This window comes from Cinclus cinclus, chromosome Z (genome assembly GCF_963662255.1).
Source record: "Cinclus cinclus chromosome Z, bCinCin1.1, whole genome shotgun sequence".
NCBI lineage: Eukaryota > Metazoa > Chordata > Aves > Passeriformes > Cinclidae > Cinclus > Cinclus cinclus.
Window position 1 is genome coordinate 37,396,151 of NC_085084.1, and position 118,402 is coordinate 37,514,552.

Here is a 118,402-nt window from a genome sequence, read left to right on the forward strand (position 1 = left end):
GGAGCATGGTTTACTGTCAGCATGTATGTAGGAAACTACTCTGTGTGTTACAGTTTTCTCTTTTTCTGGATGGTGAGATATGACTGGGATGCTCTGATAACCCTAAAAACCCCAGAACAGTACATGTTTTTGATAGTATGGATCTGTTTACAGTCCATGACTATAAGTGCAGCTGTGCCTTTTAGAAATAATATCTTTTTTTTTCTTTTTGTAATGTGAGATTGTTGCTTTTAGTCTGACTAGCTGTGTTCAGTTTCACCTTTAAATCTAAAGAGAGTAGAATAGTATCTTATAAAGTGATATCTAGAACAGTTTTCAGACTTTTTCTCAAGTGTAGCAAGAAGCTAAATTCATTTTTCCCCATTCTATGATCTTCATGAGATAATTTCTGCAAGTGCAAAATTACTGGATATATTACGATGTTTTCTCAATTCCATTAATTTCAGAAAAATTTATTTGTTATCGTTGTTCCAAGTTATACAGCTGTTTTTAAAGGGATCTGAAGTAGAGTCAAGTAGCTGTCAATCAAGAATGTGCTTTAAAATTAATTAAATCCTTTTCTAATCAATGTTGTTGTGATGCAACTAGTACTGTGTTTATGTCAGATACTCAGGAAGGTACAACAACTGAATATTTGAAAGCACGCATACAACATATGTTGAAGTCTCCTGTGAATGTTTTGGTTTTAAAAAAAAATACTTTAAGTTATTTACCAAAATCCTTTTCATGGAGATCCATGTGAGACTTTAATATACTTTGAATGTATCTGATGTAGTTGATTAACAAATAAGAAAAGACAAGGAAAGAAGGTGGACAGACACCTTTTTTCCTTCTATCCCCTTGGACTTGTGCATGTTTCTCATGCCATGATCATCAAAGGGTGTGTACTTCAGGACATCACAGAGATCGCCACAGACAGTATAGCCAGCAGGCATCTCTGCAATGAACTTTCAGTGTTACTGAACACCTGAGGTCTCAGGGTAAAAGCTGAGTTTGCTGGCATACTCAATACAGATGAAGTGATGAGTCTTGTTCTAAGATTTTCTTTGTTCAAAAGCTTTTTTAGAGTACCACAGTGTAAAACTTGTGTTTCCAGAGAAATTTGAGCTGTCCTGGGTCATGTATAGGAATGCAAACAGTAAGAGGCAGCTGTTGTGGTCAAGAATTCATTCTCTGCCCTAAAGGGCAAGATGTTGCATTTACAAAAAAACAGTTTCTTTTTTTTTATGTTTGGAAAGTTATGGCCTTACCCAAATAAATTTGCACCTCCTAGTATTTATGCTTACAATTTCTCTGCACTTCTGCTTCTCTGAGGGAGAGAGAAAAAATAAAAATCAGACCTTCTGTGGTGACTTGATCAGTCTGGGCGCAGTCTGGGTTAATTGAGGTGTATTCTAACAAGAGATTGAGTGTGGTGGCGCAATAATAAGTTACTGCATTGACATAACAAGGTGAGTGGAATACAATATTGATTAGGGAGTTCAGGTTCAAAGATGATCAGAATTAATGTGGGCCAAATTGTGGCTGTTCTCAGAATTTTAATAATAGGCAGCAAGGAAAGGCTAAAATAAAGTTGTTTGTCTGTTATGCTTCATACAAGTCATGCAACCCTTTAATAAGGTTTCCAGTACCCTGAGATTAGCTCTGTTGGTCAGAGCATGGTGCTAGTAATGCCAAGGTTGTGGATTAGAACACCATATAGGCCGTTCACTTGGACTTGGTAATCCTTGTGTGTCCCTTCCAACTCATGATATTCTGTGAGTCTGTGTCAGTAATGAGATGCTCCTTTTTACATCCTAGTCTGCATTTTCAGGCTTGAATAACCCTGATTTTTTATGTAATCTCCACACAAACCCTCTTAAGATTGTTGGGCAGAAGATCAAGTGCTTGTTTTGGTATGTCTGAGCAGGTATTGATGTGGTCACGTGCTGGCCATGGTCAGTGTGACCCTGTGTGCTGCACCAGTTCCAGGCAGACAGATATCTGCTCCTGCATGTTTGCATATTTACATTTCAGTGCCTGCAAAACAAACAAATATTCTGTGCTGCAATCACAAGTTAACCTCTATTAAGTTAATAAAAAGCTAACCTGCATCTATTGCAAGGATGACTTTAAAAGTTTTGGTATACTCAGTGTGAAGAGTATTGCCCTCAGACTTCTTCTTGGCAAATCACTAGTTTAGAGTTCTGTGCTGTGGCCACTCAGTTTATAATATACTGTGTGGGAATAGTAGCTGGTATGACTGAGGCTTCTCTGGTTCTGTGAAATTTGCTACAGCAATGCTGCTAGTTAGTATTTTTTATAGAGATTTTTGCTCTTTTCAGTTATTTCTGAATGGCTTCCAAGTTTGTAACAGTGTTGATCGTATCAGTGTGACCAGGCAGAAGAAAAGAACTCATGATTAGGCCTTGGTCAGCCCACAGTTTGTCTTATTTTTGTAAACCACTGATGAGAGGAGATTTGTACTGAAGTATCTCATACTGTGAACTAAAAAACTCTCTTCAGGTAAGAGGGTGATGTCTGGTAAAGTAATGTTAACACATAGATAATGTGTCATAACATCTTGAATTTCTCCTGTGATTTGCCAAGACATGGACTTGGATGGAAAACATTTGAGCTGCAGTTTGTACTTGGATGAGAGTATGTGAACTAAGTACAGTGGACTCGTGGTCGTATCAAATCAGTGATTTATCTGTCAGGGTATATATGAATATTTTTTATCTGCAGCTACTCTTAGACTTTCCCATGAGAAATTGATATGAATAAAATAAAGTTCTCATAGTGGAATCCAAAAAAGTAAATCTTAACAGGAGGGTTGCTGGCAAGAAGAGGAAGGAAGAAATTAATTTTGATTATGCTCAGTAATAGAAGCACAGAGTTTGCTTAGAGGAATAATAGCTAGTAGTTCATACTGTTTAAAGATCATGACACCAAAACCTTTAGGGGTTTGTATACAGGGTGAGTATCTGCAAAGCTGGGAAAAGGAGTTCTGGAAAATAACTTTTCAGCTGAAATGTGAGAGATGATACATTTGAGGTTGTGTGTGTGTTTGCAGTCTGTGCATTTGCCAACCTTCCAGCTTCCCTGGCCATTCAGCTTTTTACCTAGAAACATCCATTGTTTCCTTTAAAAGAATTCTGGAAATTTTTCTTTCTCTTACATTGTCTTGCTGCTTTACACACTGGACATTCTTTTGTTATTTCTGTTATTTCTCCTTGGTTGTCTTCTAAATATATTAGTTTTGAATTTTGAAAATACTGGAATACTTTAAAAATCCCCCATAAATGTGTTCCACATAGTAGAATTTCCTGAACGTTCCATTAAACTAGCAGATGAGATAAATAAATTGATTCTTTGGCTTAACTTTGTCTGTTTTTAACAAATATTGGACTTTGTGCATCCTTTTCCACCAGTCTCCAAGGCTTGCCGTGTGTACCTCCTGCCTTGTTGTGAGTTTTCTTTATTGAAAAACTGGGGCAAGAGAAGGTAATGTTACTTCAGTGAAGACAGGAACAGTACTCTGGGAAAATGTCAGCAGATCTGGAAATCAGGCCTGTGATTATCTCTCTTCTAAAAAAATTTTAATCGTGACTGGGAATGTTGCCAGGTACTGCAAGAGAATTCTTCTCGCTGTCAAATTGTTAGCTTGATCCTTGGCATGTTTTGCTTACTGATTTACTGTTTTTTACTGTGTTGGCCTAAGCCAATGCTTCCAGAAGAGACTTGGGCAGAGTTCAGGTCTTCAGTGTGTCCCTGGAAGTGTCCCATTAAGTAGTTTGCATACGGTTCATCTTTTCTGGACATTAAGAGATATTTCTGTAGTGGATTTGGGCCCCCTTCTGCTAGTTGGCCTTGGTATGGGGAATATCTCAGGGTCCTTTAACTTCAGTATATGAACCTAAAAGTCCTAGGTCACAGAGGAATGCTTTGTCCAGCAAACCATTAAGAAAAAAAAAATGTTTTTCTGGTTTTGTTTAATTGTTTTTAATTTTGAATGCAAATGTCTGTCTGTTTAGTTATAGATCAATGCCACTTTGTTGGTTTTGGCTGGGATACAGTTAATTTTGTCCCTAATACCTAGTGGGGGGCTGTGCTTCTGATCTGCTCTGGGAACAGGGTTGGTAACATGGGGGTATTTTAGCTCCTGCTGAGCAGGGCTTACACAGAGCCAAGGCCTTTGCTGCTCTTCACCCACCCCACCAGTGAGGAGGGTGGGGGTGTGCAGGGAGCTGGGAGGGGACACAGCTGGGACGGCTGACCCCAGCTGACCCAGGGCATATCCCACAGCATATGGCATAATGATCAGCATATAGAGCTGTGAGGAGAAGAAAGAGGGAGATGTTCAGGGTTATGGTGTTTGTCTTCCCAAGTCACTGTGAGGTGTGATGGGGCTGTGTTGTCCTGGACATGGCTGAACACCTGCCTGCCCATGAAAGAGGTAGATGAATTCTTTGGTTTGCTTTGCTGGCAGGTTTAGCTTTTGCTTTTTCTTTCAAACCGTGTCTATCTCAACCCATGAATTTTTTCACTTTTGCTGCTCTGATTTTCTTCTCACCAGAAGGGAGTGATGAAGTGGCTATGGGTGCTTAGTTGCTGCCTGGGATTAAACCACAACACACTGAAGAAATGGGACTATGTTGTCATGGTGGTTTGTGACTCACAGAGGCACAAATTACTCTCTAGAAACAGCATTAAGAATAAAATAATGAAGACATTGGATTTCCTTTGTGAAACTGTGTCCAGAGAAGGCTGACAAAGATGGTGAAGGGTCTGGAGCACAGGTTCTTTGAGGAGTGGCTGAGGGAACTGAGGTTGTTTATCCTGGAGAAAAGGATGCTCAGGGGAGACCTGAGGGGAGATAAGGTCTACAACTGCCTGAAAGGAGGGTGTAGCCAGGTGGGGTCAGTCTCTTCTTCCAGGCAGACAGAGACAGGATGAAACATGTTCTCAAGCTGCAGCAGGGGAGGTTTGTATTTGATATAGGAAAAATTTTTTCCAGTCTTTGGAAAAGGCTGCCCAGGGAAGTGATGAATTTATCATCAATAGGTGTGTGGAGGTTCACTTGAGGACATGGTTAAGTGGTGGGTATGATGGGGCTCAGTTAACAGTTGGACTCAATGATCTTAGAGGTTTAAGATTTAAGGTTTTTAAGATTCTGTGTTTCTAAACCATGTGGTGTATCCATATTTTTCACAATATTCCTATCCTTCCTTCAGACCTTTTATCTCTGAGAATGTGTTACAAGTAGGTTTGTGATGGACAGGGAATGACTGACAGTACCTTTCTCTATGGTACAGGCCTTTGTGTGTGGGATAGATATACTGTGGACTGTGGGGCATGTACTTTGTATGCAGGACAGATGTCATGAAAGTGTCTTTGATTTTTCTCTTGTTTTAGGGACACTAACAGTCTTCAACAACCATGAGCAACCCTTTTGTACAGATTGTGGAGCCACTGGACCCAAAACAGCCTCTGAAGAAATTCTTTAATCTGAGCAAATTGGAAGATGTGAGATATGGTATGTTGACAGCATAAGAGAAGCATTTTTTAATACCAATGAACAGAACCTGAACAGACTTTGCCACTTTGGATGAAACTAGGTCTCTGGTGAGAACTATGAATTTAAAAGGCGAATCTTGAAAAATGTAATTCTTGAAATTTAGAATGACAGAAATGTTGGCAAGACCACAGTAGTATTTTCTCAGCATACTGTGCACACAGCAGTCTTATTTTTCCTGAGTGGGTGAGGAGAGCTAGGCAAAACTAAGAGCACAAGTTTTCTTATACTACTAAAGGCTTGAAAGGATCTAAAACTAATGTGTGACTGAACCAATCAGAAAGATTTTTCAGCTTTAAAAACAGTAGTGACTAGAGAATCATTTCTTGAAGAGGCTTTTTCCTTAGATCCTCTGACATTTCCCAAATATTTCAGTGGTATTGGTAAAAATCTTAGTGTCTATGCCATTGACTTGGAAAGTGAGTATCTACAGCTTAGAGTTGTCTATGGTGGGTGTTTGGTGTTTCAAAAGGAAACAGGTGATTAAGGAGAATTCAGGGAACAAGAGGAGGAACACTTCCTCTGAGTGTCGGCAAGGCAGGCTCTGATAAGTGAGCAGTCAATTAATGTCAGTCTTGGTGGGTGGAAAGCAGAGAAGAATACACAAGACATTTGAAGACATAAGAAGTTAAGGAATAGACAAATATACATACAATGTTACCAGTTTATCTATTCCAGGATTCCAAGAGTGATAACCTGTGGATTCTTTAAAGAAAAAAGGATGCAATTCTCACTATCCAGCATAAAAAGGGAATATCTTAGCAGGGAAGCGCAGGAGAAGACTCTAAAAGGGCCCAAAACAACAGTAACAATAACTCCCAAAGCTCCCAACTGTACAAAACACCCAAAACAAAATACCAACAACAGCCAACCCAAATTGTTTGGATTTGCTATTTCCTGAATAATAGATATATTTTTTTACAGTAGCACTAATGAGGTCTCACTGTGATTAAGTGACTTTTATGTCTTAGGGGCCAGCCCTGTGTAGAAAGTTGGAACAAACTTCTCAAAAGATTTTAAAACGTAAATATTCTGGGAGGCAATCAAACAACTATTATTAAAGTGGGCCAGAGGAGGAAAGACTGACATGTGTTTGGCCTGTTCCTTGTAGCAGAGCTGTGAGGACTGCTTCGATAGTATTTTGTGTTATCTTCTTTAAATATTTCTAATTTGAAGTAAAATAAGATTAATAGATGCATTGTCTGACTTTCATTCAGTTTCATCTTCCATCTCTTGAGACAAAGAGACTGCATAAACCAGTAAAGCTGTGCTTTCCAACACAGCAGGTAGAAAACTACGTTTTTCCTGGTGCATTTGTATGTCTGTGTTCAGTGACAAAAGTGAGAGCAGACTGCAGAAAAACAAGGTGAGCACAGCATGTTTTCAGGTTAGCTGTGCTAGAGAGGGTGGGAAAGTTCATCAGCAAAGATGTTTACTGTGTCACAGGAACTGAGGATAATAGACCTGTTGAAACATCAAGTGGAACAGGTCAGTTAGTACTGACCTCCTAGCAAAGCTGGAGGCTGGAAAAGGGGTTTGGATAATCAGGAGATTATCCTTGTGAGAATATGTGAGAATATGGGAACCTGCCTGCCCCGGGCATGGAACTTTGCACTTGCTGACATACGCCCTAAGGTAAAATTTTAATTTGTTTCTTTCCTCTTACCCATGCAGCTCGCCTGCCATTTTCCATTCGAGTCCTCCTGGAAGCAGCTATCCGTAACTGTGATGAGTTCCTAGTGAAGAAAGGAGATGTTGAGAATATTCTCAACTGGAAAGTGATGCAACATAAGAATGTAGAAGTGCCATTTAAGCCTGCAAGAGTTATTCTGCAAGACTTCACGTGAGTCTGATGCTCTCCAAAGCAAGGAAAGGGGGCTTTTGAGAGTGCAGCAATGCTCTGCTTGGGGTGGAGGGGTGAGCTGAGGGGAAGAATAGCAGTGAGATATTTGGAAAAGCCTTTTTCAACTTTCCTGGATGTCATGCAACAGAGAACACTTGAAGAAGCAAACACTCAGAATAGGAGCATTGAAAGAAACTCTTCTGAGATGGAGAAATAAATATCTTCACAAAACTTCAAAACAGGGAAAAAAGGGATTGATAAATTGCATCCTATTGAGGAACTTTGGTTTTTAGATTTGGTCTTTTGTTCTTTGAAGCAGTAGTATTGTCTATTCTCTCCCTCACTTTTTTATGTTGTTTTTTTTGTTCCCCAGGGACTCTTGCTTTCAATTTTTCTACCTATTTCAATTCTCATTTATAACCCACATCATTACTACCTCTTCTAAATCAGTATTATTATGAATATGTTTTTAAAGACTTCTCTGCTGTTGAAAAAAATAGTGTATTATTTTTCCCAGAAATGCAAATTGAGATTCCTACCTAATGGACTCTGAAAACTGGGCCTGGTTACTGCAGTGAGTCCTCAGGTGTCAGTAATAATTATATAATAGTCCTTGTTCAATGTGGAAAGTCAATTTGCAGGTGAAACAATAGCATTTAACTGTTCTAATACAACATCTAACTTGCAGGTCTAGTCACTGTTCTTTGTATCTTTGTCCTCTGTCTTTATAAAATATTTTATAATTTAAATCCATGGTAAGCTCAGTGCAGCTATGCTGCCAGTTGATTTTCTTCCTCAACAGTGAAGTATCTTAGCTGTCATGTCCTCTGTTTTGCATTTTCACAGAGGTTATCAAAGTGCTAGAGATGCAGTACAGTTCAACTTTTAAAGACTTTAGAAAAAATTGGCAAAGCTTCAAATGAAAAAATGGTGATTTCCTAACTATTTTTCATCCACTAGCTGTTGTTAATGTTTTGAAAAAGTGGAACAGAGAGGAAGCTGAACTTTTGAGCAAATATTGTTCCTTCTTTTACTGTTCTTCTTTCTTGCCCCCTACTCCTGCTGAGCTTTAAAAATGTACCTATAAGTGTTGAGCAACTGCATTCCCAAAAAATGAGTTCTTGGACAGGCCTCTGAGGACCTTTTTGAAAAAGACAGCTTTGGCAAATTTCCAAAAGCTATACAACAATTACATTCAGGTTGTCCTGGTTTAGAATTATCGGATTTCCTAGTTAGGATTATTCAGTAATTATCCTGACATTTTCTAAGACAGTAGAAGGATATTGTGTCTATTCCATATCAGTTGTATGACATTCGTAAGTTGGCAAAACAACTCTTCTGCTGCTTTCCTCCTATCCCCCTTCGTCAAATTCCCATAGGTAGAATAACACAGGATTTTCAATTTTTCATATAAAAAGCTTATCCTGGGATGTCAAACTGCTGAACAACATAAATTAATTGTGTTCAGGTTAAAAAAAGTGGATCATTTTTCCTGTTTATTTTTTGGTAATTATTCAGGATTTTAAAGGATTAAAATTCAGTAGGAACTAGAAAGCCTTTTACTGCTCTTGTTCCATGGTTTTTGATATTTAAAAAAATTGTAATAGCTTCCTTATGGTCAGAGTTGAAAATATAAACCATTGCTGCTTTGGGCTGCTCTTAGAGAAATGTAGTTTTTTTCAATGGGTTACTCATTGATGCCAGATCCTTATGAGCACATCAGGGAGCTCTTTTTGTTTTAGCAGCCAGCAAAATCAGATAGGCAAGTATGTAAGAGGGTTTTCCAAGCTGGTTGAAGGTATCATGGTAGAACATACTTCAGTAGAAAACTGAGAATATGTGTCCAGAGAAGGATCAGAAGCTGTGTTAAAAGAAATATTGAAAAGTGTATGATTTAGTAGGTGGGTCAAGTGTTGAAATGACAGAAGTTCTGGTTACTACTCATTATTTGCCTGCGTTGAAAATGGAGAAGTGCAGTTTGCTGTGTACGTGACAGTAGCTGTCTGTTTTGTATCTCAGGATTGTGGTGGCTTGTTTTTCTTTTTCCCTCTTACCCAAATTGTTTCACCATGCCATTTTGTTTCTCTTGTAGTGGGGTGCCTGCTGTGGTTGACTTTGCTGCAATGCGTGATGCTGTGAAGAAACTTGGTGGGGACCCTGAAAAAATCAATCCTATCTGTCCTGCTGATCTCGTGATAGATCACTCCATCCAGGTTGATTTTAACAGGCAGTAAGAAAAAAATCACTCTTTACTTCTCAATGGTAGTACATAAACTGAATCCAGTTACTGTTTATCAAGGTAGTTCTACTGGTTCATCTACCCTTCAGTAAATACAATACATAAATATGGGCCTACTGAACTAGTCTTCCAAACAGATCCTGCAGTCACGTTTTATGATGGTTTCCTTCCATCTTCTTGAAGTTTTTTGATATGCAGTTACTAATCATTATTTTTTGTCACAGCCTTGTTTTTTTTCTATTAGGCTCATTAACATATTTAAGAAAATAGAAATTTTTCTCTCACAGAGAGAAAGTTGGCCAGATTTATGCTTTGGTTCTTTCAATCTTTGCAGATCTAAATTAGGCAGCTGATTGAAGTAAAGAATTTGTTAACACTATCTGCTTTGACACACAGAGGCTTCAGACAGCACCGTATCACAGTGGCAGCCTTTTCAAATAAAGTTGCAGGACAGTTGTGTTCCAGTTTCCTTCACTGCATTGCTGATTGCTTCTGATTTAGGTGTTGGAAAAGTCACATTTTACTAACATTCAGTGTTGCTTTTCTCAGGCTACAACATTTAGGTCTGCCAACTGCAGATTAGTACTCACATCTGTAGCAGAGTTCAGGCATTATCTCTTAAGATTTCTTAAATCCTTTTAATTGGTTGCCTGTAGTGATATTAAAGTGGTGCAATGGGTCAGCATTCACATTAGCTAATAAATCTTCTTTTCTTTCAACCTTTGGGTTTATTTGACTAGATATAAAATTCAGGTGCTACCTTTGGTTCTGACAGCTGATTACTTTTGCTTGCAGGTCAGACAGCTTGCAAAAAAATCAGGACCTGGAATTTGAAAGGAACAAAGAAAGATTTGAATTTTTAAAGGTACTGACAAAAATAATCTTACTTACAAATTATGGAGACAAGCTCAGTGAATGGAAGTTCTTTTTCATGTTGAAATTTTTTTACTCTAATTTTTTTTGTTTCAGTGGGGCTCTCAAGCTTTTAAAAACTTGAGGATTATTCCGCCAGGCTCTGGGATCATCCACCAAGTGAACCTGGAGTACTTGGCAAGAGTGGTGATGGATCAGGATGGCTACTACTATCCAGACAGTGTGGTGGGCACTGACTCACATACCACCATGATAGATGGCTTGGGAGTGCTTGGCTGGGGTATGTACAGTAGTGATCAGTCTCTCGGCTCAGGGAGCTGTGTTATGGGCTCTGGTGTTGACCCTGGCTGGCAAATCACCCCCAGCCCATCACTTCCTCACTCCTCCTGCTAGCACAAAAAGGAAAGAGAATTGTTAATCCAAATGCAAGATTAAACTAACAGGTGTTGATAAAGATAGTTTAAGTGATGAGGGGTGAGTGTAGGGAAAGAAAATTAAAGAAGTGATGCAAAGACAGTCACCACCTCCTATCAGCCCACCAAAACCCAGCCAGACCCTACTGGGCAGTGGCTACTTTGGAAAGCCCACCTCCCCAATTGGTGCTGAGCCTGATGTTTTGTGGCATGGAATATCTCATTGTTCATCTCTGCTCAGCTGTCCTGGCTGTGCACCTCCCAGTGTTTTCTCCACCCTGGTTTACTTGCTGAGGTGCAAGGTGAGAAACAAATTACATTGATACTGTGTAAGCACTACTTAGCAATAGCTAAAACTCTGATGTGCTATCAACACCGGTTTGGTAACAAATTTAAAACATGGCACTATATGGGCTGGTGTGAAGAAAAGTGATCTCAGTGCTAGCTACACACAGTTACATAGTCCAAACCCAAATGCAAGTAACCTGGTAAGGTCTCTTACAGTTATGTAAGACTTTGTAACTAAGCTCCCCTTTCTGATAACTGCCTCAGACGATTTCTGCTACACTTGTTGGCTTTGTCTGGGTTTTTAAAATCAATTCTTTGTTATTCTGCATTTAAATCGCAAGGAGGTAGATAAGGAAAATATTAAATAAAAGAATGTAATCAAAGTATCACTGATCATCCAATTTTTCTTGTGTCATTTGGCTACTTTAAAGTGTTGGATTATCCAAAAAAGTACTGCAAATAGGAATCTATTAGGTAGAAGGTGCTGAAAATTAAATCTGAGTGACTTAAATATGGTCAGCAAGGACATTGTGGAAAGCAGAACTGTGATGTTCTAATGCCAGTACTCTGCATAGTATTTTTTACAGGAATAGATATAAATAATTTATTTTTCTTCTTAGTGATGAACTGAAGTACTTGAATTAATTGAATAAATTGGTAAATATGGGGTGGAAGTATTTGTAGTCATCCCACAGAGTAGCAAAGACTTCAGCTGAGCCTTCATTTTCCTGTGATATGGTGATAGGAGTGCTATTGAAACAGCTGTTGTACAAATATGGAACAAGTATTTTTAAAGAGTATTTGCTACTTTTTCACATGTGCTTGTGAAGTTCTTAGCACCACATGTGATAGGAGTTTCTCTTTTTAATAACCTACCTATACTACTGCAGCAATATTGGTTGAGTGAGACTTTCTGAACCAAGGGTGAAAGAGTTCCTGGCTTAGAATGCAAAGTTAAACAAGTTCAGTGTGGGGTTAGACACATTTCTTATTCTTTATTTGATTGCAGTGTATGGATCCATCATTTAGATGATGTTGTAGCATTAAAAACTGCTTGGAAAAGTGTGACTCTTAGCCCCAGTTCTTCTCCAGAGTATGAAAAGTATGACTGGACGCATCTATAGCGTACGTGCTCAAAGTGCATACTCTTGGGTCCAACACTGTTTTCCAGAGGCTGGTGATACTGAACTTGGTTCATGACTACTAAAATGGTAGTCAGTCAGTTATGTTGACTTACTTGACTGTTTAAAAGTTATTCAACACCTAGTGGAAGGAGCCGCATGATTGGATCTGTCACAGCATTATCTTTTAAATTAACAGTGGTATATAATTTTGAGTAAAAGAAATTATAAATTATTTTTCAGGGCCATTCTTAGACTAAGTGGGTAAAAGGATTGGAGTAATTATTGGCATTCATAAGCAGCTATTGCAGGCAGTTTTTTCTAGATCAGTATTCATTAAGCTAAACAAAAGGTAGAAGATTTCAAAGGAGAGGATAAATATACAAGGGACTTTCTACAGGCAAAAAGTTATAAAACTGCTTAATGGTTTGGCTGCTTAATACCAAATTGCTAGATAATAAATGTCTTTCTTTGATTTCATATGACTATTGAATCTTGATATGTTACCTTAATAAATCAGTAATATTAAGTAAAGCTGGAATTCTAATAGTGAAAGTGTGCTTATGCAAAGATTCCCACCTACACATTCCCAAACCCTGTTGAAACATAATGGACATAAGGAAGATATTTCTGTCTTTGAAAGTACCTTTTCTGTTAGCATTCTTTAGTGATATTTCTTTCTTTCTTTCAAAATAACTTTTGAGTTTTTGTTTGGTGACCAGCAATCATGGTCTGCATGTGTTTCACTCACAGCACATCATGTTCAGCCCTATGTCAGTGGTTCTTGGTTTGTTGTGTTACTTGGTTAAGATATTAAATAAAACTTCTACATCTGTTATTGTAAAAGCCAAGCATCCTTAGAGTAAGTTACTTATATTCACCTAATATCACATCTAATGGTTTAGGAACAATGATGAAAATATGAAACATAACAAAATTAAAGAGCCCAACCTTGATAAAATACCAGCAAAATGAGGAGTGCCTCTTAGCAGAAGACTGAGGCTGTCTGCTTTCTCTCCCTGTTCACACCTTAAGTAGAGTACTCATCAGGCAATTGACTCCAGTGTTTATCTCTGACATATTAGTATCCTTCTGAATAGTGGCATTGTATCCTCCTGTTGTGTGCAGGCGTGGGTGGCATTGAAGCAGAAGCAGTGATGTTGGGACAGCCGATCAGCATGGTGCTTCCTGAGGTGGTTGGCTATAAGCTGGTAGGAAACCCTCAGCAACTGGTAACATCCACTGACATTGTGCTCACCATTACCAAGGTAAACCACCAAGATTTGATATTTTTCCATTACTGCTGAGAGCTAAACATATTCTGTAGGACAGAGCCGCCGTACAGAATGTTTAAGAATGCTGTGTGTGCTTCCAGGTAGTAATTTTGAACTTTTAAAAAGCTTTTTCACTGTCTGTGGATTTGAATCAGCTCATTAAGGACAATTTTCTAGGTAGATCTCTTTCCCAGAAACCACACAAAATATACGTTGGGATAATTTGGAATTCAGTAATGTTTTGGAGCAACAGTGCTTTTTCCTCTGGATCAGAAAAAATCCTGATGACTTGTTTTTGAAGCCATCACATAAAATAATGCAATATAAAAGCTGAAAACTGGACAGTAAGCATTACAGTCTGAATTCTTTCATGTGCAGGTTTGACTCATGTCATATATTCCTAATATGTTTACTCATTCTGTGGATTGTCACTGAATTAAGAATATTACTGGGTCAGCATTAGGGTTGTTGAAAGTCAGAAATCAGGTACAGAATCATGGAATGCTGTCTACAGAGAGACCTTCAAATGGGGAAAGCCAACATTTTTCCTTATTTTATTCAGATGTTGTGTGTGTTCAGTTTGACTCATGCACTTATGCAGTTGGTTCTCCCTGTTTTTCCATCTTCCTGGGTTTGCTGTCTGTAGACTCCCCACACAGTTCTTTCAGAACATCATGTTGATAAAAATGCAATTGTAAGATAGTCTAGTTTAAATAAAAGGAAGAGCAAGTCTTAGAAGAAATATGATCCTATGTTGTACCTTATTGAAACTTTACATCTCTGTGTCCTCATCTTCATGATTTAGCTAAGCAAAGGCTTCCTGGTTTCAAATGGCTGTAGAAATCTTCACAAATTTCTCTGAGTCCAAAGCTGGATTTCATAACAGACATGCTCATGTCATTTGACACATAACAATGACACAGGCACTGTATTTTTATAACAGCATCTTCGCCAAGTTGGAGTTGTGGGTAAATTTGTGGAGTTTTTTGGTCCTGGTGTTGCCCAGCTGTCCATTGCTGACCGAGCCACCATTGCCAATATGTGTCCAGAGTATGGAGCAACAGCTGCCTATTTCCCAGTGGATGATATTAGCATTGGATACCTGATACAAACTGGTGAGTATAAGAGACCACAAGTTAAGGGGTAATTGAAAGGACTCCAGGTCTCTATGACATTAGCAGTGGGGTTAAATCAAGTGAAACCTTCTGAGCTTCAGTTCATTTTTTTAATTGATACTTGCTTGTTGAGGCTGGTTTTTGCACTTGGTTTGCATGTTTAGGAAGAGCTGAGTGTTAGATTTTTGGCAGCCTGCCAAAAATCTGAACTTAGATTGTCTAGACCACACATACAGGAATTTAAGATTTTGTTCTGAAAAAGCCACCAAGTCTGCTCAATTGGTTTGGTTTTAGTGGAGCTCTAATATTTCTCTTGAAAGGGTCTTGTAGTGCTATTGACAGTGTGCCTGTTATCCACTTTTTCTTGTTCTGTCAGATGGTGGCTCCTCTGTTTCACTTGCATTTTGGTTTTGCTGTATCTGGCTTTCATTTTAGGCCGCGACAAAGAGAAGGTTATGTGCACAAAAAGGTATCTTGAGGCTGTAGGAATGCTAAGAGATTTCAAGAACTCTTCTCAGGATCCAGACTTCACACAGGTTAGAAACAACCCTGTTTTCTGGCTCCTTGCTTTATGCCTTTTCCTATTTTGTTGTGATGATTGTCTGTTTTTCACAGAAACTAAGAAGTAGTCAAAGGATTCCTTGTCCTTTGGTTTGGTCGGCACAGTTGTCTTATTTTTAGACTCACTGGAATGAGTCAGTTGGCTCTTCAGGTGTGAAAACTTGTGTGTAGGTATAGATTTGCTTTCAACTGAGCTCTAGCTGGTGCAGATTCTGCAGTTTGTTCCATGGAGCTTTGAGAAGTCTTTCCAGACTGAAGGACGCTCCGAAGTGTAGCTGTGGAGATGATGTGGCTGTTGTGCATAAGCCTTGTTTGCAGTTTTACTCTTTTTCTGTTTGGTCACTTATTTTACTGTGTGAATCAGGACCATTAGAATTCCTGTGTGGTAACCACAGAGAACACAAGTAATTTGCTGTGCAAGAAAATTAAGTCTTACTCTGTATGCAGGAAACTCAAGAATATTCCTGATTTTCTCTACTGTAAATATATTTCTTGTAACTTGTGTTTGGGTCTGCATGATTATTCTGAAATCTTAGCAGATTTGGATGGATGTAGCACATTACGAAAACAAAGTTTGGAAAATGGGTGAAGAATAGATGAATAGTCTGCTTTTGGTTTGTATCAGTACCAGTATTGCTTCACATCGTTTTTTAACCTGCTACTAGCATGTGAAAAGACAAATTAAGAAATAATTTATAAAGCTTAGGTGCTTTATTTACATTGGGTTTTTCAGTAACTTTAGTACTTTTGATAGCCATACCTGTGAGCTGGCAGCGTCTAAAATTAGAAGTTTTCCTTTCCTTCTGATCTTTCCATTCTCATGTGTCTTCCAAAATTTCTGCAAATAAAGATGTGCAGACTTAGCATTGATTCAACAGCAGAGGTAAGCATGCCTGTGGCTTACCTGGCTTCAACCTGTCAGGCAGTGCCCAACCACTCTCTTTTTACCTCACTTGAACAGGTTGTTGAGTTGGATCTCCATACTGTTGTGCCTTGCTGCAGTGGACCAAAAAGACCTCAGGACAAAGTTGCTGTGTCAGATATGAAGAAGGACTTTGAGACTTGTCTGGGAGCCAAGGTAAGAATTGGGAACATTTGAGCAAACAAACTAATGCATGCCTCTAAAAGCTGTCTGGTGTTCAGGAACTATGCTCTGGGGTTGTGTGTTGTTTGTTTGCCTGGTGAAAAATAAATGAGGATATTAGACTGCAGTTTCAAAGGTGACAGAAGCAACAGGTAGTTTAAAGTTGGGATGTTGATTCACTTGCATGAAAGTAAATACTACTCCTCCTACTACTACTTCTAAAACTACTACTCCTACTGGACCAGTATTTCTTTCTGACATTAGGCGAAACACAGTTTTGACATAGACTAGAGATTTCTGAGTTCTGCCACAGTAGGGGGTTGTTAATTGAGGGGACAAAATACCTAATGCACTGAGTTCTGTGATAACCACCCAGCTCTTGAGCTCTCTAAGCATTCCAAAGAGGTTATGTCCTGAACCTACACTGTAGTTTTGCACTAAGTGTTGAATTGTTCAGCAGAGCAGAACTGCTTGTGTCTCTGTGATTCTGTGATGTTGGCGGTAAAGACAGAAAACAATGACTACATTCTATATCATCCAGTCAAAAGTGGTCATTGAAAGAGGAACTAGATTTATATTTGAGTTAATATTCCTGGATACCTATGTTTTCTACATCAGTTTGAATCATTACCTGATACAGTAACCATCCTTGTTAAAGGCATTACAGAACTCTGGTGATGTAAATCAAGAAAAGCAGTAATTTTTGGTTTGTTACATATTCCAGAGTCCATTAGGTGATCTTATGCTTTCAGATCTCTAAATATAATTTTTCATGGCATGAACAGTGCCTTCTTGGTCTTTGTTTATATTTTTTTCCAACTCTCAGACCTTTGCCTCTCAAACCAGCTCCTGATATGCATTCAAGCTTTTTGATAATCCTGGCTTAAAAATCTTACATGTTATGCTAAAATCTCAGGACTAGATTGTGTACTAAGACTATGTGCGATCAGGAATTTGTAGCATATATGAGTAAAAAGCATCTGAGAAATCCAAAGAAGGATATATTCATACAGGAAGAAAATACAAATCTGTTTTGTGCAAAGACTGCCTGTTTTACCAGAAAACAGAGAGGAGGAGAAACTCCAGAAAAGAATAAATTTTGTCCCTCATTTTGGTTGACCAGAGACACAAGCCTTCACCATCACACCTAAAAGTCACATTCATGCTTGTGCTAACAGGTGCTTCTCACTGGTGAAAAAACAGCCCATACTAATATTCAGTCAAAGGGTTTACTAACCACTCCTTTTGATTCTTATTTTCTTCTCCTACAGCAAGGATTCAAGGGATTCCAGCTAGCCCCAGACCGACACAACAGCATAGTCAAATTTAATTTTGAGGGTCGTGACTTCGAGCTTGCTCATGGTTCAGTAGTGATTGCTGCCATTACAAGCTGTACAAACACCAGTAATCCCTCAGTTATGTTGGGTGCAGGTAAGCTCATTTGTCTAATGTGCAGTAGTTTCTTCTGTGGCTCTGGATTTGTGTCCTAAAGACAACAGCAACCCTGATGTAATTCAATGTGTACAGTGCTGGTTTTGTCATTTGGAGTGCTAAAACTGAGCTTAGTTTCTAAGGGTGGCAGAAGGACTTGTGGAAGTCGTAGCTAGAAATGTAGGTTGTATCGTATTCTTCCTGCTCTGTCTTTTCTACAAAGCAAGCTGGAACTTAATTAACCAACACTTTTGACACTTTTCCAAATGCATAGAAGCTGATATATAGAGCTAAGGAGAGGCTTTTGAAAGTCAAAGCCAGAAGAGGAACAGTGAAGAATGGTCTTTTGGGGCAAGTGTAAAGATCTGTCAGCAGAGTGACAAACACACATTTAGGTAGAGGTTGCCCTCTTAAGTTGTTACAAGAGTCTGGGGGCATGGTAGGTGTGAGTGGAGGAACCAAACTACATTCTCAGGGATTGCCAGCTTTCACAGCCTTTTCATTTACATCTTAACTGCATCCAAGAGGAGGCCAGAGGTGAGCTTGGTATGCACCACTACAGAACAGTTAGTCTGACTTGGTTGTGTAAAATTTCAGGTCAGGAGATTGTTCATTTTTAACATAACTAGTCTGGGCAGAAAAATTTATCACTCCTAATGTCTGCATCTGGCAACAAAATAGGAATGAAGAGTGTCAGCTCAAAGGGTTCTGTCTGTACTGGACAAGTTTGGCCCAGTTTCCTAGGTGCTTGACTACATGTTTACAAATTTATTTCTCTCCTCTGCAAACGTATACCTAGATGGTATCTGTCACTGTAGGATCATCACTGCATAAAGGCTTAGTAGTCTGTCAGACTGTTCATGCAATGCAGACTTTATTCCTACAGAGGTCAGAAGGGATGTCCAGTGGGCAATACAAAGGCCCAAATACAAATAGCAGAGAAAATTACTTCCTGGTTAATATAATTTGTCTTTGTTCCTGTGTTGTGCTGGGAAGCTTTTGGGTTGCCAACAGTCTCTGTCAACAGTCACTTTGTGTTTGGCTTTTTGATGTAATATTTATCACCTGTTTTTAGATTAGCATCTATCTTTGCATACTTTCTGTCTTATGGCAGTTCATCCCCCTCCCAGGGCCAAAGATCTTTTAAATTCTAGCAACAGGTTCAAAGTCCATCATAAACTAAGATGTGGCGCAAAAGAGAAGCAGGTGAGAGACTTGCTCATTTTCTTGCCACTTTGAGAGGAACAGCATTGAACAAGGTGTCCAATCTGCTTGCCCTTAACAGGACAGCCAAAGCAGCATGCCTCTTTCCTCAGGTCCATTCTGCATTATCACAGAAACAGAGCTGTGTTTCTTTCTTCCAAGGATCAAGAAGTAGATTTTCTCCAGGCAGACTCTGTTTGCCTTGTCTACTCCCTTAGTTCTAGCTGGGTGGATGTATCCCTCAGTTGTGCCTGCCGAGTATAATTTCCCCTAGTGTTTGGCTCCTAGGCTAACGACATGCATTTTTAACCTACTCCGAGGCAGTAGGGATACTGGTCTTTCAACCATCTTGGCTTAATAGCTCTGTGGGTTTAAAGTGTAGAATGCTCTGCTGATACAAATAAAGTTGGTACTTTGAGTGGCAGCTACATTCACTACTATGTAATGCACAGCACCATGAAGAATGTAGTCCAAAGGATATTGGTGCATGTATTCAGATTTAATGGCTACTCTCACCTTTGCTACCTTTCTGTATAGCAGCATTTATGTTTTGACCTTGAGAAGGAAGGAAAAAGTAATTCTGTCAGTCTCTGATAACTGCTGGTCAACAGCAGTGTTGAGAACCTCTGAGATACCCACAAGAAACACAGCAATTTGGCTTTCAGGATGAAGTCTCAAATTAAAATAACTAAACATACAGTGTTTCCAAATAAGTAACCAGGCTAAAAAAATCCAGGCTATGAACAGTTGTTTCAAACTACTGCTATGTATCCTGGGCACTAAGCAGTGGCTGTGTGTCTGTGGGGATAGTGGGTGTATGCTGTAGGAATTTTGACAGCCTAATCTGCCTTTACAAAGGTGTTGGATTAAGGTTGCTCAGAGGAGCTGAAGTTCTGGCATTTCCTTGCCAGCTTTGAGAGTTTGACTGTGCTGTCTTTTCAGAACTGGTATGAGTAGCAAGACAGAAGCCAACATTTTCAAACAGGCTGTCAAACTCTCAGTTCCTAGGATAGCTGTTTGTTCATGGGCTCATTTGCAGAAGTATACAAGAGCTACAGTTTCTGCAGATTCCTCTAGTAGCTAAGAAGAAACCTCAGCAATTTCAGGAATAGGACCGCTTCTTTAAGTTCATATGTGTAGGCCATCTCACACAACACTTGAAAGTATCATGATCCGGGACATGTCTAACAGAGCTGCCAGACAGCTGGCAAAGACAAAACAGTTTGATGAACATCTTCCAGTTGGAGATCATGGTGCATCAAAGCAGAGCTTATGTCTGTTTTCTTATCTAAATGAATGTCATGTGTTAGGGGGAAAATGCAGTGTGGGAATGTGAAGTGTTGCATAGTTTGCTTATCTGCTGCTTCTTTTATGTTCATCCTGGAAAAGAACTGGAGAGGACTTGTTTTCTGAACGTTTGTCTCTGTATGGACAATTCATTTCAAAGAAAGGAATTCAGGGTAAATGTGTGTCTAGTAACACGTTCCACTGAGATATTTCTATGCCTATTACAAACCCAGGAGTGGTAAACAGCACTTGTGAGATGGCTTGTTTGTGGCAAGGGCCAGCATTCTGCTCCTGTGGGCAGCAGGTCCTATGCTTCCAGTTCTTTCTTCTCTGGGTGACTGGACCACAGTAAGTGGGAACTTAGCAGTTCTTCATTGCATTTTTTTGTGAGATATTTGTCTTACAAATAGTGTTCTGAGTTTTGAATATCTACTTGCTGCCCCAGTAAGTGCATCTCACTGAATGCAACTTCCGTCAACTTGCTAGTTGTGGAACAGAAATTGCAGACTGGATCTACAGTTGAACAGAGCACTTGTCCTCTAGCTGGTTATTAAGAAATTAGTGCTGTTAGCTCAAAATTGTACCATTTCATTGCTGGTGCCTCTTCTGTTCCCAGCTATTTAATGATACTTCTCTTAACATGCTTATCCACCAATCTCTCTCACTTCCAGCAAAATCTGCAACTATCCTCTGTGTTTTTCAGGATTGCTTGCTAAGAAAGCTGTTGAAGCTGGTTTGACAGTGAAGCCGTACATTAAAACTAGCCTGTCCCCAGGAAGCGGGGTTGTCACTTACTATCTGAGGGAGAGTGGAGTTATGCGTTACCTTTCTCAACTAGGGTAGGAGTGCTTTGCTTACTGTTGTCCTAATGATTAACTAAAAGCATTGTCAGCAAGTGATTCAATAGAACAACGATTTCTCTGTACAGCTTAAAAGATATTGCAGGTACCTTATGGTGTGAACCTGCATGAGCGAACACATTGCTGCTGGGCTGGCAGGCCTTATACCAATGCTGAAGGCCTGCTGTAGCTTCTTGAAGACTTATGTTCTTAAGCAGGAGAATGGGTTATTTTCAAGACTAATTGTTTTGAAACCATGTAAATCACATTATATTGTCATTCCTCTTGCTGTTCATGCACACATTTCCTCTTCTGTGTGCATGGACAGTCCCTGCAATGGTAAAAACAGAGCATTTCAAAAATGCTGTTTTCAGCAGCATTTCATTTGCTAAAGTACTTCTGAAAGTAACAGTTGCCAACTGCTGCATAGTTAAATGTCTTGCTCCAAGATAGCTTTTTGTTCACCATTATTTTTGTGCTTTGTATAGGTTTGATGTGGTGGGTTATGGCTGTATGACATGTATTGGCAATAGTGGACCCCTACCGGAGTCTGTTGTTGAGGCCATTACACAGGTATGCAGTTTTTCCTGTGCAGCTCATTTATGTAAGCTGTTCCCTGCTGTGTGCTGTTCTGAGCTGTATTATACTGTGTGTTGACTCTTCTCAGCTCTGTACAAAGCAAATTCAGTCTATACTCTCTTTCCTGTGTGAAATGTTTTGGGGTTGTTCAGAAGGAGACCGTTCTGTCACTGGTCATTGTTGTTGCAGTGCCGTGAGGCTCTGCAGACTTGCTCTGTGTGTGTGGATTCTGCAAGCACCTGACCTATAATTTGTCTCAAACTCCATCTTACAGGGAGACCTTGTGGCAGTGGGTGTGTTGTCTGGCAATAGGAATTTTGAAGGGCGTGTCCATCCCAATACCCGTGCTAACTACCTGGCCTCCCCGCCGCTGGTGATAGCCTATGCAATTGCTGGGACCATCCGGATCGACTTTGAGAAGGAGCCTTTAGGTAAGACAGTGTTGGGAGGTGTCTTTTCACAGCTTATGAACTCAACTGTTTGGAATTAAGCACTTCAGAAAGTGCTTTAAAGTACCAAGTACCTCTGGGAGACAAATAATGGAATTGTTAAGAGTCAGACCAACAAAGAGTCAGTATGATGTAGAAAGAATAATGCTCTGGCTTGGCTTCCCCCTAATTCCACTGGGTCATATTTTTGGTTATATCTGGGCGATAGTCTTTAAAGAGCCAACTTGAGTTACTAGATTTTCTTTGCACAGATGACCTTCAAAGATCCTTTCCTGCATAAATGATTCTATAAGTCATTCTGGAAGGTCATTGGAGGTCACAAAAGGGTTATGAACAGGTATTACCAACTTTGTGACACACTTTTCTGTCAGACCCTTGTAACTGAAAAAAGTGTGTCTTGTGAGTGTTACGAGGAACACATAGCCAGAGAACACGGTGGTAAACTTTTATTTCTTCTTAATGAAAAATTTATGCAACACAATTGACAATACAATTTTATGCAGGAATAAATTCTTCGGGGAAGAAGATTTTCCTGAAAGATATCTGGCCAACAAGAAATGAGATCCAGGCTGTTGAGCGTCAATTTGTTATTCCTGGGATGTTCAAGGAGGTCTATGAAAAAATAGAGGTGAATTAATCCTCTTGGCAGCAGTTTGATTGATGTACTATGCTATTCTGAAGATATAAAATTATCATGATAATGAAATGAACCTTTTTCATCTCTAGATTTTGCATTTATTCTGACAGATGAGGTGTTTTTTTTTTAAAGAAAAAATCTTCTGGGTAATTAATTTGTTTTTTCAGACAGTCACATTTTGAAAATTGCTCTTTACAGTATTTTTAATGTAACATGTAGATGATGTGTTTTCAACATCCATCCCCAGCTGATACTAGAAGGTGGAATATTCCAGCTTCACAGATGTTTGATCTTTTTTTTCAGCTGACATAAAATTAATTTGCATTAACTTATAGGAATGGTATAATGAAAAAGATGTGTACTTGGTAATGTCTTCCTGCAAATCTTTCTCAAGTGTTGAAACAAAATATTCATATGACTTTTTTATTAGGGAAGTTTCTTAAGATTATTTACAAATACAACAGAGCATTATAAAGTGGTACCTGTACACATAATACAGGTTATTCTCAGAAAATAAGATGAATGTCTCTTCTTTTGTAATGAAGATTTTTCTAAATCTTTTAGTAGATAGAATTCTTAAAAAGCCACCCCCAAATGCATTTTCCAAAGTGCCCTAAGAAGTACATGAGGCCCTTGCTAAAGTCAAATTTGTAATTGTGCCTGGATTCTGAAGTAATTTATGTTGTTTCTGAAAACTTAGAAATCAATGAAAGGATTTTGTGCATTTTTCAGACAGTAAACAAAGCTTGGAATGCCTTAGATGCTCCTTCAGATAAACTGTATGCTTGGAATCCCAAGTCTACTTATATCAAGTCTCCTCCTTTCTTTGATGGTCTGGTACGTATGTGCTTTCCTTTTGAATCAAGACAAAGTACGCAGTGATCTTGACTCATATTGAAGGTGAAGCAAAGCTACTTCAAGGGGCATGAGAGGATTCATAAAAGCCTATTGAGGTCTTGGTTCTTAAATGTTAGAATTGCACTATTGTGTTCATTTTAATACAAAGGCATGAGTGAAACTCAAAATTGTAATGATTCCCTTTCACTTCAGGGCTTTTGAAAAGTTTCCTTTTCCTTTTAAGTTGAAATACTTCTAAACAGTCACAAAGCAAGTGAAGGAAAAGAACAAGAAATGCACTGTTCTGCCTGCTTGCATGTTGCACCAAATAGTTTGGAGTTTGGATTGCTAATTTAGTGCCATTTAAAAGTAAATGGAGATTTTGATGCCTGAACATGTCTAGGAATCCTCAGTTTTTATGCATGTATCGCAGAAAGCCTTGGCTGGGCTGGGTTTTTTTGTCTCCTCTATTTTCTTCATGCATGAACCTGTTGGGAGATAGCCAGGGCATCATATTTGTTCAAAACCAAACATTTTTAATAGTGTTAGGTTTTTTCTTTCTCCTAACTTGTATAAAAAAGATTTTATTTTGCAATTTGCACTTTTTTGAGAAAGGCAAAGGAATTATTTTTCATGCATTAATTATTTTGTTTATATTTATGATGGCTTAGACTTTGGCTCTTCAGACCCCAAAAACAATAGAAGATGCTTATGTCCTGTTGAGTTTTGGGGATTCTGTGACAACTGACCACATATCTCCAGCTGGGAACATAGCAAGAAATAGTCCTGCAGCCCGTTATTTGACTGGCAGAGGGTAAGCACTACTTCTTGTTCTTGTCATACACCAGGGAGGGAAAACAAACCACAACTATTATACCATGTTACAGGCACACATACCTTCTATCTGTTCACATACACTTGTATACCTTTACAGCTGTCTGGACAACATACAAATCAAGAAAGAAAAGCATTTCTCTTTCTGCTGCTTCAGCAGCTCTCACTAAGTGTAAGAAGTAGAATAGTACATCACTACAGACCTTCTTGTGGAAATAGGGGAAGAAGATTACTTACTGCAAAAACTAGCCTATACATTTATTCATAAATAAGGGAATCAAGATTTGTCTCCCTATTGAAGCAAAATGACTATTTTTCTTAGTGTTAGAAATTGATTTTATATTCGTTTTTTCTAGCATGTGCAACTATTTCACATATCTGGGCTCTTAGGGACTACGGAACATCCAGAAGTTTAGGTTTCAGTGCAGCTGCAATAACTGGTAAATCTATTGTGATTGGAGTCCAAACTCCTGTAAAATGATCATATTTTTCTGTGGCCAGTCTGTCAGTTGGGGTTCAGCTTAAGGCAAGACTAGGACTTACTAAGCTGACCTATTCAGACTTCACTGGTAATATAATGCTTTTGTTCTCTAATTTAGCACTTCTTACACTTCCAGTGGTGTTTTGAGCAGCAGCACTGACATAAAAAAAAAAGTTGTTACTCACTAGACCTAATAAGTTTTGGAATGAGAATGGATTAAAACAGTATGATATATTGAAAACCAACTGCTGTGGGCTCTCTTGAACCCGGCTATCAGTTACTTGGAAATCTGAGTAGTCCTACACGCATTACAAAACAGATGTTGTATGTCATAGCTGCAGTTTGGATGTAGCCCAATGCCAACAGTCTAATTTTCAGTCACATTCCAGTGCATTTTTTGTTTGCTGGCTAGACTGGAGTGTCCCTTCATTCTCATATTTCTGTCTGCAGGTGAAATTTTTCTTCTAACTTTCACCAGAGATTCTTGCTGCCTTTTAGATATTGGCACAGTGCTCTGCCTTTGTTCTAGATGTTACAGTAGTATAAATAATGAGGATCTTCAGGCACCAGCTGTTAAGAAAAAAATTGTATTGCATCTGCTGACTTAATGTGAATTATATCCTTGCATCACTGTCAGATATTATTTCTAGGTCAGGAGTTGAGACTATTATGGAAGCTGCTTTTTCTGACCAAACTGTGGCTATTTGTAAATTACTTTTCTTTCAGGACATCTTAAAGGACAAGTATTGGCTAATTGGATGCTACTACCAGGGTGGGAACTACATACATCTGCCTCAGAAAGACCAGTTTATTACTTTATTTTTTTAGAACAAAGTGCTTTTAGTCTAAAACCAACACAGTTCCCTTTCTTCTTTTTCTTTAATAGCTTGACTCCTCGAGAGTTCAATTCTTATGGCTCCCGCAGAGGGAATGATGCTGTCATGGCCAGAGGAACATTTGCAAACATTCGCTTGGTCAACAAATTTATTGATAAACAAGGACCTCAGACAATCCATTTCCCTTCTGGGGAAATTGTAAGTACACATGCAACTCTAAACTGTGGCTCACTGACAACAGAGTGAATTAGTGCTTCTTACCAGGTTAGGTAATTTACTTCAGTACCTTTTAAGTAAAGCTAATTGAGGGTGCAGGGACTGACTCAGGGAAGCAGTTACATGTACCTATGCAATGTGGTGCTTTCAGGCATATCAGTGGAGAGTGTAACCACTGTAAAAGCACCAGGGGAAGGTGCAGGGTTTCTTTGGGAGTGAGATCAGACTAGAAGTGCTGTATGGTCAATATCCTTAAAGTGCTGCTTGGTGGAAGTTGAGCTTCAACTGTTTATGTGGGGAAACTTTATTCCTCTCTTTTCTCTGGAACTGTGCTTCCACTCACAAAAAGCTTTACAAAGAATTCTGCATTTTTATTCCAGCTGGATGTGTTTGATGCTGCAGAAAGATACAAGCAGGCTGGTCATCCTCTGATTGTGCTGGCTGGGAAGGAATATGGTGCAGGAAGTTCCAGAGACTGGGCTGCTAAAGGACCATTCCTCTTGGTGAGTGGCTACAGTAAACTGGGAGGACAGTATTAACAGTGCATTAATTTGTCAGTAAGACTAGCTTATGACCAAATCCTGGGTAGCTCATTCTTACTTTTGGTAGCAAGAGCTGTTTTGAAATCTCAGCTCCAAGAGCCACAGTAGAGTTGCAAAAGCTGTTTAATATTAATAGAATATGTCCTGACTGGAAGGCCTGACTGATTTTCATCTGGAAATCCACACTAGAAAGGCCAGTTTCTTTACTTCCACTTTCCATAACCCCATAAACCATAGATCTGCTTTCAGCAGCACCCTTAAGCTCATTTAGCAAGGAAACTAGAAAGTGTAAGAGAAGAGTATCAGTGAAAATTAAATTTAGTGTGGCTTCAGCATGGAAGCCAAATAGAGTTCCACATACAGTGAAATACCAGTTTCTTTCTCTGTCTGTCCAGTCTTACACTGTTTACGGCAAGAATTCTGATTCAAGCTTTCTTGCATTACTAGAAAAAGTTTTGAGAGTTGGTGTTTAAGTTCATCTAGGTTTTTGGAGTTAAGTTTTTGTGTTAAGTGTATTGACGTCTAAAATTTTCAAAATTAATTCAAGTGCATGCTGGTGCTTACAGGAGGGCACCACTGAATAAGGAAGAATTATAGAAATGACTAACGGTGCTCTGAATAAGACATGCTAAAGTAGATGCAGGATTCCTGAAAAAACACATTACTTTTTTGAGTCAGGCTTCTTTTAAAGAGATATGAAAGTTAATGTACACGCAAGTCATCCTGGACAGTTTGCTGTCAGACAGACCTGCTGACTCCACCAGTAGCTGGTAAATGAAATGGAGGGGACCACAAACAAACCAATTTTCTTCTTGTGAGTACAGAAAGACGGTTCTGAGCTATGAAATAAATCAACCCATTGTGTGTTTCCCAGGGTGTCAAGGCTGTGCTTGCTGAAAGCTATGAGAGAATTCATCGAAGCAACCTAGTAGGAATGGGAGTGATTCCTCTGCAGTATTTACCTGGAGAGGATGCAGGAACTTTAGGACTCACTGGACGGGAGCGTTACACGATTATCATTCCTGAAAATCTGAAACCACAGATGAATGTCCAGATTAAGGTGAGAGACACCTAAGAGCTGAATTTTCTGAATCACTGTAATTCTACTCAAAATTAATTGCCTTTTCAAACATATGCTCTGTCATATGGCAGTCAGATTCATTTAAAATAGGGAGAAGAATTGACACAGTGAAGGAGATTAAAACAGTTATTCTAATATTGATTAAACTGAAGGGGGTAAAATTAGGTTAGATACAAGGAATAATTTGAGATGAGGCACTGGAACTACAGCCCAGAGAAGCTGTGGATTCATTCTCCCTGGAAGGGTTAAAGGTCAGTTTGGACAAGGCTTTGAGCAGCTTTCTCTAGTGGAATGTTCCCTGCTCATGGCAGTGGGGGTTTGAACAAGGTGATCCTTTATGTCCCTTCCAGCCCAAACCATTCCATGATTTACTATGACAGGATATAAAAGCAGCATGCTCAAACTGTTTTAATTAACACAAACCCATCCTGTATTTTAGACCAGTCACTCAAAGTCCACTATAAACTTCTGTTATAAATGAAGCAGCAAATGCAATGAGACATCATACTGTTTGTGATGGTTTGTTTTAAACCACTTTCCTCTCAAGCAGCTCCCTGTAGTCTAGTGTGGATTAGAAGTACTGATACCTGTTCACTTTAGCTTTCTATCACAATTTTTTATGACAGCAAACTATCCTAGTAGATCTAATTTTACTATGATGTCAAGTAACATGTGCAAGGTTCTGCTGCTTGAATGACTTTCTTTGTCCTAACAGCTGGACACTGGGAAAAACTTTCATGCCATCATGAGATTTGACACTGATGTGGAGCTCACTTACTTCCACAATGGCGGCATTCTGAACTACATGATCCGGAAAATGGCATCCTAATAAAAAAAAAAAATTAAGCAAAAAGGTCCAGGTACAAGCCTGCTTCCTCTGAGCACAATGAAACTATAGTAATCACGCATTTCGAAGTGTGAACCGTAAAGTGAACAATTTTTTTTTCCCGTGGATTGTATTAGAAGGCTTGTTCACAGTGCTGAATTTTTCTGTGTACCAGGAAACTGGACACATCCATATAAAATAAACAGCATTTATTAACTGCTTTGTATGGCAGTTGGCTTGACTTACCTTAGAATACAGTGCAAAAGTCTGACAGCATTAAAATACTGCTGGTATCTGTAGAACCATTGAAGATCACATGCTGATTTAATGTATTTGGTCCACTTTGTTTGACTCTGAAGTTATGTTCTATGCTCATATCAATGATCTAGAAATTAACTGACAGTATAAAAAAAAATTATTCCTTCCTGATTATCTGACACTTACTTGCTTTCTTATTCAGTTAAAGAAATCTGAATCTAATATTGAAATTATTTAGCTGTTTATTAATTTTAAAAAATGTGAACTCTGTTTAAAATCTAAGCCTTTGCAGAAAGGTGGACTTTTTGGGGATATTTCTAATAGATAAAATTAAATTTATTTTTAAAAAGTTTGGTGGTTCTGTCATTTTATTCTTAGTGTTGGATTCTACTTGCACTCTTCTCATTGTCACTGTAGGAACACAGACTCATAGAATCATGCAAGTCTTGGCTTCCCAGGTTTTAATTCTAGTTTCTTTGACAAGTTTGCATGAGATAAAATGAAGATAAATACTGTGAGATACTGGAAGTCTTCTGTAACCTAACAGAATACTGGCCTGATACAATTCAATCTGTTTTGTGCCCTCAAGAAGAAAATCTCCATGCTTTCAAGATCCTCATCAGCAATTTCTATGTCAGTCAGCAACCACTAATTAAATTCATGCACTCAGGGCAGTCAGTGACTGCCCAATCAACTGCCATGTGACTATATTTACAGGGATAACAAACTACTGTTACTCAGAGATAAACAAGGTTATAGTACTAATTCTTGCTCTTCACTGTATTTACAGCAACTGCCACAACAATTAACACAGTGGAGAAATCACTTCAAAGTAATTTCCTAATGTATTTTTAGTGCAGTCAGGTCTGGCTGTTTATGGATAAAAAGCAACTATTAAAATAGTTATGAAAGAAGAGACTTCAGGAGATTGCGCTGTGCCTGAAACAGGCTCTTGCTTGATTGTGACAGAGCTTCTCTAGTAAATCCATCAGAGGCCCACCAGAATGTTGCAGGGTCTGAAGTTTCTCCTCTCATGAGGAGAAACTGAGAGCGAGGACTGTTTGATCCAGTGAAGGCTCAGGGATCTCTCTGCTGTTTCATACAAATATCTGAATGGAGGGCACAAAAGAACATGCAGCCAGGCTCTTCTCAGTGGTGCTTAATGACTGAGCAAGCAGTGGGCACAAACACTTTTTCATTCTGAGGGACCGACCGCTGAGGGGAGGAGATTGCCAAAAGGGATTGTGGTGTCTCCATCCTTGGAGATGTTCAGATGCTGTCTGGACATTTGGACATTGTCCTGGGCACCCCCTTGGGTCACAAGATGACATTTAGAGGTCCTTTCCAACCATAACTGTTCTGTGATTCTGTGAACTGAGAGTTGTTAATATGGTAATAATCTTAGTAAGAAATATGTAATTTCTGCTTCAATTTTTTTTTAAAAATCAGATATTCTCAAAGGCCAAATAGGGTGCTGGTGTTCTTCCCCACCCTCCCATCTCCACTGTGCACTAAAGGAAAGACTTCTTGTATCATGCTGAATTCTTATTTATGTGTTATCCCATCACCCTTCAGTATTTGTTTAGCTGCTGAATTGCAAAGTTGTTTCAGGCTGAAATCCCTGTGTTCAAAGAATAGGAAAATACCAAAACTTTTCAACTTCAACTTCCCAGTAGTTAGTACTCTAAACTGGAATTTTGGACTGATTATTTTTTCATGCTGAGAGTCCCAAAGCAGATGATCTTTTCACAGAGCAATTTGATACTTAAGAACTGTGCAGTACTAAACCAGCCTTTTTTAAAAGTATTTTGTTCCTAGTATTTTTGGAGAGGAGGCATTATCTAAACATAAATCATCTTTATTCATTGTTCTGTGTTTCCTTTCAGGTAAAAACTAAGTACTAAGTAACACAGAGGAAGTTACTGTAGGACTGAGATTCAGCCTTCCTGTACAGTGCATACAGCTTTCACAGTAAAAGCCATGGACTGGGGTGGAACATGAAGCAGTGCTTACAAAGTTCTTTTGCTTTTAATGCCACACAACACTTTACAAGAACATCACAAGGCTCACTGGGTAGGATTTAGACAGTTTAAAATAATTTTTGAACTCATAAATTCAGGTTCACTTTTTAAACTCTTAAATTAGGATTTGGAGGGGTGTGTGGGAATTGTGTTTTGGTTTTTTTTGGGTTTTTTAATTAGTTCCGGTTTTTATAACATAATTCTTGCACATACATACCTTACCACACAGTCCAATACACAAAGTGAACTTAAAATTCATTGTTTTTGGTTCCAGAAATACTGAATACTAGGCTCATTGAAGATTGTAGAATTAGCAGGTGCTTTAAAGCGTACAAGTACAATGTTTTATAACGCTGTAGGAGTTTCTTGTTTTCACAGAGAAGTCTGGGATCTAGGTAAAGAGGACTAATTTGAGCACATGAATACCTAGACTTTGTAAGAATGCTAGATCAGCTCTGACAGCAAGCTAACAGTACATCCAGTGTCTTGAGAGGTTTTAGGTGTCAATCCAGGTAAGTGGTAATCCCCATCAAAATTGATCCTCCCCCATGATCCAGGGCACTGTCTTGTCCCTTTTATGGCTTGTTCAGTTCAGCAACACAGGAGGGTGCCCATTCTGCAACTTGAGCAACAGCAGCTTGATCAAGATGCAGTGATATGAAAAATGCTACCATTTTAATCACAGCAATGAATCCCCAAGAGGGCTCTGCCCTACTGCATTTCTTACTATTGCAGAAGCATTTCCTATTAAAGATAGTACATTTCTTAAACCTATCTTCCAGATAACAGAAAAGTTACTGGATATTTTTCTTTCAATTTTATATATCTAGGTCCAGAAGGCTAAAAGTAATTTTTTTAAATGTATCTAAAGTAGCTAGAGCAGTGCCTGAAGTGCTAGTAAGCCATGCTGTTCACAAGGATGTGCAATCCAACAACATGTTAGGAGTATCAAAGAAGATGCTGATTCACACCTCAACTCTTGAAGGTGTAGCCTTACCACCTAAAGTTGGAAGTTCAGTTAGTCATTCAACTTGATCTTACTGTTTTTCAGACCAGGTTATTCATAGCCATAATGATGTAGATCTAGACACCTAGATCCAAATTTGTCACTAGAAGGAAACGTATTTGTCATTCTAGTGAAACTTCTGGTTAAGTCTTTCATTATATAGCAAATATTGGTTTTAGTGGCTTTACCAGCCTTTTATAATCTAGCCAGATGCGGGTAAAGGGCCTAGCATAAAGAATGAAAGTTTTTACAGAAAACTGATCATCTGCTATTTCAGCATAGTGCACTAGAACAATATATCCATTAAAATGTTGAATTCAGTGGAATGTTTCTTCATCAAAATTCTTCAAAGACAAATTAATACTTTTCCATTTCTGAAAATCCATTTGTGTCCCAGTTTCAACATCCTCTAGTACAAAGCTTTTGATTTTGATCACTGGTAGATTATCAAATGTCTTGTACTTCACTGTGATCCCCCAGTCATGCTGGCACTCAGCATTTCGGCAATGCATCTTGCTCTTTTTCTCAAAACCATCAAACTTAACTGGTTTCCTGTGGGGCTTTGTTATGTAACGCTCCTTGAACGTGTCACCCAGGACAGTGTGATGAGATTCCTGAAAAAACACGTGCCAGAAACACTTAATATTAGAAACAACATTCCTCATTTTTTCTTGTCATTCCCCTTCCCTTCTCAAATAGATATTCTCCCTGTTAAGGCACTTGCTGTCATCCAGGAGGCTCATCTTCCAAACTCTTTGGCTCGTTGCTATTTTTTTCTCCCTATTCATGGAATACCAGGTACTAGAAGGACCCAGGCCTGGACTTATCAAAATAAAAAATAATTACTGTGTATCCCCAGTCATCAGCTTATATGTATTTCAACTTAGTAAGCTTTTTAATAACTGTGTTTGCAGTATTTGAGCCATGAAATTAAGAGACAATGGACAAGTTTGAGAGGCTCTTGTTTCCCGTGAGGAGTCATGCAATTACTTTGCAATGGTAGGAAAAAAAACGCTAACAAGGTGAAGGAATTGTTTATAACATATAATAAAGGATTAAATAAATTAACAGCCTTATTTGAAAGCATATGTACAACCTGAGCTTGAATCTGAAAATGGTAGATCCTCCTGAAAATGCGGTTTGTAGGGATTATTTTAAAAATTGAGGGGTTATTTGCAGAGTACTAAGCAAAACCACTTACTGAAAAGTTTTCTGAACTCTTGTATCTATTTGCACAGATATAGGTGATAAATCAGGAGCACACAAGAGAGTAAAAGTCAGAGGTGCTTTAGATAGCCCTCGTTTTTTGTTAAACAAATGTAACCAAGTTTTCACAAAGCTGAGCTATTCCCTTCCCGTCCCGTCCCCCCCCCCCTCCCGTGTCCTTGCAGAGGAGTAGTGAGCACCATCTACATTCCAGAAACAGCTGGTAAAAACAAAAAAAAACTTTGGCAAGGGCCTGAAGGCAGACAAGGGAATACTCAGCTGTGGCCTGAAGCCCCTTATCACATTTCAAGTGCGCTTTTCAGAGCAGCACAAATAAAAGCAGCTTCAAAAGAACAAAAGGAAGAAATTTAAAGACTCAAAGTACTCAGAAAAGCCTCTCTTCCATGATCATCACTTTCTGTGTGTAAAGAGTATTGCCTTCTTTTGTCTACAGAGAAAATACTCATGTTCAGAAAAAGTACAAGCAAAATGTCCCTAGATGTACAAAGAAGCAATGAGAACTACACCTACAGAATGGAAAACAAAATAATATTTAAGAACTGTAGGGCTCTTCTTATGAAACCATGGTTTACCTTGCTTTTCAAAACTCAAACTGACCCATAAGACAAGGAGTTTGTAAACTCCCGGTACTTTGTGTAGATAATTTTCAGTCAACAGAAATTGTGGGAGAAATATCTCAACAGCAGAGAGACTTCCGTCTAATGCTAATCAGTAAAGTAAATTTCCAGCAGTATCTTTAGAAGGTTATGTAGTTGAGGATCGTGGGGTTTTCAACAAAATTTGTCCCAAGGGCTTCAAGAAAACTGAAGTGATTCCTACCATATTCCATATTTGCACACCTTGGAGAACGTCAATTCATATCATATCATATCATATCATATCATATCATATATCATATCATATTTCATATCAATCATATCATATCTCAATCATATCATATCATATTATATCATATCATGTCATATCATACTACAGAAGTAAGTCACAACTGTTCCTGTGGTTTACTGAGTTATTAAGAATTTCTATTCTCCTCCAATTTGCACAAAACAGCCCATTTCTACACTGATAAAGAATGCAGTTTAATAATGCTGACTTTCCTGGTGGTCATGGATGCAGCTCCTCTACAGAAACATACCTTTATAATTCTGATGTCATCTGTACTGCAGACATACACTTTGCATTTCCCACACAAAAGATTTTTTTTCCCTTCCACGACTTCATGTTTTGTTTCGTTCTTCCTGGAATCTCGTAGTACCTTTTCTCTCCTTTGCAGGCGACATATCTTTAATAAATAAATAAAAATCAAGATCATCATGAAGTTCCAATGTCAGCTTAAACATGAATTTGGGCATGTAACATCTAGGAATCTATTACTTACAGCACACAAAACAAAACACACCTTGTTCTGGCAACTCATAACAAGAAAGAACAAGGTACATTTGTCAATTTAGAATGCAGGGCTAGAATGAGACTATGTGATGGACAGCATTTATGCTGTTTGTTCCTTCCTCCCTTCTAGTCTCCAACAGCCCCTCTGGTCTTGAGGCTGGTATGTTGGTGTGAACACTGAAGAGGCCCTACAGCAAAATTAACACTGCTGCTCTGGGAATCTCACAGTTTGGAAAGAAAGCTACAGAGACCACAGAAACTGCAGGCAGAGAAAAAAGCAACAAGGCACAGCCTGGAGCTGAGAACCAAAATGCAGAAATGGGATCCTTCAAGAAGCAGGAGTAACCGCACCAAGCCTTGGAGGTGGGAGAAGAAATGTCACAAAGGCCAGGGTGCCTTGGGCACCCTTTGTTGCACAGCTTAATCTCTGAAAGCTTGTCTGGAAACACAAGATGATCTGTGAGTCCAAGGGGATATGGGAGAACTGCGCACAAAGCTTTTTTATTAGTAGCGCCTGCCTGGCTTATTCCAGGATTCCCAGAGCCCTGAGGAACATCACTGATACCAACCAACACTGCACTCAAAACGCCAGTCACTGCTACTCTCTGGGGCCAGCCATCCAGCCATTTTTTTACCCATCAAAGACTACACCTATCCAAGCCATGAGCAGGCAGTTTCTCCAGGAGAATGCTGTGGGAAATGGTGTCAAGGTCCTCACTGAAGTTTAGAGAGACATCAGCCACAGCCTTCCCCACATCCTCTAAAGTGGGTCACACTGCCACAGAAGAAAATCATGCTGCTCAGGCAGGACCTGCCTTTTGTAAGTCTATCCCAGGTGGGCCTGATGTCTGATTGTCCTGTATGTGATGGGTAATAGCACCCAAGATGATCTGCTCCATAACGTTCCCTGGCACCAAGGTCAGGCTAACCGGGCTGTAGTTCCCTGGATCCTCCTGGTTCTTTTTGTAGATGGGTGGTCACACTGACCAACCTCCAGTCACCTGGGATCTCCTTGATTATCCAGGACTGCTGATAAATGCTGGAAACTGGATTAATGAGCTCTTCCACCAGCTCTCTCACTACCCTTGGGTGGATCCCATCTGCCCCCATAAACTCGTGTGTGTCACAGTGGTGCAGCAGGTCACTAACCAGTTCTTTTTTGCCTATGGGGCCTTCATCCTGCTCTCTATCTTCCAGCTCAGGGGCCTGGATATACAATTCACAGAGGCAGACAAGGCATTAAGCACCTCAGTCTCTTCTCTTCATCTTTGTCACTATGTTTCCCCTCATATCCAATAAAAAAATGGAGATTTCTCAGCCCGTGGTGGTGATCCATATGCACATCTACCATCTAGGTGGGCTTTTGCCCTCCTGATTTCCAGCTGCAAAACATGACAATATCTTTGTACACTGTCTCAAACTCCCACATCACACGAATCCTTCCCTTTTCATAAGCAGAAATAAATTCTAAATTCATAATTTTATATTTTATGAAAATTCTACCATAAATTGGTAGAAACTGGTCATAAATTCTACCTCATGCTCTTAAGTTTTTTACAGTTACTGTACAGTTGACATTCACAAACTGGCAGTACACACTATCCCTTGTCAGCTGACCTAGCCTTTGTCAGAAATCAAGTACAATGAACACTTCCCTCAGGTTATCACATACAGCCTTAGTAGGTGAAGGCTGATACAGATTATGCCTTTAGAAATTGAGTATGAAAATTGCACAAATCACAAACCGTTCTCGCAAATGTTGTTTCATCCCATTTCTGTAGCTTTTCAATAGCTGCATTCATCATGTCTTCCTTGTAACGGTTTAGTTTTTCATTCTCAACCACTTCTGTTTTGTTTGTCACAAGGATGCACTTGCTGTCTCTTGCCCTTCCACGACCTATACAGCAACACATTTATGCGCTTTAGTTACTCTTAACAACATGTGCAGAAGTGAACAGGTCTGCCATAAGACTACTAAGGGCCTTCTGTATGGCTGCTCTTGCTTGCAATGATCAGATTCAGATAATGCTGCTTCTGAAGAGCGTTTTTCAGTAACAAACCAGAACAAGATGGCCCCTTCCAGGTATCCCCATGGGTATACCCTAGCCAGTACTGTATTGCCTGCTTCTGTGGCCTCCCTGTGTTGAGTTTAGGCATGCTTTAAAATACAGTTTTGTTCGCATCTAGCTGTCTTCTTCTGTACAAGGAAAAAAAAAATAGTTTATCTCACTCTTTAGTTTTCAGCCCTGCAAATTGATGTCTAAAAAACCCCAAAACCCCCATATATCACAAAACCCTAAGGAACTGGAAATATAGTGCTGACAAAAACACAGACAACAACAGCAATCACCTTCTCTTCTACCTGATTATACCTACAGCTTGTCTGTTTATTAAAGCTGTGACACAGGCAAACCCAGAACTACAGGGATCTCATACCAGTTTAGCAGTATTTCAGTTACAAAAAGTGTTCACATTTTCTTTTGAGCTTCTACTCTACAAAAAAATCATTATTTTATGTGGTTTGAAACTGACATAACCTCTTTTCTTTGCACCTGCAATGCCTTTTTAATAATAAACACTATGCTTTCATCCATAAAAGCCAATTCTGGGCCAATTATTTCATTACGGAACACAGATAAGAAGGTCACAACACATTAACACTGAAAGTAGAGCACAGTGTAAGTACAATGGAAATCACTTCACATTAAATTATGATGTTAACTGCTTGGGAAATAGGATAAAATATTGCAGATGCACCCTTACAGGAGTAGGCAGTTTTGTGCCATTTAGGAAGGTGAAGCAGAAATCTGTATTTAGTGTGGCTTTACATTCCCCTCTACTGGCCATACTGTAAAATCACCAAATTTAAGGCCAAAGTCATCACAGACTTCTCTGGACAAGCAGGGAAGACAGAAACAGGGTGTCTTTCTTTTGGTCTTAAATATTAAATATTAGAGGCAAAGGTCGTGTGTACCTGGGAGTAGCTGGTTTGTGATAAACCACCAGGCTGGGGAAGGCCTTCAGAAGCCTAGGCAATACAAGAAATTCCATTGCAGTAGTCCTTTGTAAATTGTCACAGAATGATTTGTAATAGTTCTGACAACAGTTCCTCTAGCCATAGCTCTGCTTATATGTATAATTGTCTACTTGAGGTATCAGTCCTCAACAGTTCAATAACCTTGCACAGCATGGCTAATTTGCCTGGCAACAGAACAGTGAGACAACATCAAGGACTTGGCTCTGTGAAAAAATTTATCACATCCCATCATTCACTTGACTTTGCTCTAAGGCACAGAGGAACAAGAGCAAGGCATGCATACACTACTACAGTATTTCCAATGTGCCATTTAGCAGCATTTAATGTCCATTTCTAGGCCAGAAAATGTTTAGAAAGTAATAGCTCTAAAACTCCATACCTCTGACTTGGATCATTTTGGTGACATTACCAAAGTATTCATAGAGCACCACAAGGTTGCACTCAGTAATATCAATGCCTTCATCAGCAACAGATGTAGCAATTAGCAGTCTGATGTCTTTGTCATTTCTGAATGCATCCAGTACACCCTTCTGCATTGGCAGGGTCATACCTACAGTACCAAGAAACTATGTCAGGAAAGAAACATTGAAGAGCTCCTTGAGCAAGATAACCCACATTTACTTTTACTTAAGTGATTAGAAATTAGTACATCCTTCTGATCTGGAAAACTACTTCAAGTCTGATATACAGCTTTATACCCACTGACCAGGAAGTCCTGTTGATCTGTCACAGGAATTAGCAACCTGGGAAACACCATTTTAGACACAACACCCAGATGATCTTTGCTGGAGACACCCATGCAGCTTAGTTAACTTAAGCTAACTCTTAACTTAAGCCATAGGCAACAAATTTCAGCTGTAGCTTCCATTCTATGTTAAAATATCTTTCTGCCATCAAACACAAAATAAGAGCAGGGTCTATAAAAGTAACAGATAATCAAGAATTAATCGCAAGAATCTGATAGTGAAGTTTCTAAACTGCTTTTGAACCAGCAGAAGGATCCTGCAGAAAAGTATTATTGACAGTGTTACTGCTGCTTTAACCAAAGGTTCAGGACAGAAAAGGTAAGCATCACCTTAGGATCCATTCAAGGTCTTCCAAATATGGAAGTGGTAAATGCAAACCTGCATGACCTTCCTCTGTTTCAGGGCACAGAAGATGAACACAGGAAAAGCAGAACAGTTTTAGCAGCATAGCCACCACTGGTTTAGCATATCTCTGTGCAAATCTGCCTACCTGTTTTATGGTCTCTTCTTCCCTTACCCATCAACACATCTGGCTTTATGTGGCTAAGTACAGGGTTTGCTTCTATCCACTTCTTCAAAGCCTGGAGAGCAAATCAGGTGGTTAGACTCCCGGCGCAGATGAAATGCTAGTTTGAGATAAATGGATCTTTTCTATGCTTGCCTAGTCAATTAATACTTCCAACAGAAGACCCAAAAGTAGAAAACAAGGTGTCACTTGTGTGTCAGGAGGGAATATTTTTTAATAGGTGAGGAAGCAAGGGTCACACCATGATGCCAGATTAAACCATGCCAGAATGATTTCCCCTTTTCCCATTCCAGCAACTTAAAGGCTGGCTAGAGAGCAAGCAGCCTTTCACTGCTAAAAAGTTTGCATTTTTCTCTTACAAACTAGCAGGTCACTGCTGGTATCAAAGGAAAGTAGTTGCTATTTACAAACTGGACTTCCACTATACAGTGACAGTAGCACCTTCAAACTGTTCTTACAGCAGAACAAAATTCAGCCAAGCTACTGTAGGCTTTTAAATTTAAAATGGAAAGCTGCCAGAAGATGCTTGGTGTTGTTAGTTTGGACTTCAGCCTGCTTTTAATTTTTTCTTGCTTGCAATTTATCCTTCATTTTCCGGGTGAAAAGGATGAAAGAGGGGGCAGTGTCTTTCAGCTGATAAATCTGTTTGCAGTAGATAGAGATAGCTGACATTTAATATTACAGCAAATATTTTAATCTATTCTTGCTAATGATTAGCAGCACATTAACTTCAAGCACAAACCTTTTCTGGGGGCAAGGTACTGTAAGGAAAAAAAAGCATCATCCAACCTAGATCCTTGATCATTGGCAAGTATGAAACAGATTAGTGATATGAAGAGCCCAGAGAACATCTGCTGCACAAAGTTCTTCCTTTTTCTTGATCAAAAACAGGGCACAGACCTTCTTAAGGTCCATAGGAATCCTCTGAGAAAGGTATAAATACTTCCTGATGTGCAGTCAGTATTGGAATAGAGCTGCTGATTTGTAACCCCATTACCATAAGCCAAAACTGTTAAAACACATCTTGTTGTAACTGACTTTAGGTCTCAAATAAAAATCTGATGGCTTAATTATCAACTGTGACCCGTAGTTAGATGTCACGAAGGACACCATAGCTGTACTGTAGTTTTCAGAAAAAGAAAAATGCCACACTCATCCTGCCTCAGAACATCAGGGCTTAAGTATACATGGTAAAATAAATCAGAAAGGTCAAACACGTGCACATTTTTCTATTTCAGATGAACATGGGAAGGGTAATAGATGAGGCATTTTATTTTCCCACTTCCCATTTTAGGAGTTTTAAAAACAAATGTCATACAGCTACTAAGGCTCTTGTCTTGGCAAAGAGAATAGTGCGAGTCTCTGGGTTATAGCGGTATGCTTCATCCAGGATGCAAGCAAGCTCTTCCAACTTTGGATTCTCATTTGACTCATCTTTTGAAAGGGCAGTCAGCTCTAGTTCTTTCTCTGAAAAAAATAACCAAACGTTTTCTTGAAAAATTTGCCTTTTTTAATGCAGAAAGCAGAATTCCCACACAAACCTACTTTCAAACAGCACACACAATCTCTTGAGCTGTTTTTATTTTACATTCCATTCTTTCAGATGCAAACAGGGAAATCTGTTGGTTAAATTCAACAAAATCCCCAGGAAAAAAAAAAATTATTAACATCTCATATTTTGTAGCAAACTAACATGAGAATTTCTACATTATACTGTGTACCAAAAGACAGCAACAAAGCAAACTCAGCTTTTGCACCATTTCTTCCTAGAAAACAGCTGACACTCAGGGGCAGGCACCCCAATGATTTAAAACTGCAGTCAACACTGCAACACAACAGACCACAGGTTGGAATGCAGCCCACTGCTAACTATATCAGAAGTCAGAGAACAGTGACCACCTCTAACTTTCAATGAGAAGGGCAGAAGGGCCACCTTTTTCTTCCCAGAAGACTGAGACTGGCCAGGCTATGCAGAGCACTGAGCAGTGTATGTTGGCTTACTTAATGCTACCAGCATCCACAATTGTAGACCATACCCCTACTTGTGGGACACAGCTATAAGAGCACTGTTGCCTTATCTCCAAGCCAGGCATGTAAGAACTTACTAGTGCATCCACCTAAAATTATTACTATTTTATCAGCTTCTGCACTAGCAGCTTACAGTCACAGAAATTTTGTCCCCCACCACATGCCCTAACACTACACTTGCACCCATGCAGTCATCACATTTTCTGGGAAGTGCAGTTTCTGGAAAATCACCTGCACTTACTCTGAAGAAAACACCTGGACCATCCTACCATACTCTATCTTCTCCCCTGCAGCTGTTACATGTGCTGTGGGAAATACCTTGAAATTTCTCCGTCAGTTGCTTCTCTAACTCTGTATATGGTCCATTTTTTACATTTGTGAAAAATTCATTTAGGTAGGCTAAAGCATCTTCGATGCGGGCATCTTCACTGATAATCAGAGCGTCGTTGAATTTCTGCTTGGAAGGAGAGACATGACCTTAGGCCCCATTTTCCACAGGATACGATGAACATAGATTTTATTTAGCTAGATTAAGTGTTGCAAACTTGAGGCATTCTTCCATTTCCGTGACAACACAAGCACTACAAAGTCTTATCTGCACTAATCTGTCCCTGGTGAGCATCATACAGACAACTCTTACATGCCTTATGCTTTAGCCTATGTCAACCTGCTGCAGCCTTCAACATCCTCACTTAGGGGAGAGTTAAGTACAAATCTCTTCACTTTCGTGACCAGTAACAGGACTAATGGAAACAGCCTGAAGGTGAGTCAGGGGAGGTTTTACCCAGAGGGTGTTTGGCCACTGGAACAGGGTCCCCACGGAAGTGGTGACAGCACCAGCCTGACACAGATCAAGAAGTGCTTAGACAATGCTCTTGGGCTGATGGTGAGGACAGGAGCTGGACTCAATGATCCTTGGGGGTCCCTTCCAACTCTATGTATATTCTACAATTCTAAACAGAACTACTTGTTCAAAATCTGCTTCTAGGTGAACACACCCATATCAGAAGGAACAGAATGACTCTACCTCTGTATGGAGGGAAAGAGGATACACACTTACTCGCAAGTGTTCAGTACAAATGAAAAGATCTCTACAAATACTGCTCTCCTTCTCCTTATCTTCCAGTTGCAACAGTCTGCATTTCTTCTGAGTGGAAACGATCCATTGTTCATATCTCTGTGTTCCAAGGTAATTCTTGTTGATTTGGGAGATAGTATCTATTAAAGGAGGGAACAAAAATTTGTTCACCCTAAATAACAAATAAAAACATTTAGCTAGAGGATAACACATTTCCCTCTAATATTAGCTCTAAAAAGTCTATGCAAAAAAACAGTATTATGATACAATCACAGAACCACTGAGGGTGGAAAGCACCTGTGGAGGTCCTTAGTTCAACCCTCTGCTCAAAGCAGATCAGCTAGACAGGTCACTCAGTTAAAATGGGTTTGAGTACTTCCAGGACAGAGAGTCTACAACTTCTTTGGGCACCCTGTTCCAGTGTTTGACCACCTTACAGCAAAAAAGTTCTTCCTGTTTAAATATTTGTTTGTTCCCACTGCCTCTTGTCCAGCCTCTGAGAACCACCTCTGAAGAGTCTGTCTGTCTTCTTCACTCCCTCTGCTTTAATGTATACCCAGATGTTAGCCTAAAATTAACCCAGTACAATTCAACTGAGAGTCTGTATACATACACACATCTTCAGGGACTTTAGTAATGAAATTAGAACTCATCCTGTAAGAAGTCCACAATATTAAAAAACTGCATATACATTGCTCCGTGAATTACCAGTTAATCAATAGTTTATATTCATTCATTAAATAGTCCAGAAGCATACTATCCAAGGGGCTGTCCTTGAGGCAGAATTTGGCAGTACCTGTTTGCTGCATACATACTCTGCCTTTCTCCTTCATGGGCTTCAGTAACCACAGGGTCCACAGAAGGGAAGCCACTGATATTCATGCAAGAGGAACTGTGATGCAAAATAAACTTCAGAAGTGTTTGCTTAATGTAATGTGCCTTTGAAAATCTCTTCAATTTTTGTTCTTTGATCAGGCTTCTTAGGGTTTCAGGTTTTTGGTCGTGTGAAGGTTTTAATTCTCCCTTCCTACCCCAGAATATAGTTCACTCTCAAATATCTGGGAAGTGGAGGGCATGGGGGAAAATCTAGAACTGAGGTAAACAGACTTAAGGCACTGCAGTCAGCATGCAAAAACCAGTCAAGTACAGACAATGTCTTTAATCCAGAGCTGGAGAGACCAAGGCTGATGCTGAACATATCCATTCATGGATCTCTGTTTTGTATCCCCTTCTGATCCCCAATTTTCTATCAAAGCTACTTAGAGAACTCTAAACCACTTAGGAACTCTAAAAGCAGAAAAGATCAATTTATTTCTGAAGAGTTATAGAATCAATCTCATGATCATAAAACCCATTTTCTTTTCACAATCATGCATCTTCTCTCTGCAAACCTTCCCACCAGAGTAGCTCCTGAATCTGGAACCCTACTGACAGTTGTTTCCTTTCTTGGGCAGCCTTATCCCCTCTCCAGTGATATCCATGTTCCACAGATCCTACTCTGAAACATTACCTCAAAGGCTTTTCAAAGGAAAATAATGGAGATCTGATAAAAATTGGAAATAGGAGTACCCAGAAGCATAAAGAAGACAGAACGCTGACCAGAAAAAGTGGCCAGGGCAACCCCAGAAACAATGATGAGTGCAGCTTGGAGACCAGAGAAAGCACAAGAAGTGTCAGAGCAATGTGAAAACTAACTTTTGCTGTAAGGAAAAAATTACAACATTCAGAGTAATACCACAGTGATGCTTCTTATTTTCCTAACAGAGACAAATTGGGTGTGAAGGGTTTGGAGAAATGTTTAAATAAGTATATACAGGTATCTCATCAATGAAATCCAGCCTTTTGCTTCAGGTTCTTCAAATTCAGAAGGAATTGACAGTGTCAAAAGCACACCATTTTTAGTTGCATGTAACAGGATGAAATGTAAGCAAAAAATGTTTATGATTGTCAAACTAATCAGGTATAACAGGAAAATAGTTGAATCTCTTATCTGTAATCTCTTATTTAGGAAATACTGATTAAACATAACCAAAGATGAAGGAGAAAGGAAGTGAAAAAAGAATGTCTGTTCTTGCATCTATAATGATTCACACTGGTTTAATCAAATACTGAACTGCAATACAAGCATATTACAGCACCTTACCCACTGAGTAAATCTTCCTCATCAACACCTCTGTCTCAGACATCAGACCTGAGATAATGTCTGCAAAGTGATTCTGAGCTCGCATTTTAACCCATCTGATGTCTAGAGAAAAGAAATGTAAGTCAGTGTGCTGAGTAGGTAAAACATTTCCTCAGGAAGCATAGAACAAATTATTGTCTAGAAGAATGCTACACATGGTGCTTCATGCAATCACAATCAAGTTGATTGTCAATGAGCACTGCAGGTGCAGAAAAAAAGCAGTCCCCAGTCCTCACTGGCAGAACTGAATAAAAACTAGAGACGGTACATCAACAGCAAAGAGAAAATATGCCCAAGTGGGCACTGCCTTACTGCAGGACAACAGATTGCAAGCCTAAACTTCTTTCAAGCTAGCAGGAAGCAAAACTCCAGCTCAGTTTTAAACTTTTGTCTTAATCTAAACAAAAGAGGAATTGGGTAGTGGCCATAATCATGGTGCTTTGCAACTCACAGGAAAATAAAAAGGAAGTGTGCTTACGTGTTTCTGGCTTGTTTCCAAACCTCTGCAGATCTTGCTTGTTCTCTCTGACAGTGGATATGGCTTGTATGTCAAGGTAGGAGCAGAGGGTACAGATGTGCTGCACAGTTTCATCAGTGCTCCTGGCATTACCAACTCCAACAGAAGCAGTTAAGCCTACAATCTAAGCACACACATGAGTAGCAGTGGCTGCTCCTTTGTCACAAATGGAATAAAACCAGGAGACATTGTTACCACTCACCAAATTGCCACCGTCTTCAAAAGCATGGAAACAAAACAGGCAGCAGAAGTAAACAAGAAGCAGGCAAAAAATCTTAAGAACCAAACCCTGTATGTACTCATGCCCTCTCCATGGCACTCAGACTTTGAGTATTTAAACTTAAAATAAACTATCCAACCACTTAAATCCATAACAAGCTGTATTTGTCAGTGCTTATCACACAAAGGAAGAGCAAACCCACATCCAGGCCCACCCTTTGCATTCATCCAGAGATGTCTTCTCAGCTGGATGAAAACTTCATGCCAGCAGAGGCAGTGGTACCATTTTATTGGGCAGAAAACAGCAACAGAGAGGTAATAAGGAGATTACTAAATTACACACTTTCTCAGCTCTTCCATTTGCTCTCAAACACTCCAGTCTTTGCCATGCTTGATCAGTCTTTCTTGGGAGCTGCAGGGAAGACGTAACATCAGAAAAAAGCCTGGAAGTGTCCAAGAATGAAAAAAATCATGCTACCATTTCCATTTGCAGCTGTTGTTAAATGGGAGCTTGAACTGGATCAGCACAAAAGGCAAGACCTTGCTGACTGCATTGCAAAAGACATTTCCTGTAATGTTTCCACCACTGACAGGCTGGGCCTTACCTGAGGCAGGTGGCTTGCAGAGGAGTCAAATTTTTGATCCAGGTATCTGGCCATCAGCACATTGTAAGGGTGGTTGCCTGTAGTGTTGTGGCACTCATCAAATATCATCAGAGTGAAGATGGAGAGGGAGCTAAGGATACCTTTCTCCATGCTATTCACAAGAATCTGGGGAGTTAGCACAATGATATCACTGTCCTGGATAACATTTTCTACATACATATTTGCAACTGTTTCACCACAAATTCCTTGAACAGAATATCTGGAAAGAAGATACAAAAGACAGGGAATGAAAAATAATATCTTAGAGGATAAGAAAAGCTAGAAAAATGGGCTTTTCAGTGGGTTTGAAAGGCAGTTACTAAATTTCAAATGTCAAAGAGTTGGAGCTGGCAGTTTGACCACAGAAGCGGAGGAAAAAAGAAAAGCTGAGAGAAAATAACTGAATTTTCAACTGCCATCATATTTGAGGAGTGATTAACTTGTAAATTTAAGCTGAATTTGTCAGTGCACATGTAACATCACTTTTGTGTACATCGTGAGACTGTTTCTGCCCAGCTTCCTCCTTTTCCCATAGCCGTAAGGATACATATGTGAATGTTCAGCAATCAGTTCCCTCAAAATCCAAAGATAAAGGTTGTTAATGCTCTTCTAAGAAATTTGCAGTCCCATCTGAGAGGTGGACTATCATTTTCTGACTAGAGGTTGCAACAATGAAGAAGTCTGGGTCCTTCCATTTAGAAAAGAGAGACTGATAATGGCAAGAGGAATCCCAGTGCTACTGCCAGAAACTGCCTCAGCTTTGTAAGCAGGTGTGAAAGGAGTCTTAAGAGAGAACACCCCTCACCCTTTAAATACAGAAATATTTTCACCATTTCCACAGATGTGCAACAGCAAGCACTTAAACTCTCCAAAACCAGACTTGGGATTCTCCAAACAAAGTCTGCCATGGAAATGCCCTCCTTACAGCTATGCATCATCCTGATGTTACTGTCAAACACTCCTGTTCGCCCACTAAAACCTATTAATAAACCCACTACATCTTGCCCTAGCCACAGCTGACATATAGGACAGTTTATTTTCTGGAAGCCACCAGGTAGAATTACACTTACCCACTTCTTTCAAAATGCTGCCTGAATACATTTTTCTGTTGCTCATACACTGGCACTTTGGTTGCAAGGAAGACAACTTTTGCCTTTTGTCCTGAGGGAACGTTTTGCAAATGATGTTCACAAATCAGAAGTGCCACAAAAGTTTTTCCAGATCCTTCAAATAAAAACCATGAATGGTAAAGGACTAGTATGAAAAGGTTCATCTGTAAGTAGTACCTTGTCTCATCTGAGTGCCTTGTAACAAAGGGGAGCTGACAGTGGGGCCATTACTCTTCCAAACTTGAACACATTTGGAACAGATTTGGACATAAGGATGCTGCTTACTCAGGTGGGGAATCATCCCTTTCTCTCTCACAATCTCAGTCTGTAAAGGCTATTAATCAGTCACTGGCGATTAAAATCCATTTGAGTTGTATTTGAATTCTTTGAAATCCCTGAGTCTGTTTTTTCACTCTTAGCATGTGCTTTCACATCAAATCAGAGTATGTATAGACACCAGGCCTTTTCAACTTCCATCCTTTCCCATGCAGCCTTGCTCCTCTCCCACTTGTTTTCCTTTGAGCCTCAGGCTTGCTGTGCAGGCTCTCCAGAGCTCTCCTCTACCTCTGCCTCTGTTATCCCACTTGCCTCTCCAGGGCTCAGGGGGAAATTAGGCTGTCTGGATGTTGTAGGTATTGCAGTAGAGAAGAGAGGGGAGACTCAGGCTAACTCATTTTTCTTTCAACTTGCAAGACAGATTTCTTAAATATCTGCAAAGATTTGTGACTGGCTTTAACTGAAAAATCCACACTGAGGAGTGAGAAAGCAGAAGTCAGAAGATGGAAATGAATACCAAATGTGCTGAATACAAGCACTGATGTGCCAACAGACATGTCTGTCTTGCCAGCCTCTGTGCTGCCCATGGCCATTAACTGCAGGGTAGATCTGGATCTCCTGTGAGGAAGACAGCTTTGAAATAAATGGCTGAAGAAGTTGGATTCAACCTTTACCATTCCTTATCCTTCACAGCCATATGCTCCAGGAGAATTTTTCTAAGAAATGTGAATTCTCCTTACCTGTGGGGGCACAAATCAGTGTATTTTTCCCATCAATAGCAGGCTGTGCAAGCTCAATCTGGTAGCTCCGAGCCTTCTTTGGTTTATAAACAGATGAAGACTCACAGGCACTTTCTAGGATAAAACAATGTTTTTTGTGAAGAGTGTTGCAACAAAAGTGCAAAAAAAAAAATATTGTGCCCCATATAATTGCAATCTAAAATGATAAAAGAGTCTTTGCAATCTACACAGAACATTCTCTGACAGACAAGCCTCTTAACAGGACAAATGCACCAAACAAGAATTTTGTGTGAGTTTGATGGCACACTTTTGTTACCCCTTAATTGTGATTCATGAAATGAACTCGTGTCAAGGTCTTGGCTGACAACACTCACTTCAACTGGTCTTTTTTCAATTCAGAATGAAAACACAAGGGATTATTTTTTCCCCAAACTCATGCACAGGACTTATTTTCGCTTTCTGCACTACAGACCTTTTAAGTTATTACTCTCTTAAACTATGATCTTGTCAGAGTGTTTGGACTTACAGAACAGGTACTAGAAACTACTGGTGAAGCAAAATTTGTCATGACAGTCACTGCACAGACCTTTTGCACATTCAGTTCTCTAAACTCGTTAATATCAGGTCATGTGGGAATTAATTCTATCAAAGAGGTGCATAAACAACAAGCTGGTTGGAGACCTTTTTTTGGTATGTGCTGACAGAACAACTTTTCACCAGAAACGTGATAAATGAGGGGCAACCCCTAACATTTGCAATGCCCAGCATGAGATAATTTAAACATTAAAACAGAAAACAGCTAAATCAAGTCAGAGATTTGTACTAATTCCTCAGTACTTTCCATTGTGGCACACTACATGTGTGTCCTTTGGGAATCTCAAGGAAATGGAAAACATGAACAGCAAACTTTTAAGTTCTTAAGACTTACCTGAAACTGAAGAGAGATTTTCACCAAGATTATCACATTCTGCTTCTTCAGAAAATGTCATCATGGTTTCAAAATAATTCTCAGAATCATCTGTCATTTCACCATCTACATCTTTGCCATTATCTGTATAAATGGAAAACAAGGCATTGTTTTGTTGATGTTATGTTGATGTTATTGATCCTTCTCATTTTAAAACTTATCTGTTGTGCTACAAAGGTGAAGGAGTTGGTTGCTGGAAGAATAAGACTACATAAAGTGATGATGCACATTGGCTTCTTTTCAAGGAAGATGAATAGCACGGAGAATGCTGGGTTTGGGAGAACCATGTACTCAGTGTATGTGTGACAAATTCCAAAAAACAAAGGAGATAATAGATTGGGAGGAAAGTTTATCCTCTGTGTTTGGTGACAAGAAGTGACTGTGTAACATGGACATTAACCACAAGAATGAAAAATTCTTAGGAATTCAAAGAAGCTTTATAAATTCAAGATTCTGCTCTCCCTTTCTCCCCACCTTCTGAAAAGACCCAGAAACTGTAAGAATATCCCTATTCTTCATATTACACAATGATCAAAAGAGAAATTTTCTTTGGTGTTATAATTAATACTTTCTCAAAGAACTGTCCCTGGGCCCTGCATGAAGAGTATCTTTGCAAGCAGAACACTTTGGAGTGGGAGAAAGAGCACATCTGCACATCAATCCAGCTCCAGAAAGCATGTGATATCTGCAATTAATTTCTGGCACCCACTCTTCTTAACTACCAGTGTAAAATGTTTCCAATATGGACAATATTTCTTCAGTAGGCTGATTTTGGCTTTGCTGAATTGGATATTATAGGAAACTGCCCCAAAAGACAGTCATAGCTTTAATTTAAAAAATATAACTGTCAACAAATAATATGTATAGCCACCATCTACATAAAACAATATCTATATACATGAAGGTATTACTCATATATTATTTTACCTATACTTTAATAAATATATTAATTATGTATACAAGTCTATGCATATACAATAATTAATTGTCCAGATAAGAAATTACACCCTTTGACTGCAGTAATAAATAAAATATTAAAAATAAGAAATATAATTTAAGAAGCCACTTAAATATAGCTTATCCCTGTCGCTAACTAAAAAAAACAATTCAAACAAGCACCTAGGGAGACAGCAAATGTAGATATGAAGATATATAGTCCAGTTAATCTAAAATCTCTTTTTTAGTATTCTCCTCTAAATTCTTCTATGTTGCAAGTTACTTAGGGAGGGAAGGGTAAATTTAATGACAAAAGCAAAATCTTATGTGAGACAATTCTGCACTCTTACAAAATATGAACATAATAAGTTGGTAAGGGCTGCTTATCAATTTCTTATAGAAAAAGGTGTATGATCTGCTCTGGGGATCACAGAAGTGTATCACTCCCTAGACTACCACATTACTAATCATATTTTATCAGAGAAATAATGCATCTATCACAACTCAAGCAATCAAAAAATAATAAAATTTGAATTAAGAAGGGAAGGAAGAAAATAACTATTTCATTATTTTTATGCCTCAAGAGCCTGAGGAGCCTAATTCTCCTTACCAAAAAAGGTACCATGCCTAACCATTTGGGAGGAAAAATAGTCATAAACTATTTTCTGCCTGTTTGTAGGATAATACTTGTATTTAATTTTATATCAGACATTTAATTTTAAATGGGTTTTTTTTTAATTTATAAGTTTTCTTCTTTTTAGGAAAAAAATAAAGTATTTTCTTTTTAGACAGCAAAGTAGTCTGATGGTATCCTTCTAAATTAGTCTGATTCTCCTGAAAGGAGTATCATAAAAAACAATTCACATTTTACCTTCTCTTATATTCCACAGTTCACTTGCATTGTAATATCCTGCATTATCCAGTGCCAGCTGAAGACTTTTGGGCCAGTTTTCTTTATCCGAGCGACAGAGGCATTCAATGAGTTTTGTTATCCCAGCTGCTTTGCTTCTGTATTCACTGATCTGTGCACACCACAAATAGAAACTGCTGTAGGTTCTGAGCAACCAAACCCACTGCTCTTTGCTTAGCAGGCGAATATGTTATGTTTGATGTTCAGCTGAAAACTGCATTTTCTTCTCAATTAATAAAAGCTTTACAATAAGATCCAGCCATTTACCCACTACAGCTTAGTTACACACTAAACTCAGCTGGACTATAAAATTGGGTATGCTGTTTCTTTGAATGTTTGTAAATGGTCTTAAATATCACAGAGCTATTCTGTCAAGGTCCTTCTAACAAACTTTATCTACCATAAACCTCTGAGGCCTTCCAGTTCAGAATAGGAAATGAAAAAAATTATAATAATTATGGCAGATCTGTGGTCAGCCATGCTCCCCATCCAGCCACCTGTCACACAGGCACTGATTCATCCCATAAGCAGGGCAGCCAGCACTTCTCTGAAGCAGAACAAGGTAAATACTAAGATGTGACCATACCTGCAGGATCTCATCACAATCCCTCTCTATCAGGCATGTGTTTATGTATGGCATGATTGCTACAGGATCAATTTCTAGCATTGTTGCTTCTATCCGCTTCAACAGCTGCCTGTGCAGCTCCAGTTTTTCCAGTTTGCTGAAGTCCCAGTTTTCAATTGCTTCTGCCAGTCCAGTGTAACCTTTCAGAAAAAGAGAAAAATCATTACTGTGAATTCAATCTCTACCTAGAATAGTAGGAACAAGCTGAAAAAAACATTTTCTCAGCCACACTGGATAAAATAAAATTATTTTGTCCTGTAAATGATATAAATCTAGGTGAGCTATGTAAAGATTTTATCTAATAAGTGACTATTTTCCTTTTTAGCACTTGTATGTCTAATACAAAAAACCCTATGCTAAAAGAGCAGTAGCACCTGGAAAAACAAAAAAATGGGCCACACTATGTCACAGGTCATATCACCCAACATACTATATCCACTCCTGCCTTTCAATCATACAATCCTTGGAATTCTTACATTCCATTACACTCTTCCACAGGATCTCCAGAGCAAAGGACACTACTTAGAATCACAATATGCTTTGGTGGCCTTTTCTTTTATTTATCAGTATTTTATCTTCTACTCTTGTCCTTGGCTCCACCCTCCTTCAAAAATCCTTACTGTACTGGATTCAAGCCAGTCCCTGACTGAAAGCAGTAAAGACACCTGCAAGCTAGACAGTGATAAAATAGCTAAAAATATTGTCCTGGAACAGCCAGTGGCAGGGAAGCATGCTTTAAGGACTTGTGAGATTTGCTGTGTAGGCTTCTGAAGTGGAAAAACCTGATCACGGTCCCAGGGGAACTTGTGGGCAAACAAAATGAATTGGGCTAACTTCTTACTTCCTTTTAGAAGAGCAGGAGAGTGGTGTGGATACTTACCACGATAATGTCTTTAGTCTAAGTGTTACTTATCCCCACATCTGCCAAAAAGAAGACTAATCCTAAATTCTAGTCTCCGGCCCAATTAACAAGTACAGGGGACGACACTTTGAATCATCAGGCTAACCATCTCAAATGTTTGCTGAAGATACAGCAAACTGAACAGTACTGACAGGTTAAAAGCAGGTAGTTCTGCAATTCAGAAATCAGGATTATCACAGAGTGGTAAAAGGTTGCTCTTGGCCTAGTGCTTGCTTTAAGGGATGAGTGGGCTACATCCAAGTGATAAGAAACTTTGTAATATTTTTTCACTGAAATAATTATTCATAATTAATGGTGAGGAAATGAAAACAGAAGTACTTATGGCATGAGATTGTGGGGATGAACTTACCTAATAAATAAACAACAATAATCTAGGATACAATATACACGCGTAGAGGAAGGCTGGCAGATGCTGCTAATTTTATGCTTTCACAATCTCTTCCATTCCATTTCATAAAGGAAATTGGATTAGGAAGTTACACGTGAAGTAGTTACAGCTACTGTGGAACAATCATTCTCATAAACTACTAATGGTTACTTACTTATTAAAGCAGACGACCTTCAGTGCCACTGAGTAATTTTAAAAAATTGTTGATTTTTTTTAACAATCATCTAAGACTCTGTCATTGAGTGAAGTTACCTCATGCTACCAGATAGACCCCAGGCACCTCCTGAAACCGATTTGGCTTTCGGTTTCGGAAGACTGAGCCTCCTTTCATTGTATTTGGTGAGAACAACGGGTGTCTTTGTTTAAAGGCTCTGAGACGGACAAGTCTCGGGCCAGTGAGGCTTTCTCCAACCTCAGGATTTTTCCAGCTGCCTCACTTCCCAAGAGGCTTATTTCCAGGCTCTGCCAGCTCGCCTTTTCCTGGTGTGTCGGGACCGGCAGCCGAGCCCAGAGCCGACGCTGAGCACGGGCGGCCGTGCCGGCCCGGGGAGCAGCGGACAAATCCCCCCGGGAGGGGCACCCACCTGCGGCAACCAGAGCATCCAGGAAGCCCCGGAGCCAGCCCTCCGCCTCCAGCTGCAGCACGGCGTCCAGGAACAGCGCGGCGGCCGCCGTCACCCCCTTCTCCTCCTCCTTTCGGACTCGCTCCTTCAGCTCTAGCAAGAAGCCAGCACAGGCAGTGAGGGCGCCGGGCAGTGGCAGGAGCAGGGATAGGAGCAGGGATAGGGGCAGGGATAGGGGCAGGGATAGGGGCAGCCCCCTGCCGGCTCTCACCGTCCGACAGCCAGTCCGTCATGTTGCTGAGGACGTACACGGGGTTCAGGCTCCTCTCGATGTACCGCCGGTAGCACCGCAGGTTCTCCTTCTCCTCCGCCGTCATGGCGAGGCCGGCTGCGCACCGCCACCGGCGGTCCCGATCCCGGTGCCGATCCCGGTGCCGAGGCGGTGCCGATCCCGACCCAGCCGCGGTACGGGCAGAGCCGGCAGGGGCTGAGTGAGAGCCGCCCCCAAGCAGGGAGCGATGGGAAAAAGAAACTTCAGTCTTGCTGGAGAATGAAAACTGAAAGTGGTCTGGAAGGGAAACGCCGCTTCCCGCTCGCGTCTGCCCTTTTAGCGAAGGAAAAACGGGCTTCAACTGATAACATGCGCATGCATACGGCTGGAAAGGCTGGAACCACCCCGTTTTTGTGGCTGTCAGGATGAGAAAAAGCACAGCGAAAAATAAGAGTAAACGCATCGGCCTATCTTCTCTTCCCTCTTGTTCCCAGAAAAACCTGAACGAGCTTTTATGGGCTGTATCCTGGGGGTTTTTAAAGAGGTAGAAGCACTTCTTAAAGCTTTTAGAAAGCAGATCAGGCGGGTGAACATCAAAGGCGAAGGCTTACGAAAGGAGCAGTCCTATTTCAGAAAGCACCCAGAGTCAGAAGTGCTGCTAAACGTGACAACTCCACCTGGAAATCTTCCTCTCACCATATGCTGAGTGGATGTGCCATGCTCGAACAGACGACTGGCAAGTACTGGCGCAGCACAGGATTCCTGCTTTCTAAAGCCTGCCAACACAGGACTACTGGGTCATGGGCTCGTACTGGACAGGCAGGGGCAGAAGGAGTGACATTGGGGAAGGCATTGACATTTCATTTCCTACTCTTTTCTGGCCCACTTTTACTCTCAAATATTTAATATCCTTCCTCTCCTTTCTCTTAAGACTTCATTTGTTGGAAGATAGATGGGGACATTGGAATAGGCTACCCAGGGAAGTGATGGAATCACCATTCCTGGTGATCCAACCCTGAAGATGTTTAAGAAAAGACTGGGTGTGGCACTCAGTGCCATGGTGTGGTTGACAAGGTGTGCAGAGGTTGGACCCAATCATCTCAAAGGTCCTTTCTAACCTAATTTGTTCTGTGATTCTGTGGTTTCACAGTAAATAAGGAAAGTATTGTTCTTCTCAAAAGGCTGTAAATGTCATTCGGGAGCTTTGCAAAAGCCTTTAGTGTGTTTTTGCTGTGTAAGCTTGATGCCAGACAGCATGAGCCCAAGTAGCATGTGGATTGCTGCAATAGAGTAGGGACAGCAGGACTTCCATGGGTAATTGCATTTTCTTTCTGTCAGTCAAGAGGATATTAATATATCCCAATTAAAGAAAAATAATTTCAGAGACCTTCTTTCCATCATGATGCAAGAAAGCTGCTTGTGGATTGATGCCTGTGTTTAAGGACTAGATTGCCTCAACTCTCAGGGTCTGGAGGATCAGGTAGCAGGTAAAGTCCCTGGGGAAAACCGAGTGCTCGTTTCCGGGATGGCTCTTTGCATGCATCCTACCTCACTTCCCAGGGATCCTCCATTCCTCACAATGTCCTGAACTGCAATGTGCTCAGACTCTTGCTTCAGCTTTCTATGTCTAATGCTGAATAAAGTAAAATACACAAGAACAAGGGTTGCTTTGGCACTGAGACCCAAAGTAGCTCTTTGGTGTCCTGAGAGTGTAGTATTTTATTTACAGAGAGCAGTTAAAACACAGTAACTGTGAACATCAATACAAAATTAATTAGATTTGCTAAATCCCTTGAGTTTTGCGTGGAAGACAACTGAGCATGTACAGGCCTGAGAAAGGTGTTGATAAGTTATGCTGTATCTCCCTCTGTTGACCTAGACTTGAATCACACAACTAAAAGTCAAGAGAATGGCTGCTTTCTGAGGGTAGTTTTATTTCTACAGAAGGGGTCTAAGGTGATCTTTAAAACTGTCCATTCGTGTAACTTCCTCCATAATTATCCACCATGCAGAGAACAAAAAATTTTAAAAAAATTAAATGCAATTATTAAATTGTAATTAGTGTCATTTGAGACCAAATGAAAGGTTGTGTTGTGGCAGGAGAAATGCATAAAATTTTTGATAGTAAAGAGCAGACAAGGAGGGCTGCAATTCCTAATCCTCCCATTACTGCAGGATGCATTGGTATGCCTCAAAGTAACGTATGGTGCTGGACTGGTTGCTTCACTGCAGTGTCTACTGCCTCTCTTGCAAAATCCTCTCAAGTCTCCAGCTCTAAACCAAGGGTCTGAAACACCTTTTGAACAAACACTGCCATTCTCATTCCTTGGTGACTCCTCCACGTGATCCCATTGAACCTTCCCTTAGGTTAACCTGTAAGAACAGCAAGCGTCTTTTCAAAAGGATGTTTTGCATGACATTTTATGTTTCTTAGGACAAACACGATATCTGTTTAAAATACTTTTCTCCACCCTGAAATGTTCTTTCTCTTTTCTGAAGACTTTTATATCCTGTTCATGAAGGCATGGGAAGACACCCTGCAGAGATCTTAGAAGATGTTAAAATTATGCTAGAGTTTACTTTTACTCTTTGCAAGGCAAAAACCAAGAAATTGAAGAAAAAATTATTTAAATTACATTTGCTTGTTTTGTGTCAGGAGCTCAGCATAGCACACAAGTAGCTTTGTAAAGAGAGAAATTATCCTTGTGGCATTCTTATTTTTGGCTTAAGGAAAATCTTCAAGATACTGTCTTCTTCAAATCTTCAAGATACTATTACATTTGAAGTAATCTTGAATATCCTGTAATGCTTTCCGTCTTCCCCTGTGAAATGAACATCAGTTTTTATTCTAGTGTATTTTGTCTCAAGCACTTTAGGTCCTGATACAGTGAGACAGAAACTGCACCGGAACTCAAGTACTGAACATGCAAAGAAAACAGGAAAGAGCAGAGGGGACTGACAATGGTTGTTAGTGATTTGTGTCTAATGAAGCAGACCTGGTGAGTGCTGCCAGCAGGGCTGTTCAGTGCTGCTCGCTGATAAACCTTTTCCACCTGGGAGCTAAATTTATTTTTCACAAGACTTCTGAAGTGTCTTTGTCAACCAACATGTATGATATTCCAGTCCTGGTTTTAAGCAGGCATTTGGTACTGTCCTCTTCTTCAAAATATATCAGGAGCTGTAGGCCCAAGGAAATTTTTTGAGTCCTGGAAACTAGCAGAATAGAATGATAAGAGGCATTTATGACTGAAATAGTGATTATTATCAGCCAAGTCAAACATCATGGAACTTACCTGTGGCCTTAGGAAAAAAGTGTAAATCTAAGTGTGTAATGCCTGATGTGCAAAGGAGCAATGAAACAAACTTTGTGGGACACATTGGGTGGGATTTGCTGCTAGCCTCATCATTATCTGTCATAGACTTTAGAAGGAGAATGTTCTGTTCACTAATTTTTCAAAGTCATGTGTATGCACACAGTGGGGAGTACATCCCAGTAAGTGTCTGAGGAGAAGGTCTGCTGAAGAAAAATTAATACCACTTCTATCAGGTACCACCTAGAAAAAGCACATTAACAGGAGCTACCCGTAATATTCCCCTGTTATAAAATTATCTTTTAAAAGGAGAATTTGAATTAGTGTAAAAACTGTGAAACATTTTCAGTCTAAGGACATGGTCCCATTAAGAAAGTTAACTATCTCCTCTTGCAGTGCAGACTGACAGACAGATGTGAAGATAAACAGCCTGAACCCTGTGTCTTGATGGGTGTTCAATTTGTTTAATAAATCCTGATACATAGGGTGTCATATTTCTACCTCTCAGTATGGCGTCCCTTTGGCACAGTCTTGCTGACCACATAGCCCTGAGGCTAAGTTTCCAGCACATCAAGTATTTCCATGATATTGAAGCCCACCCATGCAGATACTTGGTTCCTGCACACCACAGACACAGCAGATGCTCAGCTGATACACACAGACTTCAGGTGCACTGCAGTGCCACAGCGACTGGAGTCATGTGCAGAATGGCTTTGTTTGCACCAAACTGCTCTTCACATGATAACCCAGCTGGATTCAGGGGTAAAAGATGCTGCTGTGGAAGTCACTGGGAGCTCTACCACCCTTCTCAAGCACAGCAACACTACCACAGTAAGACTGTTCATGTCAGTAAGTTTGTCTGTGAGTATCAACACAACTGTGTCTGATTGACCCTCCTTTGGTTTTATCTTCAGGCGAATGAATGAATGAATGAATGAATGGATGAATGAATGAATGCAAAATGCTTAAATTGAGCATGCATAATAGATGTTTACTCAAACACCAAAGGTTTCGGTATCTTTGAAGTCCCTGATGCAGCTCTTTCCTGAGGTCATATCGCTGGTCACCTGAGAGAGATCAACACTTCCCCCTCTGCTGTCCCCTTTGAGGAAGATGTAGACTTTGACGGTATCACCCCTCAGCCTTTTTCTCTCCAAGATGAACAAACCAAGTGACCTCAGCCTTTCCTCCTAAGTCTTTTAATTCCTTGGCCACTGGCCTAAGCACAGGATGACTCACATGGGTCTCACAAGTCCTTTAACCCCTGTTTATCTTCTCAGGCTATGTTTCCGCTAATGCAATATCACTGACCTCAGAGGATATATTCCTAACCTGTAATCAAGTAGCAAGTAGAGAAGCAATCCCAAAATCCCCCAGCATTGACCAGCTGTTGGGGGTTGGTTCTTTCCCTTTTCCCTCTGTGGAATTTTCCCCATTGTCATGCAAAGATACCTGTTGACTGGGCCCTGGTGGCAAAGGGGGAGGGGAGGGGAGGGAAGAGGGAAACCCTGTGAGATTCAAACAGCCAGAAGAGGAAGCGGAAGACTGGGCCTTGCCCCATTTCCCCTGCGGAGTTCGGACGAGAAGGACGATCACCGCCTGTGTCCCATCCCTGCCATCCCAGCGTTGGGAGCCATCCTCACTGCTGTCGGACCCTGCCCTGCTGCCTTCTCACTGTAACCTGCCACAATCCAGCACTCTGCTGAGCATCAGGACCCACACCGTGAGCAGAGAGCTCTCTCCATCTCTCTCTCTCCGCCTGGGACAGCGCTGCCATCACCCCCAGCCCTCCTGCGGCTCTGCGGGACCCGCCCGCCCCCAGCACTGGGAACTGCAGCTCAGGGAAAAGGTGCCTGCAGCCAAAAAACACTGGGACTGAGTTACTGTTCTGTTTGTGGGTAATTTCATAGCTGGTGTTGTTCTTGTTTGTCTTGTTAGATATACTAGTAAAGAACTGTTGTTCCTACCCCCATATCTTTGCCTGAGAGCTCCCTTAATTTCAGAATCATAATAATCTGTAAAACAGAAGGATCATTTCCTTAGCAAACATCTGTCTTTCAAACCAGGACAGATTTTGGTGCCCAATGTGGGGCCCGAGGGCATTGAGAGGAAAGGGTGAAAAAGGAATAACAGTTCTTGGGTTACCTCAGTTTTGTGTTAGGTGGCATCATGTTGTCCAGCTTACCGTGGTTTGGGCTCCATGTGGCCACAGCTCTATCTCTCCCATTTGCAATCCCTTACTTGAACATGGGTCCTATAACTCAGGCTGCTGTAACTATTATCCAGTTCCTTTTGTGGGCTGATAACGTGAGAAATTCATGGATTTTTTAACTTCCTCTGGAAGGTGGGCACATGGATTCAGGGCTACCACATTCTAACTGTATGTTTTTGGGGTTACTTTAATAATGGTACATACTGTGAGGATATGACACCAGGAAAAATTTTGTCCCAATCCCTTACACAGTCCTTAGGGTCTGCTCCACCAGCTTTTGAGGGGTTCAAATCTCTTCTAAGCAGTAATGATATCATACAGTGGCTGACATTGCTAATAGGTCTTGTAAACTTGTTCTATTTAACATTCCGAGATGAGGGGAGATTGACTTGGATGACAACCCTGATACGTCCCCCAAGGAATAGGGATCCTACCCCAGAGCCTGGACCTGCCCCAGAGACTAAGGATTCTGCCCCAGAGCCTGACCCTGACCCTGCACCAGAAACTAAGGATTCTCCCCCAGAGACTAAGGATTCTCCCCCAGAGACTAAGGATTCTGCCCCAGAGGTTAAGGATGTCTCCCCTGAGCCTGATTCTACCCCAGAGTTCACCTCAGAAAGGAACCACCCAGAGTGAGTGGGGTTTCTAGTGAAGGAGATGGGCCAAATGCTGAAGGAGTACCTTTCCCCAGCTCTTGAGAAACTCTCCCCCTGCCTTAAAGAGGGAGAACCTGATGGTGCAGCAGTGGAACCCACAGATGTTACATCTCACCAGGTTCCAGCTGAACTGCAAGGGCATCAAAGCCAGCAGCAGTTGCCCCTGTGGAAACTAGAAAGTCTAAGGTGAAAACAAAGCACCTGGATAATAAGGACCAGAAAGCAGGGCCCTCACAACCAGCAGGGGAGCCAGAGGTTGAGGTCATCACAGAGTCCCTGTCATACGAGAGTCTCCGTAATCTGCGTAAAGATGTTGTACGAAGGGGCCGTGAGGCTTTTACAACGTGGTTACTGCGGGTCTGGGACCTTATGGGTACAGGTGTGCAGCTGGATGGTACTGAGGCAAGGAATTTGGGACCCCTGACCCAGGACTCAGGTGTGGATCAGGTATTCGTAAGGGAACCAGGCCCCCTTTCCCTCTGGGAGTGGCTTATAATGAGTGTAAGAGAGAGGTTTGTCCATAGAGAGAGAATGCAGAAGCACCACCATAGAATGCACTGGAAGACCGCTGAGGAGGGGATCCAACAGCTGAGAGAAGTGGCAATACTGGAGATACCCTTTGGGAGGGGTGGACAACATGACAATGACCCCGACAAGGTCAGGTGCACAGGGCAGATGTTGTGGAATCTGGCACACCTGGGGCCATCTCAATACACCACATTCATTGCAGCCATTAATGCTGACACCAACCACGAGACAGTGGGTTCTGTTGCCAATAAGCTCAGAAATTTTGAGAGTATAATGAACGGCCCAATGCAGGCTCAGGTCTCTGCCGTGATTAGGGAACTCAGAGAGGAGTTCAAGGAGGAGATAAGAGGGGTGAGGGAGGAGATGAGGAAGGCCAATGCAGCACCAGTGCAAGTCACAGATCCCAGAGTTAAAGCCCAACGTCCCCCAGCTAGGGAGAGAGGATACACCCCACGAGCTGACCTGTGGTTCATTCTGCGTGACCATGGGGAAGACATGAGGAGGTGGGATGGGAAACCCACTTCTGCCCTGGCAGCGCGGGTGCGTCAACTCAAGGAGGGAAACACTAACCCAGGGAGCTCCACTAATGTGAAGGTAGCTTCAACTTCCCATAACCAAGATGCAGGGTACAACAAAAGGGAGGATGATTTGTCAGATCCCCTTGAAGGAACCTCCAACATGTATGCCCAAGAAGGAAACACAAGCTTTCCTAGGTGCCATAGGCTTTTGGAAAATGCACATTCCTGAGTACAGCCAGATCGTGAGCCCTCTCTACCTGGTCACCCGGAGGAAGAATGAATTCCACTGAGGCCCTGAGCAGCAGCAAGCCTTTGCCCAGATCAAGCAGGAGATCGCTCATGCTGTAGCCCTCGGCCCAGTCAGGACGGGACCAGCGGTGAAGAATGTGCTCTACTCTGCAGCCGGGAACAAGGGCTTGTCCTGGAGCCTTTGGCAGAAAGTACCTGGTGAGACCCGAGGCCGACCTCTGGGATTCTGGAGCCGAAGTTACAGAGGGTCTGAAGCCAATTACACCCCAACAGAGAAGGAGATCTTGGCTGCTTATGAAGGAGTTCAAGCTGCCTCAGAAGTGATTGGCACAGAAGCACAGCTCCTCCTGGCACCCCGACTACCAGTGCTGGGATGGATGTTTAAAGGGAAGGTCCCCTCTACCCTCCATGCCACCGATGCCACGTGAAACAAGTGGATCACCCTCATCACACAGCGTGCCTGTATCAGAAAGCCAAATCGCCCTAGGATTTTGGAAATAATTACAAACTGGCCAGAAGGTGAAAATTTTGGTCTTGCCGATGAAGAGGAGCAAGAACAAGTGACCCGGGCTGATGAAGCCCAGCCATACAACCAACTGCCAGCAGATGAAACTCGCTACGCTCTTTTCATTGACGGTTCCTGTCGCATCGTGGGGATGAACCAGAAATGGAAAGCAGCCGTATGGAGCCCCACACAACAGGTTGCGCAAGCTACTGAAGGAGAAGGTGGATCAAGTCAACTTGCTGAATTCAAAGCTGTACAATGGGCCCTGGACATTGTTGAAAGAGAGAAGTGGCCAAAACTCTACCTTTACACTGATTCATGGATGGTAGCCAATGCTCTGTGGGGCTGGCTGGAAAGATGGAAAAAAGCTAACTGGCAATGTAGGGGAAAACCAATCTGGGCTGCTGATGAGTGGAAAGACATTGCCAGTCGGGTAGAGAAGCTACCCGTAAAAGTCTGTCATGTAGATGCCCATGTCCCCAAGAGTCGGGCTAATGAGGAGCACCAACACAATGAGCAAATAGATCAGGCTGCAAGGATAGAGGTGTCACAGATAGACTTAGACTGGCAACACAAGGGAGAGTTGTTCCTGGCTCGATGGGCCCACGATGCCTCAGGTCACCAAGGCAGAGATGCTACCTATAAGTGGGCACGAGACCAAGGGGTGGATCTCACCATGGACAGCACTTCCCAGGTTATTCATGACTTTGAGACGTGTGCTGCCATCAAGTAAGCCAAGCGAGTGAAGCCCCTCTGGTATGGGGGGCGGTGGTCCAAATATAAGTACGGGGAGGCCTGGCAGATTGACTACATCACACTGCCTCAGACATGCCAAGGCAAGCACTATGTGCTGACCATGGTGGAAGCCACCACTGGATGGTTGGAGACCTACCCTGTGCCTCATGCCACTGCCCACAACACCATCCTAAGCCTGGAAAAGCAAGTCCTTTGGAGACATGGTACCCCTGAGAGAATTGAGTCAGACAATGGGACTCATTTCAAGAACAGCCTCATAAACACCTGGGCCAGAGAACACGGCATCGAGTGGGTGTACCACATTCCTTATCACGCACCAGCGGCTGGGAAAGTGGAACGGTGCAATGGGCTGCTTAAAACCACCTTGAAGGCACTGGGTGGGAGGACTTTCAAGAACTGGGAGATTAATCTACCAGAGGCCACATGGTTAGTGAACACCCGAGGTTCCACTAATCAAGCAGGCCCTGCCCAGTCTGAGCCCTTGAGAACACCAGATGGGGACAAGGTTCCAGTGGTGCACATGAGAGGTATGCTAGGAAAAACTGTTTGGGTGAACTCTGCCTCCAGCAAAGACAATCCAATTCGTGGGGTGGGGTTGTCTTTGCTCAAAGGCCAGGTTGTACCTGGTGGGTGATGCAAAGGGATGGAAAGACCCAATGCATACCCCAAGGAGACCTTGTTTTAGGGTGAACTACCTACAATACTCTGCCTGTATCTGTAACTGTATGGATGTCTATAATCTGAAGATTTTAATTTGATTTAGCATGATGGTAGGGGAAAATTCGGGGTGGATAATGTTGGGGGTTGGTTCTTTCCCTTTTCCCTCTGTGGAATTTTCCCCATTGTCATGCTAAGATACCTGTTGACTGGGCCCTGGTGACAAGGGGGAGGGGACGGGAGGGAAGAGGTAAGCCCCGCGAGATTCAAACAGCCAGAAGAGGAAGCAGAAGGCTGGGCCTCGGCCCATTTCCCCCGCGGAGTTCGGACGAGAAGGACGATCACCACCGGTGTCCCATCCCTGCCATCCCAACGTCGGGAAACCACTATCGGACCCTGCCCTGCTCCCTTCTCGCTGTGAACTACCACCATCCAGCACTCTGCTGAGCACTGGGACCCACACCGTGAGCGGAGAGCTCTCTCCATCTCTCTCTCCCCCTGGGACAGCTCTGCCATCACCCCCAGCCCTCCTGCGGCTCTGCGGGACCTGCCCGCCCCCAGCACCGGGAACTGCAGCTCAGGGAAAAGGTGCCTGCAGCCAAAAAACACTGGGACTGAGTTACTGTTCTGTTTGTGGGTAATTTCATAGCTGTTGTTGTTCTTGTTTGTCGTGTTAGGTACACTAGTAAAGAACTGTTATTCCTACCCCCATATCTTTGCCTGAGAGCTCTCTTTATTCCAAAATTATAATAATCATAAGAATCACGTTTTTTTTCAGTCCAAAGGGAAGCTTCTGCTTTCCTTAGCAAACACCTGTCTTTCAAACCATGACAGAAGTGTATGTTGCATTAAACATTGCGCTTACTTACCCAGCTTGGTGAGCTGTAGGAGCCAGGGCCACCACTCTGGATGCATGGGAAGGAGACCTGTGACTCCTAAAACCCAGAGCAAACCTGGGCTGTTCTCCTGCTGGATTTAACGAGCAACACAGGCAGAAATCCACACTATAGACCAGTGCCCTGTTTCTTTGAACAATCTGTGTTATGTAACGCTTCATCATTAAACATGCTGATCACACAGACAGATCTCAAGGACTGCACACAGGCCTGTCTCTAATTCATTTTGCTTTAGGACATTTTTCTAGCTTTGTTGTCTCTCTCCTACTTTCTTTGCTAATTGAAAAAAAAAATACAATTATAAAACTACAGATTTGCTTACTTTTGCTCTCCAGTATTCCCTGCAGTATGAAAAGGACCCCCAAAACTTAAAGTTTAATTTGAATGTTGTTTTAATATAGCAGTTTGTAAAATATGTTTGTGTTGTACCCACTTCTAGTGTTTCATGAAGTCAGTTTATGGCCACTCACTTCCTGAGGCATTTAAGTGAGATGAAGAATCTAGAGACATGAGACAGCACATAAAACACTTTGATCCTTGTTTTTCTGCAGCAGACAGGGAAATCCCCATGAATAATAAGGAAGGAAATCTAGGGGTTTCCCTGAAGATCAACAAATTGCCTGAGCACCTTTTGAAGTACTGTGCAGCAGGAACACTAATAATTGGGCTGGGAATAGTACAAGTAAGAGTGGTTTGGTGGATATACTTAAGCTACACTTTTGCAGGAAATTAATTGTAACTAACACATATCTTTTCAAGTAAAATGGTTTCTCTTTTTCTTGCTTTGCACCACATCCAAGGAACAAAGCACCACAGATAATACTGGAGTGCCTTTCAGTTTTGCATGTGACAAGCAAATGGCTGGAACAGAGCTGAACTAAATAGTTAAATAAATCATTACTTTACTGAAAAAAGAAGTAGCTCAGGGAGAAAAGCTATTCCCAACTCATGCACTAATTCATCAAAACTTGTCTAAGAAAACAGCAGAGGAAGTTTTTTAAAACTTCACAACAGTTCTTTTCGGCATGCATTCCACTTAGAAATGTGCTACATTATTACCTCTTTTCAAAACAAAACACTTTTAGTTTTGAAAATTTATTTGGGTTTGCTTTTTTGTTTGTTTGTTTGGGGTTTTTTGTAATTTGAAAATGGGACTTTATTTAAGAAGAAGGGGAAAAAATGGGTCAAGAAATCTAGAAACAAGAAATTGGTGTTAGTAGAAATATGCAAAATATTTGGGTATAGAAAGAACCCAAATAAATCTGGTTTAATTCTTGGCTTGCTTTGCAAAAAATAATTCTGTTCCAGTCAGACTTTCTTGTTCAGTCAGCAGTTATTCCCATTCAGCCAGCATAACAAAAGAGAATTAATCACTCAGCCCTAGCCTGGAGTAACTTTTCTGATTGTGACTGATTTTTTTTTTGCCACACCCAAACATAGGAATCTATGTCCTGAAGAGTTGATAACTGATTTTGCTGTGTTTCCCTGACTTCAAGCGCCATGAGTGTGCCACAAGTTCTGAATGTACTTCAGGTTTCCACTGAAGTGTCACACAGCCTCCCCCACAGACATGTGCACATGCATTTCAAGCAAACATTGTCTTTGAGGATTTGTGTGAGTAAATACTGCCGACAGCAAAACTAGTGTGATGGGTGAGAAAGAGTTCAGCTGGTTTTACCCAACTTCAACAATGCTAGCAGAGATCAAAGGCAGAGGATACAACATTTCAGTCGTGAACAGAGGAATATTAAACAACATCTTATTTTTCTAGTGCCTCCACCACTTAAATGAAAATGCTGCCTCAGAACAGTTCTAGTGGAAAATAGAGAGTACCCGGCTAGCCCAAAACAACATGCACATGTGCAACAGTACATGTTCCAGTATGGCTTGAGTGCTTCTAAATGAAGATCCCCCAGTAAAGTAGATACGCCCCATTTAGGGACTTAAGTGGAGTGTGAAATGCATGGGAAAGAGCCCACTTCTCATTGAGGTTGGTCATGGGCAGCTCAGAGCTGCAAACTCTGGTTAAGTGACCTCTAGTTCCCACTATATCTACCAAAATAATTCTTCTCAACCTATCACAAACTTCCAACTGCAAAGTCTTCCTTCTTTGCCTGGGAGAGTTGGTCACTGAAAATGAGAATCAATAGCAAAATTTGAGGCCAAAGAGATTAAAGAATATAGATGGTTTAATGTTTATTGAACTTTTAAGTAAGGCTTTCTCGTTAACACTGCAAAACTTAATGCTTCAAGGCACAACAGAAGGATAAAATTTTACAGTTTTTAGATTAACACAAGAGAAGACAGTGGTTATTAATCAAACACACTGCAAGTAGCTTTCTTGTATTTCATTGTCTCATTCATTGCAGGACCCTCTTAAAATGTCTTTAATGCACTATTTCTTTTATGTAACTTTCCCTTGAGTGTCTGCATGTCTGAAGTTATATTGAGGGAAATCATCTGCATTTTACAAGTCTCTAGATATTGTGTTCACTAACGCCTAAATTAGTGGCAAGATTTTAAATTTACTGAAATGTACTCTGCCAGCTGTTGCACCAATTAACTCAGCATTAATAGAAATACTATGTTACTGTGAGTCTCAGAATTTCTTACATACATTATGGGGACATAAGCCCAGTATTTTTAAACTGAGTGACTGATCTCACCTGAATAATTCTTATACACTTCAAATCCTTCTTGTAGATGCCTTCCATGCTTGTTATTCACAAGAACTGTCTTCCACAAAAATCCACTGTCATTTACCAAGCAACCCACAATAAGGAACTTCCATAGTTATTGGACTGTATAATAATTTCTCTGTGACCCATTTGCTCTCTCACATAGCCTTCCTGATCCTGTTTTATAGGGAATTTTCTCTGTGATCTTAAGGTACGTGCATACATATATGCAGAAAGAAGCTTGCCCTGATGCTGTTGTTGGGCTTCCTCAATGTGGAGGAATTCAGGGCTCAGAGTGTTACTATCTTACACTACACACTGGGAATTTACAAACTAACCACAACAGACTCTGATTCATCTTTCTATTGCTGAATTTCACATTCCTCTCACAGACACCTGAAAAGAACATTCTTAATCATAAAGCAAACTGATTTCCACTCAGACACCCAGGGCGAAATTGGAAACTTAACTCTTTACTTTCCTTCACATTAATTGCTCCTAACACTTTGCACTTTGCTGAACATCCTTGCTTCCTTTCTCCAATTTTACAGAGCGCACATGGTGCTGTCTCTGCTCGTCTTTCTGGTTATTTCATGTCTCATGCCATCCTTAACTGCAAGTTCTGCCCTTGCTCTGCCCAGTGCACAAATGAACAAGTTGGAGAAGACCTTTTACTGAGGAAGACTGGGAAAGCTGATGGAAAACCGGAGAAACAGTTCATTTGGAGGAAAGGAGGGGTATGTTCTGCTGTGGAAATTGGTCAGACACCTAGGAAGAAGTGTGGGAAAAGAAAGGAAAATGATTTAATGAACTCTGGAATTTGGTATGTCTAGTGAAAAGAAAGAAGGTTTGAAGGTTGTGAGGAGGGCAGGTGATCCAAATCCAAATCAGAGATATTAATGGTCCTGCCAGTAGAAGGGCTTTCTCTGCTTAAGAAAAATGCAAGGGCCTGGGGTGGGGAGGCCTTGAGAGAGAATCTTAAAAAACCATGACCAAAGATAATGATCACTGTATGAATGAAGCTGAATGGCTGTAAGAAGGATTTTAGCAAAGGCTGAAAAAAAATGTCATTGAAGTTTTGCTTTGTTTATTTATTTATTTGCTCTGGTTATTGACGGGAGCATCAGACACTCTGTTTGTAGCTGGCAACCACATACGTAAGTACATATGTCCTGTGGAATATCTTCCCTGGTTGGGCTTCTTTCAAAATTAATAAGATTTTCATGTTCCTACCTGCAGGAATTTATAATTTTAAAAAACATAATTTTTATTTAAGTGAAACATATTATCTGCAAGGCATCTCAGAAAAGCACCTTTATTGGTAGGAGGAATCCCACTATGAAGGAAATCCTCCAAAAGAAATGGGACATAATATGTTGTACATAAAAGTGAGTATATTATAACTACCATAAAATGTAGTGTATTGTCATTCTAAACTCCTTCTAAACACAAAGCATCTCCACTAGGAGCTCTGCATCAGCTGGCAGTTTGTACAGGCTTTCAACTGCTACCAGTAAAAGCCCTAAATGGTGGGTTGCACCACTTTAACAACAGAAGGCCTGTGTAATCATTCCGTTCACTACAAACACGTTTTCTGTTTGTTATCTTGCTTGTAAGGAAGGAGACAGCTTGGAGTAAAATCTCATTTGCCTGGTTTCAGCAATACCCTTGATGTCTGTAACTTGTGTTCTGCAGTTTTCCGCTTTGAGAAAACCTACAGAAGAGAAGAATATCTTCCATGAATATTATTTCTGAGTGGAATATGGAGTCATAAAAATGTCAGTCAGGTAGAGATATGTAAAAAAGGAACCCACCAACATATGTCAGCTCTTCTGGGTGATCCAGAGGGTGAGCAGTTCTCACTAATCTTTGAGACTGTCAACACCAAAGCCAGTTTTGATAAAACACCATGACTTACTGCAATATTTATGGAACCTGAATCAAACTTATCTGCACACTTATATCAGTGCACAAGCAGGTTTTCTAATTCTTCTGAGGCATTCTGGTATTTAATTTCCTACAATGAAACAAATTCCATGTAGTGATTAAAGCTTCTCTCCTGACTTCAATCAATGCTGGAAAGAGAATGCTGATAAGAGAATGCTGGAAAGGAGAGGAAAATACTTTATGCAAAATAGGAAGGAACTGATTTGTGACTTAGAATTAATAGCAATAAAATATGACAAGATCAGACACTGTTGTTTATACACATATCCAAGGCCTTTATTTGTGGGAGTTGCCATTTATCTTATAATTTCAAATTACTCTGAAAACTGCAATAGCTTGCAAACTGCTTCAAGCCAAATTCCTCCCCAATGTATGTGATGCAGGTGATTAACCTTGGCACAAGATTTCCAAATAGTCTATAAGACTGCAAAAGTGAGTGTTTGGAAGAACATGTTTGGAAGAACAATGAGCATCTAAGCTACTGCAAATGTTGTTGTACATTTTGAGTACATCAGTCTCTGTGTGGGAAATCAGGTGTTGAGTTACATTTTCTAATGTTACTGAAGAAGGCTAATGGAGTACGTGACTGGTTTTCTGTGTATGTCTTGGCAGTTTTATGGACAGTCTCTATCAAATTTAAGAATGAATCAATATCCTGTAAATAACTGTTTTGTCCTCAGTAATGGAATCCCAGTTACACAAGGTCCTGGGTTAAACAGAGTTCATTTGCATTCTTCTGGGCAATGCCTCATACAAATTTTTGCCTTTTTCCAGGTCACCCATCTTTTAAGTTTCACTTCCCTAAATTGCTGGGTTTGGAATTAAATACTGCCCAAATGAAAATTAAAGGGTAGTTTGTCATATTTACCTCATCTGAGAAGAATTTCACCAACTGTACCTAATTTTTTTATTACTACTATTTTACTGGCTGCAATACTCTTCTTCATGGAATTCTATTTAACCAAAGACTTTAGATGTCACCCAGATGTTCACATAAATTATATTTTACTTTACTTGAGACTGACCTTGTTGATGTCCCATAGCCATAAAAAGACTTGTTAGTCCTTTATAACCCTGAATCTCTAATCATATTTTCTAGAAGTGTTGTGTATTCTCATTGTTACTGATAAAATGGCTGTCAGGATATAGGTCATGAGGAGAATAAGCTTGTTCCAAGGCACAGAACACAAGGAAAAGCAGTTACTACTTCAAAGTACAACACAGTTTACTAAACTGGGTAAACTATTGGTCTTATTCACATAGTAACAGGCTTCAATTTAAATAATACGGCATAGTGGCCATTTAAGTGCCATGGGTTTTTTGTTTTTGTTTAAATACCTGTATATCTGCAGTCCCTACCACTGCAACACTGCTGTGGTCGTCAGGTTCTTCACAGAGTTATTTTTGATGCCAGTGAGCCTGTGTGCTGGGGTAGGAGATTGAGAGGTGGCATGCACACATTCTCCAGTGAAACAGAAACTCAACTGCTCTTCACAAATGATCCTTTAAAAGATAGAAAAATAATTCTAAGGACATCAAGTTCAGCCTACAGGCTTTGTAAATCATTCTTCAAGTATTATATATACCTTCCACGTGTTCCAGACACTTCCTAGAATTTGGATTTTATCTAAGTTATTTATTATTATTATTATTATTATTATTACTATTATTACTATTATTACTATTATTACTATCATTATTAGGCCTCCTGTGGGATTAAAGATGTTTGGACAGGTTATGAGACCTTTATTTTTCTAAGCAAACTCACATACCACAACTCTACAAGTTGTTTAGCTTCACAAGCTTGCTGAAAAAGTCAGCAATGATTAGTTCTATGGGGTTATTTTGTGCCTCTTTTTTCCTGCTTCCAGGAAGAGAAGAGTTTTCTCAAGGGTACTCCTGTTGCTTTAATGAGCCTCTCAGGCAAATACATCCCAAACATGTCAGTGAAAGCATTCTCTTAATGCTCTTTTTTTAAATAGTTTTGCAGAAGTTTGGAGATCCCACATAGTGGCAACTTCACTCTAGGCATAACAGAATATCAAGAAAGATCTAAATTTTGAATTCTACCTCTCATCTGAACATTTTGTTAATGTTTTCTGTCATAACAATACAACACAGTGACAGGGCCCTAACTTTAGCAGGTAATAAAGACAAACAAAATTGCTGAGAACCATCCTGAGAAAGCATAACAAGAAATCCACGCCACTTTGGGGAAGCATATTTGGTTTGGTCTGTTGTGTGTCACTGTGGCACTAACAGAGGTCATAACAATGGACACCTTCCCCATCAGATATTGTAAGATAAGATTGGTAGCTACTGAAGGGTATCACACTGTGGCACACATCTGCACATCTGTTCAGGAATTAGACTACCATTCAGGATGATTTCCTTGCTTCAAGGAGGGTAATTCTCTAAATCTTAATTTCTTCAGCTCATAAGAAGAGCCCCCTTCTATCAATCAGTAGCACTTCTGGAAAGTGACATGTCTCTGAAGCCAAACTAGAGAGGACTGTGTACACTCACAAGACCTCCACATGTGACAGTAAGCCAAGAGAAGAAATAAAGAAAAAAAGTCATTAGTAGACATTTCCTATGAAATAACAAACTTCCTTATCATTTTATTTCCAAACTGCTGCTTTTTCATAGTGTCTGATAATCAGAGAGCACTTCTCCTCTCAGGATACACAAACCACAGGATTCCGATGACTCACACTGAAAGAGCTTTCAAACACATGGAGGACGGAAGGGCATACTGTTTCTGCATTAAAGCTTCCTGCCAAAGCCCCAGACTAAGCATACATGAATATATTTGGACAAAGTTTTAGCAACAATGGTAAGTTCACCTCGCTGTAACTGTTCCGGTGAGACAATCTTGCCCATTTAATGAACTGTCTGATTGCATCCTGTTTGACACTTCCTTTTTGACAATCACAGCTAAAGCAAAAACACTTGTGAAACTGTTGTTTGCACAGAAAGGTGCAATATTGACTTCTTGGTGCAAGGATATAATACCTCTCTTCACTGATGGTCAGCAGAAAAGGTGATTGGGCTGAAATCTTGATAGTTCTTTGGACAGGACCTGTAATGCATTATATCTTTATTTTACTTTTACCTTAATAAGCTCCTTACTGATCAAGTTTTTGATCTAGCATCAACAGAATACTGAAAATTAAAGTGAAGTTCTCTCTTCTTGGAACTGTAAAGATAAATCCTTCAGCTGAGGCAGAATCTCTCCTCCAAAAGAGAAATACTGAACTCAAATAAGGAGTCCTTATGGGAAAACTTCAAAGGAAAGGGTTCTGAAAGGGGAAACCAAATATACGCAGGTTGTAAGTGCAGTCTGATGCTGATGCTGTCAGCAAAACTATTCGGCCTTTCCACAGAACTTCTCTGGAGATGTGCCAAGGCAGTCACCTGCTGTTTAACACCTAGTAAACACTGCAGGTGAATAATGAACCCTGTTCAGCCACATGTTTCTCAAAGCAAAGGCTGAATAGCTGTACACATTCTGTTTAGCTAAATTTTGGTAGTTTCTCAGGCCACAGCTTGGAATTTGATAGAAAAGAAAATAGAGCAGCTCAGTGTGAATGGTTCACAAAACAATAAATTTCAGATTGTAACAAACATCAGGGGCCAGTGAAAGATCTGCATTCTCAAATTCATAAACATAGTTGATGAGAGTGAATGCCTGCCTTGAAGGAAGGGTGTGACTGAAGTGTGCAAAACTTTGAGATGCTGAGCTGATCTCAGAAGTGCAAAGCAAGACCAATGAACTTAGAGAGCACCTCAAGCTTTGTTATCTGAATTTCATTCTCTGCAGTTGAAAGTGCAGAGCTTTCAGTAATTTGAAGTTAATTTATGTATTACTATAGTCCCCAGACCCTAGGTACCAGCACCTTAACAACTGCAGCTCCAAACTGAGGGCAGAGGTTAGAGCAACCAGAATGCACCCCTCATAGTGATAGAATTCTATAACAGCAATAGAGCGTTTGAGATCCCAAGCAATGGGGTTTGATGAGTTGTGCAGAAGGATGGTATGTATTTGTTCAGAACCTCTGTGTGACTGACAGGAAAATTGTGGGGATAGAATGCAAGCATTGCAAGGTTACAATGAGGACAGGAAGTAGGAGGTCTTGCACCTTAGGAGGACTTATAGCCATCTTTTTCCACCCAATTCACATTCCCAATATTCTTGATGTGTGGAAAGCTGGTAACAACATTTTCCCTGGGGTGATGAGTGCATCCCACAGTTTTTGCTGCTCCTACAGGGAACTACTGTGCCCATTCTCGTCCTTTTATCAGCTGCATTTGCAGCTAATGATTCTGCAGCTGATACAGATTGTTATTATTAATCTCCCAATGTATCAATGTACAATTCAGGGCATATGGAATACCATTCATGAAAGATTTAAAGGAGTTTTCCTGTTGCAATTCTCGCCTTTACATCTTTCCAGCCCTTTCAAAGTTATGATGAATCACTCTTTCTCTTTTATCTATTTAGACATATTTAGGTAAAATTACTGTAGAAGATCTATAGAGGGTCTTGATGAAAATAATTTTATAAATACATTGTATTATTACTAGAACACTGTGGTTTTTTTATCCCATTTGTGTTAAGGTCCCATCCAAACTACTCCCTTTATGAAAGTTTTCCTAAGAAACCAAAATCATAACCTGGCTTTAATGTAGATAATGAAAAGCAATGGTTGTGGAGACAGCTGTTACTTTCCTCTTTTCTATGTCCCATTTGGTAGTTAAAAACCTGCTTCATTCTAGATGTTTGAAGGCAACGTAAACCTAATACCAAAGCAAAAGTGGGTCTTTTCATGAAATGAGGACATTAGGTCCTGGAAATGAAGGAAAAGAATGCTTGGTGTATTCTGGTAAACACTGCAATTTTTTAGAGCTCTGGATTTAAATAAGAATTTTGAAGCACAGTCCTATATGACATTTTCTAAAGTTAATATGGTTTGGATTATACTGTTCTAGGATGGTTGCTAAACATTTTTGAAAAGCACACTTCAAGCAATGGTGGCAAAAATATCAAACAGGATGTATGTACCAAGAAAATTTTCCTTGGGTTTACCCCACAGAGGTATCCAATGTTCTTGTTAACCACTTGGATGATGGAAGAGTAAATTTGTTTATTGCACCATGAGTGTTGTAGGAGCTGCAAGATTGGATGTGTTAGAAAGCAAGGTTAGAGTAGTTTTTGAACATCAAATAAAAGGTCTAGAAACACTAGATTCAGTTTTCAGTGGTAAAAAATTAAAAATTCTAGACAAGAAAATGGGGATGAAATAATGCAAATACAGGGTAGGAAGTGATGGGCAATTGTAGCTCTGCAGAAGGGCATCAGGAGGGAGTTGGTTTCAAAACCAAAAAGGGACAAACCACTGGGACACGGGATCAGGTGGCTAACTTGAGAGCCAGGGAGAAATTACTTGTGCTCTGCTGATAGATCTTCAAATAATTTTTGTGCTCAATTTTAGTCATCCTGTCTTAAGAAGGGTGAAATATACTTACAGTAGCATACATTACAACTGGAGATCCATAAGAGGGGAAAGAGAATGAGGGTGATCAGATGGCTACAAAATAAAGCTGATAAAGAAAAACCGAGATGTATAGCTTGAGAGAGGATAAAGGGGAAACTAGAAAAACAGTAGATGTGACAAGTTTAGGGAACCTGCACTAAGGGACATGAAGATTAGACAGGTCTGGATGTCTCAAGTCACCCAGGGAGTTTGGTAAGTCTTGCCAACAAAACATCATTGTGAACACAGCCAATAAACAATCCTCACTTGTAACTGTCACAGGGAAGAAGAAGACCACAACCTTCCAAAATGTCACATGGGCACCACGCAGTAGAGAAGCAGTATCAAGGTTTTTAATACTTCTGGAAGGGTTGAGGGGATTAAATAAACAAAGAAAAGGTGTAAGGGTATCTTAATTTGGTCGGTCTTGAAGACCATTTGTCTAGATCCTTGTCCAAAATTAGGGCCTTAAAAAACCACCAAAAATCAATTGCAGTGAGAAAAGCTTAGTTTTAATAGAAATAAAATTAGAACAGTTCACTTTCTTAATTGGGAAAACTCTCAGCAACTAATTCAGACAGTGTAGAAATAGAAAGGTTGATATGAATTTCTTCCCCACCCCACTGTGTCTCTGCAGGCAGATCCTTATGTTCATCCATGGCTGGTTGTAGCCAACTCATTGATTTCTTGAGCAGCAGCAGAGTTTTCCCAGTAGTCTTTAGGAAATTTGCCCTTCTTCTCCAGTCTTCTGGTGCTTGGATGTCTGATCTCTCCCTAGGCAAGAGCAGGCTAAATTCCTTTCCTTTCTAGAGGGTTAAAACCAACCTCTTCACTTTTTAATGGAACACAGTTTACCACTGTAAGCACCCAAGCAATACAGACACCATCCATCACACCTTGATGGAAAGAATGCCAAATCAAGATGATGGAAAACAAGGACCAAGAATTTCTAGAGTGTAAGGCCATAAGGGATCACTCCTGACATCTGGATAGCCTCTTAAATAACATAGATCAACAAATTTCTCTGAAATATTTTTTATCTGACAAAAGTGTTTTTCTTTCTTTTTTAAATACTTAAATTCCAAATTAAAACTTTTTGCTGAAAAACCTGTCCCATTTTCTGAAACATTGTTTCAATGGTTACTTAGACTTGCTGCTGAAAATCTGTGATTTATTTCTAATCTTCCCTTGTGGTTCTCTGGTTCCTGTGATATTTTCATCTGCAAGGCTTAAGAGACATAGTCAAAGGCTTGCTTACTCTGTGAGTGCTGACCCTCTGGGACCAGATCATCTCCTAACTTCCTCTTTGCTAAGCCAACTCTTTTGAGTTGCCTAGTGTGGGACATGTTTTTGAAGTCATTACTCATCCCTGTGGCTCTGCCATGATCCCTTTGTACTTTGCCAACATTTTAATAATACTGCAGAATTAGTTCCATTATATTATAGTTCCACATATTAAATAAGGGGGAAAAAAAGAGCTTCATTTCAACTTAATACTTCCCAATAAATTTTTTAGGCTATTTTAGTACTGGCATTTCAAGGGAAACTTGCTTACACTCCACCCACAAATATCTTGTCACTGGTTCCTGCTTAGTCTCTGCTGCCTACTTTCTCACCCTGAACTAACATACACTATTGCACTTACCTAAATATTTACATCTGATTGCAAAATTCACAATGCAATCTCTTCACAGCTCAGCAACTCTCCAATATTTGTCTTATGAAGAATTTAGATTCTAGCCATTTTTTTTCCTTAAGTAGTTGGCAAAGTGTCAAATGTATTCAATTTAAGATTAATGGAATGGAAACAGGAAAAGTATTTCAATACTTGCTTTGAAATGTATAAAACTATAACTTTCAATTTGCATATTTATGTTTCTGAATTTTCATCTTTTGTTTCTGAGAAGTGTTTGTGTTTGCCGATGTATGCAGCTGTATACAAAGAGATAGCCAAAAAAATATTTTGGTTGATCCTTTTGACAGAAATAATAGGTTGTTTGGGGTATTTTTTTGGTTAAAATCACACTTCAAAGCAGGGCCCATGCTGGTAGGGTTTTGTAAGTGTTGTGTTTTGGTAGTGTCAAAACTTGCTAGTGACATTTTAATAAAGGAAACTGATTTTTCAGTTCAAGCAATTTTCAGTGTTTATTTAGAAAAAGTTTAGAAACCTTAAAATAACTTAAAGCAGAAGAAAAATATTTTAATATCAAAAAGGCCTTAAGATTTTTAAAAAGCCAGACAACCAAAGGAGTCTTCAAAATGTTTATTCTTGAAGGGTATTTTAAAAGTTTTTTTTTAAATTTCCTTCTTCTTTGAAGAGTTCTGTAATTGTCAGATTTCCTTGGACACAAAAAATACTGTGCCCAGCCAACTCTTACATTTGAACCTCAGACAGTTTTCAAAGTGCTGTGGGCAGGTCACAAGGACAACAAACCCCCAGATACTGCAAAACAGGAAGGAATTGTAAAACATGGCAGCAAAACAATGATTCATGCGGATGCCAAGCATTTGGGATGGTGTGATTCACACGCCTTATCGTGCCTGTTTGCAGAAAAACACCGTCTCACCAGGGCAGAGGAGCTCGGCCAGCTGAGCACTTCCAGTTGCAAACAGGACACATCCGCTGGCAGCAATTGCAAGTAACTCTCGGGGAAGAAAGGCTCCATTGAATGTGCAGTGCTTGGCCCTGTGAAACCTGCATCTCCACTCCCACCCTGCCTCCCTGGGGAGCCCTTCTGGTACCTTGTAGAGACACTACCCCACCCATCAGCTCTGCTCTCTCAGCACCAGGTGCTCTGAAGACCCCACCGGATCCCTTTCCTCTTTCTTGCCCAAAGACTGCCTTGTATAGACCTTAACTAGCTCACATCAACCAAAGTAAGCTTGACAGATATTGTTTTCATCCCCCAGGATCATCAACCTTTCCCTTTCACATCTGCAGCCAGCATTTTGCATGGGTGAACGAGAAAGCCAAGGGGCATGGTCTAGATGGGAAAACCAAAACTGCTCCCATCGTTGTGAGTACTTTCTGTTATCTCCAGAATAACTGAAGGGACTTTTTTTTAATTTTCACCTTTCTTATTTCAAGCTCCCTTTTCCACCCCACAGAGAGACCACAATCATCTCTAAGTCTTCCCACATAGTCTCCCTTTCAGCAAAACAGGAGATCTGGGCTCCTTCCTGTTTCTCCTTGGGTTTTTCAGGACAGACACCAGGGCTCCACAGCAAAGACAATCGCTGCCAAGGAGCAGTGAGGCAAGGAGGGGTGAGACAATTTGGTAAGACAATTCCTGGAGCAGAGCACATCTTCATAGGATTTGCAGAGCTCAGTGCCTGGTGTGGGGCACATGATGTTATCAGCAAGGGGCAGGGAAGACAGTGGTATTTTACAGACCATGTTATCAAGTTCAGTGCTCATCAGGAAGTGTGTGGGTGTTGAGGGATAGCAAAAGTTCCTCTTTTCACAGTTGGCCAATCCCACTAGCCTCATGAGACATAACTGCCCCATTGATTTCTTATTTACCACGGAGGACCTACTTGGTACAATATTGCTCAGTGACAACACTTCTCCTTGAAAGTTCTCACCAGATCCCAAATGCTTTATCTGGAAGTTTTATAATCCACAACACATCTAGGCAGCCAAATCTGCTTTTTGTTTGTTTGGTTTTGGTTTTCTGGTTTTTTCTGGTTTTGTTTTTGTTCTTGTTGTTGTTCTTGTTTGAGTTTGGTGGTGGTGGTGGTGTTGCTGTGAGTGACAATATGATTTCTTGTGTTTTCCACTGTCTTCAGACTGTGCTTCCCTCTCTTTCTTTCAGTGTTGCTTTGTCCACAGAAATGTGTGAGAATGTGTCACATTAGTATTGTTACCTGCTGGAAGTAATTTTAAAAAATTACCCAGCTGGCCTCTCCATAAACTATTACACTTGATACAAACAACAGGCTTAGAGATCCACTTCTAAGCCCCTTCCCTTGTATCATTGTTTGTCTTCTGATGTACGTTTTTTTCAGCTAAAGGGAAAAGTAATCCTGAAATAAATAAATAAAGCTCACTGTGAGAGCACACACATCTCTACACCTGCAAATAAATACTAAAAATTAATAATATTTGCTAAGTAACAAAAGAACTGTCTTTTACATAATTATCTTTCAAGCACCTTCAGAGACTCTGTCTTCTTTTTTTCCTGTAAATGTTTTGTATTAATCCAAGTATTTGGATGTTGGCAATGAATGAAACTTCCCAAGTGTAAAGTTTTGGTTTTTTTAGGAAGACAGAATTACTAATTCAGATGAATTTTGAAACAATATATTATCTCAAGACTCAGACAACAATTGCACAACTGACTTTCCAAATCTTCTGTTAGAACAAGAAAATAATGTAATAAAAGTAATTGAAATAAAATCAAGCGTATATCCATAATAACAATGAGTTTTCACCATTTTAAATTTGGCTCATCATCTGACTGTATGCATATGTCTGAAGAGATTCCTAACTAGTTATAAGTGTTCTCAAAATAAGTGTTGACATGCAGCTTCCTTTTCCCTTAATAGACAGGTACATGGGTAATATTAAGTGATCACTTCCAGGGAAATAGCCATGCATTACAGAACACAGGTAGTTTCAGAAGCATTACAGATTAATTTGAGGTCTACTCCTTGTGTCTCACTGTAAGACTCAGAGAATGACCTTAATAATTCAGGCATAAAGGAAACAAAGGAGAATGCCAAAAAACATCCTGTTAACTCACAAAGTTTATATTTAAAGATGGGTCTAGCTTCTTGTGACTTTTTTTTTTGATTTTACAAATATACCTCAGAGCAAAAGACTTGGAAGTATGTTGGATGTTTTGACAGCAAAACAAAAGCAAAGTCAGCAAAGTTTATTAAAAAGCATTATCCCTGAAACTGCCAGATGAAAACAAACATCTGTCTTCCTCAGCAATTTGTTCTGAGTCTTAGTCTCATTATATAAACCTATTCAATATTTACAATTGAGACCGCTAGAAAATGCAAGTAAGAGAAGCCCTTGGTGGGTTCAATTAATGGGTGGTTTTGTTGGCACAAAAACAGTAGAACATCAGGATCTCTGCTAATCTGTATCAGATTCAATTCTGGACTGCATGTTATTTTACGCTATCTCTTGTCATCTTCTGATCAGACAAGGTGAGTATCTTCAAGGAACATTTTTAAACGTGAACATGGATGCATCATGGCAGCCTCTGACTCAAACTGTGCCTTTTCCTTAGAAAATCAAGATTTACTCGTAATTGAGGATAAATGGACTCACTGAGAAAGGTCTTAATTTTTTGTAATAAACAAACATAAAGAATCCCACAGTCTGATCATTGTCTCGTCATACTTTGCACCAGGCTTTCCAGATCCCTTAGCCTTCTGATTAGACAAGATTTCTCCCTCAGTATTTGCACCCTGTATTTGGAGTTGCCTCACCTTCTTCTTACCAAGTCCCTCATCAACCTCTATCACTGTTATGAAAATATAGTGTCTCATCCCAGCATGGAGAGAGGCAGGAGATGGAGATGTGGTGGGAGCTGCTCATCCAAGTGTAGTTTCCAATGCCTGTGTGCCTGTTGCTGGTACAGTGCTGGGCATGCTGCCTTGTGGCCAAGAGCCACAGACACTCCTTTCTCCTTAGCATCCACTTCATACTGCACCCAAGATTTTTATATTCAGCTTTTCTGAATTTGTAAGGTTATCCTGCTTGAAATCAGCTCCCAGAAATCACTCTTCTGTCTAAGACGCTGGTGTAAACGCCAGTCATTATAATAGCAACCACAATAACCACTTCCCATCCACAGAAAAGCATATTTATCAAATGCCTGCCTGTTTCTAGCTGCTGAAATATATGCAGTGTTTTTCCCACCACTGTTGATTCTCAGAAAGGTTGTTCAATGGTACTACTACACAAAGGGTGTGTCATCTCAAACATCTGTGTTTGTGGAGGAAAAAAATGTACATGTTGAACTGAGTTCAGCTGTCTGCTGCCAACTGGCTTTTCTTGGGTGAAGCTCTGAGTTAAATATAGACCTGGACAGACACAAAGACAGTCAAGAACAAGTCAAGAACATGACAGCAATACACAGAATTTCTGTGTCTGGGACAGTTGTGTGAGCAGAGGGCAAGTACAGCTGGGAGGAAAGGCAAGAAAGCACTAGTTAGCTAGGTAGCTTCACACTGGATAGAGTATAAAATGCCCTATTCAAATTTAATTCATTCAGACAAATGAATTGTTGCACTCAGTGTATCTCAGGGGTGTAATATTTATTGGTTTAGGAAACAATATTGTACATGCTCTCTTCCTCTTCCTATGTTTTGGATTTACAGCCTATTTTGGATTTAAAGAGGGTCCTGGGATTTTTCTTCCTGTTACTCACTGTAATTAAATAGTGTTTATGTACTTCTGAGTGGAAAACTTTGCAAATAAGTTTTTTCTTTTCATTATCAATCATTAGTTCTTTTAGATTTTTTCTTTTGTGATTCAGTCCTTTATTTTCAGACATCTTTTTGTTCCTTCCTAACTTGAATGACAGGCTAAACTTTCACACCAAAACATTTGGCACTTGCTCTTTGTTTTGTTTAATTTTCCCTGTGCAAATGCCTTCTCCTTGGCCCATAAAGTCAGTTCTGTCAGCCTGTAGATTTTATCCATAAACACCTCTGGCCTCTGGCTTAGTCTCTGTTCTAGACAGAAATTTTGTTTTCTTTTTCATCTTCTGAAATGTCTGACATATTTCTCAACTGTTGTTAGTATCATTACCCCCTTCCATATTATATATTATAGCTCTGGCTTATTCTGCTCTGAATATATAAGCAATTGAATTTGTAATTGTAATTATAATTTGTATACATAAGCAGTACATAAGCAATTCCTTTTTTATCTTTTCACCCTTTCTCAGCTGTTGAGGCCTGAAACCTTAATCTGAGTACTTTTAATAAAGAGTAAATACTCTTAAAATATCTCAGATTATTTAACTGTTGAACTCAAGCCTGCATGCATTTTGCTTAGGTGTCATTACACCTTACTAATTTTGAAAAAGGTTCATGTAATAAAACTTGGAGATGGCCTCAGCAGTAAAAAATTTTGCTTATGCCATTCAGTCATTAAATATTTAGATTTCCAGATTTGCACAATGTTTTTCATTCTCATGTATTAAAAAATAATGTAAGACTGGGGATAATGCTCCATGGATTCTTCTTTCTTATGTTGAATATTCCTTTCCAACAGGAAAACATTGTTTAGTTACTAGGAGAGGGAAAACATTTTAATTGAAGAGCATAATGTTTTTTGTCTCTTTGTGCCCGTTCACAGAACTCTAAGTACAACACATGGGAGACGATCTTCCTTGAGATTTCAGACAACAGGACCCCAGTGAAAAGTATGATGTCAGAACAGAATCTTCAGTCCTTCCTAAAAGATCATGCCCCCAGAGACAGAATCATGAAAACCTTGATCTGGCAATAAATAGCTTTCTGAAGTCAGAAGTAGACAAAAATTCCGTGCATCATAGAGAAAAATGTATAGCAAAATTGTCTAAAAATAAATGTTTAATGAGCAAAATCACAAGATGCTACTAAAAATCCCCAAACTGTTCTCATTTCCCTTTTTATTGCCTGTTTGTAGGGTCGTTCCTTTACCATTTTTGAGGTTTAGCAGATCTTTTTGAATATATTGAATTTCTTCTCTCTTCCTGACTTTTTTTCCACTGAAACCTCCGGACACTTGCCTCTCAATAATGATACAAACGGATGTAGCCACCCACACCCTTGTGGGCAGCCCTTCAGAGTAATTCTTGTCTTTCATGAATGCCTGCATGTCATGACCCCTTTCCAATCCCATTTTCTAGTTGAATGCAATGCCTGGTTAGAGTGCTAGTATCAGCCAAGGAGAAATTATGAATATGCAACCTGAAGAAAAACTGCAGTTGAAACTAAAAATAAGAAGTTGCAATTTTGACAGCTGAAGTGCTAACAGAAGGAAAAAAAGTTTTGCCTACAGATTTTGTGAAAGCAAATATTTATCTTGTTTGGCCTTGCATATCTCAGCTTCACATTGCTCTGAAGTTTGTTTGCGCTGTATCACCTACCAGTGGAAGATTTCATTAGTTCATCTAGTGAATGAATCCAATCTATTTGTTAATGATTAAAAATGCACTTAATCCCACCAATACACATGGGAGGAGCAAGCTAAGCTTTCAGCACCTTCGAAAGAGAGGCGCATGCACTTGAAACTAATAAATTCATAAAGGTTGATAAATGAATCATGGTCACTATATGCCGATTAATTTTGTACTTACTTCATTAATTGAAGGCCATAAGGAGCTAGAAGTGGCTGGGGGAAATGCACAGGGGCTGTCTTCCCAAACCCAATAGTCTTTGATCAAGGCTGAGCATGGGCAGGCTGTGGTAGCACATGCTGCCCACACTGGGGTGAGACAGGAGAGGTGAGAGCCATGTACTCTTTGCTGCTTCACTGAACCACCAGTCACTCTTCACCTCAACATGATCTTGATCTACACTTGTGCCACCACAACAGCAGAGTGCAGGTTTTCCCTTCCAGAGGTTTGTCCTGAAAATTCCCAAATCTCTGCAAAATAGAGGTCTCAGTTGCAGAGATTAAAGCTGAAAGCCTTGTTCCTATAGACAAAACAAGAATATTGAGTCAGGAAATTTCTTACTGTACCATGTTCATCTCAAATACTTAAAGATGCAAAGCTCCCCAGACCACATAATGGATCCTACTTTAGAACAAACAGGCTCTGCTTCAGCCCCTTGAGCCTCTGCCAGGTGAAACACAGTCAAAGGAAGACGCAAATGTCCTGCACTTCCCAGTACATCAAGGTCTGAACAAACTGGGTGTTTTGTGAGATGTTCATACCTTTCATAATTCAGAACATGTACAAAGATAACTACTGTGGAAATTCCCCTATTTCTTGCCAGTGATCACTCTGATCGCACCACAGGCATTGCAAACCTAGAGGATGAAATTTGTGCTACAGAAATGTGGAAAATCACTGAAAATCATTGCCCTCCTGCCAAAGGGAATTATGAGAGCTAGCTGGCAGAGGGAAGGGTCAGGGCTGTGGGTGAGGGCTTGGTGTCTCTGCAGAAGCAGCAGCAGTATCTCCGCAGCATCCTCAAAAGACTGTCTATTCTAGAGAAACAGACCTCACTGGAGAAAGGATGGTGTTCTCAATGTTGAGAAAACTGAGGAACAGCTAAGGTGTGGCTCATGGGAAGTCATAAAATCAAGTGGGAGAGTATTTGAACAGGCACTTGCTTACAGAGGTACAGATGAAACAGAGCTAGCAGGAATTCAGGTTGTCCATGGTTGAGGCATAACCCCTGACTGCAGAGTGACCATATTGTTTGTTGTACAAAACCATATAGCAGTCATGGTTGGCATTATCTTACCATTCCTCTGGGTGTTACTACATATTGTCTGGATACTATGAAAGGAGATGATAACACTGTTAATATATCCTTGTTGGATGCGAAGTAACTGATCAAACACTTGCAAAAACCGAAGTGAATACAAGAAGTGTTTATTCAAATAAACTTCAGTTTCATGTATGTGCCATTCCTTACATTGGTAAGTTTCTATTTGAAAAGCTCAGGGATGGAATTTCCTTTTTCTGTGTGATAATACCAAAGCCAAAACAAAGCTCTGTGGATGTATTATGAATTCAGATTTAGATGGCTCACACTTATATTTTATGTATAATCTATTCCAGCAGAATGTCTGTGGATGCCTGGGACATTTCAAAGTATTGCAAATAGCGTAATTGTAATGTCAATTATTCTTTGCATGTAAGTAATCAGTGAAGTCTTAATTTGACACAGTCAGTTTTCTGTGTATTTTATTACATGCTATACAGTGTACTAGGGCTGAAATCAGAGAAGACAACTGAAGTTGAATAGATGCATAACATTCTATTTATAAAATTTTATCCACATATCATGTGACAAAGTTAATGCCATGTTTTGGTTACATTTTCTGAAGTATCCTACTTCTTCATCTCCTTCCTCAGTGTTGATGAGCCAGTAGAATTCTCTGTGAATGGCTGTTCATAACTTCCATTATTTTATTTTGATTTTATAGGAAGAAAGAGAATAGCCACCTTAAAGACTGTGGTTGTAAGGTTCACAGAACATCAATGATTACAGGTCATCAATTTTGTATCATTTCTCAGACCTGGAACACCTGAGGTGGTAAAGACTCAACATACTTTGAAAAGCTAAGATTGGGTGTCCTGTTATGCAAGAATGAGTACTATTTTTGTTTTGAACCTTTCTAGTTTGTTCCTCATACATTTAAAATTATATTTTTGCTTTGGCTCTCAGAAGTCCAATAACCTGTTTCTAGTCAAAAAACTTGAAATTTCTGGTTATTCACACATGCTGCAGCTTGGCTTCTTGATAATTTCAAATCACTTGAACAATTAATTCTTCCAAGTACTCCAGATGAACTCCAACTTTCTGAAAAAGAACTCTAACTTCTAAAAGTGCTGATTTACTTTTTTCCAAGTTAAAAGATACTTCTATAAAAGATAAGGTGTTCAGTTTGCAATGTGTTATCTTCTTCTTCCCCACTGGCAGACAGGGGCTTAACCACACTTACTCATCCTGTGACTCTCCCCACTCTGGTTTGGAAACTATTGCTGCAATTATACTCCCACACACCTTTCAAGAGACCAAATTATCAACCTGAGCAGGTGTGGGAATATCACATCCTCTCCAGGAGCAGCCTCCCTTTCCCAGGCACTCTGAACAAAAAAACTCAAGTCCTACCCTAGTACAGTGAGGATCTTAGCTCTGGAGGGGCTACTGAATTCCACAGCCCCATTGTGCTTCAAGAGGAGACAGCTGGGATTTCTCCCAGTTAGAGAGTGCTGCCACTGTTCTTGGAGAACCAAAGGTGCACCTTGCTTCCATGGGCAGTCCTAAGTGGCTTAAAATTCCCATGTCATTTGGAAAGAGTAAGCCTTTTCAAGAATGAATTGTCTTGGCTCTCCTGAACAACTTTTAGTTTATGTAAAGCAACTCTGCAGAAGAAAAGGATTGAGGTCTTGGAAGAAACTCAGGATCTGCAAGATGTTCAGCATCCCTTTTCCTGTTGCTTACTCCTCTCTGTGATTGTGTCCTTTTGTGCATTTACAAAGTAAATACCCCCTTTTTAAACTGGAAATCTCGAGAGGGAAATAGTTCCTGTGTCCAGATCAAGTTTTCAGCTTGAAAGAATACAAAGAACCAAACCTGGTTAAGACAAAAAGTAGACTTTCACACTTCATAAGTAGCTTGAGATACCTTCTGACACAAATCTTTACTCTTGGTGAGGAACTGGGACTTTTTCTTTATAGTGACTCAAAATAACATCCTCTGCTGTGGTCAAACAAGGGGAACAGTATCAACCATTTTGTTCTTAATATTGGTGTTACTTACTTGAGAGTATCACAAAAATCCCTTAGTGAGGGAGGGGTGAGGAGAGAGGAAGATAACTGTGGCTAACATGTGGATAACATGCTAACTGTGGAAGTTCTGAAGATGAAAGTCTGAAGGATTTCCTTCAGGTTCTGTTGTGGGAAAACACATCTGAGCAGCACACTGTCAGTGGAATATATATAGACCTCTATTCCTGGACCTGTCTGTCTTTAGTGCTGTTTTATATAAAACCAAGTATATACCCTTTAAAAATCTTTCTGTTTGTTTCTTGCTTATAGTTATAAGCAAGAAACTGTCACTGAGGACATCTCACACAATTCACGATGAATCAGATGCAGAAAAATTAGGTAAACATTTTTATTTTTTTCAGCAACCTTGAATTACACACTATGACCGATTAAATAATAGAAGGTACCCACTTTTGTCCTTTAACTCATCAAATTAGAGTCTACTTTTAAATGTACAACCAGTGTTTCTTGGAGAAACATCTTTTACTTCTGCACACCAAGCACTGACTTTTGGACCTCGGTACTGTGCTTCCAGCAGCGCTCTGGATAGGAAGTGGGGAGCTGTTTGAGGCTGACTTTCTCAGCCTCAGTGCTGAGGATAAGCCAGAGCATTTGGGGATAAATCTGCCAGAACAGGGTAAGGCACAAGGGAGTTTCAGTGAGCGAAGGGAAATTCCCAGTGTCAGGTCATCTGGCACTGAGTGTCCTTACCCTTCGCTGGCCCCATCCCAGGGCATTGCTGGCCTGTGGGCTGTTTGCTCACACCACAAGCAGGCTGTTGGAGCAAGCTGCTCACAATGTGCACAAGCAGGGTGGAGACAGCTGCTGCTACACAGCACACAGGGGCTCAGAGGACTTACAAAGTCAGCTCGCCTCCTAATATAGGATAAGATAATATTTTAGGGCTTTTTACAGAAGCCAGAGAACTTCTCTACTTTTGTCATGTGCTACAAAGTGGTAGAGGACAAGGACACTGGGGAACTTTGCTGTTTATTTAAAGGTATGTACTAGGTTTCCTATGGCTGAGAGACATGCAGCTTAGCTTCTGCAACCCCTTAGTTCTTGGGCTTCTGTATTGGAATAGGTAGGAGAGAAGAGAGGAAATCTAGGAATCATTTTTCCATCAGCCTCTTTGATTTATAAAACTTCAGTTCCTGGTCTTCAAAGAGATAATTGGTCAGGTCAAACAGAAGCACACTGCCACCAACCCACACAGGCTTCTTTTGGTAGTTTTCAGTTTGTTCGTTTGTTTGTTTGAGTTTTCTCGCAGGCACAGCGGTTACTGTGCAGAGGAAAGCAAAAAGCAAAGCAAACAGACTGAGTAAAAGTTTATAAGGAAGTGTCAAAAGGCTTTTAAAGGTTCAAATCCTGAAAAAATCCACTCCCTTATCTTTGAGATTAAACAATTCATGTAAGTTACAGTAGCTTTTCTTTTACCATTAAAATGAAGCAGTACAATCCATAATACACATTGAAAGTTGTCTGCTCGATAACTGTAGAACCACTGAAACTCCTGAAAAACAAGTATCTGTTTTCAATGAGTCTCAAGTTCAGGCTCACTAGGAAGCAAAATTGCCCCTAAAACAGGATGAAATAAGGAAATCATCAGTTACCTTAGCAACCCCTAAAAAAAGCATGTGCTCCTATCCAAAGGGCAACTAATCTAATTATAAATTATTGTAAAAGTTACATGAACGACAGTAGCAAGAGGAAGGCATGATTCATTATTTTAGTCTATGGGAAACAGTATTGCCATTGTGCTCCTGCACAGGCTGTTTTACTGCTGTGCTCTGCAGACCATCTGCCAAGGGCTCCTACTTAACTCCCAGGACTGACCAAAATGCATCTGCTGAAAAATCTGGCCTAGGCTCACTGGCAATCCAGCACTTTACCTCTCCTGGCTGGCAAATTTCTCACACTAGGGAGACTGGACCCCAAAGCAGGTATTTTTTTGTTCAGTCCTGTGTATTGCTCATGGTGCGAAATTTTCAAGAACACTCAAGCATTGCTCAGGGCTGTCTACTTGTAAAATCACCATCTGCCTTTTAAACATTCACACAGGTGATGGGCAGTGATATTACTACCATAGCTACCATTTAATAGCACTTAACTTACAGGGTGGTCCTAACTAGCACTTTGTGACAGTCTGGGTGTGTCAGACCAAGGAAAAGTGTCCTGCCCATCAGCACTTTTCTGAAAACACCACACACTCCTCCTAAGCAATTTTACCCTCAATATATCCCAAAGGCTGTGTTTGTACTTTGGGGGTTTTGTCTCCTGGAGCAGAAGAGGTCTCACCACAAACTCCAGCTTTCATCTTTGCTACATGTTTTACCAGAAACATGAAAGCTTCACAAATGCCAGTGTCTGAGTGGCAGAGAGTAGATATGGTGAAACTAGGGTTAATGGCAAGGTGGGAGAATGCCAGATTTCATGGAAAAATTCTCCGGCACAAGAAGTGATCTGTACCCTTTGGCAGGAACACAGTTTAAAAAAGGTGAATCAGAACTTCAGTCTCATTGTTTTTAAGCATGATCCTTACTTAAGAGGAAGAACCACAGGAACTTGCAGGTTGCATCTTTCTTAAACTGCTTCCTGTACTCATAAATTAATGCAAAAAATCCTTCCCTTGCCAGGTTATTTAAACCAGCTAAAAGTCACTGTCAAATGAGCTGGACATCTTCAAGCAGTTCTTCAGCCTGATATTCCTAAAATGTCTTGTACACAAACTGTGACCCTAATAGAGGGTTGGTGGGCTTAAATGATGGGTTAGCTTTTATTTATAATGCCATGGTGATCTGTTTTTCTGGGATGGCATGGGTTCTGTGAATCACCCTTGATTTCCAAGGTGCAGGGAGAGAGCCTGACATTTCCTAAATCAAACAGCAGCTGTGCCCACCCCTCAGCCTTGGGAACTCCACAGAGACCTCTATGCTGCTGAGCAGGGGGAGCATTCCGGCCACATCCCAGTGGGATGCAGAATGTGCTCACCAGCCTCCACACACCCTGCTGCTCTCTAGAAGGAAATCCCAGATGCTAGGAGAGACAATGCCTTTCCCATGTTTAAATCCCTCCACCTGGGTGTTGGATGTGTGTTTCCAATTTTGAGTGCCACTTGAAATCTGCCCTTGTATTGTCTTTGACACATATACCACAGATTGCCAGACTTGCTTCAGGAGATTCTGTTTGGGAACAGAGTGGGAAAAAAATTGCTGGGAAATCCCTGGAATCCCACCAGGTCTTCTGTATTGTATTAAATATAGCCATGTGCAGGGTTTGGTTAAAAGCTGTTGAGATGGAGAAGCTGAGAGGATGGGTTTCCATTTATTTTACCTGAAGTGAAATGTTTTCACCTGAGCAAAATGAAGACTTTTGTGAAAAAGTAAAGAATTTTGTGCTGATGTAGTAGAATTTCACATTGGTTTTCACAAGTGTCCATGGACAGCAAGATATCATCCCTTAAAATGCACTTCAGAGGAATGAAGAACTAAACAAGGCATAAAGGTAGTATGTTTATCTGTCTCCAGAAAAAGGCAGAAAGGTGTGTTGGTAAGAGTTTAAAGCCGGAGTTGTGAAGGATCTGGTAGTTTTCAGTTTCAGTGGCTTGGGGTCTACTTCTTTCATTCACCTCCCACCCCTGCAAGGCAATTTTCACACCTCTTCTGACATTTGAGTTTCTGTAGCACCCAAAAGAGTCCTGAAGACCACACATCTCCACAAGCAGCCTCCTAAATGTGACTGGAAAAGAGAGAAAAACTCCTTGTGCAGCACTGGCAAGGACCCCTCTGCCATTATTCCTGGTGTCATTAAGGCATTAAAGGAAACTTTAGACTTTTCTGGCACCCTCTGAATAAAGAGCTGCAAATAGTTTCTGTAAGCAGAGTATCAGCATTGCTTTGCCAAGGTATTTAATAGGCAACATAAAAAATGGGAAACGGAGGTAGGGGGAGTTGCAAGGTCACACAGGAAACATGCAGCCCAGCTAGAAATAAAAACTTGGGTCTCCTGACCACTGTGACCAACAAACCCTTTCCTTTCTGCAACAACAGACGCTACTCTCAAAAATGTCCTTCATTTCTCTAACAGCAAAAGAGCATATTATATGCAGAAACTTAAATGATTTACCATTGTTATCATCATCATCACTATTCTGTCTTTTAAGAAAGTTGTTCAGAAAGTGCTCAAAAATCGAAAATTTTAGTTCTAGGTCATTTTTTCTCTGCCTTAATCTTCTGTTCAAGGAAGTTGTTGGAGGTATTTTTCAGCATTACTCAGTTGTACTTGAAACAGCCAGATCTCTACTCCTTTCAATTTATTTTAATCCTGTGCTGTGATCTCTCAGTGTCAGCAGTAATTTAACTGACGGCCAGCAGGAGGAGAAGCAGACCAAAGTGTGATCCTCCACACACCAAAGACAGATAAAATGGATTATGTGGAAACATGGTGTTAACAAGACCTTAATGTGGAATCACTCCTGCCAGCAGTTTTGTGTCAGAGTGCTGACTTTGGGGGACTGCTGGTATGTGCACCAGCTCTTCAAAGCATGACCTGATCTGCTCTGTGTGGCTGTTGACCTGTTAGGCTGCACACACACCCTTCACTTGACCCGTCTGGGTTTGCAAAGTGTATGTCAAGAAGCAAATGTGTAAGAGTCATCACACCTCACCGCACAAGTTTTATCTTGCCCTTCTTTAAATCCACGTAGGTGCTGCCATGCCTCAGGCAGTAAGCTATAACTCCTGATCCCCCTCTGCCCAAGCATGGTGAGAAAAAAGGACCTGGGGGAGGAAAGCTGCAGGAAATCGTGCATGTTTTCAAGGACACAAAGGTCCCTTAGGAGCTGAAGGACATGAGACTTTCACTGGGATTGGCACACTCGGTTTTGTGTAGGTTGTTGTGATTCAACCATCAATGCCAGTGGTTGTACAATGTGCTGCTGTATAGGAGCAGGCTCCACAAATTCCTTTAAAAGAGTGGAGTTGGGCCACAGGGGTGGAGGTTGCCTGTTTGCCTTGTCAGGCCTGCAGCATCTAGGGCCAGCAAAACCCTGCAGAGGCACAGAGAGCCCTCACTTCTTCCTGCATCTGCCAAGCATGGTTGGGATGGGAAAACCTGACAGGTTGTGGGGTGAGTGTGAGAGACCCCATCCAGAGGGAGCTGGCAGTGAGTCAACAGCACCACAGCTCTCATTCAAGATCTTTCCAAAATCTCAAATGTGCACAATGCAGTGCATTCTTTTGCAGAAATAGGACTTTTTTCATCAGTGACAACAATGCCCTGTCAACATGGTCTTAAGAATAGGTGTTTCTTACGGGGTTACCAGTTTACTTCAACGTAGGGTTAGAGAGGCTTTTTCAGTTGTTTCACACTGGGTTAACTTTCTATGGCAAGAAAAGATTTTAGTAGGCTATGGAGATACATCACAGTAAAATCAGTCTGGAGAGTTCAGCACAGGTCATAGAAGTACACCCTGAAACTGCTATGTAAAAACAAAGTAAGAACAGGCACTGGGATGAAAAGTCAGATATTCACTTGTGAACCTAGCAGATGAAACATTTATTTTGAGTGATAATAAAGAAGATGGGATACTAAGATGTAAAGAAAATGATGTAAATAATACTAAGATGAAAGTAAATCTGTACTGGTGTTCCCAGCTCCTTGTGTGATGCACTGACGTTCCCTTCAAACAAGAGTATTTGCTGTAGAAGTGTATTTATACTAACATAATATTGAGAGTGATGTGATGTTTCCTGCTATGTAGTAATACACAGCATTATGCCATTAAATTACTTTTAAAGACAAGAATAATGGAGCAATGCCATGTGAAAGGAAATGAGAAAAAGCATACGCCCTGATCCACATCTAAAGGGTTTTCTGCAAGGCAGATTTAGACTTGCATGTTTACCAGGATGCTTCTCACTCCTGAGGTTCTAGTTCTGTGCACAGCAGTGCTCCTGAGCCACTGCTGAGCATCTCAGGAACCATATCACAAAGTGCCAGCCACTGAACTACAGTCCCTTTGATATAAGCACCCTGAAAGTCTCAACTCTTTTGCTGTATCACACATATTCATAGCAGAAAATATGGCCTGCAGCCATTATGGCTCAAAAACAAGGAAGAAATTATAAACTAGTGTAACTTCTAATTTGCACCAATGGTCACAGCCATCACACAGGCAGATGTAATTTTAGGTTTATCTTTAGAAGATAGTCAACAATCCTTTCCTTTTGCCTTGAGAAGGGATAAAACACAGCTGATTCCTGCTTCGTTGCCAGTGACACCTGCATTGACAGAGCCGTAGAAGAGGTCCCCTCTCTGTGGACTGTTGCAATGACAACTTTTGACTTATTTTTCCTTTGTGCCACTCTCGGTGTCATAATCACTTAAAATTTTTTCTTTCACCTTGCAAGGAAAGCAGGGATAATGCCAGTCCTTCTTAGCTGTAGGCATTTTCCCAAAGCCTCTTCTCTGCCTATTCAGCCTTCTCTGTTCCCCCTCGAGTCTAAGCAAAGCTTCATGAAGCTTCATCAGCCTCAGTTACATTGCCTTTCTACCAGAGTGACCTCACCTTAGATATCTAAAAGAGAGTGGTACAGTCTTCTTATGAAGGTGAATTTCAGATAATCTCTAAACATTGATAAGGAAATTGTTCATTGTTCCTTCTTCTATAGCTGGAGAATATTCAGTATGCGGTTTGAAATACTTATCAGATAAATATTGATGGAACTCAGTGCAAATTAATATTTTCTTCTAATGATGTCTGTTTGGCATTTTCCATTTGTCTAGGCAAGTGAATCTGTTTTTCTTAACAAGTATAATTTATGTTAAAAACAAAAGTCCAGCATATAAAGATATAAACAGATTAAATGTGTGCCTTTGTCTGTCTACCTGGCTGCATTCTCAAAGAGTATTTTGATTCTATGAGCGTCTGTGAGACACAGATCCTAGGACAGCATTAGTTAGCTGAAGAGAAAACCACCCTAATAGCAAAAGGCATTATTACAACAGCAAAGCTCATTTCTGTACCTGTAAATTTAATCAAATTAATTTGTCTTGGTATATATTTAAAACTGTTCTGCCAAAACATTTGTATTTTTATCAACAAAGGTATTCTTATCAGTTACATCTTGCTCAAAATAATTAATTTTCTTTTAATTTTGTTTTCCAAAGAAGTTGAGTTGTTTTAGCTGAAGTAATTCACCATTAAAAAGTAATCACAGGATAATTTAGATTGGAAGACTTTATAGGCAGTCTGCTCCAGCTCCCACTTTGAAACACCTCCAGTTAGATCAGGTTGTGCCAGGACTTTTTTCATTTAAGGTTTGAATATCTCCACGGACTACCCTGAACTTTGTTCCAAGTTGTTAATATCATCATGTTACAGAAGTTTTTCCTCATACCTAATGGGGGTTTTCCCACATTCCAGCATATGCCTGTTACTTCTGAACCTGCTGCTGTGCATCCCTGAGCAGAACTTGTACCTTCCCACCGGGCAGTAACCACAGCCCAGTCTCCCCTTTCCCTCCTCTTCACAAGGCTGAACAAGCTCATTGACCTCCATCCACATCCACTTCCTGCATATGCCCTGTGCTCCAGCCATCACAGGGGACCTTCCACTGGGCTCCTTCCTGCATGCCAGCACCTATTCTCTGCTGTCAGCCCAGGATGGCACACCAGGAGTGGACTCATCACTGCTGAGGACCTGTGAAGGGTCCCTTCCCCTTACTGGTGCAGTGTTTTGCTGCATGGCTGCATTTCTGCCTCGTGGACAAATTGCTTCCCACCAGGATCCCTGGGAATTTTCTGCAGAGCTGTTGCCAGCTGGCTGGCACCAGCCTGTCCTAGCACAGGGCTGTGTCCATTCCAGAGGACCACATTTACATTGGTGTTTGTTCAACAAACCTGTCCTGCTTGAACAGAAACCCTATCTTTCAACACATTTTGGCACAACCCCACATTTGATATCATCTGTAAATACACTAAGAGTGCTGCAGTCCAACCAATCACCATGATCATTATTGTTATTATCATTAATTATTATAGTATTAATTATAATTAATTATAATTATTATTCATGAAAGCAATAAACTTTACTGGTTCCACTGCTAATCTTTGAAAAATACTACTTCTGACTGGGCCTCATGCTGCCATCACCACCTTTTGAACCTGGCAGTCCAACCATGCATTTTATGGTGCACATACCCTATATCTCATTGGTTTGGCTACAAGGAAACTCTGGAAGACCATGTAAAAAGCCTTGGTTAAATATAGTACTTCCTTCCCCCTTACATCGCGGTAGAGAGCAATCAAGCTGGTTGAACACCATTTGTCCCTGCTATATCGGTCTGACTGGGCTATTCCCAACCACTTTCTTTTCCTCTCCTTCTTGTCCTTTGATCCTTCATGGATGGAAGTGGCTTCCAGGAGAAACTATTCTATCACCTTTCAAGGAACTTAGCTGTGGCTGACCAGAATATGGATTCTTGCATACTGTCTTGCCCACTATCACTATTTCTTTCTCTTCTTCTTTCTCTTCTTCCAGAGTTGGCATTAATTGCTCCAGAGACAGTATTTTGTGTTTGGACTCAGATGTTAATTAATTCTTGTCTATGTTGCAGTGAGTCCTACAGCACCTCCAGTTAACAAAACAGAAATGGCAACGCACCTCCCTAAGGCCTAACTGTCCAAGTAAGAGAAGACACCTAAATTATTTTTACTTTTGACCCAATAACCAACTACCTGTGACCTTCAGTGCAGCATTTTCTATCCAATTACATAAAATCCCACCTAGACCCGTGAAGAAGAAGTTGAAGAAGAAAGAAACCTCCACCCTAAAACCCCCATCTTGCCCTCTATATATTGCTATATTCTAAACCCTTAAATTCTAAATTTTCTACCATGTGATACCGCACACCTCTATTCAAACTACACACCCGTGATCCTAATTCTATCACTCTGTTTTGGAGGCCTTCTCCATGGCCTCAGGTCAAAAGCAGTGTTTTCTTGGCGGTCAATGCCTGTCAGCATAGAAAGTTCAAAACTCCCAGTTTTTAGTGTTCCAACAGCCCATCTTGAAAATCCACATAACATTTGTCTTTCTCTTGTCATCATCAGAAATCTAAGTAGCCTAAGAGGGCAGAGATGAAGCTGCTAGAAGTGAAGATGGTGGAGAACAGATTGTAATGACACTGGCCAGCTCTTTCTGTCCTTGGGTGCATCCCAGATAATCACATGGACCTGTAGGATTTTAATTGTTTCATGCTTCACTCACATGGGTTGGGCTGATGCACTCAGGGGGCTGCCTGACCTGACAAACTTTCAGGTGAAAAGTGAACCTAATTCCCCTGGGGGGAATAACCCAGGATAGGTGATTCATTCTGAAATTGTTATTGTTTGGCCAAGTAACTGATTAACGAGCTCCTCTAATGGGAGCTTAACTACTGAGCAGAGTTAAGCACCCATGTACAGCTGAGACCCCTTTTTTTCCTTCTGTAGATTGTTCAAACTTGAGATTTGCAAGAATTTAATAAGGGTAAGGCCTATTGAAGTCAATATGTTTGTATCAATGTGATCTGTGTATGTACTATTGGATTTATCACTTCATCTGGAAAATTCCTGTGAAAGAAATTATGAGCTTGGCTTGTGGATTTTTTTTTAATAAGTCTGTAAGAAAGCATCTTGCTTAGCCCAGAAATGATAATTGCATTTTCCATAATGGGATGCAATCCTTTTTTGCTGGGACGTCTTCTATTTTAGAGCTATTCTTTCAAACTATTCTGAAGTTTGAAAGGATAGCAGTGGTGAAATCTTAATGTATTGGCAGAGTTGCTCCCACATACTTGTGCTGGGAGCAAATGAGTCCTACAAGAACACATGCTTCATGCAAAGTACAACAGATCAATAAAAAGGCATATGAGTCACACCTATATAATTTTCTGTCCTTTAAATCAGCTAAAGGCCATCTCAAGTAGAACACTAAAAATTCATGTGGTTTTCTGCCTTCTATAATGTTATCAAGATGAGCTGTTAAGTGCTTTGTTTTATTTTTAGCTTATGATGTGCTATGGAGAGGATTGAAGTCCTGCTCTCCCAGGCAACAAAACAGAAAAAAGGATTTTTCTTACTGTAAACGCTTCATAGATTCCTGAAATTTTTCCCCTTTTAATCACAGTGTTTTATTCGGCATCTGTAAAATGTGAAAAGAATGATTATAAAGCCATTGTTTGTCAATAAGGCATCCTATGGATCTTGTTAAACTTCTTTAAAACATATCCTAAATTCTAAATGTAGAAGACTAACAAATAAATAAGGTTTACAAGGTTAACAAAAACTGATCAAATACTGCCAGAAATTTTAAACTAAAGGGGAATAATTTCAACAGGTCCATGTAAAAAAATTTATAATAGAGCTTTCATTTGGAAGAGAAGAAAAATTTTAGTCATAAAACTAGCTTGCTGTAAGATGCAGCTGAGTTCTGTTGAGATATGGGTACATTTCTGTTCTCATATTACAGAAGACCAATGTCATCCGGTTTGTTTGTCTTCAGACTAGCCATGAAAACAAGGATATAATATGATCTCCACCCTGATTTCACATATCTTAGATGTAGGGAATAAGTGCTGAAGCTTACAAGACTGTTTGAAGCAAAGTGCAAAACTGAATCATGTTGTTGTAATTCCTGAAACTACTTTAAGTGATCTTTCCTAGTACAAGGCAGGGGGGAAACACACCAGGAAAGAGGGTAACTTTAAAATGAATGTGAACACTGAATGTCTATGACAAAGCATAAAATCTGTGTTTTAAAACACCTTCCTGTATATAAAGCTGTCTGAATGTAACCATTTTCTCACAGATTGGAGACAAATCACTGGTTAACTCAGCACAGAGTCAATATCCAAAAGCTCATGAACTATTGACTCACTCTGCCCTACCTCTCTCCTTGGCTGTTATCAAACAGTTTTATTGTTCTATCTGTAACTCATTTGAATAATCAAGATTAAATCTGAATTATTGCCCTGTACACTTAGGTATAAAACTTGGATCACCCCTGTGGGCCCCTTCCATAACAAGTTATTCTAAGATCTCTACACAACACAGTTGTTTTCACTCAGACAACCTGCAGATCAAACCCACATACAGCTGGTGTGAGAGCATGCAAAATCCAGTTCTGCGGAACAGTGGTGGGAGTTTACCAGCCACCATCACTATGTCACTCGTGAAATCAGTCATGAACTCCCTTTGGTAAGAGTGGGTTAGAATGGCACCATAGACAAAATTTCCATAATTTTCAGGATATGAATTTACTTTGCCTTCTTGTACTCAGCTGTTTGTACTCTGAGGTGCACACTTATTGCAAAACAAACTTTTAGACAGTTTGATTAATAGCTGCAGTCCTGGAGTTGAACATGTTTCTGCATACAGATGAAAAAATCTATCTTGACCCACAATCTCCCTGTTCAGTTTAACAGGAATTAACCTTAATAATATTTTGCTTATGGTGAGGCAAGCTTAGTCTGCAAAGTAATTGCCAAAGCAGCAAGTACTGAGGTCCATAATAGATCCTTTTCTAAACAGTTAGTTTAGATATGAAGAACTTCAGGCTCTGAGGAAAATGTTAAGGAATTACTGCCTATCACATTTTTATACATGCTGCACTTAATGTGGACCCAATCATGTCCTCTGTGCTAACAAAGTGTAATGAAGCATTTACGTGGTTTAATAATGGAACTTCTCAACAATATATAAGAATTTGGAGGACCCGAGGCAGTAATGATTTTTTAAAGGAGGCATACAAAAAATGGTGGGCTATATCTTAAAATATGATAAAAACAAAATTTTGTTTCAAATTTTCAAAGTTGGTCTTAAACCAGAAGACATTTTCATGAACCAAAACTGTTGGAATAGGGAGAGAATGAAAGGGAGGAGATGAGCTGACATTCCTCAAAACAAAGCTGCTAAATACTAAGTTAGCATCAGTCTGTGCATCTAACAGATTCTGAAGGAAGGAATCCAAGAAGAAATCCCACTCCACTTGTGTGGTGCTGCTGCTGAATGGGTGATGAAGTTGGAACAAATGTATAGTATAGAGTAGTTAACTTCTGCATCGCTTTTTTTACACATGAACTGTTATTTTGTGCTACATTCTTTATTTTGGGATGTCAGTCCTAAGAAAACCTGAATCTTGATTAGATTCTAAAGCAGTGGGATAAACACACCAGTGCTGCCAAGATACTACATTAGGAATATCAATGTCACTTTCAACAACTTTTTTGGAGCTATTGCTAAGGAGGGAAAAAATATTCTTTTAAAACTTTAACTGGTGACGCTGACCTTTATAATGCTGCATTCAGGAAATAAAAGAGAATAAACCTATTTAAAATAAAGTATGTAAAGTGTTCCACCAGAAATGGCTAATTAATCTTACAAAATTCTCTCATAGTTTTGCTACAGTGCTCAGGTTTTCATGAGATTCTAATTCTCTATTCTGAGTCACCTCACAGTTTTCTTGGGGTACATGATAATTAAGTTATTATATACTATATATTATATAATATTATTCAGATTATATATTAATCTGAATGCTTTAAAAAGATGTCACTTTCTTAAGAATTTTCCTAACAGGCGTGGCTACTGAGAACTTCGGAAAACTTCAGGTGTTCCTCTTCAGCTTCCACACATAAGGTACTAGGATATCAAGTGTTACAAGAATAACTTTAACACATTAAAGTCTAGTACCTGCTGTCTTTCTGAAAGTAGTTATCACATTGCAGGACACAGTCTAAAAGTGAGGACAAACAAGCTTTTGCCTATGCAACAGCCCCTGAGTCATCAACATGGCACATGCAGTGAAGCACTGCCTTCTCTCTCACATGAGCTACTGTCTTGCAGTCAGAATATCAGCGTCCACCCTCCCTCCTCATGTCTACACATACACTCATTCTGACCACATCTAGTTCAGTTTTCAGCCGCCTCCCCCTTTTGTTGTTTTCCTTAATTCTTATCATCTTATTCTACCTCCACAGCTCCTCCTTGACTGTGGGAAAGGCTTGCTCTTCTATCTGTCCCCATGAAGAAAATTTGGTTTAATCTTTTATTCCATCTGACACCTGAAGAAAGGTGGTGAGAAAACCTTAGCCACTTAAGTGACAGCATCTCTGTCAAACACCCTCACTTTGCTATTGAGTGTTAAACCAAAAGGTATTTTAAACAGCAGAAGTGCACCCACTCCTCTTCAAAGGACCAGCAGGAGAAATTTGGACTTCATTACTCACAAATACATAGCAATTTCCTGCCTGAGATTAGGGAGGGTGTGTAACTGAGCAACAAGTGCAGTCCTCAGCTATACATTGCTGCCTCATGCTCTTACCAGCTGCAGCCAGCATCAGGTGTTGAGGTTAAGTAGCTCTCATGCTGCTAAGAGCTGGAGTGTTACTGCTCCTCATTGAGTCAGCTCTCAAACAGCTCAGCTTTGGAGAAGGTAGTCATTGGACACACTGAGTCTCAGATCCTCTGTGTTTATTAGGAAGGAAAACAGCCTCACACAGTGAAGTAACATGTGGACATAGCTCTGTCCTGAAAGGCTCCAGGAGAGCCACAACCTTGGTTCATCCTGCTTCCAGCTTTATATGAGACACCCATGGAACCTGTGGCTCTGATCAAGGGCAGCTGTGGGACAGACATTTCTTTGATGCAAGTAGATGAGGAAGTGGCTCTGAACAGCTGAGCTGCCCTGCTCTTCCTGACGCTGGTAGTATATTCTCTGCTATTTCATACATTACAGTACAGCAAATAATTGAATATATACTACCATTTATTGCTATAATCTACAAGACTGTTCATGACTGTAAATTTCCAGTGTCTACAGGCTAGGTAGGAGGTACCTGTTTATAGCAGGGCTCTCATTTGATCAGCCAGGTTGGTCTCTGACTTCTGGCCTAATGGCCAACTTTTTGATTTTCTGTTGAAAATCCTTTACTAAATAAAGCTGTTTTCTTCCTCCCACCTTGTAACTAGGTGTCACATTCATATTCTAACTTCAGCTGTTAATAAGTCACAAATCAAAATTACTCCAAGCTGGTTAACTTCAAAAACTTAACTGTAGCCTTCAGGTACTGCCTTTCTTCAGCTGATGATCACTGCTCCTTGAAATCAGCTGCTTCATGTCATTTCCCATTTAAACTCTGCCTTTAGACACTGATGAATCAACTTCTGTTCTTAAGTCTTTCTCTCCTCCAATACTCACCAATACTGGTGAGACCCTTGATAATTCCGTGTTCACAGCCACCATGAGAACAAGCTCATCTTTGCTATTTCAACAAAACCCAACCATAACCCTCTGCCTCCAAAAAGAATCGGCCAATGATGTTTGCTTGGATTATAGGATTCCAGCTTTACCTTTGTCCCTGTGAAAAATAGTTGTGAGGGTCCTTCAAACTGCATACCAACTTGGTGTACACTCCCAAGACCTCACTCAATCCTTTTACAGTCCTGGTCAGAACATAATGGTAGGCAGAGGTTGATGTGTTCCAAAAATGAGCAACAAGGAAAAAAAAGGGAGTCTTGCAGTACATATCAAAATTTTGTGGAAAACAGGCCTATGCCTGTTGAAGTCTAGTACCTATAAGCTATTTCTCTTAAATAAGTTTAGATTTAAAATTTTTATATTTTAAAATGAATTGTTCTAGTGTTGTACATATTAGTTTGTCTCACAGTTTTACTGGAGACAGTGAGGAAGCTGTCTGCCTGGTTAAGGCACAACAAGCCAGATTACCCAGCACTGTTTCTGGTAGAACATGCCCAGAAGTATTTCAGAAAATTCTGAAAGGAGGTGTGCAGTCCATGTGGCAGTGAGAGACTGAAATTTTTCATTAGGTCATGGGACACACCAAAGAACATGTAATGCCTGAATAAATTTGGAGCAGCTTGTCTTGGTTTGAAAGACAGATGTTTGTTAAGAAAGGCAGGAGCTTCTCTTGAAATGGACAGTGTAAACCACCTCCCTCCAAATTATTATAATTTTGAAATTAAGGAGCTCTCAGGCAAAGATATCAGAATAGAAATACCAGTTCTTTACTAGGAAAAATTAAAATAGAAATACAGTAATAATAAAAAACCAAACAAACAAACAAACAAAAAACAAACAAAAAAACCCACATCAAAACCAAACCACTGACAGAGTCAGAATACAATCTGACACCCTGTCAGTCGGGGTATTGGTAGCAGTCTGATTAAATGGTGGCAGATGTGGTTTAGTTGAAGCAGTGGTCCTGTAGAAGGGTACAATTTTCCTCCAAAGGTCCAGTGATGATGTGGAAAGGTTTGGTTTTCCTCTGGAATCCATTGGAAAAAGGCTGCTCTGATGTTCCAAATCTCAGACTTTATCTAGGTAGGAAATGTTTGGCTCCTGTCCCTGACTGGAACAATGGGATGAAGAAACTTTATCAGTCATGCAGTTGGACTCAATGGGCCTTTTACAGAAGAGATGTCCCTGGAGGAAGGACGGGTTGTGGAAAAGACAAAAAACACTGCCCCACCTGTTTTTAGCAGATGCTGATAGAATACATACTTTTGGTTACATCCTGCTTTGCAAGTCAAGATACAACTAGAAGACTTGTTAAAAAGGAAAATATGACAGGTTGCAACAAGACATCTCCTATTAATCTCTTTGGTTTCTTTTCATTTTTGAAATATACAGACTTGCAATACCATTACATATGTTATAAATAAAATTCTGAGCCATAATGTGCTAAATGTGTGATTTAGATACAAACCACTTGACTTTCCTAATACTCTATTTAAATTTTGCAAGGTTAGAAGAACATAACATCTTTTTTCTTTGCCCCTTTCTGAGAAGTTACCCTCCAGACTGTATGCATATGTGAAGAAATATTAGTATATATTTTTTTCTTATTTTGCTGTATCATTAAATCCATCAGTATAAGTTCAGGTATTAGGATATTACTGCACAATTTAACCCAGCAGGCTAAAATCAGTTAATGTTTCTTTACATTAACAACTTTCTCTTCACATTATTTAAATGTAGAAAAAGACATGTAGACATTTTTTTTCATATTTCAGAAAAATTCTGCCTCTTTGGGAAAATATAATTTGAGACTGCAACACTGTGCAGGGAGAAGGAATCTCTTAAGGCCAAAGCAGCCTGTTCAAGAGGTCTGCTTTTGTGCTGTCATTCATCACTGTGAATAAAATGGAAAATAACCCCAGGAATGCCATTAACAGTGTGTGTGTGCAGGCAGACCAGTGCTGAAGAAGGGTAGTGGCAGGATTGATGCTGAAACTGTGCTAGTTTTACCAGCAGTGAATGACACAAAAAAAATACAGTGCGCTCACTGTAGTCATCTTTTTAGACCTTGTACTAATGACCAAAACATTGCTCTGGTCCCAAGGCTAAGTAAAAGAGATTTTATCGCTAGGCTGTTTCATTGTATGATAAAAATTTTGCCTTTCAAAGATGAAACAACTAGTTCTGCAGTATGTGTGCTGCTTAAAAAGTTAGGATATGATTGACTACAGAAGTTGAAGGGTATGAATCAGACCAAAGTGTGCCAAGAGCTTGCAAACCAAGGTAACATTCATGCTGTCTCACATTTTTGCTTGGAAATATGTAAATATGTTTTCTTAGAACTTTCCACCTACATACATGTATGCAGTTACTTCACTTCTATTGACACAGTTTGTCATCTCTTTGTGCGGCCAGTTTCTGACTTCCACTTTTAAATGTATGGCTTATATGGGTGAGGGGGCCCAACTACAAAACCACTAGAGAACATTGATACTATAGGTGTAGGGTTTGTAACTGGACAGTCAGAAATAACACACAAAATTATTTTAATTGCACTTCAAATTAAGAGTGAACTGCTTTAAGGCAAACAAAATGTTGGGTACAATATGTATATAGCTGTATTTTTTTTACTTGTTCTAATAGCAGTAATGGCAAATGCACTTGTGTGCTGGTTTTAGCTGGGTATAGTTAACTTTCTAACTTTCTAACTTTCTAGCTAGAGTTAGCTTTCTAGGCACTAACAGTGGCTTAAATGAGCCTGTGTTTTGTATCTGGGCTTAACACAAGGTTGATAATACGGAGATGTTTTTGTTACTACTGTGCAGGGCTTACACAGAACCAAAGCCTTATCTACTTTTTGTACTGCCAAGCTGGTGGGGAAGTTGGGGGTGCATGCAAGGCTGGCAGGAGACACAGCCAGGGCAGGGGACCCAAAGTGGCCAAAGAGATATTCCTGACCATCCCACATGCTGTTCAGTATTTCAAGCTGGGTACCAGCAGGAGGAAGGATGTTTGGAGTGATGGCATTTGTCTTCTCAAGTCACTGTGAGGCTTGAGGGGTCCCTGATGTCCTGGAGATGTGAAACACATGCTGGCCTATGGGAATTGGGGAATTCCTTTTCTTTGCTTGTGTGTGCAGTTTCTGCACTCCCTATGCAACTGAACTGATCTCAACCCATGAGTTTTCTAGCTTTTATCCTTACAGGTCTCTCCCTGGTCCCGCTGGTAGGACAGGTAGCAACTGGCTGTGTCTGGTGCCTGGTTGTTGGCTGGAGTGAAACCATGACAGCTTGAAAATCCTTGTCTACTGGTCCCACCTTGCACTTTTAAATCCTTTCACCATCTGTTACCTAGTTAACAGTAGATGGAGAGTTTTCAGGAAACTGAAAAAAAAGAAGGAGCCAGGTCACAGAAGCCAGGTCACAGACACTGCCTGCTGAAAATCATATACCACCTCTTCCTTCAGGCAAGGGGCAAGAACAATGTATCCCAATGAGCCAGAAATCAGAAAAAGGAGGCAAGAAACTACCATGGATGAAGAAAGAACTCCTGTCATTCCTCAAGTGTAAACAGGAAATACACAGGTGGTAGAATCAGGGTCAGGCCCGTTGGAATGAATACAGAGAGCTTGTCAGAGTAAGCAGAAATAAAGTGAGGAAGGCCAATGCCTTATATCCAGCCAAGGATGTCAAGGATAACACGAAGGCCTTTCTCAAATACATCAGTAACAAAAGGAAAAGTAGGGACAGAGTGGATTTGTTGCTGTATGGAAGAGGGACCCTGGTAACGGGATGCAGAGAAGGCAGAGTTACTGAACACCTTCTCTATGTTGCTGCACACTATGACCAGGCATCAGGAATCTCTGACCCAGGGGACCAGGTGTCCTGGTTTGAAAGACAGGTAATTGCTAAGCAAGGCAGAAGCCTCCCTTTGAAATGAAGAGTGTGATCTTTCCTCCCTACAAATTATTATAATTTTGGAATTAAAGGAGATATCAAGCAAAGATATGGGGATAGGAATAACAGTTCTTTACTAGTATATCTAACAAGACAAACAAGAACAACAACAGCTATGAAATTACCCACAAACAGAACAGTAACTCAGTCCCAGTGTTTTTTGGCTGCAGGCACCTTTTCCCTGGGCTGCAGTTCCCGGTGCTGGGGGCGGGCAGGTCCCGCAGAGCTGCAGGAGGGCTGGGGGTGATGGCAGCGCTGTCCCAGGGGGAGAGAGAGAGATGGAGAGAGAGCCCTCCGCTCACGGTGTGGGTCCTGATGCTCAGCAGAGTGCTGGATGGTGGTAGTTCACAGCGAGAAGGCAGCAGGGCAGGGTCTGACAGCAGTGAGGATGGCTCCCGACACTGGGATGGCAGTTATTGGACTGGAGCGACAATTGTCCTTCTCGTCCGAACTCCGCGGGAGAAATGGGCCAAGACAGAGCCTTCCGTCTGCTCTTCTGGATGTTTGAATCTCGTGGGGTTCCCCTCTTCCCTCCCCACTTCCCCCTTGACAGCAGGGCCTAATCAACAGGTATCTTAGCATGGCAAAGGGGAAAATTCCACAGAGGGAAAAGGAAAAAAACCCAACCCCCAACACCAGGGCAAAGGAATGTTGAAAGGAAGACTTGGTCAAGGAGAGAGAACACATCAGCAGACTTGACATCCACAGGTCCATGGACCCTAATGGAATGCACCTCAAGTCCTGGGAGAGCTGGCGCCCCATTCATCTCTATCTACATGGATGGCAAGAAGATGATCAGGAATAACCAGCATGGATTCATTAAAGGTAAATCATGCTTTACCAAACTGATTGCCTTCTGCAATGAGACAACTACCCAAATGGATGAGGGGAGAGCAGTGGATATTGTCTATGTTGACTTCATCAAGGCTTTTGACATTGTCTCTCACAGCATCCTTATACATCTTACAACAAGAACTGGCTGAATGAGGGTCAAAATCAGTGACACAGGATCAAGTTCGAGGTCTGCCACTGGTATTGTCCTCCAAGGTTCCATACTGGGCCGAGCATTGTTTGCCCTACTCATCAAAGGCTTTAGAGCATAGATACCTCTTCAGCAAGCTCACTGATGACCCAAGGCTGGGAGGAGTGGCCAATAGCCAGGAGGGCTGTGCAGCCCTTCAGAAGGACCTCAGCAGCCTGGAAAGATGGGAAGAAAAAAGCTGTCTGAAATTCAGCAAAGGCACATAGAGTGAGGGAGGAACAACCCCAAGTACCAGCACAGGCTGGAGGTGACCTGCTGGAAAGCAGCTCTGTGAAGAAGGACCTGGGGATCCTGGTGGACAACAAGCTGTCTCTGAACTAGCATTGTGTGCTGGGGGCCAGTGGGATCCTGAGATGAATTGGGAAGACCATCACCACCAGCTTAAGGGAGATGATCCCACCCCTCTGCTCAGCCCTGGCAAGGCTTCTTTTGGAGTTCTTTGTCCTGTTTTGGGCTCCCTAGTTCAAGACATACAAGGATGTGCTGCAGCAGGTCCATTGTGGGGCCACAAGATGATTAAGGGACTAGAGCATGTCTTAAACCAGGAAAGTCTGGGCAAGCTGGGTCTGTTCAGACTCAAGAAGAGACTGCAAGAGGACCTTATCAATATCTCTAAGTACCCAAAGTGACAGTGTCAAGAAGACAGAGCCAGGAAGCTAGGACAAGAGGAAACGGGAGGAAATGATGCACAGAAGTTCAACCTGAACATGAGGAAGAATTTCTTTACTGTGTGGGTAACTGAGCACTGGAATAGATTATCCAGAAACGCTGTGGAGTCTCCCTCACTGGAGATATTCAAGAACTATCTGGAATGCAATCCTGTGCCAAATGCTCTGGGGTGACCCAGAGCAGGGAGGTTGGGCTAGATGACCCACTGTGAGTACTTCCAATTTTACTCTTTCTATGATTCTGTGATTCTGCAAAGATAAGCCACTCCTTCAGGTCTAAATTGGGTTCCTGCTTCTGCACAAAAAAGCCTTGGAGTATTTGGGGGAAGGGAAATAAATTGTAAAATTTTGACATGGGAAAAAAAAGTCTTTTCTCAAGATGCCTAACCAGAGTATTCCTGCCTTGCAACTTAACTTTTGCCAGTATTGAAGTTATCTAGGCTTCCCTGACCTGGCAGACTTAAAAGAAATGACATGTCTAAATGGACAGCAAATAGCTTTGTGACTGAACAAAATAAGGAAAAATCTCATTTGCACCACCTTGTATTAAATACACTTTCATTAGATCAAGTTTATGTGATGAATTTGTACCACTTGATGTTTTCTGTTCAGAGGAGTCCTAACAAACAGCTTTTCATACAGCTTTATCCTCAGACGGCACTAATGACAGGAGTCTGACACCCCCCTGAGTCACTCCAGTGCTCATTCATATCATCAAGGCACACCTTTAATACATGTTCTCTGCTGATTTCAGCCCACAGGACGGGCATGCCAGAGACCTACACAGCTCTGGAAGAAACCAGACTTTATGCACAAAGCCCAACTGAGCATTCTCTGAAGCTATTCCCTTGAGAGATCTCCACTGGTCAAGAAGTGCTACTGCTGCTTCCTGCTCCCAGTAGCCAGTTTGTATATCTCTTGGATCAGAATAAATTCTCTTTCCAGAAGAACCCAGTCAGTGCTACCACTTAAATAGATTTTGCTAAGTCTGTTTTCACTAGGAGAAAAATTCTAAGAGCAGGGCCATCAAGAACACAGTATCACAGTGAGCAGGAGAAGAACCCACCCCTCCATAAAGTGCTTAATGTCCTGGTCAGAAATCACGTTCTCCCTGTTTCCATGTTTAATCAATTCCTCTTTGTAGGATGGGAATCCTCTCAAGTAATACCTCTTGAAAACTGCCTCATATAATGGACCAGAACCAAGTCAAATTCTAAACATTTCACACAAATTTCAAGTTCACAGAATTTAGCAGGTGATGGGTTTTGTTAAAGACCACCAGCTTAAAGGTAGAAAGAGGACTTAGAGGACTGTAACTTAGAGGACTGTAACTTAGAGGACTGTAACTTAGAGGACTGTAACTGTTATTGAATTTGGTGGAACAGATACATAAAACAACAGAAAGTCTCTTTCTGAATGTGTGCAATGGGAATTTTCCATCAGGTGCTGAGCCACTGTATAAGGAAAGGAAGTATTATAGACAGCTAGAACAGCTGGCTGTCTAGTTAATCCCTTTTTCCCATGCCCCTTTCAGGAATGAGCAGGAAGTAAATACATGCTGTGTTCAGACTCATCATTTATTAGACACTAAAGACAAAAAAATCTAATCTCCCATTAATACCAAACATGCCTAAAAATGATGCTTCTGAACACTCCATGGCCTGAAGAGCAGGACACACATTTGTCCTATAAGGCCAGGTCATTTAGGAATAGGCTTCATAATTTAAGGAAAAAGACAACATGGGCCTCACTCATCACATCCTATTATTTTCAGCAGAATGTTTTCCCTCCCAGCAATTCTGCCCTGAAAGGTGGTGAGCTGACTCATACTGTCTGGCCAGACAGGGACAAATGTTATCAAGCAGTGGGTGAGAGTGGAAGATTAAAAACTATGTGTTTCATTGGACGTTTCCCAGTATTGGTATTGTACCTGATTTGAGGAGAAACATCTAGTAACAAACTTAACTAATGGCCTGTCTGGACCAAATGCAATTCTCAAACATTGTCCTCCAATACCAAGGGACAGAATTGTAAATCTGGATTCTACTCAAATACATAAAATATCTGCTTCCTAGTGGCTGAGCAAACAACCCTTTCTATTGATACACCCACTAACACTGACAGTTGGAAGGGGTTGCTGCAGGCAAGTGAAATACCTGGCCTATGATACACAAAACCCACGGCTGAATTTTGTAACCTTTCCTATTCCAGAATGGAAAAACCTCCAATTTTAACTCTATTAGAGGTCTTGCACTTTGTGCTGGAAGAAGTACTTTAGTTCAGCCAGCTTATCACTGAAAAGATATTCATAAAACTGTACACAGCACAACTACAATGGAATTTACCAGAAATCATGTGTGTGATACAAGGGTATAAGCAAACACGAAATAAATGTTTGTCTTTTATATCATATTCATCCAAGATGTTCTTTGTCCTTCAGCAGCTTGCAGAATTCTTATCTATTTTGTCTGGAGCAGCTTCATTACTAATAGCATCTTCTATGATGAATAGTAATAAACATCTTTGGCTATAAAATTAATAACAAAATATTTTTAAAAATCTAAAACCACCTTTTTTACATCTGCCTGAAATAAAAATAAATAAACAAGTAAATAAAGCTAGAGAAAACAACAGAACAAGTTTTCAATGAACAAATATGCATGGACACCACTGCACACCAATCACAGATGACTTAAGTGTCCTCTAACCACTAGTTTATCTCTGTTCTAAGTGCACTTATGACATCTAAGATATGATATGGCAGAAGAACGTCTGCAAGGTGTAAGTAACTCCATCAACAAATATAAGAGCTCCATCCACCCATGGACAAGTACAGAACTTAATGCGTTGGCAGCTCTCTGTTTCATTTGTTGTTACTATTAACCGATCTGTATCCACCGATGCTAAGGGCAAGGAATGTAGGAGTACCTTTTCCTCACCGATGCCTCCTATCTGGTAAATATAGTTGCATTAAGTTGCCTTAGGTGTTATAAACAATGTGCAACTTTGTAATAATAATGGGAATTATCTGCCATGGCCGCACACATAACCACAACACCAAAAGCCCTCCAGCCTTTCAGCTGTTACTTCCCTTTTCTGTAATTGCAGCTCCTACAGACAATCAGGTTAACAGGGCTGAAGTTGTTCAGCAGTTAAAATTGTTCAGTTAAGTCAGCAGCCGAAAATATTCTCTAGTCCACACACAGAAAACGCCAAGTCTTTGGGATATTTAAACCATTTTGGATGTTCAATACTTCAACAGGGCTTGAAGTATTGAATGCCAAGATTTGTAAAATCTCAAGATTTGCAAAAGAAACAAATCACCATCTTTCAGAACATAAGCCCTGACTTTTAAGATGGTAGGGGAAGGCAGCAAGGCAGGGGGTGGTTGGTTTTGGAGAGAGAGTAAGAGAGAACACTTGAGATGTTCTTACTTAGCTTCAAAATGACCCAGTTTGGAGTATGAGAGCTAGATGCTCTTTTCTGCTCACACATCTTCTTCCCCAAGCCTTTGGGACCTATCACCTAGCTAATCAGAACAGCTAGCAATATGCATAAGTGCCTCATCAAAGACAGTGCATTTTACAATCAAGCATGCTCTTGCTGGGGAATGAAGGAAAGATTTCAAGGGAAGATCGGCTTGGTTTGTTAAGTGTTTTGGCAAGTTTTCTGCATCTGTTTTTCATCAGAGCTTTGCCACTGAAATGTAAGAAAAAGATTATCACACATCCACTCCATTTTTGCTCTGTCATACAGGGAGTCTAGTTACAGAAAGAAGGAGAACCAGTTTTTTGGTAGGCTGGATCACTTCACCTGTGTGAGGTACGAAGAAATCTTCAGCTGCATACAAAATGGCAAAAAATAAAACCTAGCACAAACGCTATGTGTGTCTTTATGGTGAATAGAAATGAAAAGGCAGTGGGGAAAGGTGCTTTAAAGTGAGTGACAGGCAGCAGTGGTCAGGCTTAGGGATGGGTATTTACTGTAAAGCCCCCAGGACTTGCCTTGTTTCAGAAAAAATATGGAAGAAAGTACATTGAGAAAAGCTAGACATCTGTTAAAGACACAGTGAAAAAGTTAAAGGCTCACCAAGCTAGACAATGCCCAAGTGTGGTTATTTTTGAATTATGGTAGTAGTATTTCTTCCGTTACTTTGCACTCTCCTATTGTTTTTTATGACACAATAAGCCTACACAATCTGAAATTTTCATCATTACTTTCTGACCTCTCTTACTCAAGAAGTCTTTCTAACATTTCACATCAGTTCTCCCTCTTGTTTGTCCCAAACTTCAGTTAAAAAATAAAACAAAACAAAACAACAAAAAAAGGCCAAAAAGCAAGCAAAAGAAAACAAACATAAAAAACCCAAACCAAACAAAAAACCAACCAAAACCCAAAACAACAACAACAAAAAAAATCCACTTGAAAGCCTTCAAGAATGTAAGTACATTCATTCTACTGGACTCAAAATCTCCCTGTGGTATGTATTGTCTTTTTGGACCTGAATTCTGCAGCACCTTGCATTGTCACATTCTAATACATGGCTAAGGTTCCTAAATATGATAATTAAAATTTAACTAGTGCATGATAGCTTAAATGGAAAATTTTCACTACATTTAATAACATATAATGATAATGTGTCACCAATTTATTTTATTTATGTGCATAATTAAGAAAACTTGAAAAAATGGGATGGTAATATTTGGACTTTTAAAAGCACATAAAAACCCATTCAATTTTGTGTACTGAATGAATGGGAGGTGAATTTTTATCTTTAAAATACAGCTATTTTTAATTCCAAATTATTTCCGTGAAATCATAGAATAGTCAGGGTTGGAAGGGACCTCTGAAATTAATTTATGTCACTGCTTGAAGCACATCCAGTTAGATCAGGCTGCTCAGAGATTTGTCATGTCAAATTTTAGTTTCTCCAGGGTCAGTGATTTCACATAATCTCTTGTCTCTGTTCAGTGCCTGATCTCTTACATGATTTTTCCTAACATCTAATGGGATCTCGCATGTTCGAGTTCATATTCAGTGCATGTTGAACACTGTGTTGGTGCTCACCACTGGGGAGTGTTTGAGTCCATTTCCTCTGTTCCCTCACACCAGGCATTTGTAGACAGGAAAAAGTTCTCTCAATCTCCTTTTTCCCAGGCTGAACAATCCCAGTGAGCCTCACATGTCCTTGCATCCACATGCTCCAAACCTGACCCTCAGAGTGACCCTTCTCTGGACTTATCCAGAAAGAAATTCTCACTGTGAGAGTGATGAGGCACTAGACCAGGTTGCCCAGATAAGTTGTGGATGCTCCATGTCTGGAAGTGTTCTAGACCTGACTGGCTGGAATTCTGAAGTAGCTGGTCTTGAGGGAGGTGGCCCTGCCCATGTCAGGGGATTGGAACTAGATGATCTTTAAGTCCCTTCCAACTCAAACCATTCAGGTTTGTCTGCATAGCAGTCCTTGCACCCTGACTGCCTCACCCAGTCTGGTATTACTGCCATATTTCCAAGACTGCCATTCATCTCATGATCTGCATTGCCAAGACACACACTGATCAATGCTGTGACACTTCCTCCCTGCCTGTGCCCCAAATTTTTGTTTAGTTGTTGCAGGCCTGGGAATGAATAGTCTGTCTGCTGCTGACACAGAGCACAAGGTTTCAGCCACTCCCATCCCAAGGCTCTCCAAAATATGCTATGTCTGCCCATGTCCTCACTTCTCCCTTGTGGCCAAGTGGCTTGGCCTTTTCAGGATATCTAAAAAAGCCTCATTGAGATCCTGTTCCTCCTTCCTAATCTTACACCATCTGCTCATCTACTCTGACACTCTTGAAATGACTTCTTCGAACATGGAATCCATGACTATGATTCAGAAGAGACACATCTTCCTCATCACCTTTACCACATGAACCTGAGCCAGTGGTCTCAAGGAAATATCTGTACCATTTGGCAGTTTGACCTTGTCCAGGTGTGAGCATTTAATTCATCCATGTGGCCTCAGAAGTCCATGTGTGACACACAGTCCTGTGAGTGTCTTCTGGAGACAACTCTCCCTGAATCCACAGCAAGTGCCATATGTCACTGTAGGCATTTCAGATAAAGATTGATGTTCACATCACGAGTATTTCTAAAGCACTTCCGCCTCGACATTCATATGAAGAAAATTGTGTTATGCTCTCTACAAGATGTTTGAGGTTTTTGCTGAGTGCAAATACTCTCAAGACATTCTTCAATACTATTAAGCTTCTCACCTTAGACAAAAAACAATGGATGTGTGAAATAATCCATCATAGGTGTAAACCAAATTACTTTTTAAATGCACTTCTGAAATGCAAACATCTCCTTGCTGCAGAGGTGGCTGTAACTTATTGTTTGGCTATTAACAATCAGGCTGTGTTTGCCTGATTCTGAAGAGCTCAAATAAAAGTGCTGTTCCTACACACCCTGGCAGAGTTACTGGCAGAATTACCTGCCATGGCTCTGCGGATGAGCCCCAGCCATTCAGACAGTTGAGTGTAAGGGCTACTACTAAAATATCATGCCTGCATGTAGAAATGATCCCTCTCCAGTCTGTAGTTTAGGGGCAGGGGAAAAGGTTCAAAAAATTATTCAATGCAATAAAAGAGATTATTCAATGCAATAAAACCAAAGCTCACTGTTCAAGCTCCTTCCTGTGCTCATTGTCTCAGCTGACACAGAGAAAGTAACTGTAATTTAGTTTATGGAACCAAGAAATGTTTTATCATCTAATAACCCAGATAGGCACCTTAATTCTAGTGCTTATCTTTATGATGAGTATACTGATTGACTGTAATAAATTTTAAATATTTAGATGAAGGAAGGACCACATTCTTCAGAACCTGAAAAGCTGAAGGTCCAGCTGAATCTCTCCAGAACTCACACCATGTGTTTTTAAAGAATAATCCCTGTCCCTTCAGTTTCATTTGGAGTGATGCAGACAAGAAAGATTTGTTCACCTGCTGTTATTGAGTACCAGTTTCCAGAACCATTGTTCACTGAGAGTTAGCAGGCCTGGGACCAGTCTCTGCCCATCCATCTCTGACCTGGAGACAAACAAAACTTCCCCACGCCTCAAGAGAAGGCTGTAAACACTGGCTGATTGTCTGCATTATCTCCTGCCAAAGTACCCAGAGAAACAGAGACCTACAGTCCTGAAAGAAAGTAGATGTGCCAAAAGACTTAACATTTCTTCTTCTGCCCCATAAAAAAGTAACCAAGGCAAATATCTAATCTGAACATTCCCCACTCATCTCTAGCCATCAGATGACTTTCTTTGCACAGCCTTTTTCAGTCTGGTTCTCTGTGCCTGTATAGATGTAAAGTTCTCCTCCTTGAACAAAGAGTAGCTGACTGAGAAGGCAAGTATGATCAGGTCTGTGATAAATGAGACAAGGATGCTGCAGGCCTGGGCTGGGAGGAGAGCCTGGGGAAGGAAGACCTGAAACCACCACGGATTTATGCAGAGAACAACGTGCTTGGCTTTGTAGAACCTGTTCACTTGCTGACTATTGAGAGGACACTGAATGAAGGCATTCAAAGGGCAGTTCAAGATACAGTTGCTTCCACAGCCGTTGGGTCAGGGATTATCACCTCCTCTATTTGGAAGAGTTGTATTGCATTCTTCTTTTTTTTTTCCTCCCGTCTTGTGATAATATTGACAGTCAGAGTGATAAAATATGTGTTTTCTGTGGGCTATGTTACAAAGGTCAAGAGTTAAAATTAGTGGGTTTGAGGAGGTGATTTGAAAATGCCATGTGAACAAACTGCTAGATTTTCTTTTTCACTCCCACAGTCACTTGCTTTTACAAACAGGCTGCCAGTGGTGACAGACTACTTCACATTTCTAAAGGGTATGTCATTAAAAACGACAAAAAGTCCTTCCTTGTATATTTAAGTGCAAGTCCCATTATTTACTTTATTCACTGCCAGAATGACATAATGGTTCGTCTTCTGTGTCAAGAGCCAACAACCTACTACAGCACTGAATTTCTCTGAGCACAGGGAGAAACTGGGACAAATTAAGTCAATCTCCTCCAGAAATATAGTGAAAACACATTTTTTAAGATTTTTACTCTTATGCTTGACACAAGAGGGATATTGTCTCTTCCTCAAATTTGCAGGGGCAATGAAAAATAGAGCCTCTGAAGGAGATGGTGGGACAAGAGGCAAAAATCTCTTCTAATAACTTCAAGTGTAGTAAGTCAGCTTCAGGTTGCCCTGGGTAGACTTCTTAGTGATGTAATCTTCTGCTTAAAAAATTACCTGTACATACATTTCTGAGCAACCATTTCTGTGTTCATTTTCCCAATACTAGGTCTCATGTAAAAAGTTTTTCCAGTGATAATGAAACTGAGATTTCAGTATTATGCAAAAACCGTCCCCCATTTTCATTAAATTTAGTAATTTCCAATCCCTGATATCAGAGTATGAGAGGATGGAAGAGATAGAGTTAAAAGGCTACCTTTCCTATCTTAACAAATCTCTTCAGAGCTAAATAAATAGCTGTATTTTATGTGGTCAACCACATCAGTGTTATATGAATATTAAACAGAAAACAATATTTTGCCTTTATGAAAGTTTGAAAAATACTAAGAAAAAAAGTGGAAGAAACAAGAAAATGGGATTAAAAATAAATCAATATTTCAAGAGAATTACCCATTTAACTGAAGCAAATTTCTGCCTTACTGTAAAGAATTCTTTTGTTCTCCCAAGAAGCTGATCTGTGACTGTGCCTCAAATTTTGGGGAGACTGAATTATGTTGCAGATTTACTTGATGTTTTCTTCTTCCATCTTCCTCTGTATATCCTACCTCATGTGGAAAAGGAAAGGGACAGATGGGGCTGTCGGGTTTTCTTTCAGGTACTTGCTAATGAGTTAGATGGAGCTCTCTTTTCAGCTCTCATTCAGTATTGGTGAAAAACCAAATGAAAATTCTGTGGAGGGAAAGGAGTTCGGTCTTATTCCATGCTTGCAAAAACCCAGGCTTGTGAACATGGGAGATTTTGCCTCAGTACCTTCAGACATGCTGCTCAAGGCTTGATAATTTAAACCTAAACTCTACTCAGATGCTGAGTTACCTAACACTCCAGCATCTGGTCCTTTGAGTGAGATCCAAAAGCCCAGCAACAGCAAAATGCCCCTGCATGTTGAAGCAGAGGAGTGAATACTCAAGGAAGGAGGTACAATAAAACCAGCTGTTGTGCAGGAAACCACCTTCAGCTTGGCAAACACTGTAGAGAAAGATGTGACTGCAATCTCACTCCTTTCTCAAAAGCAGCCTTCAGGTTCCTGGCAGTAATTAGGTGTCCTTGAAGACACAGAGCCTGGGGTCTTCCTCTGCAGGTGAGCACTGGTCTTCCAAAAGAACTGAACCAAGCAGAAGTGGTCCCTGCAGCAGGTCTTCAGGAAAGGTGCACTAGGGCTGATCCAGCTTTCCTCCTGCCATGCAAATCATTTGTGGCAAAGGTTTGTGGTAAAGCTAAGAATTTACCTGAACTATTCAGCCCTCCTCTCCCTTTCAACAGGATGCTGACACAGCTGCCTGCAGAAATTAACTGAAATATCCCAAAGCTATGCATTAAATTGATAGGAGTTTTTTGTCTCTGCTCTCCTGCCTTGACCACTGAAACCCATTGGTTTTGTGGTAGAAATTAGGTTAAAGTTTAACTGGCATTTCAGCCGTTTTTATTAACATTGCAGCAGTATTGCCCTTGAGCTCCCTGCACTTGGAGGAATTTTTTTCCATGCTCAACAGAGACTCAGTATTTAGCAAGGGGCATAATATAGTTCTAAAAACAGACTTGAACATTCATATTTAAGTACAACGGGACTTCCCCATATACCATTTCCAGGCCACAGAAGTAAGCATGTGATTTGTGTGTAGGCAGAATGGTTAGACTAGATGGCAACTACTTATGATACTACACTAGAAAATTACAGGATATGAGCTGTGTGAGATATTTTCTGTGGGATTTTTTTTGGGTTTTTTTTTTGTTTGTTTGTTTTGGGGTTTTTTTGTTTTTTGTTTTTTTGGGTTTTTTTTGTTTTGTTTTGTTTTGTTTTTTGTTGTTGTTGTTTTTGTTTAGTAGGCTTCTAGGGTTTTTTCCCCCACCAAGTCCTGGAAACACCAGCTTGCCCTTTTTAGCCACGCTCAAATTTTTTAGATTTGATAAAGGTATAAAATTCTTGAATAGGTGTTTGTTCAGCCTTTGTTTTTCTAAATACTTGTCTGCTTAATACACCCACATATTGTATTTATTACTATCTACTTTTTGGTATTACCCACACTTAATAGAATGGAGTAGGATTTTAGTAAGTAGGATTTTAGGAGTAACAGCAAACTTTACATTTTTTTCCCAACATTTCTGCAAATGTGCTCAGAAGTCTGTCTGATAGTTGTCCAACAAATGCTGGTGGTCTATAACCACAATTTCTCGAACAATTTGGTAGGAAATCTACTTTGGAATACCTTTGATGTGGTAGCAAGTAAAGTATTTATTCATTAGGATGGAATAATAGGCATTCTTCTAACCATGAAAACAAACTTCCTGAAGAGTAAACAAAGATATCTTCCACTCTGTGCAGTGGGACCACATGAGTACCCCAAAATCTGATAATACCTTCTAAGTCTAGTCTGCAATGGTGCTTCTATTTTTGTCTCTGTGATGAAATGAATTTTTTGTATGCAGGAGGATTCCTATGGCTAATGCAGTTGGCACTGTATACATCCCCAAATTCCTGATGCTGCAGGCAACACAGACTGGAAGTGCACCTGCCTTTGCAGGTGAGTTTTCAGGTGTTTCACACTGCAGTGGTACAAAGCAGTGGGCTGTGTCTCTGTTCCATACATCCTGCCCACTCAAGAGGTGACCTTCCTGGCTGTTCCCTGACAGCACAAAGTTCACCAGGAAGTTGTCAACAGCAGTAATGGTAGGGTTTGCTTCCACTAAATTCATAGTTCTTGTTGAAAATGGCCTGTTTTGGGTTTGTTTGGAGGGGTTTTTTGCCTATGCTGCCTTCCTTGTAGAAAAAGTTTTAATACCATTGCTAAATTTGAAAAACAAACACCCATTTTTTACCTTATTTACTCATAACTGCTTCTCTCTTGTTGAGGTTCAACAGCCTTGTAGAGAAAAGTCCCAAAGGAATAAAATCTTGACTGTATGCTTCCAAATAGCTCTTTCCCCACCTTTCAAATTCTGGTGGGGTTTATTTTAATGCAGAACAGCTTAATAAAATTCACTGGGTATGAAGACCACTTGGCTTTCATTACAACTCACCTTAAGCTCCTTTAGGGGCAGAAATGCCTCAAGCAGCCTGTAACTGGCACACCGAAGAAAGCAAGGTACAGGGATTTCAACATCCCTGATCCCCTCCTGATACCCACATAGTTGCCTGGGACACACCTGTGTATGTCCTTGCCCTGGAGCAGTAACCATCCCAGGGAGCAGCAGGGATGCACCTCTGCCAAGAGCCCATTCAGGCTTATCTGCGGAATGACTGGGCAGAATTGCTCATAACTTGGGAAAGTTCAAGGCTGTGTGAAAGTTTGAAAGAGCTGAGTGAGCCAGGAGGTTATGTGCAGAAGGGAAAATTAGATAGTTGTTATAAAATAGCACTGGCCAGCAATGTTTTTTAGGATAATGCCATCCTCTAACCTCCTTTCCTTCCTTTTTATTCAGCAGAAGTCATCCTCCCTGCACATTATTAGGATGCAGATGAAATAAAAATGGCCTGTTGCCTGAAATCCCATGGACAGCCTTTAGGTGGGCAGGTTTGGTTTGTTTGTTGTTTGGTCTGGGCGGTTGTTTGTTTGTTTGTTTTGGGGTTCTTTGGGTTTTTTTCAGGAAAAGGGGAGGGGCAGAATAGGAGAAGGACTTTTCTGAGAAATCCCTTTGCAAGTCTTGCCACCTCAGGAAAAGGCAGCTGCCTGTCCATCTAACATCAGGGTGCTCCATGCTCACAGCCTGCATGCTTTGCCAGCCCTTGAATCTCAGTTTCTCTTGCTTGCACACCAGTCCCTGACTGCAGTCCACCAGAGAAACACACCATGACATATAAATCTATGATCCTATTCAAATCACAGAACAGAGACTAGTAAAATTATTTGGGAAGTTTCTCACCTTTAGCCTTCTAAAAATCAGGAAATAAGGCTACGACAGCTGTTTTGGGTTCCTCTGCATTCAGAGACAGTCACTTTCAGGAAGTAACTCTTCCCATTTGTCTTGAACACTCATTTGAGGGTGATTCTAATTTTTTGCTAAGACTAGAACAATGTGCTTCCCAGTAACTGTCAATTCATATGTGTAAGTCCCACTCAGTTTAAAATAGGTGTTTGAGGAACTTGCTAAGAACTAGGCACATAACACTCATAAAGCTATAATCTCACAAAAATGGTGGTGTCAATTCTTACTACTAATAAAAATACATGTGAAATATATTTTTACTTCAGAATATTAATATTTGGGCTGTAGACTCCAGATGTCACAAGAAGTTTGTCAGACCTGTTAGCAAGGATTAGAGCTCTATGTTACTTCTGCAACTATTACAGCAGTTGCAGACTGACTCAGGAAGTCTCTGTCCAGTCCTGATGTCCATGCTTCAGAGCAGATTCTGGTAAAAAACGCCACAACGACAATCCTTAATCATGAATATTTTCCTTTCAATAAGAGATAAATAAGAAATCTCACCAACTACCACAACAAAATCTTAAAGAGTGATTTGGTCATGGCCTGTCAGTACCTACATTTGGGGCACATTTCTGACACTCTCTTCTTCTTTCATTCAAACAAGTAAAGAGATATGATGTAATTAAATGGCTGAAAGATAAAACTGAATAGAATCAAGCTTACAATAATGATGTATAGTTTTTAAAATTAGGATGACTGGGTACTAGGATGAGGATTGTCTGCCAGTGGAAGTTTTCTGATAAATAAAACTGATTTTTCCACAGACATACTATAGCACAGCTGTGGGGTTAATACAGAAATTACTAAGCAAGCTTTATAGTCCATGCTGTTTGGAGGTGGAGGTGGAAAAGTGTTACCCACTTTTCTTCCCATGTGCAAAATAGTCTCTTTGCCTTATTCTTTAAGGCTCTCTGCAGGAGTTCTTAATGCATTTCAGAAGACGGAAAGAAAGAGAAAGGAAGGTATTACAGAATATGTGAGACACTGAAAAGTAACCAATGAATGAGTAATTCTCTAATGGGTTTGCAGCAGAAAATAACACGGTGCTTCCAACAAACCACAACAAAGAGATGCTTTACCTGTTTGATGCGACCCTGTTTGATATTTGCAATCATAATGATACAGCAGTATCTAATTTTTTTCCCCTACTAGTAAAATCTGAAGTGAATAAGAGAACATATGCTCAGGAACAACAAAAATTCAGTTGGCATCTAAGGAACTATGGCAGAGAGCACTAAAAGATAAGCAAGAAGTCTTTCTAGACTTCAAACCACAAAG

The 118,402-nt window shown here is 40.4% G+C and overlaps 2 protein-coding genes across 2 annotated transcripts; one reads left to right on the plus strand and one right to left on the minus strand.

Annotated features, from left to right (window-relative positions):
• The first annotated feature begins 5,421 nt into the window (after nt 1–5,421).
• ACO1 (aconitase 1) lies at nt 5,422–28,866 on the plus strand. The gene is made up of 20 exons (XM_062512915.1): nt 5,422–5,518; nt 7,232–7,400; nt 9,493–9,630; nt 10,435–10,504; nt 10,609–10,792; nt 13,463–13,602; nt 14,552–14,723; nt 15,159–15,259; nt 16,246–16,362; nt 17,640–17,799; nt 20,993–21,128; nt 21,617–21,701; nt 21,982–22,138; nt 22,660–22,784; nt 23,526–23,630; nt 24,302–24,444; nt 25,832–25,979; nt 26,378–26,500; nt 27,414–27,599; nt 28,336–28,866. Exons 1-20 carry the CDS (start codon nt 5,422–5,424, stop codon nt 28,447–28,449), a joined length of 2,670 nt encoding a protein of 889 aa, XP_062368899.1. The 3' UTR covers nt 28,450–28,866.
• Nucleotides 28,867–32,048: 3,182 nt separating this feature from the next.
• Nucleotides 32,049–53,137, minus strand: RIGI (RNA sensor RIG-I). The gene is made up of 18 exons (XM_062512983.1): nt 53,032–53,137; nt 52,782–52,913; nt 50,849–51,027; nt 50,224–50,374; nt 48,378–48,500; nt 47,450–47,563; nt 46,395–46,548; nt 45,286–45,544; nt 44,423–44,585; nt 43,906–44,007; nt 41,745–41,902; nt 41,003–41,138; nt 39,975–40,123; nt 38,621–38,711; nt 37,764–37,934; nt 36,093–36,244; nt 34,094–34,240; nt 32,049–32,345 (listed from the first exon to the last, which is right to left on the minus strand). The coding sequence occupies exons 1-18, from the start codon at nt 53,135–53,137 to the stop codon at nt 32,049–32,051; spliced, it is 2,784 nt and encodes a 927-aa protein (XP_062368967.1).
• Between the last annotated feature and the right edge of the window lie 65,265 nt (nt 53,138–118,402).

Bases quoted from the DNA above. Each gene is read 5' to 3' on its own strand.
- ACO1 (XM_062512915.1), top strand. From the start codon at position 5,422: ATGAGCAACCCTTTTGTACAGATTGTGGAGCCACTGGACCCAAAACAG. The intron at 22,139-22,659 runs GTAAGACAGTGT...AATTTTATGCAG, and splicing joins CTTTGAGAAGGAGCCTTTAG to GAATAAATTCTTCGGGGAAG. The intron at 27,600-28,335 runs GTGAGAGACACC...TTGTCCTAACAG, and splicing joins AGATGAATGTCCAGATTAAG to CTGGACACTGGGAAAAACTT.
- RIGI (XM_062512983.1), bottom strand. From the start codon at position 53,137: ATGACGGCGGAGGAGAAGGAGAACCTGCGGTGCTACCGGCGGTACATC. The intron at 48,501-50,223 runs GTAAAATGTGAA...CCATTTATACAG, and splicing joins ACTGTGGAATATAAGAGAAG to ATAATGGCAAAGATGTAGAT. The intron at 38,712-39,974 runs GTATGACATTTG...TTTGCTCTCCAG, and splicing joins AGACAAGAGCCTTAGTAGCT to GCTTTGAAGAAGTGGATAGA.